The 117,330-nt window shown below is 46.4% G+C and overlaps 2 protein-coding genes and 1 long non-coding RNA gene across 10 annotated transcripts; 1 reads left to right on the top strand and 2 right to left on the bottom strand.

Moving 5' to 3' along the window:
- Positions 1-808: 808 nt before the first annotated feature.
- On the bottom strand, positions 809-31,897 carry LOC140632416 (uncharacterized). Of its 3 annotated transcripts, XR_012029965.1 has the most exons (4): positions 30,767-31,897; positions 28,381-28,534; positions 7,320-7,411; positions 1,087-3,374 (listed from the first exon to the last, which is right to left on the bottom strand). It is a non-coding gene; the product is annotated as an uncharacterized lncRNA (long non-coding RNA). The 3 variants fall into 3 exon arrangements; XR_012029963.1 differs by lacking the exons at positions 1,087-3,374; positions 7,320-7,411 and adding an exon at positions 809-1,055; XR_012029964.1 differs by lacking the exon at positions 7,320-7,411.
- LARP1 (La ribonucleoprotein 1, translational regulator) lies at positions 3,198-87,770 on the top strand. 6 transcript variants are annotated; one of them, XM_072824404.1, is made up of 19 exons: positions 3,198-3,219; positions 63,788-63,849; positions 64,089-64,154; positions 65,085-65,259; positions 66,197-66,325; positions 66,402-66,608; positions 66,708-66,870; positions 67,791-67,935; positions 71,001-71,175; positions 71,289-71,458; positions 73,481-73,873; positions 75,093-75,216; positions 75,358-75,563; positions 76,017-76,123; positions 76,723-76,874; positions 79,488-79,632; positions 82,155-82,264; positions 82,457-82,584; positions 84,009-87,770. In XM_072824404.1, exons 4-19 carry the CDS (start codon positions 65,136-65,138, stop codon positions 84,216-84,218), a joined length of 2,688 nt encoding a protein of 895 aa, XP_072680505.1. In that variant the 5' UTR covers positions 3,198-3,219; positions 63,788-63,849; positions 64,089-64,154; positions 65,085-65,135; the 3' UTR covers positions 84,219-87,770. The 6 variants fall into 6 exon arrangements, with proteins under 6 accessions (XP_072680505.1, XP_072680501.1, XP_072680502.1 ...); XM_072824400.1 differs by lacking the exon at positions 3,198-3,219 and adding an exon at positions 32,422-33,113; XM_072824402.1 differs by lacking the exon at positions 3,198-3,219 and adding an exon at positions 33,577-33,648.
- Positions 87,771-88,803: 1,033 nt separating this feature from the next.
- On the bottom strand, positions 88,804-116,912 carry FAXDC2 (fatty acid hydroxylase domain containing 2). The gene is made up of 9 exons (XM_072824407.1): positions 116,767-116,912; positions 103,250-103,297; positions 101,156-101,247; positions 100,923-101,026; positions 96,954-97,075; positions 92,645-92,850; positions 92,045-92,150; positions 91,530-91,696; positions 88,804-90,717 (listed from the first exon to the last, which is right to left on the bottom strand). The coding sequence occupies exons 2-9, from the start codon at positions 103,295-103,297 to the stop codon at positions 90,561-90,563; spliced, it is 1,002 nt and encodes a 333-aa protein (XP_072680508.1). The 5' UTR covers positions 116,767-116,912; the 3' UTR covers positions 88,804-90,560.
- Between the last annotated feature and the right edge of the window lie 418 nt (positions 116,913-117,330).

Below are 117,330 nucleotides of genomic sequence, written 5' to 3'. Positions count from 1 at the left end.
CGCAGAGGTCAAACACTGTAGCCTATAAAAGCTTGCCCATTGGAGACAAAGTTTGCCAACACCTACTCCAAAGGCTTGATCAGACTCCTGCTTGATTCTTGGGGCATGATTTCTCCATAGGATGTGGTGATTCATTCTACCAAGGGGCCCATTATGTCTACTTGTTTCTCTCTCTCTCTTATTTTTAAGATTTTATTTATTTATTCATGAGTGACACAGAAAGAGAGGCAGAGACATAGGCAGAGGGAGAAGCAGGCTCCACACAAGTAGCCCAATGTGGGACTTGATCCCAGAACTCTGGGACCATGCCCCAAGCCTACGGCAGATGCTCAACTGCTGAGCCACTCAGGTATCCCCACTTTTTTTTTTTTTTTTAAGATTTTATTTATTTATTCATGAGAGACACACAGAGAGAGGCAGAGACATAGAAGAAGAAGCAGACTCCCTGCAGGGAGCCCGATGTAGTACTTGATCCCATGACCCTGAGATCATGCCAAAGGCAGATGCCCAACCACTGAGCAACCCCAACACCCTTGTTTCTCTTTTTGTATTATCAGTTAGATCAACTAATCCATAAGGAGTTGCAAAATGGTGATATTCCAGTTAATCCTTCTTCATTCCTGTTTCATTTTATTTGTTGGAAAGCTTACATAAAAAGCACCTTCCTTTCATCTATTCTGGTTGCCTCAGGCACAGTTCGTACAGGAAAGACAGAATAAATGTTTGTCTCCCTTTATTTACCACTTTTCAAAATAATGAGTTGATTTCCTACTATCTTTCAAAGATGATCACTGAAGTTTTTTATTTTAAAAAAATCATTATGAATTCATGGATTTAAATATGTTTAATGTTACCTATTCATTGCAGTTATTTTCTTGACTGATGCTGAAATCATCTGGCCTTTGGCAAATAAGAGTCTCTTCAGGTTGTTTCCTGAGCCCCTTTGCCATGACTCTGGTTTCCTTCGTTTGTGGCATTAAAAGTCCATGTACATGTTGTACATTTTCCACTCCAGAGCTGGAATCAGCTATTTATTTTGTGAGGAGCCTGGGATCCTTTAAATGTAAAATCATATTTTGAGACTATAGTCTGGACCCTAAAGGTGCTCATTCAAGTGTTGATTGTTATTTCTAGACCTGACAACAATAGGCAGAGCCAGGGAATATGGTGTTTGTTTTCAGATCAGCTGCATCAAAAATTCACACTGGAACTTCTGACTTAAATCCAGGATTATAAAATTTTTACTTAACCCCTTTTGTCTTTCATTTGTATTTCCTTTCTCTCACATTAAAAGTCCTGGTTCCCAATACCACCACCATGAAATTCACTTGCTTTACCCTACACTACTTACCAACAGTTTCAGAATAACAATCCCAGTGTTACCATCAACAACATGATGACTGACAACAGAGAGCCCTTTTAAAAAATCAGAGTAAAAATTCTGAAAATGACAGTGGAAAGGAATTGAACAGGAAAGGTCTGTACTGACCTTATGTCACAATAGGGCAGTTTACATTGCTGCTGCTTTTTTTTAGCACTATATTCTGTTGGTCAGGATTTGGTTCTTCAATGTAGGAAACTCCTAAAATCATAGCCCCTGCCCTTTGGGAATTTACACATGTCTACAGAGTGGAAGAAACATGAGGTCAAAGCAGTGTAGGCTCGTACAATGATTGTTTTATTGGTAACTCAAGTGCTGATGAACTCCAGACTTCAGTTTCCCTCCATAATGAATGAGGATAAAGAAAGGAAAGAGAAATTTGCAAGAGGGGATCTTGGGCAAGCCATTGCTCTGAATCATTTCCTTATCTATTAAAAAGGAGTACAAGGATTGGACTATATTCTAGCCACAGGCAGCTTTCTTTCTATTCTCCAAATACCCCTACCTCAGGGCCTTTGCACTTATAGTTCTCCGTTCCTGGAAGATTCTTGCTCCAGCTCCTCTAATGACTGGTTTTTCTAATGGCTGGTTATTCAAGCCTCAGCTTCAATATCACCTCATCAGAGAGGGCCTTAGCGACCACATAATCTAAACTAGCCCCCCCCCCCCATGACTTTATCATATCAGCCTATTTCATTTCTTCAGGGTACTTTTACCTATCTAATCTGTTTACTTATGTCTGTCTTTCCTCTTTCTAGAATGCAAACTCAATAAGGTCCTTGACTTTCCTGTTCACCGATGTAGCCCTAGGATTTAAAATAGGTGTGGCACATAATAGTTGCTGAATAACAATGCCTGCAGAATGAAGCAATGGCTGCTAGATGCATGGATGAGCTAGATCATCTCCTAAGTCCTTTTTAGCTCTAAGTCTATGATACACTCAACAAACTGAGTGTAGACTCACCTACAAGCAAGACTGTACCATCTTACAGATATGGAAACTGAGGCAGTGAGTGGCTTGTCAAAGGCCTTATAGAGAGGGAGGTGATTTGGTCCAGGAGCAGTGGGTGGAAGTCAAAAGCAGGAGACTCAGGTTTGAATCCTCACACCGTCCTACTCTGTCAACCTTCCTTCCAAGAGCTGCGTGAGTTGGACATTTCATATCTCCAAGGACAGTTCTCCATGGACAGAGAAGACATACAAATAACTCTGGTCTAGGGTTATGTAGAGATAGTGAAGCTTTGTGAACTGAGAGGCATTAGGCAGTCTGCAGAATGTTTGCCCTTTCTCTCCCTCCAGCTGGTCCTGTGGTTGAGGTGGGGATAAGGAAGGAAGCCCAGGAAGGAAGGGCTGTCTGTGAAGGAAGGGAGAGCCAGCTGGTCGCCACGGTTTTGTTTTCTCACCTGAGTCCCCAGCCCTCCCCTAGCCTGGCTTTTCTCACCTGCTCAGGTAAAGAGGTAGGGGGAGCCTTGCTCAGCCAATGAACTGTAGTCATTCTCTTAAAGGCACCCAGCAGCTGGCAGGAAAACCAGCCATGCCACCTGGAGAGCTCCCCAGTGGGGGCCAGAGGCAGCTGTTCAAGCTAGATGAAATTAAGCCCTCCGTGGCCACTTCGTGACCCCAGGGCCTGGTCATTTTATGTCCTGGAGGTTGCTTTCTTCAGAGGCCTCTTTCACCTTGCCCAGAGCTGGCTTTCCAGGACAGCTCCCATGCCTAGCTGCCCTGGCAGACGCCCAGGGAGGAAAGACAGCGTGGCCTTGGCAACTGCCCGCCAGGAAGGAGCCCACAGGTGCAAGGGAGAAGCCATTTCCCTGTCCTGACCCTTTTCAGCAGCCCTGGTGAGTACTGACAATCTGGGTTTCTTGAAGCTCAGCAAAGCAGGGTCTGGTCGAAAGATGCTTCTCCTGAGGGGCAGAAACTTTGGGTGCTGGTTTCAGCTCCGCTGTGTGACCTTGACAAGTCACTGCAGCTTTCTGAGCCTCATGTTCTCCATCTGGGAAAATGAGTTTAAATTTCCATGTCAGCTTTCTCCTTCTCTTATTTTTCCATCACACCCCTTGTTTTGAAAGATTTTTGTCTGCCGAGCTGTACCTGTTACATGTCATTAACTGGTTTTCCCCTTCTTTGTGAATTGGGACCCCATAATAGCCAATCATTGTTTTCTGGTCAGCAGGAACGAACTGCCATGAAACATCAAGCTGATGTAAGTTAAACCAAAAGTAAAGAAATGTGCTGTTTTAAGCAGCCTGTGCGAGCTTATCTAGAGTCAATATTTGCTTTTCATTTGGTCTTTTGAAATATGAGAAATAGGGCAATTTTCAGAGGATGGGGATCCTAGGTGGGAGCCCCTAGATCTAGCTTGCATGGATCATGAGCATACCAGGCAGAAATACCGCCTTCACACCCTAGGCCTGGCTTGGGTCTCTACAATACATAGGTTGCATTCTCTCTCTCTCTCTCTCTTTTTTTTTTTTTTTGTAAGATTTTATTTACTTATTCATGAGAGACAGAGAGAGAGGCAGAGACATAGAGGGAGAAACAGACTCCTCACAGGGAGCCTAATGTGGGACTCCATCCCAGGACCCCGGGATCACACCCTGAGCTGAATGCAAATGCTCAACTGCTGAGCTTACCGAGGTGTCTCATGGGCTGCATTCTTGAAAGTGGGATCCTGTGACCTGAAAACTTCCTATTTGGGGCTAGACTGCTCCTTGAAGACCTCACACTGGGTTCATCCGCTGCTCTGCCTGAGGTTAGACAACCCTGGATGGGGGAAACTGAGAGGTCCCTCAGTCTTCCACCATGGGTTGACCAGTGGGGTGATGGAAACAGGTGCACGTGAGCACAGGGTTTGGAGTCCAGGAGCATATGGCAGACACAGCTTGTGCTGGGAATCAGGGCACAGGACTAATCTGCATTGACTAGCTCTGTAACCTCAGGCAAATTGCCTAACCTCTTTGAACCTCAGTTTTCCCAGCTGTAAAATGGGGATTATAATCTTGGCAATGCTTGCTTCCCCAGATTATTCTTAGGGCCAAATAAAATAGTGTACATCTTGGAAGCTCAGAGTCCACAGATTTTAAAATGCTTCCCAAATTCAAAGATGGAAACAAAAAACCCCACAGACATGCATCTTAGAATTGACAAAATAGAGTAATGGCTGTTTTATAAAATGTGACCTCCTTGATAAAGAATTATTCTAAAAAAAAAAAAGAATTATTCTAATTGTGATGGGATTATGGTTGCTCATTAAGTTCTCTTCCTTTTTTTTACAATACCATTTATTGGGACTTTTTTGAAATACAGACTCATATAAACAAAAAGCAGGGGAAACAGCTCACTGAGTCATGGTATTTTCTAATGGAACTGAAACCCAGGCTGGGAATGTGGCCCTCATGTATGAGACAGTATAATATGTGGCTGGCATCAGACAACCTTGAGTTCAAACACAGACTTTGAGACCTCCTGGTGACCTTGGGTGTAAGTCACTTTTCTCTGCTTCAATGTCTTCTAAATTCTAAAATGAGGTGGGAGTGGAGAAATAGCAAAAGTGTTGGCTGGCTAAGTGGTAGTGGTGGTGTTGTTAAGTTGGGGTTCAGCTTAGGGCAGGGACTCAGAACCCACATACTTGTTCTATTAGAGGAGCCCCAATCAGGAGGGCACCTGATCCTTAGAGTGGATTGGATAAACTGATTCAGAGCTAGACATTTCGGTCTGTCTCCCCATCCATAAAATGGAGTCCCTCATAGCCCTGCCATCATCTGGGGTGGCAAGAGACTTCTGGAGACAATGGATGAGCAGGTCTTTGGAACCTGTCCATTCCCCTGAATCCAGAGGGCTGTTTTTGCTTCTTGCTTCGGGGGTCTGGTCAAGATCCCAAGCCCCTTCTATTCAGTCATTTAAGCTTCTTTATCCTGTCCCTTCTCCCATTGCTCCCTGCTAAGCAAATCAGTCTCAAGGACTGCTGGTTCAAGGGTCTTGGTGGTACCTCCTTTCCCAGAATGAGTGGAGTGAGAGCTAGAATGGAAGTTTCCCGGGAATGGGAAAGGCAGCCCTTCTTGCCTAGGCTTTGGGCAGATGGTAGGCAAAAGCATGTGTGTGCATGTGTGTTTGAGCACATGAGCTAACAAAATTCAAGTTGAAAAATTCTAATGCTGTGAAGGCTCCCAATAGGTCACGTTAGCCAACCCCCTGCAGTGTGCAGGCCTCTCTTCTAAACAACATGAGAAGGTTGTGGCTGCACCCCAGGGAAGTCTCTTAAACATCCTTCCTAGGTAACCAAACTTGGCATCTCCAAATCCTCCCAAGGGGGGGTATGCAAGCTATGTGTGAGCATGTTTGAGGGCCTTGCGTGTCTACGTTAGAGTTCTACAGACACTGAGCACTGATACCTCGCAGGAAAATAAGCTTGAGGTGGATGGACTGGGGTGCCTTGGGGTGGGTGTTCATCAGACCGCTGTGAAGTTCAGAGGCACTTTGCGGGGAGGGGCTACATCTACGGAGCACCTACGATGAGCAAATGATTGTGCTGTTTTCATTACTTTGCTTAATCTGGACAGTAGTCCATTTTAGTGTTCAATTCCCATTTTACAGATGAAAACTCCAAGGCTCAGAGAGGTTACAGATCTTGGGTGAGACTGCTTAACTAACAAATGGCAGAAGCATGATTCAGATCTTTGTACAGCTGAATTCACAGCAGGGGCTTTTACTTGTTCTACTAGAGGTTGCAAATCAGACCAAATACTAAAGTCCCCAGATCCAATTTGTTTGGTCTACACAGTGTTTTGTTTTGTTTTAACCTATTAAAATTTAGATGTCAGCATTTGAAAATGGGGCTGCTTAATATAAAAATCTCAATTCTGACTTCTCTTTAAAAATCAGGAGAACGTGGCAGGATAAGTTCACACCCTCCCATGCCAACCATCAACTTAAACTGATAATCAGCTGCTGCCTTTAAACAGAACATGTGACCTCTAGTTGGCCACAGTTCCCATCACTCCCTACTATCTACCCAACACACTCTAATTTGTGATACCAGCCTGGTCACACAGGTCTATAGAGACCCAGACCTTGGTCCTAGCACTTGTACTGACTGTGACCTTAAGTAAGTTACAACACTTGTCTGGGCTTTAGCTGTCCCCTGGGATAGTTAATGCTCTGAAATAACTTTCTAAGTAGTTTTTTTGTGCTGTTTGGGAGAGAAACCATTAGTCTCTAGCATATCCACGTCTTGACCACCTGGCTGTGCATGATATACATCCATGTAAATTACACTAGGAGTGGTTGGTGTTATTCACTCTTTGTTACCATCATTCTGTTGCACCGCATGTCTGATGTCTTTTGTGACATGAGCCATTTGGGAACAGGTAGGGCCTGGCGGCACTGATTCTGGAATGATGCCCATTCCAAACATTGCTTGGAGTTCGACTTCCATCTGCCTCTGCTCATCTGTTCTGGGAAGCCTGATTGAGATTTCAACATCTCAATGTCCTATTCTGACCTCATTTTTGCTATAGAGTGTACAAGAGAAAATCTACAGCCCAGCTAAGAATGTTCTCTCTTTCTTTCCTATACACATGCACACACCTATGAGTGAGAAATAGCCATGCTTTAGAAGTCTGCACTTCTATCTAGGGTCTTTTTTGAGTTCCTGGGGTCAGATCTTTAGAGGCATGGATGGACTAGTACAGATGCAAATGTGTAGATCATCTAATCCAACAATAGCAGAAACATTTCACTTCATTTGCTAATTCCTATCAACTGGTAGTGTTGAAAAGGCTTCTGAAGCTACCTATGAGCATGGAATGATCATACGCTAAGAGCTATCAGCAATGTCTACTGTGCGCATGGCAAGGGCTTGTAGCAGGGCTTACACCAGCAATTATACGGACATGGAAACTGCCTGGGGAAGGGAAGTGACTTGCCCAAAGTAACTCACCAAGGCAAGGAAGAGTCAGATCCAGAAGCAGGGTCTCTTTCCAACGTGAGGCCATTGTTTCCACTATATTAGCTCAGAGAAGAAAATTGAGACTGGGCAGAGAAATGAGAAACAAGACTAGGACCTCCAAGTCCTGGCTCCCCCAGAAGCCTGGCTGGGGTTGTGGCTGAGGAATTCAGTTCTGTCCCACTAGACTGAGCCCTGCCAGCCGGCCTGTTGGCTTCTGCTCCACTTCTCAGAGTCCCTTTGCTCCTGCCCCACTTTCCTGTCTCATTTTCCTCAGGCTCAGAGTGTGCACATCGGAGCATGAGGCCTCCGGGGATCCTAGGTCCTACATGCCCTCTTTTGGCAGGACCTTCAACAAGCTCCCAGCCCCCTCTGTTCTGGAAGAGAAGTCCTAGGACGGGGGCTTGTAACCTACTGATGCCATGGACTCTGCTGGCAATCTGTAAAGCCAGAGGACCCCTCTTCAGAATGTTTTTAATTTATTATTTTTTAATTTATTTTTTATCAGTGTTCAATTTGCTAACATATAGAATAACACCCAGTGTTCATCCTATCAAGTGCCCCCCTCAGTGCCTGTCACCCAGTCACCCCGACTCCCCGCCCACCTCCCTTTCTACCACCCCTTGTTCATTTCCCAGAGTTAGGTGTCTCTCATGTTTTGTCACCCTCACTGATATTTTCACTCATTTTCTCTCCTTTCCCCTTTATTCCCTTTCACTATTTTTTACATTCCCCAAATGAATGGGACCATATAATATTTGTCCTTCTCCGATTGACCTATTTCACTCAGCATAATACCCTCCAGTTCCATCCATGTTGAAGCAAATGGTGGGTATTTGTCATTTCTAATGGCTGAGTAATATTCAGAATGTTTTTAAATGTATAAAACAAAATACATAAGAAAATGAATCATAACAAAATATAGTTATCATGATATTTTTTACATGGTGTGGCATCCTAATATATAATTCTTTATTAATAATTAAAAAATGAGATCTGGCAGCAGATATAATAACTATTGTCATTTTAAAGTGATAAACATAAATGACATTATGACCACTAGAATGTGACACGAAAATATCTCATTTCTCTTAGTGACACAGTCACAGGAACTGTCAATATTACTGTGGTCACTGCTGACATTGGTAATGGAACAAAGTATTTAACTTGAGTTAGAGGTGAAAATAGAGATAGAATTTTTCCTTCCAAATTCAGAGAATTCTACTTGTGGACCCGGTGGAGAATCCCTCACTCGAGGATCCTTAAGGAGGAGTCCTCCAGTCCAGCAGCTTACAAACTGTGGGCCATGGAACCCTGCAGATTCTGAAAGGCTGCCGGATGCAGAGGGGGGTGGGGTGAGGGGGAGGCAGTCAAGACAACCAGCCAACCAGATAACCACGTCTGCCTTGGCCTGAGCAGGTTCTTTTTTATTTGAGTTCACGTTAGTGATTCATAAGATTCCTTTGTAAAAAAGAGGATCACCTGTTTGTGTCTGAATGTCAAGAACCTTCACTTGGCCCCACCCATGTCTTCCTAGGACAAGGAGCAAAGCTGGAGCAGGGGCATGAATGTAGCTAGAGGCCTACTGCCCTTTGGTGGCAGGCTGGGGGCTGTGGAATCCCGAGGAGGCGATGGGGAGCAGCTGGGTGGGAGCAAACTTCCCACCACCTCTGCCTGCCAGTCAGTTTAGGGAAGCCATTTCTATGGCCAGGTGTGGGGCCAAGAGTCAGGAGGCCTGAATTTGAGGTTCTAATTGTGTCACTACCTTAAGCTTCTTGTTGCAAAACAGACCCGTGTTCAGAGGACCAAATGAGAAAACATCTTAAGCAGCATAAAAAGCTACTGGAGGTATTTTAGTGTATCTATCTCTAAGCCTGAGACTCATTACTCTACTCTTCCTTGAGGTCTTGTCCCCCATACTAACAAAGCAGATAGTCCCTCTGACCCATGGCGGTGTAACCCCAGCTGGCACGTGACACAGTCAGATTTGTGGTTGAACCGCCAATCGGTCAATCACCCAGCCTGCCAAATGACCTCCTCAGTTCCTCCTATTTTTGTCCCTACTGCCATGTCATGGTCTCTGGCCTGACTTTTCTAACAGTTCCCTGTCTCTCTCTCTTTCTGCTCCAGTCTACCTTCCATAGAGCTCAAGCACTTTGTGATCCTAAGTTTTGTTCATGTCCTTCTGCTTCAAGGCCCATGGTGTCTCTGCCCTACACACCAGGCCAACTCCAGCCTCTGGAGCGTCACGGCCCAGGTTCCTCAGGATCTGCCTTCAGCCTCTCCACACTCTCCCTCCCTCTTGCAGGGAGGCTGCTGCACTCCTGCTGCTGGAGTCTTCCCTGCCTTTACCATGAGCCCAGATCATACTATAAGCCCGAGAGCTGTGGGAAGAAGAGATGAAATTAGGAATGCCTCTCTCCCAGAGGCTGGTCTGGGGGGCAGGAGTAAGCTGAATGTGTAGAGGACTCAGAGGAGTTCTGTTGATGGGGGCATGGGGCAAGTTTGGCTCTGCCCTCTGTCAAGACTTCGCAGGGGTTAATTTCAAAGACTAGCCAGCCAGTAAACTGTGAGGAGAGCTGGGAGCATCTGCACAGTTGGAGAGTCTACTATTTGCTACACTTATCTGAATCAGAGGCAGGAACCAGGTCACCAGGAAAAGAATACTGCTGTGTGATGGGGGAATTCATAGAATCCTGGATTCTTAGAATGTCAGTGCCAAAAGGGACCGTGTAGATCTTTCCTCTAGTCTAATTCTTTTCTGCTTCAGATGGAAAAGTAAAGTACAGAAAAGAGTAATGGCTTGTCCAAAGTCACATGAGTTTGAGGCAGAGGCTGGACAGGAGCCGACATCTGATTTCTTCCCAATCTCCATGTTCTTGGCTCTGGCCTCTGGACTCCAAACGGAAGACTGAATAACTGGTCCAGGACTGATTTACCAACAATGGGTTAATGTGTCACTTCTGGGCAGTGCAACACTGGCCCTTATGTGGGGTTGTCAACATCTTAACCCAAAGAGCCCCAGCCAGGGGACAGTGACAGGTTATAAGTATGCTGAAACATAGAGCCCTCAGGTGGAGGGGCCAGGTGGAACCTAGGGCAGCCTGAGCCCCCAAATCTGATGAGACTGGCACATGCAGGCTTCAAACAGCTTCATTGGGATAGCCCAGGTAGTATTCAAATATTATCATGTATTTAAAAAAAAAACAAATATTATCATGTATTGTGATAGGAAAAGTTGGGAAATAATGCTTTAACCCCTGAGCAGGAGAAATTTTAGGGGTGGTGTGGGCAAATGGTGGAGAAAGGGAGAGTCTGAAGACAAAGGTTCTAGTTCTAACTTCTACTATTTCCTTCTGACTTATATATTCTGGGGGAAAAATAACAGGAGAAATAAAATGAGAGCTATTATTTATTGGGCTCATTCAAACAGTTCTATAGGTAGGTACTACTATCAACTCCATTATACAGATGAGGAAACTGAGTAAGAAAAGTTAAGGGATTTAACTAAGATCCCACAATTAGGAAATGATGAAGCTAAGATTTGAACGCCATCTGTGTTTTCTGTTTTTTGTTTTGTTTTTGTTTTTGTTTTTTGTTTTTTGTTTTTTCTGGATTCTGTGCTCTTAACCACTCTGCCATAAGGACGTGTTTGGGGGCCAGTGGAAGAGAAAGGTTTGGAGTCTTTCAGCCCTGCCACCCTAGTATCTGGGCTGCTGATTCTCCATCTACCCAGACCACCAGGCTTCAGAGGGGCCTGCATCAGGAGGGAAGCAGGCAGTAAGGTCCTGATGACCCCCAAGAAGCAAAGACTATTCCTTCTACTCCAGCCTTCATTGGTTTGAGACTGTCATCCGGTTCTGGGGTGGGTATTTTGCATGAGGAGAACCATGAGCCTCCAGGGAGTAGAGCCCCCAGCCTCAGGGGAGGGGAAGTGGCAAGATATAATTGGTTGCTGCACGACCTGTGAAACTCATAGGAATGAGGCACTTGTTACCATTCTGATCCTCTCTTAAAGAATAATTCCTATTTACAGATAGGGTGACTCTGCCAAGTACTTTATACACGTTGGCCCACTTTAGTCTTCACAACAACACTATCTTGAGTAGCTCCTATTAATATTTCCACTTTACCAGAAGAGGAATCTAAAGCTCCAAGAGTTCATGTAACCTGTCCAAGGCCACACAGTTAGTAAGTGACAGAACCGAGATTTAAACTCAGATCTGGGGAACCCTGGGTGGCGCAGCGGTTTGGCGCCTGCCTTTGGCCCAGGGCGCGATCCTGGAGACCCGGGATCGAATCCCACGTCAGGCTCCCGGTGCATGGAGCCTGCTTCTCCCTCTGCCTGTGTCTCTGCCTCTCTCTCTCGCTCTCTCTCTCTGTGTGACTATCATAAATAAATAATAAAAAAAAATTTAAAAAAATTAAAAAAAATAAACTCAGATCTGCTTGACACCCAAGCCCATGATGTTCTTGACCATTACATCACAGTACAATCTGGCAGAGTAAGGGAAAGCACCGTTTTGGTTCTGTATACCAGACCCAGGTAGGCCACTCACTTCTTAATAGACCTTAGTCATGGAACCTTTGGGCAGGTCTTCTCTGGGCCCAATATCTAGGACTATAGAAAAGCCATTTCTTTTGTCTGCAGTTTAAAATTATTAAAGTAAAGGCAATTTATAAACTGTTATTCATTTTTTTCAAATGGTATCCATTAAGAATTTAAAGAAAGGGAGTCTCTGGCACTACAGAGAGGAGTAAGGCTGGTTTCTGCCCACTTAAAAAATATAGCATAAATGTTAGATGAGCAAAGGTTTTATATTCCCAATAATTATGGAATAGCTTGTTGAACACCAACCCTCCCACTGAGACTTGTCCAATGAGCTGAAAATAACTGTGTGTGTGTGTGTGTGTGTGTGTGTGTGTTGTGTGTGAAAGCATTAGAGAGCTACCAAAGCAACAAGAACCTGAGGGTTCAAGATTCCAGAGATAAGAGAAATGCAGAGAGGTAAGGTCCATATTCAGCTGCCAGTTTGCCCTTCAAGGAATATGCTGTTTCTCAAAAGATGACTAAGAAGCTGAGCAGAAGCTGAGTATCTGAAGGTGTTATGAAGCTGAGATATAAAAGATGGATTTCAGGGTCCACCAAGTAGGAGTATCCCTAATAAACACCCCAAGCTTTCAAATGGAACCCCTAGAGGGTTCTACCCTAGGAGTAGAGGTGACTCAGAAATAGACCAGCTCCACAAAACTGAAGATTAGCATATAATCAATTCAATCCCTTATAAGACTCTTGCTTGAAAAAAAAAAAAAAAAAAAAAGACTCTTGCTTGCCTAAAGTAGAAGTAAAAATTTCTCTGAAGGAAGATAATACCATTTAGGGTATCAACTTTTCATATAATTCTTTTCATATACAATATCTAGCATTCAATAAAAATTTCAAAAAATCTCAGTAGGCAGACCAAATGGCTGAAAACCAAGAGAAAAAATAGACAATAGAAATAGGTCCCCAGAAGATCCATATATTAGTACTGTAAGATATGGACTCTCTTTTTTTTTAAGATATGAACTTTAAAACATGATTTTTATAGTCAAGAAATTAATTGACAAGGGGTACCTGTGGCTCAGTCAGTTAAGCGTGGGCTTAGGTCATGATCCTGGAGTCCTGGGATTGAGCCCTGCATTGGGCTCCCTGCTCAGCAGGGAGTCTGCTTCTCCCTCTGACCATCCTTCCTCTTGTTCTCTCTGTCTCTCTCTCTTTCTCTAAAAAATAAAATATTTTTTTAAAAAAGAAAGAAATTGATTGACAAGATGGTGAATTTCAGAAGAGAACTAGAATCTACCAAGGAAAATCAAATGAAAATTCTGAGCCCAGGGGATCCCTGGGTGGCTCAGCGGTTTGGCGTCTGCCTTTGGCCCAGGGCACGATCCTGGAGTCCCAGGATCAAGTCCTGCATTGGGCTCCCAGCATGGAGCCTGCTTCTCCTTCCTTCTGTGTCTCTGCCTCTCTCTTTCTCTCTCGATATCTATCATGAATAAATAAATAAATAAATCTTAAAAAAAAAAAGAAAAAAGAAAATTCTGAGCCTGAAATACAAAACTGAAATTAAAAAGTCAATAGATAGAAAAAAAAAAGAAGTCAATAGATGCATATAACAGTACAGCATATTAGCACAGCTGAAGATAAAATTAGTGAAGGACAGGCAATAGAAAGTACCCAGACTACAGCACATATAATAAAGAAGAGAGTCATATGGAACATGGTGAAAATGTCTAAATATGTATAATTGAAGTCCCAAGAGAGACTTGCAGCAAAGGGGTGGGTTAGAGAAAAAGGAAGAGGAAGGAAGGAAGAGGAGATGGGGAGGAAGAGAGGAGAAGAGACTCAGAGAAATGAAATGATCCTGGAAGCAATATTGTAATGATAGTCAATAATTTCCAAAGCCCAATGAAAGACCCCAAGCCACAGATTTAAGAATCACTTTAAACTCCATGCAGAATAAATAAAGAAAAAACTGAACTAGGACCTATATGGTATAACTGCTGAAAACCAGAGATAAGGGGTAAATCTTGAAGGCAGCAACAATGAAACTAACAGATTCTCCACAGAAATAATGAAGGCCCAGAAGGCATTGGAACAATATTTTCAAAGCGATGAATGAAAACAGATATTGTGTGAGCATAGATGAATAGTTCTCAAGTTTTATTATGGGTATGAATCACCTAGGCTGGGATAGGAAGAGGAAGAATGTTAAAATTTTAGACTCCCAAATCCCACCCCAGATATTTGGATTTAGCAGCTCTGGAGTAGGGTCAAGGAATAGACTTTCAAGAAGTATTCTGCTGTTTCTGATGCTCTGGGACTGTGGGAGGTTGTTCGCAATGATGGCTGCAACATTCCCACCAGTCCTGTGCCCATGCCCATCTGCAATGTGACTTTGCCACTTTTCCAATCAAGAGATAGAGTTTATTTTTTCTCCTTTTGAATCTGTGCTTACTCAATGGCTTATTTTGACTGATAGATATCAGTTAACATGATGTTATGGTGCATCTGAGCCTTGGCCTCAAGAAGCCTTACATTTTCAGCATTCATGTTTTGGGACACAGCTGCCATGTTAAAAAAAACCTCAAGGTTATCTTGCTGGAGACATTTGGAGAGAAAGGCACAGTCAATATCCAGCACCAACAACCAGACAGATGCGTGAGACATAGGTCTAACCAGGGGAGAGAAACCATATAGTACTTTGAACAGGAAAAGTTTAATATAAAGAATTATCAATTATAATGGGGGGTTGAAGTAACAAGGGACTGACTAATAAGAAGTAAAGAGAACTCTGAAGAATACAAGAATAGCAAATAGAAGGAGCAACCATTAGGGTGGACATAGAGCACCTGAAGTAGAGCCCCCACCCCCCACACCCACTGCCCAGCCCCTGCCCAGGGCTGAGATCCAGATCTCATCCCAGAGGACATGGCAGAGGGGTCACTGCGGTACCATGCCAGTTGCTGGAATTGTGTCCTCCTGTGTTCTAGGAAAGCCATTCTTAGGGAAATGTCTCACCAGAGACACTTTGCTACAAAATCCCTCAAGAGAGATTTCTGGGGAAGCTTTTGGCTGCTGGGTGCTGCTGGCCACTATGCACTGTCAGAGCCCGACGCTAGAGAAGCCATGCACTGCAGAACTGGGCATAGGGGACCCACACACGCTGCAGGATTCTGGTGAAGTGGATTCTGAACTTTCTTACTTAATGTATCCCCAGCTTCCAATACTGACAAAACTGAGGATCCTGCTAGCTGGCAGAGGAAACATATTTAAAGGGCCCATATTCATTTTCCTAGAGCAGGCAAAAAGGATAAACAGCACAGGCCATCTTAGGCTAGCTAGCCCCAGTCAATGCTTCTGACTACATACACTCGTATGAGTGACCTTAGCTGAGACAGGACTACCTCACTAAGCCCAGCCCAAACCGCCACTTTTCAGAATTATGAGCAAATAAGTGTCATTGTTTTTAATCCTTGTTTTGGGATCATTTGTTTATGGCAAAATATTGTAATACCCATGTTGTGAGCAAGCTGGATTGTTTTCTCCTTCCCACTCTTGCAACTTTCCTTGTGTTATTTCCTCTGCCCAAAGTGACATCCTTGGCTTGCTCTACCTGATGGATGTATTTGCTTGCAGCTACTTAATTAATTCATGTTTTGTTGACTTGTAGAACATATGTAGGAAAGCACACAGTCATAAATGTACAGATTGATACATTTCACCAAATGCTTATACAGTGTTACCTACAGTCAGATGCCTCCCTGCATGGTCCATCCAGTCACTAGCCATGCCCCCCAGGGTAAACAGTGTTCTGACATCTTATATCCTGGTTAATTTTGCCTGGCGTTGCACTTTCTATCACCGGGTCATACAGTATGTTTTCTTTTGTGCCTGGCTGCTTTTGCTCAACATTATATTTGTGAGATGCATTCAAGTTGCTATGTGTAGCTGTAGTTTATTTCCATCACTGTATACTTTTCAATTTGGGAAATATAGCACAATTTATATATCTATTCTATTGATGGATATTCAGGTTGTTTCCAGTTTGGTGCTGTTTTGAAAAGTGCTGCATGCACATGCCTTTGGATGAACATAGGTACGTACACCAATCTGTTGGCTGTTCTTACAAATGGGTTATGGAGGCACTCTGGTAGTATATTAAAACTTAAAAATCAAGGGGTTCAGGGTGTCTCAGTCAGTTAAGTATTTGACTCTTGATCTCAGCTCAGGTCTTAATCTTAGGGTCATGGGTTCAAGTCCCGCATTGACCTCCATGCTCCATTAAAATAACCACAACAATTTTTAAAAATAAAAATATAAAATGGCACACATAGATGAACAACTATGAGAAAAGGGAAAAAAAAACAAATATCTCTGCATAGAGAAAAAAAGATACTAAATGAGAAAAATGAAATGTTGACAGAGTTTATGGGTAAAGGAAATAGGAATGATTTTACCACTTGATATTCTATCTTTCCAAATAACTATGTAACAATCATATATGTCAAAGAAACATTTAGTCCATTTAATCTCTAAAGTCTTGCTCAAATACCCCCTCCTTCCAAGCAGCCTTACCATGACCAGATCACTGTAGCCACCCAATGTCTTACTTCATTTTTACACTCTGGAGCAAAACCAGCCTGCAGCAGGGGCACAGTACCTTACCTAGAGAAGGTGCTTTCGAAATATCTGATCCTTTCCCTGCAGTCATAGAAATTTCAGCAACAGCCCACATTTCTCAATACAGCACCCCAGCTTACCAGTAAGAGAAGCAGGAATATGAATCCAGATGACTATCTCCATTTTCAACTTGAAAACACCTGACACACAAAGATTTTAAGCAATAGGCCTCCTGCTGCTCAGCAGATCACTGGTAGGAGCATTCTAAAGGAAAGAGGAATCTGGTGCAAAACATGATCTATCCAGTGTATTCTGAACACAGCAAAAGGGCAAGTGTGGAGATTAAGAAAAAAGCAAAAATTTGGAAACTTGAGCTTTGCATCACCAGCTGTGTCTCTTTGAGCAAGCTAATCTACCTCTCTGAACTCCAGTCCCCTGTCGATCACATGGCAGGGATGGGAATAGACTAATATCCTAGATGACGAATAGGGTTTGACTCTGATTAGGCAGTAGTCGCTGCTTAGAGTGCTACGTTGAGAAAGATTCTGAGGTTTAGTCCAGGTTTAGTGAGAAAGAGTGCTATGATTGATCATTTCAACCACGAGCAGGGGATTTGAAGTTGGTATTATTTGTCTTTTTGAACAAACTGCTCGTCAAGATCCTTTCCAGCCCTGTGTTCAGAGTTTCTGGATTTATTTTATTTTATTTTATTTTATTATTTTATTTTTGAGTTTCTGGATTTAGATCTATGTGTGTGTGTGTGTGTGTGTGTGTGTGTGTGTGTGCAAATATGATTTGTGCATCATATTTATCCCATAGGCAATTCTCTTAATTCCAAAGGCAAAGGAATTTTAATTATCTTCTAAAACTATAGAATTTTGGGTGCCTGGGTAGCTCAGTCAGTTAAGCATCCTACTCTTGATTTGGCTCAAATCATGATCTCAGGGTCTTGGGGTCGAGCCCCATGTTGAACTCCAAGCTGGGTGTGGAGTCTACTTGAGATTCTCTCTCTCCCTCTCCCTTTGCTCCTTCCTGACCTCCCCCCACCCCACTCTCTCTTCTAAAAGGAATAAAATGAATAAAAAATAAAACTATAGACTTTGTCTCCAACAATTCATGTGATATATATTTAAACAATCTCTAAGACTCTCAGAGATCCTTAGAGATGAAAATGTTTGAACACCAAGTGTTAACTATATAATCCTAACTATTCTTTTGTAATAAATCATATTATACAATTACCATCTTTGACAGCCTTTCCTTTCTGCCCTCCCTTCAAGTTGGAGTTGGTCCTGAGAGGTGGGTGTGTTTCCTGCTTGGTTGTAGTGGGCAGTTGAGTTAGTATCTACATGAATGAGGTGAATGTCCTGGATAGAGTCCCACAGTCCCAAACCACTCAGAATCCCCAGGATTGGCTCATTCATTTGCTCTGTGTGGACCCATCTGGAATGTAATGTGGCTTGGAATTTATGGAGGGAAGTTGACCTTCACCTCATCTGTGAAACAAATATGGTAGGACCATCGGGAGAGTGGTAGGGGTGCTGACTGGACCATGTAAGTAACACATAAATTGTATGTTCATGGTTGCTGAAGGGACCCATGCACAGCATGACAGATGAGTACATCATGTGTGTCTAGCAGAATAGCCAGGCTATCTGAATAGCTTTTGAATCAGACTGCTGAGGGTTTCAACACAGCCCTGAAATTTATAAAGGCATTTTTACCAGCTATTTAACCTCTGTTTCCTCATCTGCAGAATGGGTTTAATAGTGGTACATACTTTGAAGGGTTATTATATGAGATAATTCATGAAAAGCACAAATGTTGAGCACAGGTTAAGTTTGCCCTACATAGAAAATATTACTATGCTATTTTTATCTTAAAATTATTAGCAGTGATTCTAATTATATATACGGTAAAGACTCAGGGATGTGAGTTTCGCTTTTGTAAAGTTTGTGGACATAAAGACAGGGGCTGGAATGGGATGAAATTTTTTATTGATTTTTAAAAAGATTTTATTTATGTATTCATGAGAGACACACAGGGAGAGGCAGAGACATAGGCAGAGGGAGAAGCAGGCTCCTGAGAGGAGCCTGAGGCGAGACTTGATCCCAGGACCCCGGGACCGTGACCTGAGCTGAAGGCAGATGCTCAACATTAAGCCACATAAGGGCCCCTTTGTTGTTGTTGTTTTAATAAGTAATGAAATGCTTCCTTAAAAAAAGTTAGAAAATATAGATGGTAAAAAGAACAAAATAGGTACCAGAAATAGCCATTGTTAATCTTTTGGTGTATATTCTAATGACAATAATGTATATATATTAGAATAGTAAAGGACATTTTACAAAAACAGGATCATACTGAACAGGCTGTTTTTATAACCAGCTGTTTTTCGGTGAGTAAAGGAAAATCTACAGGCAAATGCATTGGTTTCTTATTTGTTTATTTGTTGTAATAAAAACACATCTAACATAAAATTTACCATTTTAAAGTGTAAAGTTCAGTAGTGATATGAATATTCACATTGTTGTAAAACAGATCTCAGTGCTTTTCCATCTTGCAAATCTGAAACACTATCCCCATGAAACAACTTTCTCTCCCTGTTTCCCCAGCCCCTGGTAACCACTATTCCATTTTCTGTTTCTATGAATTTGACTACTTTATTGTTATTTTTTTTAGTGTAAGCTCTGTGCCCAACATGGAGTCAAACTCACGACCCCGGGATCAAGAGTCTCATGCTCCACCAACTGAACCAGCTAGGCAGCCCTAAACCTGACTACTTTAAATACCTCATATAAGTGGAATCATATAGCATCTGTTATTTTGTGACTGGCTTACTTCACTTAACATAGTGTCCTCAAGGTTCATCCATGTGGCAGAACTTCCTCCTTTTTTAAGGCTGAATAATATTAATTTGTATGTAAACACCACATCTGTCCATTCATCCATTGCTGGGGACATGAGTTGTTTCCATCTCATGGCTATTTTGAATATGGCTGCTATGGACATCAGTGTACAAATATCTCTTTGAGGCCTTGCTTTCAATTCCTTTGGATAAATACCCAGAAGTGAGAATCGTTGGATCATTTAGTAGTTCCATTTTTAATTGTTCGAGAAGGCTACATACTGTTTTCCATAGCAGTTGCACCATTTTACATTCCCACCAGCAGTGCACAAGGGTTCCAGTTTCTCCACATCCTCACCAACACTTGTTATCCACCCATTCTTCCTTCCTCCCTCCCTCTTTCCCTCATGCCTTCCATCCACCCATTCTTCCTTCCTCTCTCCCTCCTTCCCTCATGCCTTCCATCCATCCTTCCTTCCTTCTCTGATAGTAGCCATCCAAAGGAGTGTGAGGTGAACAAATGTATTGTTTTAATACAGTTCTAGGGAAACTGTTTGAATTCCTCAAAAGAATAAACACTTTTGACCCTGAGAAGCACAGAATCTTCCTTTTTTTTAATAGATAAGCAACTAATAAACTTTATGTATCAGAAGCATATCAGATCTAATCTCGTTAAACATATTCTGCTTTGTGGATTAACCTCCTCCTCCTCCATCACTCCAAATTTTAGAGTGTTCACTTATGAAAGGATAGTGACTAGTTTTGTGACCACTGCAGCAGGTCCACCCTGGGTACTTGCTTTCTCCTCAAAAGCCAGGCTACCTCCAAATGTCTCTCTCTCTGATGTCCCCCAGCTGTTTGTATCCTTTTCCTTCCTTGGTTCCCCTCTGCTGCTGTCACTTCTGGAATGAGGGGTTCTCCATAGTTGCAGCTCTCCAACTCTGCTCCAACTTCTTTCCCTCCCCGTACCCCCTCAGGAACCAACCCTCAGATCCTTGTCCCCAGCTTCAGGCCCTCTGTTGACTTGCTCCAGCACCTGCTCAGGGAGGGGTGTGTGTGCGTGTGTGAGTGTGAGGTGCGGTACCCAAAACTACATTCCCTTAGCAGTGTGGTTCCCACGTGTGCCTCCCACCACACCACATATCCTTCTTTTATAGAGATACATTCTTTCTCTCGCAACCTGCCCCCTACAAGGCAGCCAGCATCTAATCTGGACCTTCTGAAGAAGCAGCAGGCTGTTACAATGCTTTTGCAGAAACACCAGCTGAGAGACCCTGCTGGCTCCAGCCCGCTGCCTTCCTAAGGGCTTTTCTTGAGCTCTTTAGATGATACGTTATTTTGCCTTAATGCTGGCCTCAGACACTGGCTCTCTCATGAAATAGAACTCTGCCACACCATTTTATCATTTTTTTTTAAGATCGAGTTAAATTTAACACAAAATATTGTTGAGGTTTTAAGTGTATGGTTCAGTGAGGGTTTGGGTTTTTTTTTAGGATTTTATTTCTAGGGAATCCCTACCCCCGGGATCAAAAATCACATGCTTCACCTACCATGCCAGGTAGGGACCCCCAGGTCAATGGAGTTTTGACAAATGTGAACCCCCACAAATTACAATATTTTGATACATAATCAGCTAATTTAGAGAAATTGCAGGATTCCATAGAACTATTGGAAAGAATATGGGGTTTGGAGTCAAGAGACCTGGTTGGTCAAGCCTCCCCATTAACTAGCTGTGTGACTTGGGGCAAGTGCCATCCCCTCTCTGAATCTTTGTTTTTGATCTTTATGGTAAGACCAGTTCTAGGGGCCTCCTCTCACTACAGGCCCACATGACATGACAGGGGTTGAACAGAGGTCATACCAGACTTCCTGAAATTATGCAGAGTTGCTATGTCCTGCCTACATTTGCAAAGTGAAGGTACCTCACCTGGATCCTTTCAATCAGATTCCTGAAGAGAAACTAAAGAAATAATAATTACAACAATAAACAAAGATGTCAGAAATCAGCCAAACTGAGCTCTATCTACATCCTGTAGGAATGTACCAAATGCTTATAAATAAATCCTTCTCAAATTTGTTTGCTCTGGTACATTAATGAAAGAAGATTCTGAAGGGATTAGCTTCAAATTCACAGCAAGTATCAAAAACACACTGTTTGCCAAATAGGTTGAGTTTAGCTATTTTGCTGTTTGGAAGCTAATGTGCCTTGCTTAGAGGAAAGGGCTCTCCAACAAAATAAGACGAATCCCTCACATCCGTAGAGCATTTTTGCACTTTTCGAAGCCTTCTTGTTTATTTCTCCTGTGATCTATGCATCTGTTCTACAACAGGAAGCAGGACAGGGATTATTCTGTCTCCTTTTTTCAGGTGTGGTCCTGAGGCCTGGAACAATGAAGTGAATATTCTCAGTCACCAGTGAGCCCACCCGCTCTGGATTCCTAGCCCTGTGCTTTTGGGGCCTAGCCCCACTGTCTCTTTTGCAAACAAACCAACCAACCCTGAGAACAGAGTCCAGGAAGATCTGAAAATGATAATAACAAGAAGAACATTCAAAGGTAGCAGTTAACAGAAACAGGCATTTGTTGCCTTCCCACTAGGTATTAATGCTTACAATTTTCCCAACAGCCCAATGAGGGTTCTCCCTATTTTGCAGAAGATGAATGGAAGCACAGAGAAGGTTCATGGCTCGCTCAAGCTCATATAGCAAGTAGGTTCCAGAGCTGGGATTCTTCCCAGGCCACTCAGAGCCCAGACTTTGTGCCCCTATGCTGTACTGCCTAGTGTTGCACCATGCTGCAGAAAGAACTTCCTAAAGCTGTTCATGGGTGAGATGAGCAGCCCTGAGATTCAGAGAGGCCCCTGTTCCCAGCACTTCAAGTGGAATCCAAGTGATCATGATCACTATTGAGCAAGGTTTAGAGGGCAGTTACATTTAAGGCAGAGGGCCAGGCCAAGCATCCCGAAGGTCCCTTCTAACCAGAGATTATAGGATTTGTTTGAAAACTCCCAAGGAGGCCAACCTTTCCTATCAGGGCAAGGAGTGACAAGTCTTCTTGGCCCTTGAGCTTCTAGACTGAACATCCTCTCCCAGGTGGCTGTGCATGGATCATCCTGGAAATCTGACAGCATGGTTCCCAGTCCTGGGACTGGGGAGGAGGGATAGTAGAACACAAAATTACAGGGTGCCGGCCGCCTGATTAAATCGGCATGCTGTGTGCAGTGCTGTGGCAATGCAACATACCAGGCTCACTCCCAGGCCCAGGGCCCAGATATTAGTCACAGAACCACAGTCAGAGCTACAGAGGCTCTCAACAGCACCTCATTCAAACACTGCTTTTCACACGTGGAGAAATGAAAGCCCAGAGAGGGGAAGCGACTTGCCAAAGGCCACACAGCATTCATTCAACCAAATATTAAGCGCCTACTGTGTGAAGCACTGTACTTGGGACTGGGTATTAAGGATGAACAAAATAGCCACAAGCTCCAGTCTCATGGAGTTTATATATTATTGGAGAAAATTGGCAAAAGAAGATAAACACATAAAATCAGAGATTGCGATCTGTGCTATGAAGAACATGGAGTATTTCAGCCAAGTTGATCAAGGGAGGTGTCTCTGAGAAAGGGGACTGTTTTAAGCTGAGGCTTGGAGGATGAGAAGTATATGGTGTTTGTGTTTGTGTGTTGGGGACCATGTGTTCTAGGCAATGGGAATTATGCCCTAGAGGCCCCAGGCTGCCGAGAGCTCCATTTTGAGAAGCTGGCACAGTGCAAGGACAGGGTAGAGGAGCAGGGGCTGGGGGGTCAGAGGTGGATGGAGTCTGGAGCACATGGGGTCTTATGGGCTGAGGTGACAGGTCTGGAATTTATTCCTGTTGGAATATGGAGTCACTGAAGGGTCTTTTGCAGGAGAATGGCAGGCATGCCATAATAGTTCCTGCTTTTCTTGGTTGAGGTGCCCTCTGGGAGCCTCATCACTCTGGGAGGCTGGCACAAAACACACCAGGTGGTACAAGTCACACAAAATGAGCTTGGCTATTCTCCGTCTTTATCTAGTGATCTCTATGCACTTTATCCACATTAAGTAATTAGGTCACTTACGTTATTTGAGGTTCCCTCTTCCTACCATGTGTCACAGATCTAGAAACTCAAGTGCTGTGGGATCCTCTGGGAATTGGTGAACCTCTCTGATCCAGTGACTGTTGCTGGGACACGCAGTCAGGCAGCTTCATCAGCTTGCCACAGACTTTTCCCACCTCATTCCTGTGACCAGCACTCATCCTCTTTGTCATAGAGGTATGAAATGTTAGAAACTGCTATCAAGACTGCGAGGATGGGAAGAAACTTCCAGAACATTCAGACTTTTTTTTTTTTTTAATGGGAAAACTAAATTCCAGAGAAGAAAAGAGACTTTTTCTAGGTTCTATAGAACGTAGCAGGAGAGCCAGCCAGGGAGGCAGGCCTCTTTCTACATGCCTTTGTCCAATACCACCCCAGCAGAAAAGGAATCAATGTTTCTCAAAGGGATTCCTCAAATACCTGGCTCAGATTTGCTCTATATTACATGAGTTTGGGAAATGCTCTCTTTCTGAGAGATTCACCATGAATGGTAAAAGCCCACAGTAAATTTAATTTATTTTATTTATATATTTATATATTTATTTTATTTATATAAATATAAATTTAATTTATCCCACAGTAAAACATTTATTTAACATTGGTTAAACCCAGTGGTTCAACAGATTCCATCCTGGTGGTCTATCTATTCACATTCTGGAGACTTTACCTTGGGAAGTGCCACCCTAAACAAACAAACAAAAAAAACCCTGTCTACAGACCCTGCCATTATCACTATTATGCTTGCTATTATCACTGAAGGCAGGAGCCCTAGTTAATACTTGGGCTCATGTGATCATACCTCTCTCCAGGAGCCTTGCATGATGCTGAGTACTCAGGGATGATGGCACAGATCAATTAATCAACAAACACTGCTGATATCTGTTGACTATGGACCTCCTTAGTCACACAGCCTCATCTGAGATAAGGGGCAGCTTACTTCTTTTCTCGGCCAAGAGAAAGGCCTGGGGAAGGAAGCATTGGCCGGAAAACCAAATATCCCTGAAGATCACCAAATGCTAAAGCAACCTGCCCTGCCCCATACCTTCCCTTTCATGGTGGACAAAGCCCACTCCCTAATTTTAAGTTGTTGTTTGTTTTTTTCTTTTTAATTTTATCTATTTGAGAGAGAGAGAAAAAAAAAACAGGAGCAGGGAGAGGGAGAAGTAGGCTCCCTACTGAGCAGGGAGCCCAATGAGGGACTTCATTCCAGGACTCTGGGATCATGACCTGAAGGCAGATGCTTAACTGACTGAGTTACTCAGATGCCCCTAATTTTAAGTTTTAACATACATATGGCCACCTGCAGGAAGGCTTCCCTGACTACCTCTTCCCTGTCCCTCTGGCCTGTGCTCCTCCTTGCCTCATCTTTAATCTCCAGAATTTGTCTATACCATGTGTTTAGTGACTGGGATTGTATCAACCTGTGCAAGGATCTCAATGAGGGTAGTTGGCTGCTTGGCTGGGAGTAACAAACACCAGAGGAAGGGTATGATCTGACACTCACTAGTGTGTGCTGGGCCCATCTAATCACAGCTAAACTCAATTAAAAAGAAAATACTGTGTGGGCCAAACAAAACATGCCTGTGGGCTGAAACTGGCCAGAAGGCTGACCCCTTGCAACAGCTAGAATGTGATCTGGAGAGGGAAGACATTGCATTTGGAATCTATAGAAGTCCTGGGGCTGCCATCAACTAGCATCAGGACTCCAGAGGAACACTTCATCTTTCTGAGAGTTGGTTTCCTCATCTAAAGATTAGGGTAACGCTTGCTCTACATTTTTTTGTGTGGGATTCGAAGAGTGTTTGTCTTGATGCTATGCCAATGATAATAATAGCAAATACTTATTCAGTATGTACTATTTGTCAGGTACTGTTCTAAGCACTTTGCATGTATTTACTCACTTAATCCTCACAATAACCCTAAAGGTAAGTGCTGTTATCATCTCCGTTTTACAGATGAGGAAACTGACGCAGAGAGAGATGAAGGAACTTGCCCAAGGTTACAGAGCTGGCAGGTGGCAAAGCTATAAGACCCTACCCTTTCATAAATGTTGGTTCATTTACTGTTCTCAAAGGCATAATGAATTTTCTCAGACAAGTATTTTCCTTTCCCCATTTTATAGACGGAGACAATAAAGCTCAGAGAAGTGAAGTAACTTACCCAACAACACACAGCTAGGAAGTAGGCAAACCTGAATCTGAACTTAACTCTTTTGACCTCAAACCCTTTACTTTTTTCCCCTGTGCTATAAGTAAAGGACAGGCAAGTGGTCTGTGACAAGAATACTGTGCTAGTGTAGGGAGTTTTTTTTTTTTTTTCCCCCCTGGGACAGAGAACATGTCTTGCCCTTTATTGTTTCCAAGAGCAGGGCCCTTCTGTTCTGAGAGCTCAGTACTTGTGACTGATTATGGTCATGTTGCCAGGAAAATTGCCTTCTGACTTTGTTTTAGCTACTAATTTCCACCTGTCTCCATAAGAACTTGGATGTTTCCAGACCCTGGAATAATTGAATGTGGTTGTCTGAGTTTGTCTCACAGGTGGGGCAGGGGGTTTGTATTTTCCATTTGTGCCATGTCTCCTCTGAGGTGCTGGAGGGGTCTGGAATGGAAGGGGCATGACCTGGGTTCTCATTTTGATTCTGCTGCCCTGGCATCCTGGAGCAACTGACTGAACTTCTGTGAGTCTCGGCTCTTTAGCTGCCAACTGGGGACAGTCATCTCTGTCCTTCCCCACGAAAGCCCTTTGGGAAATGCAGTGTGGCAAACCATAGGGGCTCAATAGATGATACAACTAACTATGTGAAGGGAATTTACAGTGATGTGGAGAAAGTGCTCATAATACACTGCCAAGGTGGGAAAGCAAAAAATAAACCTGCTGAATTTGCAATACAATCTCAATTAGGTAAAACGTACATAGAAAAAAGACTAGAAGAAAATACACCAACATGTTGCTGATGATTACCTCTGGGGTGTAGCCTTATATGTTTCTTAAAGTTTCTTAAAGTTAGCACATTTAATTTTCATATTATATCTTATTTAAAAGTACATATATAATTTATATAGTTATATATAATTAATATATTTATTAAAGATATTATATGTTAAGTATATATAAAATTTAGCACTTGGCCCTTGACAGCATCACTCTGGTTACCAAAACATTGACGTGATCAGGACTGATCCTGTAGTCATTCATTCATTCATTTTTTTGTCAAGAAAATACACTAAGGGCCTTCTTTGCGGGAGACACCAGTGATGGATCCAATAAGGGACAGTAAGAAGAATGGAATGCTATCCCTACTCCAAGAAATGTCATAAGCTAGATGGAAGAAAAGGTCTACTCATAAGTAACCATAACTGAAGGAAGAAATAACATAAAAAATACCACATGCTTTAAGAATACTGCCATTAGGAGTTAAGAGTGGGGAGAAATCTCTTCCAGCTGTGGAAATTAAAAAAGATTTCGTGAGGAACTTGGCATTTTGTGCTGAACCTTGAAGGACAAGTAGAATTCTGGACCAGTGGAAATGATATTACTGGCAAATAATAAAAGTAACAAAAGGTGATACTTACTTACCACATACTATGTGCAGGCATTGTGCTATTCAATTACACACATTATCTCCTTTAAAGATCACTGAAGCTCTAGGGGATAAGTAGTTCATTATCATCTCCAATTTACAGATGGGGAAACTGAGGCTTAGAAGTTAAATATTTGCTCACAAAGTCACCAGATGGTCAAGCTGGGATTTCGCACCCAGGACCTCGCTCTGAACAGGAATGTCAGAGTGAGAGGAATTACATGAATTGAGGCAGGAAAGAATGGGGCCCACAGGGTTAAGCCTTCAGGGAGCTTCCTGAAGATAGGAAACGTGTATCTTGCTCATTTGTCTAAGTCCAGGGCCTGGGCAGTACCTGGCACATCGTGGGTGCTTAATAAATATTTGCCGAAGGAAAGAAATAGTGAGTGGTCCACTGCTGCTGGAAAATACAGGGTGTGGTAGAGGTGGCAGGAGAGGAGAGGGGTGTGAGTAGGGAGATTTTAAGCAGAGGCAGGGCTCATCAAAGTCCAGGAAAGAGTCAGAGAACTGGCTTAGGCAGTGTGGTAGGCTGCATTGCAGCGGGGAGAACAATTAGTGGGCAAGCTCATCATGAGACCATTTGAGAAGTGCAGGCATGCCAGGATGGGGAGTGGGGCTGGGGGAAAGATGGTAGCACGGAAGAGGAAGAGGCTGGGATGAGGAGGCTTGGCTCTAACCCAAGGTGGCAGATGTATTAGAAGTTAAATTCTCCATCGGACCACCTTCATTACAAACCCATTCTTTCCGTTTCCTAAGCCCCTGGGGGATGCTTGGCTGCCTCTGAGCCTACTTCCTCATCTGTAAAATGGGGATAATCGTACTTACACAAAAGTGTTGCTCTGGGGGTTAACCAGGTTTTATGGGAACAATCAGTACTCCTCCACCCCCCACCCCACTTAACTATTGATGTCTGCACTGACTTCACAAGAAGAGGTCTAGGCTGAGCCTCCTCCCAGGAACTGAATAAATTTCTTGGCATGTGCTAAAAGACCCAAGAGTTTTCAGAGTTTGGAATAACACTCCCCGGGGTTGGCACAGTAGGTATTGGCCAAAGCCCCACCCCTGCTAACCCCACCCACTCCTCCGTGTCTGCCTCCTGCCCAGGAGCCCAGGATATCAGCAGATAAGGTACACAGCTCAAGTTCTTCCAGAAACACAAGTTCCTTTGGAAAATCAAACTGAAAGAGGAGTAACACTGTACACCTATACGTGTTAAACTTTTTCTTCCTAGCACAGATAACTCGAGGAACCTCCACACCACCTTTTACATATGCTCCCCACAAAAGAATGAAATTTGGTAAAAACTGTACCTTGTACATCCATAAGCCAGATAGGCAGGTATTATGCTTACCGTTTTGTGGATGGAGAAATGGAAGCCCAGGAAGGTAGAGAGGCTGTCCAAAGTCATTCGGCAAAGCCAAAGATGGGCTGGTCTCTGGGCTCTCTGGTCCCTTGGTCCCTTGGTCTCTCAGTCCCCGGTCCCTGGGGCAGCTTCCTCTGTCTCTCTTCAGGAAGTTGTGAGCACCAAGAGCAAGCAAACACATAATTAAATACAAATAGGTATTTGGACCCACTTTATAATTTTTATTTTTTAAGTTTGATTTTCTCACTCTGTGTCTCTGGGTTTTTTGTTTTTTTTTTGGGTTTTTTAAAAGATTTTATTTATTTATTCATGAGAGACACAGAGAGAAAGAGAGGCAGAGACACAGGCAGAGGGAGAAGCAGGCTCCATTCGGGGGAACCTGATGTGGGACTCCATCCTGGGACCCCGGGATCATGTCCTGAGCTGAAGGCAGACACTCAACTGCTGAGCCATCCAGCCATCCCTGTGTCTCTAAACATGTGTGTGTCAAAGCCCTGGGCAATAGGCAAGTTAGTTTGATCCTTGTCACTTTCTGCCCAAAGCAAATCTTGTTTTACCTCTTTTTTAGCCTGAGGGCACATATTGCTTAATTACTTGCCCCTCTTCCCCACCCCCCCACCCCAGAAGTTTACATTTTGGGGAGACAAGATTCAACAATTTTAGCATTTTTCCCAGACCCATGTATTTGATTGTCTCTCTGTAAGAACTTGAGGATTTGGCAATGGAAAGAAGAGAGGCAGGCCTTATAGTGTGCTGTGGTAAGAGCAAGGCCTGGGAAGTTAAACTGCCCTGAAACAAGTCACTTTGATATTTAGCTGCTGCCTGTGACCCCAGGCACCCACCTTACCTTCTTTTTTAAAGATTTATTGATTTATTTGAGAGAGAGAGAGAGAGAGAGAGAGAGAGAGAGCACGAGAGGGAGAAGAAGAGACAATCTCAAGCAGACTGCGCTGAGCGGAGAGCCTGACTCAGGGCTCACATCTCATGACCCTGAGATCACGACCTGAGCGGAAATCAGGAGTGGGACGCTTAACTTACTGTGCCACCCAGGCACCCAAACCACCTTACTTTCTTTTCTGAACTTCAGTGACCTTCTTTTATGAGTAAAGAGAACAATCACAAGGCCTCACCATGCCAGGCACAGTCAGGACTCAAAAGATATTTGTGGCAAGAATTAATATCTATCTCATTGGGCTATTGTGAGAATTCAATGAGATAATGAACATCAAGTATTTCTCATAAAACCTAGCACACAGTAGCTACTCAATAAAAGTAGCTACTCTTAATTGTTTTTGGTCATTATTAATATTTAGAACTGAGTATATAATGCCACAGTGGGTCAGGAATTTTAAAGACCTGAACTCAAATCCCAATTGCATCATTTAATGTAGAAAAAGCTACTGGATTTAGGATCAAGAAATTCAGGTGTGAGACCTGGTTCTGCCCTGAACTAGCTGTGTGACCTTGGTTAAGTAACTTCACTTCTCTGAACCTCACTGTTCTCATCTGCAAAACAAGGAAATTGAGTAATTGTTAAGATTCCTTTTTCCAGTGATGAGAGCCTCAGTTTAAGTTGTAGTCTTTTACTTTACTGTCTCTGGCCCGTTTGCCCATCTGTAAAATGGCACACTGGTGTTTAGGAGCCTCTTTCTGGGACAGAGCAGGAACAGGGTATGCAGATCCCACGGCCCCTCCAACCTCCAAACAGCAGGCTTAAAGGTGCTTGACTGCTGGGCAGTGTGTATAGGTAACTCGTCCACATGGAGTTCCTGGTCCCCTCACAAGTTGCAGGGGGGTACCTCTAGCTTCTACCTCCAATTACAGGAATATGGAAAAGAATGACCAACAATGACCATGACGTCTCCTATTAGGAGAGTTCAGAGAGGATCTAGTGTGAATAACTTATAGGAAATACTTATCAGTAAGTAGGATAAAAAATAGTGCATTTGAGTGGCAAGGTGCAATAATGTACCTTCTGATTAAGAGCACATACAATGCGGTTATGAAGAATCTTGCTAAAATTCATGGAGATTCCCGTAATCATTACCTTTCTCGGGACCTCTTTTGAAGCACTGGCCTCAGTCTCTACAATTTACACAGCATTTTGACAAACAATGTATCACTTGACTCCTCACAAAAGTTGAGAGGGTAGAAGCAAGTCAGGCATAATTTACCCCCATTTCACCACCAGGAAATGGTATCCAGGGGAAGAGAGGGATGCTCACCAAGGTGTAGAGGCTGAGTTGCAAGTTATCGAAGAGCTGGGACTAGACATCAGATTGCCTGGCTGTCCCCAACAGTGCCTGTTCTCAGTAGTCATGGTTACAACCACCCTACAACCATCTTCGTTTCCCGGCGGTTTCAAGAGGCTTACCATAAGCCTCCTCCGGTATCCAGCAGGTCCTGTGTTCTGATCCTTGCCTTTGGAGATGGCCGACATCCCAGGCTGTTATGTCTTGAGCAAGCAGGATCACAGCCAAAGAGGCCAGGAATTCTCCCAGTGAATTGTAGGGCCATCTGATGGGTAAGCACCCAAGGGGGGGCGGGGCCGGGGGTTCTTAGACACTTTCTAGGTCCTGTACCAGGCATACTTAATTCTAAAACATTTGGAATCTGTATTCAAAGTTTTCCTTCATCATCCATACTAAAGGAGCTGCTAGAGTCTAACCTACCACTGTAGTAGTTACTGTCTTCATAGATACTACACAAGCACTTATCACCTCGTTTATGGTCTTTCTCCACCTTAGAGTGTAAATTCCGTGAGGACAGAGAACTTGCTAGCCTGATTGATTGCCAAACCCCGTTTCCTAGAACCCTGCAGGCCCCCACCCTATGAGGTTAGTAAATATTTATTGAATGTGCACTGAAGTTTGAAATCACTGTCCTACACCACTGGTTCATTTTACGATAGAGAAACTGAGGCCCACGGAGGAGAGAGATACCTGGTGCATAGTTTGTAAGGGGCAGGGCCAGGATAAAAATCTCAGATCTCTGAGTCCCAATCCAGCCCTGGTTTAACTCCGCCCAAAGCAATTCTTTAGGAAAAGCGAAATTCACTTGAAAGAAAAGACGTTTCCTGCCTTATAAATACTGGGTTTCAGGGGCTTGGCCGGGTGGGGGGTGGGGGGCTGTTGGTAATTCCGTCCCCACTTTGTAGGCACCCTTGTCCCCAAGGGTTAAGGGCTTGCCTTCGGGCCGGGCGTCGAACCCGACTGCGGGCAGTGTCCAGGCCAGGGCCCGCGGGGAGGAGCCCGGCGCGGCCCGCGGAGGTGAGGGCGGCTCGCCCAAGGTCACCCAGGCGGGGCCCCGGAGGGGCCAGGCCCGCGGAGCGCCAGGGAGCCGGCAGCGTCGGCGCGTCCTCGAGGTGGATAGGGACCCCTCTCCTTCGCCCTGTAAGTCAGGGGTGACGTTAATGGCTCCGACTCCCGAGTCGGGCGCAGCCAGCCTGGAGAGCGCGAGCAGGCCCGCTCGGCCGCGTGGCCCGTTCCCATGTGCTCCACCTGCGGGCGCTCCGACGCGCGGGCCCTTTAAGACACCTCCCCCCTTCCCCCACCCCGCTCTGCGCCCGCCCCCCCGTCGCCCTCCCTCCCGAATTGCATCAGGCACGTGCTCGCCCCCGTCCGGCCGGAGCACCCCTCACCCCCCAGCCCGGGAGGCGCTCCGAGGCCTCGGAGGCGAGGGGCGGGGCGGGGCGGGGGGCGGGGGCGGGGCCGCGGGGCCGTGCGCGCGCGCTCCCGCCGCCTCCGCCCGCCCGCCGCCCGCCCGCCGCCCGCCGCCCGCCGCCCAGGGCCGGCCTCGGCGGGCGCGCCCCCGCCGCGCCGTCCCCTCCCCTCGCCCGCCGCGTCGCGAGGCGCGCGCCCGCCCGCCGCCTGCCGCGGATCGCGTGGTCGCCTCGGCTCGCCGCGCCTCTCCCCCGTCCGTCCATATTGCTGCAGCCCCCGAGCCGGGAAGCCCGGGCCGCCCCGGCGGCGGGGGGGAGGGAGGGACGGGACGAGAAGCCTGCCGGGCTCGGGGTGGGGGCGCCTAGCGAGGAACGGGCGGGGGGGGCCGCGCGCCGAGGAGGCCTGGACCGCAGAGTGGGGGGCCTTCCTCCCCCCCCCGCCCGCCAGCGGGCCTCGGACCTACGGCGGCTGCCTCCGACCGCGAGGGGAGCCGCGCCTAGCGGGAGCCCCGGCCCTTCTCCGCAGGGACTGGGGCCCGGCGGCCCGGAGGAAGGCGTCGCGGGTGCCCTGAGAGCCAAGTTCGCGGCGGGGGAGGCGGCTTCTCCGGGGGGGCGGGCGCGCAGATGGCCACTCAGGTGGAGCCGCTGCTGCCGGGGGGCGCCCCGCTCTTGCAGGCCGAAGAGCACGGGGGTCTGGTGAGGAAGAAGCCGCCGCCGCCGCCGCCTGCCGAGGGCAAGGGCGAGCCCGGGGCGAACGACGTCGGAGGGGGGGAGCCGGACGGCGGCGCCCGGAGACCGCGGCCGCTCTGCGCCAAGCCGCACAAGGAGGGCACCGGGCCGCCGGAGCGCGAGAGCCCGCGGCCGCCGCCGCCGCCGCCGCCCGGCGCCGAGGGCCTGGCGGTCAGCGACGGGGAGGAGGGCGGCGGCGAGCCGGGCGCCGGCGGAGCGGCGGCCGCCGGGCGCCGGGACTTCGTGGAGGCGCCTCCGCCCAAGGTGAACCCGTGGACTAAGAACGCGCTGCCGCCGGCGCTGGCCGCGGTGAACGGACAGTCCCCTCCAGGTGGGTCCGCCTGCTCGCCGCCCGGGCCGGGACCTCTTCCGGGGAGGAGGGCGTCCCCTCCCCCAGCGGCCTTGAGGGCCCGGGGGTCCGCCGCCGGCCGTCGTGACTCGGGCCTTTTTCTCTCCTTCCTTTTTCATTGCCTCCCGTTTAAACTGGGCCGCCGCGCCCCGTCCCCCGGCTCGCTCGGGAAGCCGCCCCGCCGGGGCCCGGCCTCCGGGAGCCCGCGGCCAGCGCCCGGGCCTCGGCGGCCGGCGGGCAACGGCGCGGCGCGGGCCTACCCGGCCGGGGGACGGCGGGCGCGGGCGGCAGTGCGGGCCCCCCGGCCCGGCGAGTGGGTGTCGGGGACGGTGCCCGGCCGGACCCTCCCCGGGAAGCCCCCCTTCCCGCCCGCCCGCCCCGCCCCGCCCCGCGCCGCGCTCGCGTCCCGGGAGCGCCGCGATCGGCCCCATGTTGTGAATGTTTGAGGAGCATATGTCAGGGGCGGCGGAGCTCCGGCGAGGCGTTCGCACCGGCCGCACGGATTCGGGCTCGGAAAGTTAGCAAGTTTTGTTGTGTGGTGGCTGGTGGTAGGCGGTAGGATCGCCTTGGGCGGCGGGTCGAGGGGTCGGGGACGGGGACGAGGAGAGGAAACCCAACGTGTCACTGGGTTCGGTGGTTTCCCTTCCCGGCCCCGGGGACCTTCCGCCTCGAGCGGGGGCCGGGCGGCGGGCGTGCGGGGGACCCGCTCGGGGGGAGGCGGAAAATGGGCGGCGAGGCCGGGGGCGGGCGGCGAGGCCGGGGGCACGCGGCGCGCCGAGGGGCGTGCGGCGGCGGCGGAGGGAGTGGCCGCGCCGGGCGGGCGGGTGACAGTTGGGCGCCATGCGCCGCGCCGCCGGCCCGCGGGCTGCTCGCGGCCGCTGGGCCTGTGCGTTCGGGGTGGAAGGCGGGTGCGGGCGGCGGCGGCGGCGGCGGCGCGGGGGTGCGTGTGCGCGGGGCCGCGGGGGTGCGTGTGGGGGTGCGTGTGCGCGGCCCCCCTTCCCGGCATTCCTCCGCAGCCGGGACAGCGTGGTGCCTCCCCGCGCGGGCAGCGGCATGTGACCGCCGCCGCGCTGCCCGCGCCCTGCCTCTGCGGCTCGCGGCTTCGGCCCTGCGGCCCCGGGCCCTCGGAGATCGCCGCGGAGCCGTGTCAGCGCGGGGGCGGGCGGGGGAAGGCGGTGCGGAACCCGGAGGCCGGCCGGGCCTCGGTGGCCGGCTTGGGCGGGGGGCGCGCTCGGCTTCCCTTTGGAAGTGGATCCGGAGCGAAACCGGCCTGTGGCTACAGCGGGGGGCCTGCGGGGCTGAACTCCTCCCCTTCTGCAGCCGCTGGCCGAGGGGGACTGGTGGAGGTTGAAGAGGGAGCTGATTAAGGCCTTCGCATTCGAGGTGGGGATTAGAATCTTCTCGTAGTCCTAGGGAAACCAGAACAGCCAATTCTGAAAATAGCATGTTGCAATTTTTATTTCTTTGAAGGTTGCTTCATTTGGAGGAGGGGACATTGACGTTTACTAATGATACCTCAGACCGTGTTCTCTCTTCCTTCTGCCCTCTCCCCTTCCCCCCTTTGCCTTCCAGAACCCTCTTATGCAAAGGGCAGTGCCGAAACCTCCATTTTCTTGCGTATCCCTCCTGATCCACCCACAGAGGGAGGGAAATCAACTTTAAAACACTCTTTGGTCCTTCCCCCGTCTTTAAACTCAAAGGGGTATAATCATCCCCAGGAGAGAGCACTCCTCAGAAGTTTAAATGGGGCTACTCACCCTGGCTGCTGCTGCTGCTTAGCTAATGGTGAACCTGCCTTGTGGGTTTTAAATCAGCCGTGACATCAGGTGGTATTGGGTGCCTGAGCTGGCATTTTGTGCAAGTGCAGTGCACCCTTGATAGGGTGCGTCACTGGGGTTATTGATCGTGGGAAGAAGACAGCTTGGCTGGCATCTCGCCTTTCCCTGGAGTGGAGAAGCCAACTTGCTTTAAGTGCCCAAAGCAAAATTCTGAGCCTAGTAGTTTTGCTCTGTTTTTGTTTTTCAGGAGTCTTAAGGCAAGAAAGCGTCTAGTCTGCTCGTTGGTTTTTGAACCTTTGGACTAGTCTTTGACAGACTTAACTCTCAATTAATCCGGTAGCTGCTTTGCTTAAGCCTGTTATTAGGGCCTGGATGCTTTTTGAGGGAGAATTTTGTGATTGAACTCTCTGTCTGGTAAGGTTAGTTGGTGGCCCTTTCTTTGGAGAGTCTACATCGACTGCTAAGGCAGTTTTTCAAGTCCTGATTTTATTTGCAACTTAGACAAGTTTAAATGTGACACCAATGGAGTGGCAGTGTGGTCTTGGGAATTTTTGTGTTCTGTGATGCATATGTTTTTGGGAGTCCACAGAAATGAGTGCCTCATAAGCAAGCTAAAAGCTTTCCAGAGCTTGCTGCAAATGCCTATTTTTAGCCCTCCTTTTGGCTCGGATGCTAGTGTTTTAGTGCTTTAAGGGACACATGCAGTAACTAGTAATAAAAGATGTTTTCCAGTATCTCCCCCCCCCCCCCCATTCTTAAGTCAGGACTTACGTTCTCCTAGAATATTTTGAAGACCTTTAATTTTTTTTCCCTTATTCTAGCCACAACTACTGAGTATGAGAGAAGCAGGGTGAGAAACGATACACTGCAAAGGTTCTGGGGTTAAAACAGCATTCGCTCAAATGCCAGCTCTCCCACTTGCTGGCTGTGCCTCCTTGGGCAAGTAACTTAACCATTTGTCTAATAGAGAGTAAATTAAGATTTATCTGCTTCATAGGGTTGTTGTCAGCATTCACTGTGGTGATATCCCAATGCTTGACATGTAGTAGCTGTTATACCATGTCTGGGAGACTGTAGGGCTTTCCAGGACTTTTCCTGGGTTGCCATCTTCTCCACCTGTAAGATGGGGTTGGTGGTGGAGGATATGCAGTACTTTTCCTTTTCTGGGATTGTCAGTATTCCATGAAATATATGGGATCCATCTCCTCAAAATGGAGTTCTCCTTACCCCAGACAGGAAGGACATATTGTGGATAATCTTAAAGGTTGCTGACCCAAGGAATTGGCTATTTTTGCTTCGGAATGTGGTGTGATGACTGTTTTAAAAATATTTTTTAATTTGTTTATTTGCGTTTCATAAAAACTACTTTTGGTAGAGTGCACGTGTACTCTCAAGGGCTGTGGGGAACGGCCGTGGCTGAGCTAAAAGTTTGTGTGGCCAGTGCACGTGCAGTGGGTTGAGACCTGAGAATGTCATCACCACAAGCTGCCCACCCCAGCAGGGGAGTCAGTGGGTTGGCTGCATGGGACCTCTAACTTCACGTAATAAGAAAAGTAAGCTTGGTATATATAGTCTTCTTGACTTTAAGGAGAAGTCCGGCAGGGTCTCAGACTTGAGTATTTATGTTTTGTGTGTGTTCCTTTGAAGTGCAGCTGACTGATGGCACAAAATAGAGTTATAATCCCAGCTAACCCAGGGCAACCCCAGGGATCCTCCACTCCACCCAGCTGGCCCCAAACAACAAACCTCTACTCTCTTTCTCTACTTTTCTAACTAGGGTTAGGCCCTTTCCCAGGTTCCTCCTAGTTGCACGAGGGTGGGTCATCTGTGTGGATCTGGGGTATCAGTTTTCAGTATAGCATCAGAGCTACTTCAGACCCTGGCCTCTTCTTCCCCACCATGAGAAGTGGGAAGCAGGAGCTCTGCTATAGAATCCTACAGTCTGCAATTTTGAGTCCCAGCTTTGTTTCTTTTGCTGCTACTGCTGCCTTTTTTTTTTTTTTTTTTGAGGTATAATTGATTATTAGTTTCAGATTGGCAACTAATGATTTAATATTTGTATATATTGAGCTTTGCTTCTAACTTGCTGTGCGATCTTGGGTGAATTACTCAGCCTCTCTGAGCCACCATTTTCTCATCCCTAAAGGAGAATAATGAGTTACTGTTGCAAGGGTTGTGAGAATTAAAGAAGGTAATGTTTATGAAGCCCTTAGCAGAGTGCCAGGCACAGACCACTCTAATAAGTGCTACCTATCCAATGATTGCTATTTAAAAATTTTTACAATAAATGACCACCATTATTAAGCATGTTCATTCCACTTTTGATTCTGTTGGTGACCAGCGTTGTGGTCCCCATGCTTCCTCTGCCTCTGTTTCTTCATCTGAAAATGAGGGAATCAGATTAACTCTAAATGTGTTCAGAGTATTTTTGGTATCGAAAAAAAAAGTTTTTCAATAGCCCCGCCCCACTCCCCCACACAAAAGAAAGAAACCAAAACAGAGTTTTTTATATGTTTTTTTCTTTTTCCTATTGGCCACAGCCGTTAAGAACTCAGTTTTGAATCCAAGTTTTGTGATAGCCTAGAGAGACTTCTGGCTTTAGGAACCTAGGCAGATCACTTGAGGTGCTATCAGACACTATGGAGCAAGTAGACATTATGCACCTTGAGGCGCCTAGATAGAAAGTACACAGCGTTGCCTGTGAAAACTGCCCCCCCACTCCAGCCCCCCAAAGAATTGACCCAAACCTAATAGAGCCCTAGATCTGTTGGTATAGAGGAACAAGTTGATAGACCATGAGGTAGCAGTCCTTTAGTTTCTGAATGTGAGAGATTCTGTGGGACAAATTATCAGTAAATGAGTTTTTAAGAGAGTTGAGACATCAGTCAAAGTGCATTGTGTGGATCTTGTGTGAATCCTGATTTGAACCAGTTTCAAGAAGACATTTTGGTGACAACTGAGGAAATTGATCCCTTTAAATTATTGTAAGGAATTACTTGTCAGGAGCGATGAGCTCCATTACTGTTTATATTGTGTACCCTTGGCTAAGAACTGCTAGGTTAGCCTCCATAAATGAGAATTTAAAGCTGTTTTCTTGCAGTTCAAATTAGTTTCTCCTCTTCTAAGGAAAGCACACAATTAGGACCCCCTAAGGGGGAGATGGGGGAGGCTGGCAACCCCCTCAACTTTGGGTGGGGAGTTTTTTATACTTCCCTGGGAAGTAAGTGCCTGCTTGGGAGAGAGAAGTATGCCTATTAGGGCTGATGTACAGGCTGGGGGACTAGGGAGGTATAGGATGGTCTCTGCAGTCTGAAACCCTGAACCTCCTGAGAGGTGGAGTCTCTTGGCCGACCCACCCCCCTGTCTGCAGTGGGACCTAGGCTAGAGTAAGCATTTTAGAGCTGTTACTCAGCACTCATTCCCTCCCAAAGGGAGGCGGGCGGAGAGAGGAGGAGGAGCAGGCCTGAAACCACAGAAACCTCTTTAAAATGGAGAGCTTGGCAGATGGGAGTGCCCCTGTTTGCAAAATCCAAGACAAGCTTACAAAGGGGGTAATTAGGGTGTTGGGGCTTCCAGAGGGCTCACAGGTGCCTCACTCTGGGTTCACAAACACCCCTGGCTGGTCCAGAGTTACCTGGTGGGGAGTGGTCAGGAGAGAGGATGGCCTTACCTTGCTGGGGGTTCATGAAAGGAAGTAAGTTTTAAAACCTGCCTAATAAAAGCATAGGAAAGAGCAGGGTGAGGGAGCAGAGCGATAGGTGGTGATAGGATTTGAATCAGAACATTGGCAGAGTACCTCTTCTGCTCTCACATGGTGACTTTGCTTGCTAACCTCTTTTTTCTTAGTTATGAATGGGAGTAATCCCTATGTTGAGGTTGTTTTGAGGATCAAATTAATGTGAGTATGAGGTAGCACCGTTCATTAGTTAAAATGTCCCACACAGGTATAAGTGGTTTATGTTCCAGAAGATGCATTCCAAAGCCAGATATATGTAGTTTCAATGACCCCTTCTGGCAGGTTATTCATGACTTTCTAAAATGAGGGTGGATAATCAGGAGTTAGCTTAATTTTCAAGTAGCGCTATTTGCAGAAGTTACCAGAACCATTTGGCCAACTTCTTGTGGCAGATAGCCTAGGATGTCTCCCTGAGGGATTTTCTGAGAATCATGGGGACAGTCTTGACGTGGCACCTTTCTTGGCTGCACCTTTGGACTGGCAAAGCTGTAGGTGTGGAATGTGAGGAGTATGGGCCTTTATTGATGAATTTTGTAAAGCCAGCCATATAAATCTGTCCTGTGTAGTGAGGGGCTTCTCCATCTCAGTATGAGATACTATTAGTAAACTCAGATGACCCCATCCATTGGAGAAGGTGTTTATAGGGCACTTTGTAATAATTGTCCATACTTGTGATAACCACCTGACCCTCCAGACATGCTTTCCAGTAACTCAAAGTAGCCTTTTCTCTGCTTTAAAATGAAGTTGCAAGCTGCTTGGGGGAAGCTGAAGTCCCACTGTGGCCAGGAGCCATCTGGATAAATGATCCACCTGGGCTCTGTATGGTTTTTCCTCTCATTTTCACATGCACCAGTTTATTTAAGTTCCTGGTGATCCCAAGATAAGTTAATAGTGATACCATAGTTACCACTTACTGGGTGCCTGCTGTGTTCTAGCCCATATAATCTGCTAAGTGAGTAGTCTTTTTATCCCTGCTTCAAAGATGAGGAAAATGAGACTCAGAAATTAGTAAGCAACTACCCTTCTAATTGCTTGGACTAAGAGTCTTGGGGTCATCCTTGTTACCTCATGTATAATTTACCAGTACATCATTTTGGTTCCTAAAAACTGGATACAAAGTTAGACAGTTTTTACCACCTCCTCTTTTACCAGCCTAATCCACAGACGGTTACTTCTCATCCAGATTGCTGAAGCAGCCTCCTACCTGATCTCCTGTCACTCTTGCCTCAAGATCTCTCATCATGGAATAAAATCCCAAATCCTTAGAGTATTCTGTAATCTACACTTGGTATGGCTCCCTATACCACCCATTCCCCCCAAGCTCTAACCTCTTTCGCTGCTTTTCTCATCCAGCAACATTGGTCTTGGCCTCTCCTAGAGTATGTTGTATACTCTGTTTCAGAGTTTGGGTTCTGGAATGCTCTTTCCCCAGATAGCCACATGGCTCACACTGTCACATTCTTCAAGTTCCTGTTAAAGAACACTGTGATGGAGAGGCCTCCCTAGACCACCCTCTATAAAATTGCAAGACTCCATCCCGTACTCTGTATCCCCATCCCACCTGCCTCCTTCATTTTTCTTCTTAGTTCTTATCACCATTGAGTCAGGGACTAAAATATTTGGCTACTGCTGTATCCCCAGCATCTACAATATGCCTGGCACATAGTAGGTGGTTCAGTGAACATTTAATTAATTAATGAATGGGTGAATCTCATACTTTGACAGCATCACGCAGCACATTGTGAGTTTGGCATAGAAAATACCACAGTAGAGATGCCTGGGTGGCTCAGTGGTTGAGCGTCTGCCTTCAGCTAAGGACGTGATCCTGGAGTCCAGGGGTTGAATCCCACATAGGGCTTACCATGGGGATCCTGCTTCTCCCTCTGCTTACGTCTCTGCCTCTCTCTCTCTGTGTCTTTTATGAAATACATGAATAAAATCTTTTCTTTAAGAAAAAGAAAGAAAATGCCACGGTAGATAACAAAAGTCTGTGTTGGGAAGGAATACATGCACTCAGTCCATTATGGAAGGTACCATATAAGAAAGGGATGGGGTTCTCTAGGAGTGTATCAAAGGCATCCAACTCAATCCTAGGTCAGAGAATTCTTTGTGGAGGAAGCAATGGGTAACAAATCACTTGAAATGGGAAGGATGGGTAAGAGTCTTTTGAGAAAAAGTCTGAAAAGAAAGCTCATTCTTGGTGGAGCAAAGGCCCTAGGGGTTCAGGGAATTGAGTAAATTCCCTGTGGCTATAGTGTAGATGACTTAGAAAGATCATGATTTTAACTGGACAGCAGTGAGAAGCCATAAAAGATTTTAAATGAGAGAGTGGCATGGTCAGATTTTTTCTTTTGAAAAATTACTTTGGCCACATGAGAACATCTTAAAAGTAGATGGTTTGGGGTTTCCTGTCTGATCCTTTGGGGCAAGGTTCCCAGATTACAAAAGGGAGCAGACTTCCAAGTCATTCCTGAAGTGTTGGGCCATTATCAGCTGTCATCCTTTAGGCATAGGGAGCAGCTCCAGTTTATGAGATTTCTCTGACCTTTCAGAAGGCCACATTAGCTGGAATGCATCTCAGTTGCTGGAAGAAGTAGGGTTCCTGACGGACTGGCCGAGGCTGACTGAGCTCATGCTTGAGCTTAGAGCCACCAGCCTCCTTCACCCAGATGTAGCAGCATAGGCATGAAGAGGAGGAAGTCCTGGAAGTAGTAGCAGGGGACAGGCTTACAGGTGGACTGGCATGGCAACTCTCACTTCTAATAGGGGAGGCACCCATGTGGCAGGACTTTGAGACTCACAGGCTGCCTGCTATAAGCCACTTTGCAGCTTGGCCCTTTGGGCTTTTCCACAGATAGCCAGCCATGTGCCCAAGGTTTCCTTCCATCAGAGCCACCTCCCCTCAGCTTAATTCAGTTGGTTTTATACTTGTGCTTAATTCAGTGGATTTTATACTTGGGTTTTATACTTGTGCTGAGAGTAATGGTTCTGCTTTTGCCCACGGGTAAACTGCTATAGTGAGTCCCTGAGAATGTGGGGCTATAATCCGGCTCCCCCGGCCCAGTTCCCAACTACTGTGCTCTCAGGCTGGGGTTTCCTTTTCCTTCTTCTTTTGATTGATTGATTGATTGATTTGGAGAGGAGGTAGGGGAGGAGCAGAGAGTTTGAGTCTTAAGTGTGGAGCTGCCTTGGGTTTGATCCCACAAGCCTGAGATCATGACCTGAGCTGAAACCAAAAGTGGGCACTCGGCCTACTGTGCCACCCAGGTGCCTCTCCCTTCTTTTTGAGAGGAAGGAGTATTTTGAGCTGGAAGGGACCATAGGGGTCATTGACTCTAAGCCCCTTGATCATAGGTTACGTACTTCAGACCTAGAAAGGAAATAGTTGCTCAGGATCACAGTTCAAAGAGAGGCTGAGACTTGAACCCAGTCCTCTTGCCTTCTACTTCAGTTCTGTTTGCACTCCACCTCTGGAGGAAGAAGTAGAATGGGGTAATTGAACAGGGACTTTGGAGTCAGTCGGGCATAGTTTGAGTTAGCCCCAGCCACTTAGCAACTGAGTGCCCTTGGACAGGTTGGTAACTTACAGGCTTCAGTAAATGGAATTATATCTAGAGTAGTCAGGCGTTGGAGTCCTTGTTGAAAATGAGGTAGATGAACATGAGAACTCAGCCGGAGCCTGGCAAACAGTAAGAAGTGATAGTTCTGAGAGTATTGAGGACTTGGTTTTGACCCATGTCTTCATTTGTTAACAGAGGTCAGGTGCCAAAGCCAGCCTTTCTCTGTCTTCCTGGATCCTCTGCCCCTTGATCCCTTCTGTTTAGTCATGTGCTGTCAGGGAACTGTACAGTAGAGGGGTGCATAAGGAGTCGCTGGGGGCTATAATTCTGCAGCAAGAGGCCTAGAGTGTGGTGCTTAGGAATGCACTAGGCTCAGGTGCCTTGAAGTGAAATGCTCTTATTCCGTCTTTGATGTCTTTCTCCAGCTTTGGGTTTGTTTGGGGGAGTGGAGGTCTCTGCTTTTCCGGTTTTAAATGTATGCATTAACAGCAGCTTGAGGAAGAGGTATTGATTATGTGCATGGAATAGCCTGGCTTAGGTTTTCCCCAAAGTGGTGCTGAATGTAGGGGTAGAGTTTGGACGTGGTGAGAGCAAGGTTCTTGGGTGTGGGGAGCCAGACGCTGCTGCTAGAGAATGTGGGAGGGAGACAGGAAATTAGGAACACACAGAGGAGGTAGCTTGCTGAGATGCATGCACCTTTCTGTGAGGAGGGAATGGTTGAAGGAACTAGAATTATTTTGCCCAAAGAATCAAAGCTTGGGGTGGGTGGAAATGCTGGCTGTTCTGAAATACAGTTTGAATAGACCTCCTTCCTGTGTCCCTGTGGGTAAAGCTCTGAGAGCAAATGGGGGATAGAGGGTCAAGAAAAAACTTTCAACAGTGCCCCCAAATAGATTCAGCTGCTCGTGAGGTGTACTGAGTTTCTTGATGTGGTAATAATATTTTAAACAGGTTGGATGGTGATTTGCTATACGGGTGTGCAGCTGCAGATTTGCAAAAGTATTTGCCCAGATTTGTTCAGAAATTCTTCTTTTTTTTTTTTTTAAGATTTTATTTATTCATGAGAGACCTACAGAGAGAGGCAGAGACATAGGCAGAGGGAGAAGCAGACTCCCTACAAGGAGCCGATGGCGGACTTGATCCTGGGGACCCGAGCCAAAGGCAGATGCTCAACCACTGAGCCACCCAGGTGCCCCTTATTCAGAAATTCTTGAGTACTTGTAGGTGTCAGGCCCTGAAATGCAGGGGTAGGTAATTTAGGGGCTGTCATGATGGGGCTTACATCCTGAAAGGCAGAAGTCAAAATTGGCATCCCTCACCTTACATCCTCAGGTCCGTTCCAGCCAACTGACAGGTTTTTTTGTTTTCAAGATTTTATTCATCTATTTTAGAGGGAGTGCGTGTATGAAAGTGGGGGGAAGAACAGAGGGACTGGGACCAGTCGGTTCCATGCTGAACACAAAGCCTGACATGAGGCCCGATCCCACAACCCTGAGATCATGGCCTGAGCCTGAGCTGAAATCAAGAGTCAGATGCCCAACCAATTGACCTACCCAAGCGCCCACTCCCCCCTTCCACGAAAATTTATCTGGAAACCTTGAAATTTGCAGCTTCTCTCTAAGAGAACAGACTCAGTATGAATATGCAAAAACAAACAAAACTTTAAATTTTATATTTTGGATGAATAGCATGATATGTGAATGATATCAGTAAAACTGTTACAGAAAAAAATGAGAGGAGCTGGCCTTGCTGAATCTCTTCCTTTATGAGTGCTGTCCAGTGACAGTACCTACCTCACGTTAGACTTGGACACCAGCATGTGTCCCGTGGGCCCAGACTTTGTATGTTTGATCATACAAAGAGAGAATAGCAGTCTGTCCAGCCTGCAAGCTGAGGAGCATCCTTATGGGAAGAGTTAGGGGAGGGGGGGGGGACTTTAAGGTCTGTGGCAGGAATTGGAGCCCCTAGAAGGGATTCCTTCCCTATGGGGAGACTAGACTGGACACCACTAGGCATTGTGGCCTTAGGCCCCAGAGCTGTGTGAGAGCTAAGAGATGGGGAAACTGGCTTATGTTAGGTCCCATTGAGACTTCACTCCCCTCCCACATCTGTAAAATGGGTATGGCATCTTTGATCTCAATCTCTAAGGCCCCTTCCAGCTCAAACACCATAGATGGGAGAGTGAGTAGGACAGGTATTACTAGTTCTCAGACGAAAAGGGAAAAAATCCTGAGTAGGTCCGTGTCTTTGGAGCATTGAATTCTCTCTAGGGGTAGAGACACTGGAGAGAAACTTCCTCAAGGCAGGCTTGTTCCTCCTACCATTGTTGGTGTGAGCCCTGTACTAGGGCTAGGACAGAGAACTCTGGGCAGGAAACTAGAGACCAGCCTTCTAGTCTTAGCTGTTTGGTTCACTTGCTAAGACACTTAGGGCGACTTACTGAGCTTGCTTAGACTTCCTTTTCCTCTTCTCTAAATGAAAGTGGGTAAACCAGAAAGGCTTTCAAGGTTCTTTCCTGCTAGGGTTAAGTTTGGTGTATCAAATTGGAGATGAAGACTGCAGTGTGTTGAGAAAGATTTCATTTAGGGGGAATTGTTTTCCCCCACCTGGTTGGACTAGCTTTAGTGTTATATCTGAGAGGTTGGCCAAGGCTTTGGGATTCTTCTACCAAGGCATGAGACATTCTTTCTGCCTTAGGCCTTTGGAAAATGCTGGGCTAAGATGAGCTGCCCCAAAAGGTTATGGGTACCCGTCTCAGTGTGTAAACTAGTGGCTCATCTATTGATGAAAATGTCATTGAGAAGATTCTGCCATCCTGTACATGGTTACACTGGGTTGCGTTGAGACCACCCCTCCGCTTCTGGCTCTCAGATTTAGAACCTATGTCTTGTGGAGTCCAGGGTCAAAGTATTGACCAGCTCAGTGGAAGGGAAGCTGACCCATCTCAAGAAACTATTCAGACTCAGGCTAATCAAGAGCACAAGGGCTTGAGCCTAACCCTTGTTTGTATGAAAGGAACTAACTTGGCTACCACCAAAGTGAAAATCATTCAACACATTTGAGAAACCTAAGTATGAGACTGTGGGAATACTGCTGGGAACAAGACAAGGGAGCTGCCCTTGTAGTTGGCATTCTAGTGGGGAGACACAGTAAACCAACAAGGTAGTTCTTGCTATCTATTGCTGCCTAACCAATCACCCCAAACTTAGAGTAAGATTAAAAAAAAAAAAAAAAACAACACCATTTTGTTCACTGATTCGTGTGTGGGTCAGGATTAGGACAGGTCTCAGCCAGGTGATTTCTTTTCTATATGGCAATGATAGAGGTAGCACAGGCCTGGTCTGGAGGGCCCACCAAGTTTCACTCGTATTTTTGGTACCTTGGCAGGGATGGCTGGAAGGCTGAGTTCAGCTGAACTAGAGTGCCCTCAGGTACCCTCTCCAATCTGGTAGTTTCAGAGTAGTAGGACTTACTGTGAGTGGCTTAGTGCTCCCAGAGTTTTTTCCAAGAGACAGGAAGTAGATGCTGTCAATATACTAAGGTCCTGGGCCTGAGCACTAGCACAACATCACTTATAGCATGGTGTGATGATAGAGGGCACAGAGTCTGCTGAGAATGAAGGGAAGGGATCATGGGCCCTGCCTTTCAATGAGAGGAGTGCAGTTTGCAGCCATCTTTAATACTACATGGCAGCTGCTTATAGTGGTAAGTGCTGTGAGAGAAACAAAGTCAGTGTGCTAGAGTAGTGGGGATATGTGGCTGGGGACAACTTCAGATACTGTCAGGGAAGGTATCTCAGGATGAGCCGAGATGAGATTGATGAGAAAGAAGCATGGTGGTGAGCATTCTTGCCTGGAGGAACAGCAAGTACTACGTGTTATGTTAATGAGTTCAGAATTCTGCAAGGAACGTACCAAGAGGCCTGTGTGGATGGATAAGAGGTGAGGGGCCCAGGGACAACTGGGTGGCTCGGTGGTTGAGTGTCTGCCTTTGGCTCAGGTCGTGATCCTGGGGTCCTGGGATCGAGTCCCACATTGGGCTCCCCTTAGGAAGCTCGCTGCTTCTTCTTCCTCTGCCTATGTCTCTGCCTTTCTCTGTCTCTCATGAATAGATAAATTCCAAAAAAAAAAAAAAAAAAAAGGTGAGGGGCCCAAAAACTCAGAATCGAGCGGCCTCGGGAGGCCCACTTAGGGAGTTTGGATCCTGTTCGAAAGCATTGAGAGAGAGAGAGAGAGAGCATTTCTGCTTGAGAGTTACTTGGTGCTATGCAGAATGGACTGGCGTGGAGGGCAGGGAGATAGATCCCTTGGAGACTTCTACAGTAGTCTGGGAAAGAGATGGAAAGGAGTGAATAATGGCATGGTTACTGGGCCCAATTTTTTTTTACCTTACTGTTTTCCTTTGAGACTAGGCCACTTAAAGAGGAAGTTTTCTGATTGCTGTTTCTTACTTCCTCCTGTCTGTCCAGAAGCTGAATTTATTGTTGTATTGTGCCCATTAATAAGAGGATGGCCTGAGGCAGGCAGATGTTTTCTCTGGTTTTGGGTCTCTTGGCCCCAGGGCCAGGAGAATATTGGAGTTTCCCTGTTAGGTGGTTTCCCCTAGCCTATCTCAAGCTCCATGCCCCAGGGTAGAGGTGGAGTGACAGTGTGGGTAAATAGCATGCGGCCACCAGCAGGAGCTGGGGCAAGGATGGTGGGGCCTACGGATGGGGAATGGCCTGACATGGGCTCTCAGTGTCACACTTCTTGTCAGAAACTACAGTGGCTTTTTAATTTCAGGTAAGATCTTCAGGGTGGGGTCAGAGCAAGCTGATACCTGTGGATCCAAGTTCTGTTTTCAGCTCTGCTCCCTCACTTCTCCTGGCTGGACCTTCCTTTCTCGTAACTTGTAAGAAGGCTTATAGAATTCATTGTTTATCTGTCATTAATCTAATGTGCCTTTATTATGTCCCTGGGCTTAGCCAGGTGTCCTAGAATCTGCCTCATGGGTAGCTTCCCTTGAGGACAGATGCCCTAGGGAGCCAGGCCAGACTGCCCCAGACCCTCCACTTCCAAGATGATTATCAAACTTCTGAGCTACCACACTATCTCATTTATTTTCACAAATACCCTATGGGAACTAGCTACAGTTCTGATCCTCATTTTATGGATGAGAAAACAGAAGAGTTCAGAGAAGTTCAGTAATTTGCTTAAGGCTATGCAGTATTAGTATTAAGTAAGAAGATGGATTTCGGCTCCTGGCACGCTGACTACAGAGTTCCTCACAATACTTAACATCTAGCTTTGCATTCTTCACCACGGAAGTATACATACTCTACCTGGAAAACTGTTTCTGGGAGAGAGAGGACCTGTACAAATCTCCAGGCAGCAGGAATCTATATAGGACCCTGGTGCTCCAGCCTGGACTTCCCAGTTCTGTCCCCTGGCCACCTTTAGTGGGTGCGAGCCAGGCCCTGGAACTAATCATCTCACAGAGGAGCCCTGACCTTTTATTCCCCAGAGATGTTCCTCTTCAGCTCTGTTAAGCCACCTGCAGCTTCTGGAAAGAGCCATGCTGACCTTGTGGTTTCTCAGGCATGGCCTCTGAGCCCGTTGTGGCCAGGGAGGTGGCTCTTTACAGGCATTGGGAGGCTCTCTGGCTCTTCCCAAAGGGGATGCGAAATACTGTTATGTGTTGGGCTTTTTAACCTCTTTTGTAGGGGAAATCTTTTCAACTTATTTAAACACCAATTCATTGTAGAAAAATGTCCACTAACTACCATAAACAGTACTAAGCAACCACATCCTTTTAGACTAGTGTTGCCTAATAGAAATACAACACAGGCTATATGTAGTTTTAAATTTTTTAGTAGCCATAGTTTTAAAAAAGTAAAGACAGGTGAAATCAATTTAAATGATACAGCCCAAGATATTCAGAGAGATTGTTATTTCAACATATAATTAACATAAAAATTACTAGTGAAATAGTTTGTATTCTTTGTACTAAGTCTGAAATCTGGTATGTCTTTTACATTTAAAGCATTTCCTGGGTGGCTCAGTGGTTTAGCACCACCTTCAGCCCAGGGCGTGATCCTGGAGACCCAGGATCAAGTCCCACGTCGGCCTCCCTGCGTGGAGCCTGCTTCTCCCTCTGCCTGTGTCTCTGCCTCCCTCTCTCTCTCTCTCTCTCTCTCTCTCTCTCTGTTTCTCATGAATAAATAAATAAAATCTTTAAAAATAAATAAATAAATAAAGTATTTCTCCGTTTGGACTACCAACCACCTTATAAGATAAGAACTCAATATCCACATGTATCTAGTGACTCTTGTATTGGACAGCACATTTCTTTTTTTTTTTTTTAAGATTTTATTTTTATTTATTCATTCATGAGAGACAGGCAGAGAGAGAGAGAAAGAGAGGGGGGGGTGCACAGACACAGGCAGAAGCAGGCTCCATGTAGGGAGCCCAACACAGGACCCGATCCCGGGTCTCCAGGATCACACCCAGGGCTGAAGGTGGCGCTAAACCGCTCAGCCAGCCAGGCTGCCCTGGACAGCACAGTTCTATACTTTTTTTGATTGTGAGTGTATATACATATGCATACTTTTTTAAAAAATGGGATCATAGTATCTTATCTGTATCTGCACGCGCGCACGCACACACACACACACACACACACACTTAGAAACATATGCTTTCAAGGACACTTACCTGCTGGTAATCCTCAAAGCAGCCCTTGGTAATGAAGGTAGCATTTTCCTGATGAGAAAGGTTAAGGAGCTGGCCAGTGTTGCATCACTGCTGGCACACAACCCCCCCCCCCCCCCAACCTGTGCTGCCTCTGAATCCTCCACTCCTTCACTGCCCCCTGCAGGCACCTGGAGTTGCCTTGAGCCCATTGAACCCACTCCAGAATTTATGCACATCATGTGTCCATGCCCACACACACCTCGTACGTACTTTGCCGAGGAAACCAGGCCCACGTAGGGAATGCTATTGACTGGGGCTGCCATATGGGACAGCAGGTTTAAAACACAAGTACGCTGATCCCCAGGATAGTGCTCTTTCTGCCATACTTCTCTGCCCCCCAAGAGCTTACTGTTTGGGTTTGCAGCTAGCCAGAAGACAAAAAAACTGTGGGATGGACAGAGGCTTTCACTTGGGTTTGTTCTGGGGTTCTCCCAAGCCCATAGTACATCCCCGGTAGAGAAGAGACAACTAGGTCAGAGTTGGCATGGAAAGGGATATAATTTGACCTAGATGAGGTTCAGACTTAGAAATTTCTAAAATAACTTTTTGCTAAACAGCCCCCCCCCCCCCCCCCCCCCGCCGCCATGCGATTGCACAGATGTATATGCTTCACATCAGGCCACTTCTGTGGCAAGAACCTCATTCCTTAGCAATTCTGAGATTTGTAGGAGCTTGGTTTCAATTTTTTCTTCCCTCTCTCCCACAAGAAATTGTGCTTTGGTTTTTCAGACTGTAAAATGGGACTCCTTTCTAAGTGTATCATTTACATATTTCTGGCCACTCCCTACCCCTTCGTAGGGCAGTTGGGGATGAGCAGCAGACCTTGGATTAGCCCTCAGGTTAAGGGGACTGGATTTTTGATGATTGAGGTTTTGAAGACTGAGAACCCAGGGCAGCTGGCCTTCTCCCCCATTACTGTGGCACTCAGGAGTGCTGAGCCAAGTCTCCACAGGCTGGGAGTGGCCTATCTAGGGAATGAGGGGGTGACTTGGTTTGCACTCTTTTGGGAGTTCTATTGCCCTGAGGTAGGATACTGTCCAGGGTGGCACCTGCCAAAACTGAAGATTCTAAGCCACCATCCATTGGTTTATCCTAGGGTCTAGTCTTACTCATCAAGTCCTTGGATTGTAAGAGTTGGTACTACCTTTGGGATGGATTTTAGAAGACTTTACAAAACATTTCTTAATTTCATATCTCACATGTGCCCTTGAGGTGGGTGGTAGTTGGCCCCTTCTTACAGAGAAATTCCTTCTCCATAGGCTTATGGTGATTAAGGGACATACTCAGGATCAGAGTTAAAAACTGGTAAAGCCAATTTGTTTGTTTTTTTCCTTTAAATCACAACTAATAAGGAAAAGATAAGCATCCAGTCTTCCTATTAAGATATTGCAAGGGAGGCACTTAGCACAGTGACAGTTCATAGTAAGGGCTCAGTGGTAGCTCCAGAAACTTTTTTTTTTTAAGATACTTAACTCAGTCAGTCTTTCCAGGAGCCATGAGCACAGCAGTTTGTCCCCTAAGCTGGAGGTCCTCTTGCCAGGCATGGGGAAAGCGGTTGAGGGCAGTGGTAGCCTGGAAATACTGGACTGCTGGCTGGGAGTGCAGAGGCTGCTCAAGTTCCCTTTGAGCAGCTGGCTCTGAGTTGTTCTGGAATGTTCTCTGCCATTCTAGGCGTTCTCTGTCCCACCCCCTGATTTGCATCATCACTGCCATTGCCCCTCTAAGGTGGTAGCTCTTTGGAGATCCTAGAGGAAGACCAGAATCTGAAGGGGCCTTGGAAACCATCTGGTTACTTCTCATTTTATAGAAAACTCAGACCATCTCTTGGCCAGAGTCTCCCACATGGCACTAAGGGAATCATGATTCCTGTGCTGGTCTCTTTTTATTCTGCTTTATTCTTTCAAGGGAAGAGAAACGGCAGCCCCTTTGCATGGTTGGTTCTACAGGAATGTAGATTAGAAGAGGACTAGGTCTAGTAGTACCAGCCCCCAAGGCTGATCTCGTGTACACGCTGCCGTTCTGGTCCTCCAGACAACAAGCCTTCAGCTCTCTTTACTCCCCCACATGGGCCAGCCGTTGACACACCCTGAGCCCTCAGAAGGCCAGGAAAGCCTGCCCAAATGGAGGAGGTGTTGCCCAGAAATGCTCTAAATTTCCAGAAAACAGGCCCTCCCATCTGCTCTGCTTTGCTGATGAGCTCTTTAAGATAGAGCATAAAGCATGGTTCTGGGAAGGGTGGGGGCACTGAGCAGGACTAAGTACCTAATAGGAGGCTTACCTCAGAAACAGCTTGGGGTGGGGTGGACAATTTGTTAGTGGCCTTTTTTAAAAAAAAATCTTTTCTGCAGTCAATTTTATTGAATTCATCGGGGCATTCCTTTATGAAAAATAAAACAACTAAAGTTGTACAGGCATGCTTTGTAATGAGACAAACCAGTAATGAAGCCTGCTCGGATACAAGCCTGCTCGGATACCTCTAAAGTTCCAAGATAATTGCTAACAAATAGGAGTGCTTACCGCGTGCTAGGTGTTTTTCCAGGCACTTTACAAATAGCAACTCAGGTCGGTCCTCACAGTCCTGTTAGTATAGGAACTATTCTCATTTACAGAAACCCAGAGTCACCAAGATAGAAGAGCTGTTGGAGTCCAGGCTCTTAACCCTCGCACCACCCTGATGCTGGGTGTGAGGTCAGCAGTTTTCCTGACTCCTGGCCCAGTGCTCTTTCCACAGAAGTACCTGTCCCATAATTTCTCACTTGTGGAGCTTGCCTTAATCCCTCCAGAAGAGCCCAGGCCTAACCTAAGGGTTGCAACTTAAGGGTTGCAGATCTTTTCTGAGATAGGGACAGAGCAGCCTTTGGAGGGAAAGAGCATTGACCCCATCACACCCACGTCTGCTCTCAGCATCTGCTACTAGTTTCATGGGCTCTAAATCCTTGGCAGTCTTAACTGATTTCTGTTTCCACAGTACATAGTACATTGTTGTTAAGAACATTTTTCAATCCTTGCCAAATGGGATGCCCACCGCAGACATTGGTAATTGGTCTTAGGCTTTTCTTGAGCCCATTTACTGCCCGAGATCCTCAGTTCAGCATCTGGGGCAGTCAGGACCAAGCAGTCTCATGTGGAGTTTAAGATTCAAGCCCTTGTATAAGCTGAGCCCTCAAAGGGTACGAACTGTCTTATTAATCACTGCTTCCCCAGTGCCTGGCACACAGACCCCTCAATAGCCCAGTTACCACTAGTCAGGTGTTGGAGTAGGGTGGTAGGAACTCTGGGCTGGGGTCTCAAAAAAAAAATTTGATATTTTTGGAACAAGTCAGTTCTATGTTCTGTGATACGGAGAAAATCACATCTGCCCTTCCTACGTCAGACTATTTGGGACTTAGACACAGCAATCGGTAAGGAAGTGTCATACAAGCTCATCAGCCCTGATTTGCAAGGGTAAGGAAAGATTGTTTGCCTGGATGGGTGGTGTATGCTCCTTTCAGCTCTCCTCTGTATCCTACAGCAGGGCCTATACAAAGTCCCTTCTTTTTCCACCTCCTTTTCCCCTCTCCTGCCTGTCCTTTGTCCTATAAAGTGTTCACAGTTTCCTCCATCCTTTCAGATATGCTGGAGGAGGCAAAATCCTCCTGGGCTTGGTGCTGGCTAGAGCTCAGGCTTTGGGGGTGCAGGTGGCCCTAGAGCATTGCCTTTCAATAAACAGTGCTTTGATTCCTGACTGTGCTTTGCCCTTCTTCCCTTATGCTGAGTACCCAGCAGGCAGGTAAACTAATGAGGGAGAAGTGGATTTAGGTGCTGGTGGCCTCAGTCCCCTGTTGGGCCTGCAGGCTTAAGCTGGAGCCCTTTGGGGACCTAAAGAACCTAATGTTTGTCTCTTACAGTGCTGAAAGAGGTCTAGGGTAGCCTGGGACTTCCCATCCTTAGGGTCAGATACCTTCTCACTTTGTGACCTTTGGCTAGCCACTTGTCTCTGAAACTGGGATAGTATTTCCACCATTGTGAGGATGCACAGAAAGCCTGCAGCAGGAAGCTTGAGGTGAATGCTTAGTAAGTGGTAGCTACTGTTGTATAGGGGATCCAGCCTCAGGGCCATTGGTGAGCAGAGAATAGGCTTAGTCTGAGAGACTGGAGACCATTTGGCTCTACAGGAGGAGGCAGGCAAACAGTTACCCTTCAAGAGCCTTCGTTCTCCTTCTGGCAGAGCCATAATTTGGAGCTCATTGTGAAACTGACCCCGAGCCCAGCCCAGACTGATCTTTTATGACTTCACATCTGTCAAGACAGCTCGTGGCTTCTTGGCCTGACGAGTCTTGGTTCCTGATGCTGGAGATTGGGATGGTGGGTAAATGGAGGGGTGGTGCTCCTCATGCACCCCTCCTGTGGCTGCTGTGTGTGCATGTCATGAAATTGTGCTACCTCCTGCTCTTGTGAGCCAGTTAATTCCTGTCTGCAGACATGAGACCCTGGACTATGGGTCAAAGACCAGGGTTCCTTCCCGGGCACACTCATCCCTGGCAGCTCAGTTCTCAAACATTAACTGGCATCAGCCTTGCATAGGAAACTTGCTAAAACTGCAGGTGCCCAAGCTCTGTCTTCCTCACCAAACTGATTCCTGGAGCTCGAGGGAATCCAGGAACCTGCATTTAAACCAAGACTCCCCCTCTCCTCTGAGTGGTATTGCAAGCCTGCTTGCTCCCTGATCCTAGTTTCCACAGCTGTGAGGTGAGGGTTTTTCATACAGGCATCTACTCAGGAACTCCAGCTGAGTAGAAGGTAAAGGGGGAAGAGACTCATTTAAGCTGTTAAATCTGTGAGCCGGCAGCTGTCACGAACCTCCAAATGAGAGATTTAGTCTGACTCTGCGATCTCCCATGTAAATTGCCTTTTTGCCTTGATCACAAACCTACTTGTATGGCCCTCATTCCTGTGTGACTGGGTTAATTCTTATCAAGCTACAAGCTGAACTAAAGGTTGGTCCTGTTTAACCACATCACCTGGCCTTGTGGGTTACTTATTTGATGTAGACTGTGGTTAGAACATCTTCAGATGGACTTGAGGCCATGCTGTTAACTGCGCTCTGTCCTGCCTCTTAGCCCAGCAGCCTAGTAAATCGGTGATGAAGTGGGTTTTGGGTAGATCTTAGATTCCCCTCTCCATTTGCTGAAGGGAAAGGGACTGTGGAGTAGGGTGATAGGATACCTGCCTTGAGGACGTCTTTGGGGGGTGGGAGTCTGCAAGTGATGACACACCCTGAGCCCATGATTTGCAAGCCCTATCTCTTCCTCTGTGGTGTACCAGGGCTCTACTCTTTCCCAGTTGGGGTGTAGCACGTGGCACTAAAGGGGCCTCATGGCCAGAACTCCTCAAGAGACACAGATCAGCTGCTTCTGGCAAGCAAATCTTGGCAGACCTGGATTGGGGTAAATAGTCCCTATTCAAGGACTCCAGCTTGCCATCTGTTTCTGGGATACCCGGCAAGACTCTTCCATTTCTGTGGGATTTCCCTTTGTGAAGTATACCCAGCCTGCAGGGCTGGAGCTATTAGGGCTCAGTGATTTCACAAAGCAGAAAGCTGGGGGCCAGTGAGGATGTCTGACCTGCCACCCTGCATGGATAAGTGGTCAGGCCTACCTGTACCCCATCTCCCAGAGGGAGCCAAGAGGTTCAGCCATCCCTGGGGAAGTGTGAAGAAAAAAAAAATGAAGGTAAAAGTGACACCTGCCTCCTAGATTAGATCCACTTCAACAAGAGCAGCCCTCCTTTTCTGTCATGTATTCCAGTTCCATGTGAGAAGTTTTTCTTAAAAACCGAGGGGCAAAAAACAAAAACAAAAACAAAAAAACCTGAGGGGCATTTCCTGTAATGCTTGGGTTTCTAAACCTGCCCTCTACCCACATATGCCATGCCCCCGTCCCATGAGTGGGTGTCAAGGTGCACAGAGCATATTTTGTTTAGGCAGGAAATTGGCTTCCCTACCAGTTGGGAAAGCTCTGGATTTGGAGTCAGGAACTGGATGGTCAGTGCCAGCTTCACAGCAATTCACTGGTCTCTTCTTTGAGCATAGCCTGGTCCCTCCTGGGCTCAGTTTTCCTATTTATACAAGGAGATGAGTTCTCAAGTCCCTTCTGGCCTTCACTGGGTCTGAGAACTCTCCACTCCAATAAAAGTGATAATCCAAAGTAATTTGGGTGGGGGACTCAGAAGCCTCTTGAAGCAGAGAAGCAGGTTAAGACAATAAAAATGAATTTGTATTACCTGACACGGTGGGTGACCACTAGGGACAGGGGAAAATCAACTTTGAGATCAGCAGCCTCCCACATCAGGACAGTGGAGTCAGGCAGCATTGCTATTTCTCAACCTTCCTGAAAGAGGTGGCTCCTGAAGTCCAGGGCCCAGCCACTCAAAGCTTGGCCTATCTCTCAGGGACACTCAGGAGCCCATATGGCTCAGAGAAGGTTGGGTTTTTTGTTTTTGTTTTTTTTTTACGTGAATGATTAGCAGTACTTAGCAGGAAATTTCTTTTTTAACATTACTTTGTCTACTTTTCTTGAAAACTCAGAAGCTCTGGCAACACCCTACTCTATTCGACGGTAGAGCCTTGGCTGCTTTTGAGTGGGTGATACCGCCACCCCCTCAGCTGATACTTGTGCTTCCCAGCTTGCCAGTATTGCTGGCCAGCTTTGTGATTTCTGCTACAGCTTGGGGCCTAGAGGCTGAAGTCAGGACCTCGGGGAAGTCCATGTGCTGTTTCGTCTGCCATGTACCCTCTCTGTCATCTGTTTTCCACAACTGGCCAGTGGTGTTTGGATGAAAGTACACCGATTCCAAGTCTGAGAAGAGAACATAGTCTAGACTCTGAAGGGGTTGCAGTGCTGGACGGTCCAGCTGTGCTGTCCAGTTGTAATGCAAAGGGCTAATTCACCTTTCTTCCCAGAAGAGAATGCTTCATTCAGTAAATGTACATTGTGGGCCTGCCAGGTATGGGTTGTAGTCTTGGCTCTCAGAGGTGAATGGGAAAGGTAGAAAAGGTCCCCACTCTATGGGGTTCACAGTCCCTGTCCACAAAGGGTGTGTGACAGGCTGGCAGAGTCCAGAGCTGGGGTCAGGCTGAACCAGAGTTTCAGTCCCAGCTCTGGAACCTGGTAGCTGCTGAACTTGGACAAATCATTTAGCCTCTCAGCCTTCACGTCCTCATTTGTAATTTGGGAATCGTCATCATCATACCTACCTCCTGAGTGGTTGTGAAAACACAAAGGAGCTACTGTTCGTTAAAAGCTTTGGTACCTTGCAAGTGTATAATACACTCTCAGGAAGTGATTGGTGGGCTTGGGAAACAGATGCAGCCATTTCTGGGCCTGGCTCTGAAGACCCCAAGTTAGAGACTGGATTAGCATTTGCTCCTGTGTTGCTAGTTGGGTAGCTCTTTACATTGGGCACTCACAGGGAAGACTTCAGACTTCCTTGGAAGAAATCTGAAATTAATGCTGAGATCTGTGAGTGATGTCCTACAGAATATATACTAGGCTAGTACCTTGCCTCCCTTTCATTTTGTGAGGAACTGGAATAATAGTGTCTTTTTGAGGCAGTTTAGTAAAATCACACATACAAAGCAACTTAGACTAGCACCTAGTAAAAGGGTGGTTATTATTACTACAGTTCTAACTAGAACCAGATGTGCTCTTCAGAAAGGCTGGGTTAGGGTGCTGGCATTTGGGAGACTCGTGTGTTTCAGCTATGATGATTATTAGTTAGCTCGTGGGCAGGACTTTAGGGGCTAGAACCAGCCTTGGGGGCAAGGTCCATGTCTGGTCAGGGAGAGTGGAGGCACCAGGCTGCCTAGGTCACCACAGGCTAAAGATAGTCCCCTGGGCCTAGGCCTAGGCCAGTCCAAGCAGCACCATGTGATTGGGGCCCAGTGGCCCTGCCCCTCCTCCCAGGCCAAGGGGCACAGATTGTAGCCAGTAGCTTCCTTTGAGTGGAGCCTCAAGATGGTTTGATGTTCTGAAGGCCTCACCACCCCCGCTTCCACACAGGGGTGCCCTCCTGCCCATTCCTGTGTTTCCATCCATGGGTCTGGGGTGTCAAGGCAAGAGGGCTGGGCAGAAAGAGGTCTCTGACAAGTTGGTGGCAATGGCAGCAAGAACTGGTGAGCAGGGGGAGGAAGTTAGCCCAGCACTCTTTTTACTCCTTAGAAGAGGGTTTCTGCCTCAGGGGGTGTCAGGGTCAGTGGGGATGGCATGAGAGGCCTGTGGTCTTCAAACACCTCCACAACTCTGCCCCTAGGCTGGCATAGGAGAGATGAACGCAGGTGGGCAGTGTCACCCAGAAGACTCCTGCCCCACCTTCCGCTTAGATGGTTTTGCTGCCTTCCACATTTCAGGGTCTCAGGTTGCAGCTCATGCAGATGGTAGTGGTGGTTTTCCCCATATTGGGAAAGCTGAAGGTGGGGGCAGAATCAATGTTAGCTGGACCCTCCACTCCTACCTCCCGAAACCTCATTGCATTGGGGCAGAGGCAGGAATGGAAGAACTGGGAGGGGCACCTGAAAGCAGTGCCTATTTCCTCGCCAGGGTGCCAGAAATAGGGACTGCAGCTAGGTGCTTGGTGGCAGTTTCCCCTGCTTGTCTCTGTGTAGGGGAGACGGGGATTGTCAGGTTGCTGGCATCCAGTTATGGGAGTGTTACTTGCCCTGATCTGTGACCTTAGGTTTTCTTGTAGTGGGTCTTGTATTTCCCCAGTGTGTAGAAAGATAGCCCCCGTGTCCCTGCCACTAAGGATCTGCCCTGTTGGCCACAATGAGAAGGTGACTTGGACTCTCCTCCTAGTGGTTAAAGAGCACAGGTTTGAGTCAGACTGCTTGGCTTCAAATCCTTTTGTACTACTTACTGGTTTTGGCAGATAATCTTTCCACCTGTGCCTTGGTTTTTTCATTTGTAAAATGAGGCCAATTAGAAAAACTAGCTCAGTGTCACAACAACGCATGGTATCTAGTAAGGGCTTACCTACATATCATATGCGCTTGTTAATATTACAACCACAGCCTGTCCCTAGCATCTCTTCTGCTTGGATGAGAAATCTCAGTGGTTGAGGTCTTGCCTTCTCTCCCTCCATACCTCTAGACCTCATGTTACTACCTTTGGTTCTGTTGAGGAAGGTGAGGCTCAGGGAGTATGGGAGGTAGTGCGCCCCCTAAGGTTATACAATTGAAGAATGCTGGAATCTGGATTAGGACCCAGCCTGCATTTCAGGTTAATCGTGTGCCACAGAGTCAAGGCAGGGCTGGGCATAGGGTTCCTCTGGAAGCCAGCAGGGCCTCGATTACTTTGTTTCTCTGTCTGGGGAGAGCTCTGCCTGAGGGTGGGAGGGTTGAGACTGTAGCCTTGGGATTTAGCGCTTGGAAATTGCAAAGCCTCTTTGCTTGGTGTGAAATCATAGAGGAGATGGGCTTGTGAACTCTGTTAATTCAACCGATGCCAGCTGTGTTGTCAGGCCCTGAGCTGGACACTGGGATTACTGCTATCCAAACAGCCCGGTGCCTGCCCTCAAAGGAGTCACAGGATTAGGGGTGAGGGTTACAGCACTAAAAGATCATGCAGCAGGGGCACTTTACTTGGGGTCTGAGAGCGCTCCCCAAGGAGATTGGCCTAATGGCCAGGTAAAGGTCTGCAGGTGGGTAAGTGTGAACTCAAGTAATGCAGCCCCTTATTTAGCCTAATAAATTCCCTTGTTCCCCAGAGTAGAAGTTCTTTTCAGTCAGGGTAAATTCAGCCCTTTCAGATGCCAATGTCCAGGAAATGGTGCCAGCCCCAAAGTAAACATTAGGCCTTCCCCATTCAGCTGGCACTGAGGCTGAAGTCTGACCACCCAGTTAGTCCCTCCAGGCTTTCACCCATCTGGCCCAGCCTGGTTTCCCCTTTTACCCACCTTTGTCCCCAGTTTCATTTTCAGCTTCTCCCTCTTACCAGTTCTTTTTACCACAACCTGTCGAGTTTGATCACGCATGTGCCTACTCCCTCTAAAACCTAGTTCCCCACTAGTTGACCCAAGTCTTTGCTCTTTAGATCTCCTAGGTCTATCTTCTGAGTAGCTTTTATCGCAGAGTCCATAGCATTAGGATCTTTCTCTAGAACAAGACAGTATGTTTGTGTTTGTTTGTTTGATCTGGCTTTATACCAGGTGTTTATGGGTTTGGTCCTAGGCTCTCTTCCTTCCATGCTGAGTTAAAAATCAAGTGACTACGTTTCTTTAACTGAAAGGGAACTCCAAGCCTTCCCTATGTTCTTCCTTCCTCTGACATGGCAGGGGCTTATGCCAAAGCCTCCCCATGGACTTGTGGTGAACTCCCCCCTCTTTCTTTCCTCTTTTCTGGGGAAACCTGCCCTGGAGCCCAGCCTGTCTCTGGAGGGCAGTGTCCGGAAGAAGGGCCAGGCTGGAGTCCAGTAGTGGGGGGATCATTTGTAATCCAAGTCCGTGAATCCAGCCCATTGATCCCGTTTTTCTCCACACATTCTGATTCTTTTCATGTCGAGAGATCATTTGATGATTTCTTTTTCTTTCTGAGGATGAGGATTACTTGGAAATTGTAAACTTCTTGTGTGAATCTGAATTGAAATATTTAGCACTTATTGTGTGCTGGGTACTCTTACTATGCTCTGGTCGTGTAACTGTCACAGCAGTGCTATGAGATAATTAGGCCTTAAGTCTTACAGCTGAAGAAACTTAAGTTTAGAGAGGTTCTCCAGGGGCAGAGTTGGTAGGGACTCCAACCAAATGCAGTAGATAACAAAGTCTTATGTAGTTAGAATGGACTGTCTGCTTTCTTAGACAGTGTTTGAATGAAGGGGTGACAGTTGAAGCAGAGAGCAAATCTCGGAGGGTTAGATAGTGTTGTGCGGTGAGCCTCTCTCTGCCCTGCCCACCCTTGGTACCCACCTTCTGCTCCTTGTTGCCTGGTATCCTGCATTAGCCATAGTAGTTGAGCTCCCCTGATCCCCACCACTCTCAATAATCTGAAGTAAAAATGGTGAGTTTGCCATGGAGGTGCAGGTTCACAGAGTCTCCTGGAGCTGCATCCTTAACGACCACAACCACACATAGAGGTTCTGCTGTGCTTCATTTAATGCACAAATGCATGTATGTATTTAGGAAGCCTCATCGCCCCCTGGAACTAGTCACTATTGGTTCCTGGTTGAAGATGGTCCTATGGGACAGAAAGTGGCTTTTCTTCTTTACCTGTTAGCTCTGTTAGCCCATGTCTTGCCTTATTCAAGGAGGGAAGGTACTTCTGGGGCCTCTGTCTGCCATCCTGCTCCCTTAGAATGCTGGGCTTCGAGTAGGGCTTGCCTCACCACACTTCCCTCCCTTAGTACCTGAGAACCGGAGAACCTCTCCCTGCCTTCAATAACCCCACTTACCAGGAAACACTGGAGAAGTGCCCTAAGATTGCACAAAGAAGGAGTTTTGACTCCACCAGTGGACACATGGGATTTGTGGCAAGCGGGAAGAACGCTTGAACAAAGAGTTGAAACTTCTGGCTCTCATCCTGGTTTTTCCCCAGGCAAGCCCCTTGAGGGCCTTGGTTCCCCAACTGCAAACAGAGGGGATCAGAACCATGATCCTTTTTGCTGCTCTGACCTACAACTGTTTTTCAGGCAGGTGCGTGGTGGTGAGTTTACTGTTTCCTGAGGTGGGCTTGGGTCACTGGCACAAGTTCCAGAACGCAGAGGTGGGAGAAGGGGGCTTGTTCTCTATTTTCCCTGGGATGATGCTGGAACATAGGGACTGGCACCTGCACAAAGGATTGGTTTTCATTGGGAGCCATTTCAGATGCCAAGTCCTCTATATATTGTGGAGGTGGAGAGAGAGACGGTTGGTTGGTTGCCTGCTGAAGGAGGATGGTGGGGAGGGGACCCAGAAAGGGATGTGTAATTGAAGTCAGAAAGCCTAGTCTTTTTTCTAGTCTCCCATAGGGCCTGACAGTTACGCATCTGAGCCTTCCTGGCTTCTCCTAGGCCCCACAGGATTTTAACAGATCTAGGAATTTTACGTAAAGGCAGAAGTAGTTCTCTCTCCCTAGTGGACTTTTCTCTCTCTCTCTGGGAGACTTCCTTGAAGTAGGAGCAGCCTCAGGCTTTAGCTGCGAGCAGCGCGAGAACAGGGCACTCTGGGTCCTTGGGGGAAGAGAGAAGCTAGCTAGAGATGGGGCTTTTTCAACAAACTTCACACAGGATACTTGAAGAATATTCCTACGTGTGTCCCGACTAGCCTATTCCCTCGGTCATCTTGCCCTTGGTGAGGGAATAGGGAATTGGTGTGGTCTCTTAGTGGCAGGATGGCTCTCCCATTAATTGGAGCCCGAACTTTTAAGTGCTTTACCATATGCCTTTTTGATCTTGGTGAATGAAATGTCAGGCAGAGTGATCACAGGATATGACTCTTTCCAACTTTAAGAGTTTTTATTATTTTTATTTTTATTTTTTATTTTAGGAGAAACAGACAATGACCTGAAAAACTTGGTCTCACCTTTTCAAGGAAACTCTTTAGGAACACCTCACCCTCTGAGCCTGATTCCCCTTTCCAGCTTCTTTTTAATGAATTTGAAGTTGCAGGCCCTTGGCCTGCTCTTACTCTGATAGCATGCAGGGAGTTTTGTTGCGGAGGATGGGTCCCAGGAGCAGTGATCACTGCCAATTCCTTGGGTGTACTCAAGGATGAGGATCCTGTAGCAGGTGCTTCTGCCAGGTCCTGGTTCCAAGCAGCAGCCTAGCTGGGAACCGAATGGTGGTAGGCTTCTCTGGGCCACCCAGGACGGTCAAGAAAGTCAGTGCGTAGTAGCTCCCTGGTTCTATGGGCTTCATCCTCTTGGGTTTGAGAGATTGTTTGCATCTACACTATCTAGCACTGAGGCTGGAAGATGCTGTGGCCTTGGGTTTCCACAGCTCCAGCTCTCAGAAGGCATGTGGGGCGTCTTGAGGGGGCAGTGGCTCCAATAGGGTTTAAAAGCCAAGAATGCCGTGACCTCACAGTTAGGAGTCAGGCAGGGATTCTTGCTACTCATTAAGAGAACATGGGTCTGTTCGAGGAGTAGAGAATTCCTTTTGAGGCCAGGTAGGCAGATTTCTCTGCTCAGGGACTAGGGGCAGCTCTTGTCTTGGCATGGCTAGCCAACAGTGGAGGCAGAGTGATGGGAGAGAAGTGGGTGAGCAGAGCCCCAGGATGGACCTTTCCCCATGAGTCTCTGGGGGCAGCAGCATTCAGAAACCCTGTTCTTCACAAGTATGTTTGGAAAATAAGTGTAGGTATAGAAGGGACCAGACCTATTAGAGTAACTTCTTTAAAAAACATTTTTTTTTTCTTTTTAAAAAGCCCATGTCTTTGTTGAAATGACTGGAAAACTCCAAACAGAATTAAATCCCTGTTAATACACTACTTTACTCTTGATGATTTTTGGTTATATGGCCTTCCAGAATTCCTACTTGTGTATATACATGGGGCTTTTAAAAATATTTATTTATTTGAGGGGATCCCTGGGTGGCTCAGCCGTTTAGCGCCTGCCTTTGGCCCAGGGTGTGATCCTGGAGTCCCGGGATCTAGTTCCACATTGGGCTCCCTGCATGGAGCCTGCTTCTCCCTCTGCCTGTGTCTCTGCCTCTCTCTCTCTCTCTCTCTCTCTCTCTCGAATAAATAAATAAAATCTTTAAAATATATTTATTTATTTATTTGAGAGAGAGTGTGAGTGGGAAGAGGGGGAGAGGGAGAGAGAATCTCAAGCAGACCTTCCTGCTGAGCATGGAGCCTGAGGAGGGGCTTGATCTCATGACTCTTGAGATCATGACCTAAGCTAAAACCAAGAATCAGATGCTCAGCCTACTGAGCCACCCAGGCACCCTGGCATATGCATGTTTTTTATTGGTTTGACAAAAATAGAATTGCAACTTTTCTCATTTCCTGTGTTTATCTTTTCATATCTTTTATCTCTGGTAGAGAGCATTATCTTTTTAACTCTAAAAATTGTTAAACTTTTATTTCTTTAGCTAGTTTTCTGCTGTTGGATGTGTAGTTTGTCAATTTTTTGAAGTTATAAACAGCACTTCTGTTATGGACAACATCTTTGTACATAATTCTGAACGCTCTTTTCATTTGTATGATTAGAATAAATTCCTAAAGGTTGGGACCATTGAGTCAAGTAGGGTTCGCTTTTGCTTTGGGAAGTTGGGAGAGCAGGGAGACTTTTCTGCTAATCCTCTGTTAACTGCAGGTCATTGAGGACAGAGCTGGTCCCAGTAGGGAGTGAGGAGGCTTAGGAGAGCCCTGGACTTCTTGATTGCCAGCTCAGGATTTTTATCATGCCTTCCCCATGATCATTAGCCCAGATCTGCTCACACATAGACTTCCACAGTGTTAGAGCCAGAGAAGGCCTTTCAGATCCTTCCTTTATGGAATCTGCTGGGATCTGGGAGCCTTCCATTCTAGAGCCAGCTCTGGTTATGGCCCCAGTCTACCATAGACTTCCCCTGTCCAGGAGGGCCCGTGGCCCTCTTTACAAGAGGGTACAGAGCTGGGAGGGCCCTTCTGCCTCAGAGTCAAATTCCTGGGGTGTTGGCTGCTGGTTGTTTCCATGATTTCATTTTCCATGATTTTTTCCGAGAGGCTGGTGCAGTTGTTACTGGACCAGCAGTTGTTGCAGTTACTGTTAGAGCATATGCCCTTCCCTTCTTCACCATGTCTTCCTTGTTTGGAAACCTGCAGGTTGCTTCATGGAGCAGAGGTGGTAATGAGGGTGAGGAGCTAGTGGTGTTCCCTCCATGGGTTTTGCATAACCATCTCTCTCTTCTTGTTCTCACAGAACATTCTGCTCCAGCCAAGGTGGTGAGGGCAGCAGTTCCTAAACAGCGCAAAGGCAGCAAGGTAAGGAGTAGGAGAGGGCAACCTTAGGGGACTTCCTTAAAGAGGTGGTGGCCTCTTCTGAGCTGCGAGGTAGCTCTGGAACCTCTAGCAGAGGAGCCCCCTCTGGGTCTCCAGTGTAGATGGTCCTAGTGGATAGACTGATTGTGACTTCTGATCTCTTAGGGGAATGGTATTTTAGGTGAGGAGCTGAATGGCAGAGACAGGGCCACCCCAGGGCCCTCATAGAATGTGTCTTGCAGGTTGGTGACTTTGGAGATGCAATCAACTGGCCCACACCTGGAGAGATAGCCCACAAGAGTGTGCAGGTGGGTCTATGGGGAGGATGGGCAGGTTTAAATGCTATGGACATAGACATATTTGAGTTCTTAAGTTCTCAGAGCCTCGGATCTTACCTTTCTCAGTTTTTCAAGACTGGTTGGTACAGTATGGGCAGTGCTGAAATAGCTAAAAATCATCGTCATTTGAGCCCTTGCTGTATGTCAGGAACTGCCAAGTGCTGTTTACCATTTCACCTGTCCCTCACAGTGACTTAGAGATAGGTCCTTTAGTAATTCCCATTTTACAGATGAGGCCACTGAAGATAATAATTAGCCCTTGATGGTCGAGTGGGGATTGGAAGTCAACTGTGTTATATCATTCCAGAGCTGGTGTTCTCCATCAACTATACTTGGGTTCCCAGTGAGTGAAGCAGGAGAGTGGCCCTTAGGCCATGTACCCACCTCCAGACGATATGTCTTAGGGAAGCTCATGTAGCACTATTTAATCCCAGCAGATCAATCTTTTCCTTCTAGTGCTCTTGTTCTGTGCTGTTGGCCTAGATTCCTCACTAGCAGTGGCTACTGGCCTTCAGTTCACAGACATGGTTGCTATGGACAAACTGAGGGCTAGCATCTCTTCCATCCCCCAGACTACCAGGTTGGTGGGGTCTTGTAGGAGTAAACATACGGTCCCTGCAGGCCTAGCCCGTGAGTCCTGGGGGCTGTTTCAGTCCCTTAGTTACACTCGAGGAATATGGAGAGACAAGGTGACCTGTTACCTGTTTCACCACACTTCCCAGTGGAAGCATCTCAGCTGTGCAAACAGGACCTGAGAATATACATCTAGTCCAACTTGCTGTTGAATGCTCCAGCTCCTCTGCCCTGTTTTCTTAGTGGTGGTGGAGGGGGTGCTTCTGTCCCATTCCAGGAGGATCTCAGATTCACGTCACCTCCCTACTATTCTGCTTTCCGCTGCAGCCACAGTCCCACAAGTCCCAGCCTGCCCGTAAGCTGCCACCCAAAAAGGACATGAAGGAACAGGAGAAAGGAGAGGGGAGCGATAGTAAAGAGAGCCCGAAAACCAAATCGGATGAATCTGGGGAGGAGAAGAATGGGGATGAGGACTGCCAGCGAGGGGGCCAGAAGAAGAAAGGTGAGTGACTTGCAGCAGGGGTTAGGAGTCCATGGGAGGCAGAACTGGGAAGTGTCAGAACTTGGGGTTGCTAGTTTCAGGAGCTCTGAGAAGTCCTTGGGAGGCTGACTGGTGTAGGCCACTAGGCCAGCAGTCTTCCCTTCTTCTGCCTTCCATCTGTCAGTTCTTTCTCTTACTTAACAAACACCCAGTAGGCTCTGTTCTCAGTAGTCAAGCTGTAGCACAGGACAGATGAGGTCCCTGCCTGTGGATAATCAGTGTGTCTTGGTGTATCGCTGTACCATGTAAGATTTGTTTAAAGACAAGAGCTCCTGTTGCCTTGGCTAAGGGTGTTTAGGGTACAGATTGGCTGCTTTGACAGAGATTCAAAATAACAGTGTTTTAAACAAGATAGAAGGTATTTCTCTCATCTGACAGCTGGGTATAAATAGGCCAGCCCTAGAATGATAGCCATTTCTTTTCATTTTCCTTTCATCTTGCTGTGGTGTGTTGGCTCTTTTCATCCAAGGTAGCTCACTCTTCCTTCTCATTCCAGCTAGCAGGAATGGAAAAGGAGAGAGAGTAGCTCCCTTTTAAGGACTCAACCTGGAATTGACTACTTTCATGTGATGGCTCTCATAGAATTTTGGCACCTGTCGAAAGGGAGCCTGGAAGTACAGTCTTGATTCTGGGCAGCCACATGTCTGGCTCCAGAAAGGGGTTCTCTGACCAAGGAGAAATCAGTATTAGGAGTCAGCCAGGAGGGTCTGTCACATTGAGGTCCATGGCTTCCTTATTTTAGAGATAAAAATAAGGTCCGGTGTGGGAGAAGGAATTTGCCCAAGGTCATCAGATTTTGAGTCAGACCTATTGCTCCAGACTGAAGAATGGTTAGGGGTGAACATGGCTAGGAGGGACCTCTCTTAAACCTTCTTCATGTGCCCATGCTGTTGTCCAGGGAACAAACACAAGTGGGTTCCGTTGCAAATAGACATGAAACCTGAAGTGCCCAGAGAAAAACTGGTCTCACGCCCTGCTCGCCCTCCAGAGCCACGACACACACCTGCCAACCGAGGGGAGATCAAAGGTATGTACCACCCACTGTGGAGGGCCTGGGCATGGGGGTCACCCTCAAGCGTGACCCAGTGCCCCTCTCCCCATAGGGTCTGAGCCTGCCACCTACGTGCCCGTGCCCATGGCCCCCCCCACCCCAGCCTGGCAACCAGAGACCAAACCGGAGCCTGCCTGGCACGACCAGGATGAGACATCGAGTGTGAAGAGTGATGGGGCTGGTGGGGCGCGGGCTTCCTTCCGTGGCCGTGGACGGGGGCGCGGTCGCGGCCGGGGACGCGGCCGGGGTGGCACTCGAAGTACGTGAGGCCCCTTTGGGCTCCGGGATGTCCGAGGGAGTGTGGCGGGGGCGGTGGGCAGGGATCTTCTCTCCCTTATGGCACCCATTTCCCCCATAGCCCATTTTGACTACCAGTTTGGCTACCGAAAGTTTGATGGTGCAGAGGGGCCTCGTACCCCCAAGTACATGAACAACATCACCTACTACTTTGACAATGTCAGCAGCACTGAGCTTTACAGTGTGGACCAGGAACTGCTCAAAGACTACATCAAGCGACAGATGTGAGTGGACAGAAGCCTCCTTCCTGGAGCGATGCATAGGGTCGGGACCTGTCATGCTGGGTAGAGTAGGGATTGGCAGGTCCTTCTGGTGCTATGGTAGCAGCATATCCTGCACCAGCAATCTTTGGTTGCCTTTGGCTGGAGCTGAGAAAGATAACCAGCACTTACCCTTTAAAAGTTAAATTTTCATAAAGATAATATTGCAAAAGTAATATCGTATTTGCTTTAAGAAATTTAGAAATTACCAGTGATAAAAAGGAAGGAGGAATGTCCAGAGTCCACCCCCTTCTGCACTTGTCTGTGTTAATGGCAACATGGTCAGAATGCTAGCAAACACCTGTGGAGTACTCCCTGTTAGTGAGGCCCAGTGTTAAGCGCTTTACAGGCATTCTCTCTTGCTTGGTCCTACACTTATCTCATTCCTATGAGCTGGGTGTTAACTCCATTTCAGGGATGAGCACACAGACCCAGGAACTTACCCAGAGTCTCAGAGCTAGTAAACAACAAGGCACAGATTTGAATCCATTTCCGCCTGATGTGGAACCCTAGCTCCAAACCAGTCCTATAGATTGTCCCTCAGTCTAGTTGGGGAGCCGTACAAGGAAGTGGATCATTTCGGTAGAGTGTGATAGTGTTTTAGGAGAAGAGAAGGTGACCGGTGACAATGGAACTGGGTTTTAATGGTGGATGAGGGGTTTGCCAGGCCTACAGAGAGGCTGAAGGGCCGGGGGAGTGGGTCTAACCTGAGGCGAGGGAGCCATGACAGGGTAACATCTCTTTCCAGCCCTTGATACTGTCCGTACGATAGGGTCAGGGTCGGTAAGAGGCTATGTGAGGTGGCCGGGGGTGGGGGGGTGTAGGACGAAAAAGGCAGACTCCTAAGTGACGCAGCAATCTTCTGTCTTCTCCTCTCCACCCAGCGAATACTACTTCAGCGTGGACAATTTAGAGCGAGACTTCTTCCTGCGACGGAAAATGGATGCTGACGGTTTCCTTCCCATCACCCTTATTGCTTCCTTCCACCGAGTGCAGGCCCTTACCACTGACATTTCACTCATCTTTGCGGTAGGTCTCCCTCCCTGGGGCTGGGGTGCAGGGGAAGGAAAGGTCCTTACTTATGGAGTTGGAGTGTGGGCCCCGGCAGAAAACCCTGGAAGAGTCCTCATCTGATGACTTCTGCTAAAGCTTCAAGGCTTGGCCAGCCTCTCTGCCTCCCTTCTCTCCTCTTTCTCCCTCTTACTGTGGAAAATTGCAGACATTTACAGAAGTAGACAGAATGGTATGATGAACCCATCGCCCAGCCTCAGCAATTACCAACTCATGGCCCGTCTCACTCCATCTATCCCCCATCTGTTTCCTCTTCCAAATTACTTTGCAGAAAATCTCAGGTAACCTGACATTTCATCCATGTTTTAGTACTTATCTCTAAAAGATAAATACCTGATAAAAAATGTAATCACTATATCATAATCCCATGTAAAAATGTTAATAATTCTTTAATATGTCTAAACAGTTGCAAACTCTCCCCATTTGTCAAAAAACATTTTTGTATTTTATGAGAATCAGGATTCAAAGAAGACCCATGTGTTGCCTTACTAAGTCTCCTCTTCCCTTCTCTTTTACTCTGCAATTTATTAATTGGAATAAACTGGGTTATGTAGCTTGTCAAATTTCTCATGGGCCACAAGTGATGTCCTCTAACATGTTCTTCTGTATTCCTCCAGGAGCCTGATCAGATTCAGGTTTGGGGAGTTTCCCTCCCCTCTTTGTCAAGAATCCTTTATAGATAATGATATGTTCTCTCAGGTGGCACAGAGCATTTCATTTGTTCTCTCTCCTGATGCAAGCTGCTGTTGATGACCCCTGCCTGTTATTTCATTAGGGATTGTGAAATGGTGAAATTCTAATTCTATCGATCTGTCTTCATTTGTTAGCTGGAATGCCTCTTTAAGGAGGAACTTTGCCTCATCAGCTATTCAGTTACCAAGACGTATGGTTTGTACAGAAAGAGCAGATAAATACTTGATCTTTCCCTTTGTTAACCGATTGTCAGAATTATGAGTTGATTCCTGATAACTTTACGGGTTGTGGGTTCAGGTGTGGGGTTGTTTTGCTTTAGTGTCTTTTAGTATCATCACAAACCTGTGGATTCAGACATCCTGTAGTTTCAGCCCATTGCAGTTCATAAACTGAATCTAGTTGTCCCATCTGGAGTTAGAGGAATCCTGGTTGATCTGGTACATTTCCTGCCTCAGATCTGGAATAGGCTTTTTTTCAAGGAGCTTTAGATCCTCTTTTGGGGAAATGATATTTATATACCACACAGTTGGAGTTATAGGGATGTTCATTGCTGCTTTGATTGATCATTGTTTCTAGAGCTGCTTTTTTTTATTTTAAAGATTTTACTTACTCATCAGAGAGAGAGAGAGAGAGATAGGAAGAGGCAGAGACACAGGCAGAGGGAGAAGCAGGCTCCATGCAGGGAGCCCGACGTGGGGCTTAATCCCGGGTCTCCAGGATCACACCCCAGGCCAAAGGCAGCGCTAAACCGCTGAGCCACCCAGGCTGCCCTGCTTCTTTTTTTTTAAGTACGTCAGGAGATCATACTGAAATTTTCTATTAAAGTTCAGGACTACAAGGACTTTATAACACCAATGACCTTTTATTTGTAATACTTTTGTACCCCAAATCCTAATGCTGATGATGACCTCAACATAATTACTCATTTTGTTTTATTCAATAGTTTGTATACCTTATTCTTATAATAATACCTCTACTACTACTAAAAACAGGGTTTTTTTCTACTTAAACACTCAAATGACTGTTTTCAAGTACTGGAATGATCTTTGTATGGTTATGTTTTTAATTTGATGTGTATTAGTTTCGTTAGTTTCATTTTGCTCTCAAGTTTTAGGGATTGCTTTTTCCCCTCCAATTTCTAATTGTTTTGCACTTAGGTAAGACATTTGCATGACTGTAAAATCAACATGGTATATTCCTAGAAGACCGACTTAAAATTCTCTCTTAAAATTCTCCTTTTTCCTTTTATTCCCTTATAGGCAATTTGTTTCAAATCCTTTGTTTAAAAAAATAAGCAAATGCCTCTTCCTGTATTTGTATCCTTTTCCTCTCTTAGATGGCAACATATAGAGCATGTATTTCTTTACCTGTTCTTTTGTTTTCAGTTAATACATTTGGGTGCTGACTGCATAGTAGTACATAAGAGAAAGATGCTCTTCATTCCTACTTAGACTTGCATATATATCTTTTCATATTTTTGCCAGCGTATCATTGATGTAGATTTATAGAAGTGAGAAGGCTGCACTACAGGGCAAATTGCTGGGTTCCCTTTCTTCAGGGGGCTGTGCCTTTGCACTTCTGACGGCAGTAGAGCAGAATGCCTGTTGCACTGTTGAAATGTTTCCCATTTCCACTAAAAGGATTTTTAAAGACAAGTCTCCTCTCTTCTCCACTCTTCACCCTTTTTCCTAGAGATAAGTAAGCACCCATAGCAATTTACCTGTGAATCCTAGAAAAATGTGTATGTGTTTGTAAGTTTTTATTTAAAAATTCAAACACCAGTGGTATCTTAGGCACATTGACCTACACCTGTTTTGTTTTTTTGTTTTTTTTATGGCTCTTTCCACCTCAGCACATGTGAAGCTGTTTTTTAATGTGAGTAGTATACCACTGAATAGAGAGGCCGTTACTTATTTTAAATGATCTATATTGTGGCAAATTAGGTAGTTTCCAGTTTTTTCCATATTACAGACTGTTGCTATGAATGGCTTTTTTTTTTTTTTTTTTTTTTTTTATGAATGGCTTTTTATCCACATCTTACACATAATGTAATCTATCTGTGGCCCTGTTTCTCTGGGGGCGGATGAATGGATATAGAATGAATGGCAAAGTCAAAGGGCAGGTTATGTTTTTCACGGTGGTGCCCTCCTACAAGTTTGAACATCTCGTCTGTCTGCTAGTTGTGGAAGATGGTGCCAGTTTTCTTATACTCCTGCCAGCACTAGACTCCTTCCTGAGTTCATGGGGGCCAGCCATTCGTCTGCCAGCTTCTGAGACCTCATTCTTTCCAAGTCTTTTCTTTGCATAGACTCCTTCCTTCTCCCCTGCAGGCCCTAAAGGACAGCAAGGTGGTGGAGATCGTTGATGAGAAAGTCCGCAGGAGGGAGGAGCCGGAGAAATGGCCTCTTCCTGGTCCCCCCATAGTTGATTATTCCCAGACTGATTTCTCCCAGCTCCTCAACTGCCCCGAGTTTGTGCCCCGCCAGCATTACCAGAAGGAGACAGGTAGGTACTCTGGGCCTCGAGGTGCCTTCCTGTTGTCCTCCAGCCAACAGTCCTTAGGGTTGTCATCGAGAGGACAGCTGGAAGGTTGAGGACCTCACCTTTCCACCCTTCAGAGTCAGCACCTGGTTCTCCCCGTGCAGTCACCCCGGTGCCAACCAAAACAGAAGAGGTCAGCAACCTAAAGACGCTGCCCAAGGGCCTGTCTGCCAGCCTGCCTGACCTGGATTCTGAGAACTGGATTGAAGTAAAGAAGAGGCCGCGGCCGTCCCCAGCGCGGCCCAAGGTGGGTGGGCTGTGGGACTTGGAGGAGCTAAGCCGGAAGGCCGGCTGGCTCCGGCTTATGGCTCGAGTCGAGGTCAGCAGTGACCGTGGGAAAGCTGGTGGGTCCTTGTCCTTTTTCAGTGAGGATCATGTCTCAGGACAGGCCCCGGTTGTGGGAGTTCCTGAGTGGCATTCTTCGTGGGAGGAAATCCTCCGGCTTCTGGCAGTAGTGTCCCAGCTTTCTTGGTGTTTGGCTCTTTGTCTTGCCCCATTGAAATCAGTGGGGCTGTTGTAGTGCCTGAGTGTGTTTTCATTGTCCCCTAGATAAGCCATTCACGCCCTCTGAAGAGGAAAGGGAAAGGGAGCAGACACATGGCCTGGATGTAGAGTTAGTCTAGAGAGAAGAATACAGGTCTTCTGTCACTGATGGGTATTGACCTTGGGCAGCTTGGTTAATATCTCAAGTTTTCAGTGTTTCCATCTTCAGATGAAGGAGAGAAGGGCTTAGACTGCCCTAGAAATTGTAAAGCAATATGCCAGTAGTACACATTGAGAAGTGTTTCCATTTCAAACTAAAACTAGTGCCCCCTTTCCAGGAGCAGTTATGTGCTCCATCTACCCCATTCCTCACCTCCCCTTTGGAGATCTCTTTGGTCTGGGGCTTGTGAGGAGGTCTCCTAGACCTTGGACTTTGGGTCTCTGAAATTCTGTCTCCTTTTCCATTGTGCTGCTATGACTGCCTCCCTCTTGTTCATACCCTCATACTCTGACTTCCCTGTCTCTTCTGGGTGTGGTCCTGCACAGAGTGTCCAGGATCAGGCCAGAGTTATGAGGAAAACAGTGGAGAGAGGGACCTTATGAGGTTCAGGCCTATAGAGTGTGAGGCTTTGGAAAGGCAGGCAGGCTTAGTACCCATTCCAGAATTAGAGGCCTGCTTCCACCTGGCCTATCTTGAACCTTAAAAGAGAGTAGGTTTTGGGGCATCTGGGTGGCTTAGTTGGTTAAGTGTCTGCCTTCGGCTCAGGTCATGATCTCATCAGGGTCCTGGGATCGAGCCCTGCATTGGGTTCCCTGTTTGGTGGAAAGTCAACTCTCCCTCTGATTCCCCCCTGCCCACCTCATGTGCTCTTGCTCTCTCAAATAAGTAAACAAAATCTTTGAGTAGGGTGGCAGGGGGAGTAGGTTTGGAGGTTACGTGGGAAGCTTTTTGCACAGCAGAGAATTGACTTTTTGGATATAAATGTGAGGTGGACAAATGCTTTTGCCCCAGTCTCAGATAAATTCAGCTGAGCAACACTGAAATATTTGCTTTTTTGCCAGAAGTATCCCATTTTCTCTTGCCTCTGGAACATGCTGTTATTCCTGCCTCATACGCTCTTTATCCCTGCCTTCATCTGGCTTACTTTTATGCTCATCCTTCAGTAATTACGTCTCCCAGGAAGCCTCTTCCCTGACTGTCTCTACTCCCACTTCTAGTTGGTTAAGTGCCTCTTTCTGTGTACTCCACAAATTCAATTTATCATCTTTATTGATACCACATTACATTTGGCTGGCTGCTTGTTTTTCCCCACCAAACTGTGAGCTGCCTTAAGTTAAAGAACTGTGTCTTCTTTAAGGCCTGGTATCAGTCGGTGCTTGCTCACTCATCAGTCGAACATCTGCTGTTGCTAGGTCCCAGTCTGGCTACTAGGAATATGATGGAAAGCAAGGCAGCTGTGGCCCCTGCTTGATGAAACTTCAGTTCTCTTAGGAGATTTTGAATAGATAGAATAGATGGATCAACCTATTGAACTTGTGCTATGTGCCCACTCCTGGGCTAGGTAAATGAGAAGGACAGGTGACTCTGGGGGCTTGTCATCTCATTTTGAATGACTGTGATGTGAGCTGGGAGAGAGGATACGTAGAGTCATGGGGGACCAGGTCCAAGGTTGGCAGCTGTAGCATTCTGGCATGGCTGGGTCCTCTCTCTCAGCCAACAGCTACAGACACTGACCCAAGGACACCCTGGTGATCCCGCGACGCCCCTTGATCTTCTCCATTTTAGAAGTCAGAGGAGCCCAGGTTCCTCCACCCGACTTCTCTGCCTCAGCAGCTGCCCTCTCAGCAGCCGATGTCAAAGGAGCAGGATGAGCAAGAGGAACTAGATTTCCTGTTTGATGAGGAGATGGAGCAGATGGATGGGCGGAAGAACACCTTCACCGCCTGGTCTGACGAGGACTCTGACTATGAGATTGATGACCGGGATGTGAACAAGATCCTCATTGTCACCCAGACGCCACCTTACATGCGCCGGCACCCTGGGGGGGACCGCACAGGCAACCACACCTCACGTGCCAAGATGAGTGCAGAGCTGGCCAAGGTCATTAACGATGGGCTCTTCTACTACGAGCAGGACCTGTGGACAGAGAAGTTCGAACCTGAGTATTCCCAGATCAAGGTGAGGCTGGGACATAGCCTTGGGGGTGGAGCCTGGGGTGTTTGCAACACGTGGAAAAGAGGAAGGCTAATTTGGGCACAGAGCCTTAGTATCCTTGTGTTTGAAAAGGGAGTAGTAATGGACACCATGCTGGGGCATTAAGTGAGAAGAGATGTAGGGGGAGAGGTGAGCACTGTGCCCCCTGAATGCCCATGTTTAATGTCCTAACAATCAGCCAGACACACTTAAAAGCTTACCTTTAAAATAATAGCTTTTGGGCAGCTCAGGTGGCTCAGCGGTTTGGCACGACCTTCGGCCCGGGGCGTGATCCTGGGGACCCGGGATCGAGTCCCGCGTCGAGCTCCCTGCAAGGCGCCTGCTTCTCCCTTTGCCTGTGTCTCTGCCTCTCTCTCTCTCCTTTCTGTGTATTCTCATGAATAAATAAAAATATTTTTAAAATAAATAAATACAATAAAGCTTCTGGGGCACCTGGGTAGCTCAGAGGATGAGTGTCTGCCTTTGACTCGGGTCGTGATCTCAGGGTCCTGGGATTGAGTCCCACATTGGGCTCCCTTTGGGGAGCCTCCTTCTACCTCTGCCTGTGTCTCTGCCTTTCTCTATGTCTCTCATGAATAAATAAAATCTTTAAAAAAATAAAATAATAGCTTTTGGGTGCCTGTGTGGCATAATTGGTTAAGCGGCTGCCTTCAGCTCCGGTCATGATCCTGGGGGCCTAGAATTGAGTCCCATGTTGGGCTCCCTGCTCAATGAGGAGTCGGCTTCTCCCTCTACCTCTACCTCTTTGTCTTGCTTGAGCTCTTTCTCTCACTTTCTCTCTCAAATAAAGAAAATCTTTATGCATATATATATATATATATATATATATATATATTTATATATATATATATATAAACTAAAAAATCACTGCTGCCTGGAAACAGTCAAAACTTACAGTTTTTACAGAGTAGCTTTGTGAGGTGAGCCTGTGTAAGTAGTGAGCAGCAGGGTGTTCGGTGGAGGTGAAGACAGTGTCAGGAGGAGAATCGGGTCTGCAGGAAGCTGCCCAGGTAACTGGGGTTGGGGAATGGTGATGAGGTAGCTGAGAGCCTGGGGACCAGATTTCCATGTATGTGGATGTGGGAGCTGCCCCCTGCAACTTCCTGCACTTCTTGATTCCTAAACAGGCTGGGGCAGTCTTCTTACTAACATCATCTCTCCGCCCATCTTGTTTCCTCTGCAGCAAGAAGTCGAGAACTTCAAGAAGGTCAACATGATCAGCCGGGAGCAGTTTGACACACTAACCCCAGAGCCCCCCGTGGATCCCAACCAGGAGGTCCCTCCTGGGCCACCCCGCTTCCAGCAAGGTGAGAGACAGGTGGTATCTGGGACCCTGGGTGGGTGTGGGATCCTGGGTGGGTGGGAGAGTACAACCCTCAGACAGGGGCCTCCCAGGTATAGTCAGTCACAGGCCTACCACTGCTCACTGACCTGCTCTCCCTCTGCAGTCCCCACTGATGCCCTGGCCAACAAATTGTTTGGTGCTCCTGAGCCTTCTACCATTGCCCGTTCTCTACCAACCACTGTCCCAGAGTCACCAAACTACCGCAATGCCAGGACCCCCCGTACTCCCCGGACACCGCAGCTCAAAGATTCAAGTCAGACATCACGGTTTTATCCAGTAGTGAAAGAAGGACGGACGCTAGATGCCAAGGTGAGGTGCTCCTGCTGAGTGGCTGAGAGTCTTGGGCTCACTTAAATGCATTCCAGTGCTTTGCTGTCCTCCCTAGCCTAAGCCAAGGAACTGCCAAATCCCAGAACTGCTCTTTGTTCTTAGGCTGGTGGGCCCACCTGGGATGGAGTGGCCACATCTGAAAAAGGGACTGGGTATGGCAGTGGTGGCCCCGTGTCTCCATGATAAGGCCCAAGGAGGATCAACCAGGGGTGGGTCCTTAGGCTCCCAAGCCACGATGTCCTCACCTGTGAGATAGGCATACCAGTTTCTGGCTCACAGCCGTGGACTTCATATGTGAGAGACTAGATATGAAAATGCTTTTTAAATTGTGAAGTAACGCATACATGAGGGGATCTTAGTTCAACAAATGCTTGGTGCTCCTCTGAGTTCCATGAGTACAATTAATAACAAATTCTGGACTGACCTTTGCAGATGCCTCGGAAAAGGAAGACAAGACACAGCTCAAACCCACCCCTGGAGAGTCATGTGGGCTGGGTGATGGATTCCCGAGAGCACAGGCCCCGGACTGCTTCCATCAGGTGCCAGCACAGTGGAGAGATGATGGCAGGGTGGGCGGGAAAGCCAGGCAGTTGATGGGACCAAGAAGAAGGAATCTCTTTCGTCTGTAAATTAAAGAAAATTGAAGAAAGGGACTCTTAACCTAAATCGGAAAATTTGGAGCAGTCTAGAGAATGTAATTCAGGGCCTTGGAAGGTTTTCCCCAAGGAAAAGTGGCACAGACTGAGAATAGGCGTGGTTTTAAAGAAAAACATAGATGGGCTACCCCATAATAGCTAATCAGAGAAAGTTAAATGTGAACTCGGGATGATTAAATGCTTAAAAGCTCAGGTTTGGACACTGTGCTAATCTGGGATGTTAAAGGGTCCATGACCAGGATAAGTCTCCCAGGCTCTGTGAGCCTCAGTGACTGCTTTGTAAAAACCCACCAAAGATTGATGCAAAGAGTGATTTGGCCTGAAGGCTGTATGTTAAGGGCCTACCATGGTATTTAGGTCTCTTTGTTGCCCTAGGAGAGGCTAGATCTTGGCTGATAGGAAGGGACCTGAGGGACCCCTCCTCACCTGATGGGCAGCTGCTCCAGAGAACCTGATGACACTCTCTCTCTCCTGGCCTTTAGCTCCAGCCCCTCAGAAGGGACACCTGCAGTTGGCAGCTATGGCTGTACCCCTCAGTCTCTGCCCAAGTTTCAGCATCCTTCCCATGAGCTGCTTAAGGAAAATGGCTTCACACAACACGTCTACCACAAGTATCGTAGGCGCTGCCTTAACGGTAAGAAGCAGAGGGGCCTCACCTCTGAGGTCCAGACTGTAAGGGCTGGTGGAGCAAGTGGTTCTGCTTTCTCTGACCTTAGGGCAAAAAGAATAGGAGTTAGACTCAGGCAAGTAGTTTTTGAATACAGAAGGCTGAAAGAATCTAATAATCAGAATATTTTTGTTCTTTGATCTTCTATTGATAATAAAAAATAGAAAAGTTTACCTATTTCTAGCATGACTGCCAAGTCAGCTATTGTCCACTGTGGTCCACTGTTGATCATAAAAGAGTATGCATGGGGCAGCATAGATTTCTCTAGAAACAGGGGTGGCTTAACCATGGCCTCTGGACCAAATCCAGCCAGCTTCCTATTTTTGTACAGCCCTTGAGCAAGGAAGAGTTTTACATTTCTAAGGGGTTATGAAGGGAAAAAAGAAAAACTTATGACTGAGACCATATGTAGCTTATGAAACCTAAAATACTCTGGTCTTTTTTTTTTTTTTTTATAAACTTTATTATTTTTTTTTAAATTTTTATTTATTTATGATAGTCACAGAATGAGAGAGAGGCACAGATACACAGGCAGAGGGAGAAGCAGGCTCCATGCACCGGGAGCCCGATGTGGGATTCGATCCCAGGTCTCCAGGATCGCGCCCTGGGCCAAAGGCAGGCGCCAAACCGCTGCGCCACCCAGGGATCCCTACTCTGGTCTTTTATAGAAAAAAGTTTGCTGGCCCCTGCTCTTAGAAGATGGTGTAAGGAAAGAACTCTCTAGATAATCTCATATATCTCTTTTTTATCACAAAATGAGATGTCTTTTCACTGTAGGTTTCTGTCCGGTTGGCTGTAAAGATGCTCGGAAGCAGTCTCAGTGCTCCCTTGTAGTTGTTACTGTTCATCGCTCTCCAGTCCTTTTCAGTTAGCAGCACATGGCTGTTAAATGCCTCGCTCATCTGCCTTACTCCCCTGTTTGTGTGTGATGACTGGTTTACTAGGATAGAATTCACATACCTTACAGTTGACCCATTCAAAGTGTGTGGTACAGTAGCTTTCAGTACATTCAGGAGTTGTGCATCTATCCCCAGAATCGATACTAGAACATGTTCATTACCACAGGGAGAAACCCAGTGCCCCTTACTGGTCATTTCCCATCTCTGCACCTGTGGCTTCTCCCAGGCCTGCACAACCACCAGTTTGTATGGATTTACCTGTTCTGGACTTTTCCTGTAAATCAGTCACGCAGTCAGCGCCCTTTGCAACTGGCTTCTTCCCTTAGCATATACTGTTTGTTCTTACACTTCATCTCTGCTGTAGCATGGTGCCACAACTTCATTCCTTTTCATGGCCAGGTAGCATTCCAGCATAGGGATATGTCATGTCATGTCTGTCTCTTGAATACAGATGATGGACCTTTGGGCTTCCACTTTTTGTCTGTCATGAGTAATGCTGCCAGGAATGTTCCTGTGCAAGTTTTTGTGTGGACATAGGTTTTCATTTAGTTTGTATAGAAAAGTGGACTTGCAAAGGGTCATATGCTAACTCTGTTTAATCTTTGGAGGATGTGAGACTGTTTTCTAAAGCAGGGGCACCATTTGTTCTGACAGAGACTGAGGCTTCTGATTGCTCCAGGTCTTCCCAACATTTATTATTATCTGTCTTTCTGATGATAGTCATCCTAATAGTTGCGAAGTGATAAATGACAGCACCTGGTAGTTTTGGTTTGCATTTCCCCAATAACTATTCATGTTGAACGTTTTTTTCATGTGCCTATTGGCCACATGTCTTTGGAGAAATGTCCATTCAGATCCTTTGCCTAGTTTTTAACTAGATTGTCTTTATTAAATTATAAGAATTCTTTATATATTCTAGGTACAAGTCCCTTATCAGATTTATGACTTGCAAATACTTTTTCCAATTCTGTGGGTTGTTTTTTCACTTTGTTGATAGTGTCCTCTGAAGCACAGGTTTTGAGGGGTTTTTTTAATGATAATTAAATTTATCCTTTCATTGTTTGCTTTGGTGTTATGTATTTTTTTAAGGTTTTATGTATTAATGAGAGACACAGAGAGAGAAGCAGAAACATAGGCAGAGGGACAAGCCAGCTCCATAGAGTCAGCCTGATGTGGGACTCAATCCTGGAACCCCAAGATCATGCCCTGAGCCAAATACAGATGCTCAACTGCTGAGCTTCCCAGGCGTCCCAGTGTTACGTATTTTTAATGTTCCATTTTGTAATTGTTAATATTGTAGGATTCCTGAAATAATGATTGGTAGCGAATAATGAATATAAGTTGTTGGGATTGTCAAGTTATTTGTTCATACTTTTCCTTGTTCTAACTACACTTGCAAGTAGTACCATTTGAGATGAAGAGCTAGACTGGGATGACCTGGTTTAGAGACGGATGCCACCTGATTTTGGTGAGGTCAAGTCCAGTGCCCATCAGCAAGGCCTGACACAGGATAGTGCTTGAGAACTGTCTCTTCAAAGACCAAAAGGACAGGGAATGAGCAAGGGGATTTGGTGGGTGGGCATAGTTGAAAGACTCAAAGTCCTTGAGCCCAGGAGCATTTGTCCCCTGAATCACAGACAGTGTGACCCTGACACATCTTTCTTCCTTCCTAACCCATCAGAGCGGAAACGCTTGGGCATTGGCCAGTCTCAGGAGATGAACACTCTCTTCCGCTTCTGGTCCTTCTTCCTCCGAGATCATTTCAACAAAAAGATGTATGAGGAGTTTAAACAACTGGCTCTGGAGGATGCCAAAGAAGGCTACAGGTAAGCAGGATGTGGGGTTGCAGGATGGGGGGATTGGGGTCTGGCTGATGCTTACAAGGGATGAGGGCTCCCAGTGGTTCTGCCTTCAGAACTGTAGCCAAAAATCTCTTGTGTATATCCCAAATATACTTTATAAAAATATGATTTTTGGATGAATAATAATGTTCATGTGGTTCAAAATGCAAAGAAGCCAAAGGCTATATAGTGAGAAGTCCTTCTCATCTTCTCATCCTTCTCATCCTTGTCCCCCTACCTCCAATTCCTTTCCCCACAGACAGCTGGCGTGATCAGAAACCTGAAGGCTTTCCTAAAAACACTTTGCTTTGTGTAAGCAAGGATATGCCTTTAGTCTCCTACCCGTCCCCTGTTGTTTGCACAGAGGATACCCTCTATTATATATGTTTTGTACCTTTTTAATTAAAAAAAATTTTTTTAAAGATTTTATTTATTTATTCATGAGAGACACAGAGAGAGAGGCAGAGACCTAGGCAGAGGGAGAAGCAGGCTTCCTGCAGGGAGCCCGATGCAGAAGTTGACTTGATCCCGAATCCTGGGATCATGCCCTGAGCCGAAGGCAGACGCTCAGCCACTGAGACACCCAGGCATCCCTGTACCTTTTTTAATAGTGTATTTTAGAGATCATTCCATGTTCATATGTAAATAACTTTCTTGTTCAGTCTTATACCATATGGCATGTATCATAGTAAGTGTCCTGTTAATAGATATATTGGTTGTTTTCATTATTTTGCTATTAAAAAACAAACGCCTTTAGAAGATACCTTTCTTGGGCAGCCCGGGTGGCTCAGCAGTTTAGCGCCGCCTTTGGCCCAAGGCGTGATCCTAGAGACCCGGGATTGAGTCCCACGTCAGGCTCCCTGCATGGGGCCTGCTTCTCCATCTGCCTGTCTCTGCCTCTCTCTGTGTGTGTCTCTCATGAATAAATTTTTTAAAAAAGATTTAAAAAAAAGAAGAAGAAGATACCTTTCTCCCCGCTGCCGCCCCCCCCCGCCCCCCCCAGGAGAAAAGTTCTCTCTATAAACAATTTGAAAAGTACAGAAATGTTTAAAGAAGCTGGGGGGGAGGGGGGAAGCACCCTTCAATCCCGAGATAACCAGTGTTAATGTCCTGCCGTATTTAATGCATTTAGATCATCACATGAATGCCTTTTTGTGCCTTATCATTTATAAGCACGAATGTTTTTCTGTGTTAAAATATTTAACTTTTTGCCTGTAAGAAATCTTTATATCCTTTCCTGAAAGTTTGGAAAATACAGATTAGATAAGATCATTGGAAAATCCCAACTCCCAGAGTGAACCAGTATTAATATATTTTAAGTATATGTCCTTCCAGACTTTGCATGCATGTGTATATTTGAAAATTACACATTTGTTTATAAAATGGGCTCATTCTCACATAACACTTTGAAACGTGTCATTTCTACTTGGTAATCTATGGTAAGCATCTCTCAGTATTCCTCAGTGTATATTTACATTATAATTTTTTTGAAAGATTTATTTATTTATTTGAGAGGGAGAGAGTGCATGCATGCGTGGTGGGAAGGCGCAGAGGGAGAGAGAGACTCCCAAGCAGACTCTTTGCTGATCATGGAGCCCAATATGGAACTCGATCTCACAACCCTAAGATCACTACCTGAGCCAAAGCCAAAAGTCAGATGTTCAGCCGACTATGCCACCTGGATGCCCGTACATTCTAATTTTTAATAGCTTATATTCTGTTGTACATATTTATCATGATTATTCTTTAACTGCATCTCTTTAAGACATTTAAATTTTGTTTGACAACGTTATGAGCAGTTTTGTACATCTGTTAAATATAAAAGTGTATTTTTCATCATTTCCCTGGCATATGTTCCTAGAAGTAAAAGAAATTTTTTAAGATTCTGTTAGAGTGAGAGAGAGAGAGAGAGAGAGAGAGAGAATAAGCACAAGCGGGAGGTGGGTGCAGGCGAGGGAAAGGGAGAAGCAGACTCCCATCCCAGCCCAACACCAGATTCGGTCCCAGGACTCCGAAGATCACGACCTTAGCTAAAAGGCTGGCACTTAACTGACTGAGCCACCCAGGAGCCCCAGAAGTAAAGTTTCTGAAGCCAGATAAAGTCACATGACTTTGTAGCAAGTTCATCCCAAGGATTGGTAAACTTTTTCTGTAAAGGGACAGATGAGAAATAATTTTAGGCTCTGCAGGATGGAGGGGTGGTCTCTGTCACAACTACTCAGCTCTGCTCTTATAGCACAAAGCAGCCGGTGACATTTCATGAACAAGTGAGCATGAGCAGGGGACTTTTGTTCATTTGGTTGGAGTTTGCTGACCCCTGAAAAACCATAAACTGCTTGGACCCACTGAGAAGAGCATTAAATGTTAGCCTCCTTAAAGATTATTTACCATTTTCTCGATAATCCATGTGCTTAAACGGTTTCCTAGTCCATTTGTGATGCAGATTCATTTCCCTGTTTTGAGAAAAAAGAAACTGTATCCCAATTTCACTGGCCTGTGTTCTACAGATATGGTTTGGAGTGCCTTTTTCGATACTACAGTTATGGCCTGGAAAAGAAGTTCCGGCTGGACATCTTCAAGGATTTTCAGGAGGAAACAGTGAAGGACTATGAAGCTGGTGAGATGATGGAGTTGGAGCTCTTGCAAAGCTTGGTCATCCAGGCCTTCTTTCCCTTCTCCCTCCCCAGTTGATTGGGTCTGCCTGTGTATCAGTCACATCACTTGTCCTGATCCCCTAAGCCTCTTTATTCTCCTCTCCTCACCTGCCCAGCTTCTCTGACTCTCTCCCTCTGTCTCCTCCTTTCTGCAGGCCAACTTTATGGGCTGGAGAAGTTCTGGGCCTTCTTGAAATATTCCAAAGCCAAAAATTTGGACATTGACCCCAAACTTCAAGAATACCTCGGCAAATTCCGACGTCTCGAAGACTTCCGAGTGGATGTGAGTGAAAGTCTCTCATCTTTCTCATCCTTGTCCTGGAAAGAAAACTGGACCAGAGATCAGGATAGCCGGGTTCTGGTCCCAGCTGTGCCACTAGCTTAGGGGCTGTTTTTCCCCATTGGATCCTTAGTTTCTTCAGCTGTAAAGTAGAGGGTGAGAAGTGGACACGGACAGCTAATTGGAGGAGGTCTTATGGTTGCACCTCCCTCCTTCCCATGGTCTTCTAGCTGAACATCATAATGCTCTCTCCCTTTTAGCTCATACCTTTCCTTGTTACTGTACCCTAGTCAGCCATTACTGGTTGACTAGGATGAGTACCCAAGTAAATGTCCTTGCTTTTTCTGGAAGAAGCAGTTCCAACCCTAGAGGTTTATAAATTATGTTTAACACACTGCTACCACCACTTCTCCTGGTCTTCTTGGAGCGGTAACTCAATGGTGACACCCAGTGGCGGGTCAGGGTTCTTGCTGCTGGGCATATCCAGGGAAGTAGGAGAGTGATGGATGTCTCTGTTGTGCGTGCTTCGTGCTTCAGAGACGTTATAGATGAGTGAGATTTTCTTTCGGAGAGTTTATAATGTAGTAGAGCTGTGCCAATCATCTTATTCATGTGAAACCTTTTAGCAAAAAAAGACAAATATAAGTAAATAAAAGTAATAGTCCTTATGCACGTTGGAAAATTACCATTGATTGAGGGATTACTGTGTGCCAGGCACGGTGCTAGACACTTTATATTGACCTCCTTTAACCTTTGTAATGTGGTAAAGGAGGCAGGGTTTTTGTTGCTGTCCCTGGACCAGTGGGTAATTGGAAGCCTGTGGCTACCCAGTGAGGTCATGGCAGTGCCACTTAGCCCTCCTATTATAAAGATGAATCTGTTGTCTTCCGTCCTTAAGCACCTCCTTGTTTGGGGGTTGGAGAGGGGCACATGTGCAGAGAAGCTTTGTAGTAATAAGACCTGTGTGCTCCCCAGTAGCATCTGCGTCTTTTGAGCTGAGACATCTCAGCATATTGCATGCTACATTTCATACATCATCACCTAAACAGCCATCCCTTCTCAGAAGGGGAGCAGAAACTTAGGTGGGTGATGGCCTGGGGTTCTGAGGTAGATGGGTCTAGTCTACTTTTTGCCACCAGTTATAAGCTATGGGACTCGGGGCAATTTATTTTTCTGTGCTCTACTTTTGGGATGATCATGTCTTCATCAAAGGGTGGTGTAGACCCCATGAGTGAATGTGCAAAAAAATAGCATGGGGCTTGGCATGTTGGCATGGGGATGTGCTTCATAAAACTGGTAATTAGTTTTTAAGGTTATACCTATTATCTACATTTGGCAGTAAGAAGCTAAGTCTCTAGAGAGCCCTGGCAAGGGAGGGGATTTGGTTAGAGGTCCCTTATCACCTGTGACTCCCTCCTCTGTTACAGCCCCCCATGGGTGAGGAGGGCAACCACAAGCGACACCCAGTGGCGGCAGGAGGTGGCGGCGGTGAGGGCAGGAAGCGGTGCCCCTCTCAGTCTTCCAGCAGACCCACCACCATGATCAGCCAACCCCCCACACCACCCACTGGCCAGCCTGTCCGGGAAGATGCCAAATGGACAAGCCAGCACTCGGACACACAGACTTTGGGAAAGTGAAAAGCCCCTTAGCCCTGGGGTTTTGGAGGGGGGGTTGGGGGGGGTGGGCGAGAGTCCATAGGGGTGCCCAGTCCCAGGAGAGGGGACAGAGAAGGGATAGGCCTGGAGTCATTAAGATGGGCCTTTGTGCTGAGTAGCAACGTGTACACCATTTGGGCTATCAGAGGTACTCCTGGGCAGGAGCCTCCACACACCTCCTTCCCCCTCCTCTCTCCATGACTCTTCTTCACATCCTAGCTTCTTCTAAGGGGGGGGGTAAGGGGGGAGATTTTTTTTATATATATATATATATATATATATCAAGTTTTAAATTATTGATAGTTCGTCTGGATTACCAAAATCACTCTGCAGCCCTGCCCGCGGCTGGTAGGCCGCAACCCTGGTTCCCACCCACAGCCTCCTCCTGCTCTCCCTCAAGCCAACTATGCAGCCCACAAGAAGGCCCTGTGGGCCCCATTGCCCAGCACTGTCCCATGGAAGGCTCTGGCAGCGTCCTTGGCCCCACGAGCACCAGCCCTTTGATCATCTGGGGCTTGCCATCACCATGTTCTCCCCCTGCTGTCCCCACCATGCCCTTCTGCCACCTTCTGGGAGAAGGAAACCAAAGGATCTAGAAGTGGGGGTGGGGGAAGGTTTCATCCTCTTCCCACCCCCCTCTCCCCATGCCCTTTACTCCCCAGCCCAGAGAGACGCTGCTCATACCAGAAAAGACTATTGAAAGATGATTTATTTTATTTTTCTCTGACCTTTCCATCCTTGGAAAAATGGAAAAAAAAAAAAAAAAAAAAAAGACAAAATCGACCATAAAAGACCAAAAAAATAAATCAGAAAACCCCCACCTAATCCATAGAAAGTGATGTCTTTCCCCTATCCTTGGATTTCGTTTTTTTGTTTTGTTTTGTTCTTGGAAATAATATTTTTTTAAAAGTTGCCTTATTGTGGAGCGGGAATCTGAAATACCCAAATGCCTGTTTTCCTCGGTGGAGTCAACTCGAAGAGCTCACACCTTCTCTGGATGTGCCTGGGCTGGATTGGCTAGAATCTTTCTCTGGACTGAGTTGCATGTACAGTGCCTCCTGCCTGTAGGCAAGAGAGTTGAGGGCGGCTCAGGTCAGAGCCGTGCCCGAAATATCCCTGCTGTTGCATCGTTTGAAGCTGACGTCCTGTGTCTGTACACTGCTGCCACTGTCGTGTCCTCGCTCTGCTTGCTGTTGCTTCATGACAGGCCCTGTCCTGCCGTGACACCCTTCATCCTACCCTTGGAACCCCAAGGCCAAGTTTGCTTCAAACTGTTGAAGAAGAGCATTGGCCTGGATCTGGGACACACTTGGCCTCAGCCTGACCATCTCCCCCACCTCAAAGGGGAAAGGTGAACACCTGGCAGCTGAGGCTTGGAAATGTGTTGCCCTGAAAGATCTGAGACCTCAAGGAGGCTTTGTCTCATAAAAGGTGGAGAAGGATGCCATTCTCCTCCCTTGGGTCTGGTGGGGTCTCCCCATCTTGCATTCCCCCCTCTGCAAGCCACCTCTGCCTGCCCTCCAATTGACCCTGCCTGGGAACAAGGGATGAGGAGGATTTGGGGGCTGGGGGAATCCTGCCAGTTGGAGAAGCCCTGAGGCAGAAAGGTATATGTGGACATAGAGTATACCTGTCTTCTCTTCTCCAGCAACTGACTGCTTGGGTTGGGCTCTGAATGATAATGGAGTGGCTGGAGTCTCCTGGCATCCGGAGCTAGGAAGGGGTGACAAAGGACTGCCCCCCACAGATTGAGCTGTGTGGTGGGTATGGGCGTGGGGACATGTTCACCCCCAGTGGGGACCGGGACAGCACACAGAAGTTGATGGTAGTGTTGCTCCATTGCCGACACTCCCCCGGCCCTCTCTGTTGGGCCCAAGGATTGGGAGTAGGAGATGGTATCCCAGGCTGGCAAGGGCTTGCCTTCTGTCATGGGCACCTCATTGCTTTCGGCCTCTGCCCTTCCCCATCTCTGCCCTCCCTGTGGTTAGTACCCGGGAAGCCCACCTCAGTTCCTGTTACCTGGTTGTCCCAAAAGCCAAGGATGAGTGTCTGGTCTGTGCTCTAAAATGGGATCTAAGGCCTTTCCCTGCTGTCTGGTGCCTGCCCATGTTGTACCAGACGCTGGACTCCTGCACCCCCTCTTCCTTCCCTTTACCCCTTTCTATCCTTTGGGTCGCTTAGCCCTGTACTGTATCCAGCACCATAGAACCTCAGTGTTTGTCCTCTGCTGGGTTTGGGGGCACAAGGAAGCCTTGGGAGTGTGCAGAAAGGCTTTTCTTACCTAGAGTTTACTCCCAGGCCAGGGGGCTGCCATCCCCTCCCTGATCCTCCCACAGACACCCCAGAGAGAGGAAGCCCCTTTGGGGTGGGGAGGTGAGGATTTCATCTCAACACAGGCTGAGAATGAGGGGAGGGGGCTTTTTTTTCTTTCTTTCTTTCCTTTTTTTTTTTTTTTTTTTTTTTTTTGTAACATGTTAGGAGTTAATGTTGCAAAGAGTAGTTTACATCTTCACTTTCTGAAGACACTTGAATTTAGGACCGACTTATCTGTGACAGGCATGCCAGGAGCGGCCAGAGCCATCAAGGCTTGCCGCTTCCTACCCCCCACACTCCCGTGGGGGTCCAAGATCTGAGACACAAAGCAGCAGCCTGCCCAAACCTTTCTGCTCATCCTGTACCCTTCCATGATTGGTCCATGCCAGTACGACCTTTGGGCATCGAACATCACAAGGTCTGTGTACCTCGGCCCTGCCAAGGGGCAGGTTTCTTTTGCCCTCTTCTGAACCTGGGAGCAAATGCACTACCAGTAGAGAGTGGCTGCCTGGCCCTGCCCCAGCCTGGACCCCCCAGGGCTCAGATCCAGGTGCGGAGCCCTCATGTCAAAGTTGTTACATTTTTGTTTTGTTCCACTGTAGCTCTTTACCCACCCCACCCCCCTTCCCTGATTGATTTTACAAAAGTAAGCTGCTCAGATGGCCCAGGAAGTGGGGAGGAGGAGCAAGGAAGATGACTAGCTGGGGCAGGTGGGGGTGGGTTCGGTCTTGGGGGTTTTTTTTTGTTTTTTTGTTTTGCCAAAAAAGCCTGGGTACAGTGGTCTGGATCATCTGGTGCCCTCCTGAGTGGGACCCTGAAGTATGTATGTCCTGTGTGGAAGGGTCCCTGGATTTGCCCCAGCCCCCACCCTCTCCTTCAGCCATGTTGATGGCAGAGGCAGAGAAGATCAGAACTTATAGCCCATTTCTCACTGGAGAGGAAAACTTGTCATCTGGCTTTGCGGAGAAGGTTCCACCTTATGCTCATAGTACATTATCTTTACCATGTGCTAGGATATCACATTTAAAAGGACAAAAAAAATGTAAAATACTTGAATGAGCTTGTATTATAACATTAATATTATTGAGAGTATCTGCTTTCCAGGCTGAAGTGATTCATTCATTATTCTAGTCCTGCTTTAGTCCTTTGTAATTTGTGGTAATTATGCTTTTCTTTTTAATACAAAAAAATGTATAAAAATAAAAACTTGAAAAGGCAAAATACTGGCTGGTCTCCCATCTGGGGTACAGCTCTTGAGGGATGGAGCCTGGTTAGGGTTCCCTCAGATTCAGGGGAACCCTGCACTCAAAATATGTACATGGAAGCTTTGGAGGGCTCTCTCTGCCTTTGGGCTTTTGAGGAATCTGCCTAGGGAATGGACTCAAGGCTACTAATGAATGCATCCAGGTGAACTCAGTGGTTTTAAGAGTTTCTTCCAGGCTTGAATTCACATCCACCTTGTGTCTTAAATGAGACATGGCAGCTCTAGTCAGTGCTACAGAATGGAGAGCTGCTGGTCCAACAATTCCAGGGTTTTTGCCTACTTGCCTGGCTCCCAGGATTTCTATCCTCTGGCTGTGACCTGGCATCTTGTAAGGAGTTAGCCAGGAAGGTTGCTCTGATTCCAACAGGAAGGCCAGCACAGCCCCTCAGCAGACAGATTTCTTGCTGCTAGGGTACAAAGGAGTAACAGTTCACCACTCTGTGGCCTTAGAGGAATCCAGGTCAGCTAGCAAGCCCTGAAGATTGAAGCTAGGAAAGGATGGAAAGATGAATACACCCCACCCCACCCATGACTGGCCCGCCCATGGGCTGTTGGTGGCTTTCCCTGACCCGGGTGAGGCCAGGTGCTGGCAGTAGTAACATTCTGAATGCCAGTCTGGCCTGGATGTAGAATTAGAAAACTAGAAGTGAGGCATGGCTTGCTTGCTCATTAATCTGACCACTGTCTCTCATGCCTGGCACTTGAGCATCCCATCAGAAATGTTTTTCCAAGAGAATCCCACCATACCTCAGGTGGGCAGGACTATTGACAGGACCACCAATAGTCTCTAGGCTGAAAGAGTTTAGGAGGTTGTAGCCAGGGCTTGTGCTGAAAGATTTGGGGCCGGGAAGATAGACCCCACCTCTGCAACCTGGTAGGAATGCTCGTTAGGCCACTGATGGCTTAATTGCACTACTGTGGCTCCCAGATGCCACATGATCAGGAACATTGGAACTGGTCACGTCGTGGAGAGAAAACACAAGAACCTACTGGAATTAAAGAGATCCGTTTATTTGCAATATATCCTATCCCTTGGTCTTCTGGGAATTTGGAGACCTCAGCCTTTTCTTAAGCCTGACTTGTTCACCCACCTCAGGTCCACTCTGTTTGATGAAGAGATTAGGGCTGAGACCCCCCGTCAGACTGCCAAAGGGATGAGAGACTGACAGCCGCTTGGTCCTCTACAGTACTTCCAAGTCTAAAGACCTCACAGGGGAAGGAAGGCATCTGCTCTTCCTCTTTGTGCACACTACTCATTCCCTATCCTTACAAGTAAACTGAAGATGGGCTGTTTTCGAAGTGTTTATTCCTAAGAGCAGGTTGTGAGTACGGGCCAGCAGCTGTGAAAACCTAAAGCGTTGGTGCACCAAAAGCTGTACTTCAAGCTCATGGTATGGGTGTCCTGGGGATAGGGCCAGGTAGGTCCATGAAGGCCAGAGGATGGTAGGTGGGGTTTGGAAAGCCAAGGAGGACACTGGTAAGTACCCAGCTGGTCTATCAGCAGGTCTGGGGTCGAAGGGCCAATAGGAAGGAAGGAGTCTTAGATCTGCTTGGAGACTTGGCCCTATCCAATGTTAAGGTATTTTATAAAACTGGATGGTTTTCTTGATGTAAGTGAAAGTAGCTGGTATTTGGTGGCTTTTCAAACCAAAGAGTGGTCCTCAAATTTTTTCCAGGAGCTGCAGGGTTCCTGACAATGTCTAGCTGCTGAGGGAAGGCCAGGCTGGGAACTGCCGCAACCCAAGAAGCTCTTTGGGTTTTTAGAGAATAAGGTTCCTGACAAAGTTTCATTTGAAATAAATGGTGTTGAGACAACTGGCTAATCATTTGGGGAAAAGTGAGGGTTTTGCCTTTTGGTCAGCCATGTTTTTCTTGCCTTCTCATTGGAGGAAGAAGGTTCTAGCCTCCTCAGTTGGGTGTCCCCAAAGGTCAGGAAATCGGAACCTTCCCTCTGGATAAAAGGGCCTCCAGCTTAGCAGGTCAACAGGGCTTGACCTGTGGTTTCTGGGTTTCCATGTGTGACTGAAGGTAGGTGTTGAGGTTTGGTCTGCACCTCTTTGATATCTCAGTTTTAATCCATGGAGGAACTCGCTGTGATTAGCATTTTTCTTTTCATAGAGGGATGGGGTTTGCAGTGGGCAGAGTTGAAATGAGGTCTTTGTTAGCTGACTCGCAAGTGTGTGTGTGTGTGTGTGTGTGTGTGTGTGTGTGTGTGTGTGTGTTGGCAAAGAGAATGTCTTGGCTCTGGCCAGAGTAGGGTATGAGAAAAGTTTTGTGGGACAGGAAGGGGCAAAGCAATACCTTCTGGCTCCCTCACCCCTTAGCACCAGGAAGAGCTCTCCCTGGAATTGGCAGTAGCTTCCAGTCTCACTGCCACCTTCACATTCTCTGTGTCTTGCTAGGCCATAAAAAGTTCATCTGGAGTCCTCTCTCCCCTTCCACAGCAAAGGACCAGGGGGACTCTCCAGGAGCGCTTTTAAAGGTGGTTTCTTCCTTCTCACTAGCTTCCATCTGGGGAGCTGCTTTTTCCCTTTCTTTAAGCCCACCCTTGGTCCTTCTGAGGAACAGCAGGGGAGCCCTGGCCCCATCCTTGGCCCTGCTTTTCTAGGAAGCTGAGCTAACCCCCTGCCTCAGTGATGCTGTCATTAGAAAGTGCATGGCTAAAGAGCAAATTCGGGGCATTAAGGATATCTTGGGCCACCTTAGTCCACTGAGGGGGACAGCCAGGGTGGCCATTGGGCCTTCTCTCACTCCATTTTCTTTGGGGGATCCGGGATGCTCTCAGACAGTGGGGTGAGGCCCAGCAGGAGGATGTGTCTCTCGTAGGCCTTAGTCTGCTTAAACAATGTGTCAGTCCCATGGAGGTGGTCTAGCACTCCCAGCACCCCATAGCACTGGTTGAACCTAGAGGAGAGAGAAAAGTACGGGAGGTTGGTGTGCTGATCTCCTTTTCATTTGCACCAGCCTCATTTCTAAGCCCTCCTACCCCAGACCCATCCCCAACCATGCTGACTACCTACACCAGAAGGTCCCAGGGAGTTGAACACAACTCCTAGGGGCACTCCGTACTGAAAACCTAGGACCTTCCTTTGGAAAGCTATGTGAATCTTATGCACACAAGTCAACCTGTGGCAGAGCTTGGCTTTCTCAGGTAGGTTTAGGGATTACTTCCATCAGAATCCCCCAGAACATGTATTAAAATGCAGATTTTCAAGTCCTGCTGCCCCCCATACTTTGATTCAGCATATGTGGAGTGGGACCCAAGAATCTGCATTTTATCAAGGAATCTCAGGTGCTTATGGTGCTGGAGGTTCTTAGACCACACTTAGAAAAGCCTGGAGGTTTTCAGAGAATGCACAACTCCCCTTGAATTGCGTGCGGTATTTTTATGTGGATATGCATTTTCTGACAGTGTCCACAGCTTACATTTGACACTTAGAGGGCCCATGACCTAAGTAAAGGTTAAAAACCCACAGCTGGAGGAAGACCTGGTGTTAAAGAAAAGAGCAAGGAAAAAGAAAAAAAAAAAAAAAGAAAGAAAGAAAAGAGCAAGGTGATCTGGGTCTAACATCATTTTCCCAACATCCAGGCCTCTCCCTCCACTAGCACCAGCACATTGAAACTGAGACCCCCAGGGTCATGTCTATTCCTGGAAGTTCCAGGAGTGAAGGTGAAGTCTACTGCCCCAGGACTCACAGTGGGGAAGGAGGCCTTACTTGAGATGGTGGTAGTCATGGAATTCAGGTGAAGGCAGGAAAGGTAGGTGGTAGCCACAGTGGGAAATGGTGGTGATGATGAGGGCCAAGGAGAACCACATGGTGATAGAGGACAAGTGGGAGCCCATTAGTATGGGACCCACCATCACTGGCAGCGTGTTGGAGACCTGCAAAAGGAGGGCTGTTTGAAGGTGGGCCCCAAGAGACCGGCTGGGTGTCCACTTTGCCCCAGGGTAGTATCAGGAAGACACCCTTGACTCAGCTCTGGAGAAGCTGAAAGAGTTGCAGACCCTTGATTTGCTGGAGGCATTCAGCTTTATAACTTTGGGACAAGTTACTGTTTGCAACAACTTATATTGGGCATCTTGCACAGACTAGGTCAACAATAAATGGTAGTTGCTGAGTGGTAAGAAGAGAGAAGGGGCCACTGTCGGCTACTTCTCTGTGGGAGGCCTTAGGGAAGGTGGTTGGGGCCCTTTGCCCATTGGCTCTGGAGAAAGCAGAGCTCTACTGACCACATGCTCGATAGGGTGGGCGTAGAAAGAGATCACGCCAATGGGAGCTGTCCACTCGTGGTGTTTCTTGTGGATTTTCTTGTAGAATGTTGGGTGGTGAAGGAGCCTGGGGAAATAGTTAATAGGTAATAATCTGCCAATCTCCCTTTTCCCTTTCCCACCAGGCCATGAGAAACCCAAAGTAGGAGCTATGAGTTCCACCCATGGAGCAAAGTTGCAAACACACTCGACTGGAGATCAGACCTGCCTTCGAGTTCTAACCCCACCTCTTATGCTGCACAAATTGGGGGTGGGTTACTTTGCTTCTTTCTACCTCAGTTGTACTAGCTGTGGGGATGGTGTCCACAAAGGATTCAATAAGGAAACCAATGGGAAACTGCCCCTCTGCACACAAGAATGCAGAAGGCTCTGGAAATTTTTCAGTTGCTTCAAGTTTTTGGTTGTGGAACAAATAGTTGTGTCAATGTTAACTAAGAGGATGCTTTTGAGGCCAAGTGATATTGGTCTTACACCTACAAGTCTGAGGTCTCAGTTTCCTCCCTTAAAAGTGAGCCCTAGGAGAGCAAGGAGCCAGCTATGCTTGGGCAGGGACCCACTCACCGGTGTGAGTAGTAGAACAGGACTTCCTCGATCAGAGTGAAGACGGTCAGCTCCAGGAGGAACCAGTGGAAGGTGGGTAGCTCTCGGCGGCAGGGGTTTCCCCACAGCTTGAGGACGGGATAGAGGAGAACCACCATGGGCAGAGAGATCATGTACTGGTTGAAGAGAACTGTGCGGATAGACCGGCGTAGTTTCTCAGCGTCCACCTGCCAAGGCAAGAAAGGAGGGAGATGAACAAGAGAGTGAGAAGGTCTTTCCCTTCTAGACATGGCTTCACTGTGACCCACTCACAGGAGGCCCTCAGTCTGGAGTGGATGCTAGGTCTGACGTTTGGCCATAGCCAGCAGCTCCTGACTACTGCCCAAGCCCTGAGGTGTGACCATGTGGCAATACTGCTTTTGGAAACTCCCTTCTCAGCAGCGTTCCACCAGCCTGAGCCTGCCTTCTCCTTCCTGCTGCTGTTACCACTGTTCTCCCCATGTCTCTGGCCAGGCCCAGACGTATTCCTGACAGGTATCTCAGGGTGCCTCCAGGGTGCTTAGAGAAGGCTGTCAACTCTTAGGTTGATACCCTTTTTTCAGTCTTTGAGCCCCTCCTCATCCGCAGAGGCTTGCCCATGATCAGGTGCAGAGATCAAGGTCTGCCTCCTCATGTGGCCCAGCCTCACTGGACTAGGCCGAGTGAAGAGAGGTGAGCCAGAGAGCTTCCTGTGCAGCCTCTTGACTAAACTTCCTGTGACCTGGTCTTCCTAGTTCTCATGGTGGGGCTGTCAGGATGGGGACCTGCCCGAGCATTCTCTCCAGGTTTTCTTTGGATAGCTGGCCCCAAATCGCATACCCCACTGAGCCTCAATATTATAGCCAGCATTTGCCCAAGAATTAATATCTGACCCTTCCCTCCCTCAGAGCACTGGGGCTCCCCAGGATAGCCCCTTGACCATGGGTCACTTCCTGGGCCCTGATGAACTGGTTTGGGATTGGTCAGAAGTGATTTCTCCCTGAGTTGCCTCCGGGAACTGGAGGGGTTCTAGCTGCAAGGTAAGGCTGAGTTCAGAGTGGTCCTCAGACTCCAGGCCTTGCTCTTCCTTCAGCTTTTGCAGGCGCTGCATGAACTAACGGACTTGAATCCAATCTCCAAGCTTTCAGTTCCAGCCCCATGGTGAAGCCAGGTCTGGCCAGCCTGGTTTGAGAGCACCTGTAGATGAAGCCATACCACTCTTCTAGAAACCCTGACCAAGGGGGGGGTGTCACATATGTTTACATTTACATTTACTCACCTGATTTTTTTTTTTTTATTTTATTCATGGCAGACAGAGAGAGAGAGACAGAGAGAGAGACAGAGGGAGAAGCAGGCTCTGTGCAGGGAGCCTGACGCGGCACTCGATCCCGGGTCTCCAGGATCACATCCCAGGCTGAAGGTGGCACTAAACCGCTGGGTCACCAGGGCTGCCCTACTCACCTGATATTTTGAGCACCCTCTACGTTGCAGGTGGTGTCCTATGTGCTGGGAATTGAGCAATGAGCCAAAGAAAGATTCTTTCCCTCACTGAGTTTATGTTCCTGGCACCAATAATTTTAAATAGGATAATCAGGGTAAGCTTTGTGGAGATGGTGAGATTTGAACAAAGAGATGAGGAAGGTGAGGGCAAAGATCCTTGGGCAGAGAGTCTTCAGCCCAAGGGCTGGTCATCTAGAAGAGTGGCCCTGCCGTGAACTCAGACTGGGGAGGTTGTGGGTGGCAGTCTTTGAAGGGATGATCAGAAATTCTCTTGGGGACATGTTGGATTGGAGATGTCAAAGAGGCACCTGGCAATCTGAGCCTGGAATTCAGAAGAGAGTGCTGGGCTAGAGACAGAAATTTGTGAGCTGTGGGCATATTGTATTTAACGTCATGGACTGTATTTAACGTTATGACCCTGGAGGAGATAAGTGAGGGAGTGAAGACAGAACTGAGGAGCAAGGCCTGAACCCCAGGACACTTAGGATGAAGAGGCAGGGAAGAGGAGGAGAGACCAGAAGGAAGACCATGAAAGAGTGGCCACTGAGATGAGAGGAAAAGCGGAGAGGCCAGGTAGAACAGGTAGCAAGAATGTGTAAACAAGCAGCTGTGGAGGCACACAGGCCAGGAGTAAGGGAGATGAGCCTGAGGCCACATCCCGGGACCCTTGCCCAGGGCAGCAGAGGAGGAGCAGTGGGGGTGAAGGCCTGGCCAGAGGAGGCGCACAGGAGAGGTGAGATGATGGCTTTGTGGTAATTTAGGAGCTATTGGCTGAGAGACTTAGGGTGAGGTTTGTAATGTCTGGAACTTACTTTCAAATGGTTAAGCTAAAAATGAGAGATGCATACATATTTCTATTTTTACATATAGATAATGCAAATCCTGTAAAATGTTTAAAACCGGTGAATCTAGGTGGTGTGTGAGCGATCACTATACTACGTTTCTCAACTTCTGTATCTACGCTTACAAAATTTTTCGTAATTACAAAATGTTGAGAGAACAGAGTGGACAGAGAGGAACTGGAAACTACAGACAACTTTCTCAAAGAGCCTAGTCGCAGGTACTGCTGGTAGGCTGATGTGGAGGAAGTCTGGGATTTCTCTCCTGCCTGCCCCTGCGGGGGGTGTGAGAAGGGAGGAGAGGGTACAGACCTGCTAACCAGGAGAGTGTGACAGCAAACAGAGCAGGCACCGGACCTAGAATTCAGAGGACAGAATTTGGAGGATGGGGCCCTGGCTCTGCTTCCCAGCAACACTCTGACCTTGAGCTAGTCTAGTCATTGCGCCTTTCTGAGCTCAGCTTCTGCAAAATGCAACCAGACCTTCCCTGTGTGGCTCTCCAACCACTGTAGACCATTACAAGGAGTGTTGTCATGGTAGGTGATACTCTTGAGAGCTGATGTCTCAACCACCAGGATGGTGGTTGAGAGGATGAGCCCTGGGGTCAAAGAGCTTGAGTGTGAATCATCTACCCATGTCACACCTGAGCCCGATTCCTCACCTGAACCATGAGGGTTATTACAGTACTTGACCTTGAAGACCAAGGCATTAGAGCCTGGTAAGGAGAATGCCGTGGTCTGACAGATAAAGGGCTCTTAACAACCAAGGCTGGCTTAGACACTTAGGCTCCAGTCCATGCCTGCCAAGCTGGACCTGGAGGAAGCCCCCCAGCTGGCTGGCAGTTAATCTCTCAAGTGTGCGGGGCCGTGAGCCTGGCTGGCAGCTCTGGTTCAAGAAGAGGATATCCTGGGATGCCTGGGTGGCTCAGTGGTTGAATGTCTGCCCTCAGCTTGGGGCATGATCCCAGAGTCCTGGGATCGAGTCCCACATCAGGCTTCCCATAGGGAGCCTGCTTTTCCCTCTATGTGTCTGCCTCTCTGTGTGTCTGTCATGAATGAGTGTGAATGAAACCTTTAAAAAAGAAGAAGTAGAAGAAGAAAGAAAGAAGAAAGGAAGAAAGAAGAAGGCTATTCCAAGAGCCTTGGTCAAGGGCATTCTGCTTTCTGGAGGGCTGGGCTGGGGCAGAGTGCTCTGAATGCTGAGATGAGCCACCTAGGCACCTTGGCAGATAATTAAAAGATGATTGTCTTCTCTGGGAAAGGAGCCAAGATGTGGTTTGGGTGGAGCTGGGGAAAGATTCTGAGTTTAAGAATGAACTTCTTGTTGTGTAAGGAAAGGCTCTTGGAGGTTGTCAGAGCACTGAGCTGGTGGCTGGGCTCAGGGCACAGTGGGGCTCACTTCCAGCGCTGTGTTAAGTTGAAAATGTGTGTACTGGCCTTCTCTCCCTTACTGGGCCTTGTAAGCAGAGTCCAGGCCTTGTTTCTTGTGGATAAGCTATGCACCAGCAGTTGAACTGAATGTTGGGAAGGAGGACCTGTTTAAAAACCAGCCACAGCCTACACATTCAGACCCCATTATGTCAGCAGCCATGTCCCTCACGACCCCGTCATCCACGCTTTTGGCATCCAGCCATTGCTATCCCTACCCCAGTGGCTGAGTGGGGAGCTGCCTGACATCTCCAAACTCAGCCCAGTAGCAGGCTGAGCCCATCAGCTTGGTTCCCAAAATGCTGACTGCAGTGCTGTGGGGTGGTGCAGGGAGGCACAGAGCCAGGGTGGGGAATCAGCAACATTCATCTGAGATCTGGGGCAGATTATTTCTTCTCTCTAATCTTCCCAGTTGGGGGAGCCTTGTACACAATAACTTGGCTCACAGTGGCCATGCTTTCTCCTAGGCCTGCAGTGAGCATTTTGAGTGTGGCTTCGGCTCTTGCTTTCTCTGCTTTGCTCAGGAGAAACCACAGCAACACTTACTGGTTCATTCTTGCCAACCTGAATTCGGTAGCGAGAGATGAAGTTAGGTTTTCCAGTTGTATCAACCACCAGTAGAAACCCATTGAAGCTCCAGAAGAGCAGACCAGGTACTTGGATGGCACCTAAGATGGGGAAGCAGAAGGAAACAATCAGGGGACTTCAGGTTCTTGCAGCACATGTATTAACTGAACACAAGCTTGAATGTGACTAAGGCTGCTAAGGCTGTCACATAGAATTGTAGATAGTCCCTTGCCAGGGAGTCTTGGTGCTCTGGGCCAGAGGGCCTATCTTTTGTCCTGGGGTGACCCAGCTAACTGGGGGAACTTAGGCAGGTCACTTAAGGAGGGTCTCTTTTCTTTTCTTTTTTAAAGATTGTATTTATTTATCTGAGAGAAAGAGATAGCAAAAGAGAAAGCATGAGCAACGGGGAGAGGGAGAAGCAGGCTCCCCACTGAGCAGGGAGCCCATCCCCAGGCTGGATCTCAGGACCCTGGAATCATGACCTGAGCAGAAGGCAGATGCTTAACCAACTGAGCCACCAGGTGCCCCTCTATCTTCTTAGTTGTAAAATGGAGGCCACAACCTTCTACGTGGTTGAGGACCCCCCGCCCCAGAAAAAAGTTAAACATAAATAAAATTTATATTTATAATAAATATATAATCTACATAATACAATAGTGGATAAATAAACTACAAATAAATTTAGGTTGATATCTGGGAGTCTGTGCCCATTAAACATTTTATGAATTCCCAAGGAAGGGACAAGCAGAGGAAGTGCTTGGTAGGATACAGTCCCCAATGAGCACTGGACTAGGAGTCAGGAACCTAATCCCTATGGCCCTACTAACTGAGCAGCGGGACTTCAGGCATCTAGTGAGCAGCTCCCAAAGTGGAAAACTCCTCTTTCAAGGCGCTTCTTGGTTAAACAATGTTCAGACACTGCTCTATTGGAGAGCCATGATCCAGACTAGTGTGCTAACAGCTCTAATAATTCCTGCAGCAGAGAAACCTATTTAGCTTTGTTAAATTCACCCTTTGGGCAGCCCCGGTGGCTCAGCGGTTTAGCGCCGCCTTGAGCCCAGGGTGTGATCCTGGAGTCCCGGGATCGAGCCCCACTTTTTGGGCTCCCTGCATGGAGCCTGCTTCTCCCTCTGCCTGTGTCTCTGCTTTTCTCTCTCTGTGCGTCTCTCATGAATAAATAAATAAAATCTTTAAAAAATAAGATAAATGGCCTTTCCTGGTCTTTTTTTTTTTTTTTTTTAACCCAGAAACTCTGTTTTCTCAGAAAACCGATCTGATGGCCACGCATCCTTGTTTGCCCTGGACAGTTTCAGTTTACATCAGGCAGTCTGGCATAATTATTAACAACAGCTCATTTACTCTCACAAAAGTCTCTTTGGATAATGAATTGTATGGTCACCCCACCCATTCACATCCCACAGCACTGATGTTCTGCAGGATACTTTAGAAAATGCTGATTGAGACTTAAAATTTAGATAAGGCTTTCTTTGCTCCGCATCCCACTTTCCTGTAAAGTCCTCCCAAGTATCTCTGATCTCTGACTGTGGACAAACAAGCACTTTGTCCACCCTGATTGGCAGTTATTCAAATGATAATACAATGTTACCTAACTCTTGCACTATTAACTTTGTCCATGTTTTGCCTCCTCCTTCTAAATATCTCAAAGGGCAAAGGCATTTGACTTAATTCTGTGTATCCTTCTGGCTCCCACCAGAAACCCCAGAGCTTGTGCCAGTTGGGACCTGAAAAATACTTGGCCAGCACTGTGGGGAAATATGACAAACACATATCTTAGCAATTTGGCAGTATCCAAGGGAAAAAAAAGAGGGTGCTAGGAAAAAAAAAAAAAAAAGGAAAAAGGACACACATGTCTATACACATATACATTTATTACCTATTTTTTTAAAAATCACAATAGAACACTGATGGAGCCTGAATGTCCATTAATAGGAAATGGAGTAAATAGATTAGAGTATCTCTATTCAATGGACTAGACAGGGCAGCTTAACATAGTCAGTTTATACTGACAATAGAAAGATGTCCACAATCTGTTCAATGAAAAAAGAATAGTTAAAAAAATAGTTGGTGTCTTAGAAGTTCAACCGTATATCCAATATAGAAGAGATTTATACTAATATATTCACTATGGTTATTTCTTAGATATATGAGAGTGGGTGGTTTTCACTTTTTTTTTTTTTTAAGATTCTGTTTATTCATGAGAGACACAGAGAGAGAGAGAGAGAGAGGCAGAGACACAGGCAGAGGGAGAAGCAGACCCCATGCAGGGAGCCCGATATGGGACTCTGAGCCACCCGGGTTACCCAATTTTCACTTTCTTTATGCTTACTTGAATTGTCTGATTTTTATTTTTTAACAATGAACATGCATTTACTTTTATTCTCAGAAATTGCACGCTTTCTTATTTGGAAAAATAAAAATGTTAGGTTGGTGATTGCCTAGTGGCCCATCCACCAAGGTGGCTGCCTACTTGTAGATCCAAAGGCTCCTTGAGGAATACAGAAAAAAGCCCCAACAAGAGAAGATCTGGAACTTTTTTCCCCGCTGTAACACTTAAAATTGCAAATATTGGGATCCCTGGGTGGCTCAGCGGTTTAGCGCCGCCTTCAGCCCAGGGCGTGATCCTGGAGTCCCAGGATCGAGTCCCATGTCGGGCTCCCTGCAGGGAGCCTGCTTCTCCCTCTGCCTGTGTCTCTGCCTCTTTCCCTCTCTCTGTCTCTCATGAATAAATAAATAAAATCTTTAAAAAAATAAAATCTAAAATCGCAAATATTTTGCTTCTTCATATTTGCTTATCATTGGGGGAAAGTCGTTTTCCCATAATTGTAACAGAAACATATCAAATGTTTCCCCACCACTTCCCGCATATATGTTGGCAATCTGCATTGTTCTTTTCAATGATTTCAATGACAACTTGCACTGAACCTGCCATATTTAACGTTTAGCCTGCTTTCAGAGTTCTTCCAGCTGAAAACATTTGTCAGGAACATTTTATTTGTACTTTTGCTTTGTGACAACTGGCACTGGCAATTTTTTTTTAATCTCCCCTTCTAGACTGTGACATAGTTTTTATTTTTATTTTTTAAGATTTATTTATTTATTTTGAGAGAGAGTGCACGTATGGGTTGGGGAAAGGTGAGGAGGAGGCGTGGTAGGGGGAGGAGCAGAGGGAGGAAAGGCAGAGCATCCCAACCAGACTCCCCACTGGCCACCTGAGTCTAAAGCAGTGCTCCATCCCAGGACCCTGAGATCATGACCTGAGCCAAAATCAAGAGTTGGACGCTTAAACGACTAAGCCACCCAGGTACCCCTGTGACATAGTTTTTTAAATGAGGTAAATATTTCATCTTAAATATCTCTATATCCTCCATAAAAATTCGGCACAGAGTAACATTAATAACGAACCTGTGATTGAGGATGTTCACTAACTGTAGATAATGCTGTTATAAATATCTGTGTTGAAATGCTTGTTTTCTTCCACATTTTCTTTGGCTTTTTGTGAGTCATTCACACTATCTGTAAATATTTATTAAGTGACCACTTGCTGTCAAGCGCAGAGAGCTAGATTACACCAGGTATGAAGACACAGTCTCACAGGAGATAGAGCAGCTCTCTGTGCTCGTGGGCCTGGCATCCAGAAGCAGGATTCTGACTCTAAACATGCATTCATTTTCACACATGCTATTTCTTTTTTTCTTTTTCTATTTTTGGGGAGAGGGGAGTCTCCAGTTCTCTTTTTAGACATCTTTAAGCATCCATTTCAGATTGCCTATGATGAGCACTCTTTGGGATTACCACTGTCTTAAGCTTGAAGTCTTCATTCTTTGGGATGAGGAGCTGAGAATTCTCAAAAGTAGAGAAGAAAACAATAGAAAAAGAGCCTATAATCATGTCCCCAAACCCTAAATGCTAGTGGTCTGGGAACCTCACCTATAAAGTAGAGCATCCACTCCATCCCTTCGAATGTAGACAGCAGCTTCTCCCACTGGGCTTGCCAAAAGTAGCCAGAAGCACCCCAAAATCTCTGAAGATGCCTTGGAAGAAAAATCATTCAGGTTTCTGGGCGCAGACTGGTGGGTGGACAGCTCCTTACCTCATGCTCTGCCTCCAGACCAGCACACTTGGCCCCACGTCCTGAATCAAAGCTGGTGGTGCAGACTCACCAGGTGACTGAGTTCCAGAAGGCCACCAGCAAGAGAAGGCCAGAGCCCAGGATGAAAGCTGTCCTCCTCATGGAGCCCCAGATGTGTCCCTCCTGGAGGAGGACAAGAAGGTATCAGGCCCCAAGGAAGCCTTCTGATGTCACAGGCAGCTCGTACTGAGTCCTGGCACAGATAGTGTGGGATCAGGATCTCAACCACATCAGCATCACACCTCTGCTGACCTTTTCCCAGCCTCTATGGGAGGTTCTTTCTTATCAAGAGTTCCCGGGCTGTATATGGGTGTGTTTATGAAAATAAGAATTCAGGTTGGGGGAGGGAAGAGAACAAACCTGATTCCAAAAAAACTAGCAGTCAGTTCTGTCACCCCCAGAAGGACAGGTGAGCCTTCCACAGCAGTGGGGCTTCAGCACCAGCCCTCCCGTGGGAACAGAGACGTCCATTATCTATGCACTGGAATCACCTGGGAGCTTTTAAAACATCCCAATGCCCAAGGTCCTCCCCGACCTGATTACATAAGAGTCTCTAGGGTGAGACCTGAGCCTCTGTGTTTTTTAAAGCTCTCCTACTAATTCCAGTGGGCAGGCAAGGCTGAGTCAGCCATCGCAGAAAGATCTGCAGAATCTGTTCATGGGCCAGAACTCTTTCCCCATCCCCATCACCCACTTGCTGGCAAAGAAAACAATGAATGAATACGTGTTCTGACTTTTAATAATTCCTCTGCTTCTAGTGAGATGAGCCTGGGCTGCCAGCTGGACAGGATAATGAAAGGCAAAGAACAGACCTCTGGCAATCACCGAGAGGTCCCTTACCTAGTCTCTTCCAAAAGTCTAAAGTAGAGATCATAGCAGGCTCACTGATCAAACAAGGTACAATTAGGAGAAGGAGAATACTGGCTACCAGTTGTCACCAACTTGCATTGTACAATGGACAGAAATGACAGATGTCCCTTGCATCTTATATTTCTTTTTTTTTTAAATAGAAATATACATCTTCTATTTCTTTTTTATTTTTAAATATTTTATTTATTAATTCATGAGAGACACAGAGAGAGAGAGAGGCAGAGACACAGGCCGAGGGAGAAGCAGGCTCCATGCAGGAAGCCCGATGTGGGACTCGATCCAGGGACTCCAGGATCACACCCTGCGCCAAAGGCAGGGGCTAAACCACTGAGCCACCCAGGGATCCCCCTACATCTTCTATTTCTAAGCCCAGATGGAGTTTGCTCACATTCTTCCACAGGAGAGAACTGGATGTGCTGGTCCCTCTAGGTGTGTGCCTGCTGTTCATCGGCTGTGAATTGGACCGTGTACATGGGGGTTTGGGTGAAGGGAAGCTGATCTAATAGGATGTTGTATTATAATCCAGACTTTGGAGCTCTCAAGGGGCAGACTGTTTTACTGACCCATTCAGAGCAACCTGAATCTGCCCTGAATTGTTTATTTTTAGCTTACTCCATCCCACTTCTGATCGAAAAGACCAAAAAGAACTAAGTCATTTTCCACGGTCAGTGACAAGTTTTTGAAGTGCGAGTGCTCCTCAGGGTCCTGAGCTCTGGAAATGAACTTTCAGCTCTCTCCTTGAGGGCTGAATGGGCAGGACCAATCAGAGGAACTTGTTCTTTTAAACAGGCCATTGAAAGGTCACCCTCAAGCTTGCCAGACATTTCCCTTGGGTTTTGCAATTATTCCTTTTTTAGTATTCAGAAGACTCTTTTCATGAGCTTTTCAGGACTTGCTAGGAATTTTTCATTTGTGTATAAGCAGATCAAGCTAAATCAAAAACCTCAATTTCGCGTATAGAATCAGCTATTTTTTTCGCGGATTGTGGTGTTTTCTCTCTCTCTGGCAGCCGGAGTGAGAGGATTATAAACAGGCCACAGGTCTCTATGAAGTGCAAGAGAACAGTGCAGAAGTTAGCTGGGCTCAAGAGCTGGTGCCCAATCCCATTTCCAGCCCCTGGTAGGCTGCTTCTGTCTCCAGAGCAGTTGAAAGGGTTGGTTTCACAGGCCAGAGGGATAGAGCATTTGGGGCCAAGGGACAATGGGAAGACAGCCAGCATTCTCACTAGCTTGGTAGGTGCGGTGCTGGCACTTACCTGCTTCGGCTTCTCATTATGTTGCATACTTCCAGCTTCTCCCTTCATCTGGAATAAGAAAGCACCAGTGAGTCATGATGTCATGTTCACAGGCAGCCAAGGAAGTAGAACATGAAGAAAGTCAAGGTGAATGGCTCACTGTGATTTTTAATGCTGGCTACTCTTTAAAATCATCTGGGGAGTTAGATAACCTCTGTCTGGGCTCCAGCTCAGGAGATCGAATTCATGGGGGCATAGGTAAACACGAATCAGAGAGTTGGCAATGGGGGACTCCATCTGCATGAACTGGCTTTCTACTAGATGAACTGTGACAAATGCTTCTTTTGAATAGCTTCACTCCCTGCCTCACCACAACCCTGTCTCATTCAGAAGAAATCTTTCCTCTGTACCCTAACTGCCGATGGCCTACAGTCCCAAGGAACCAGGACTGAAATCAGAGTTCGGCCCTTGACTTGCATGGCCAGCTTGTGTAACCTCTGTGAAGTTAGGTTACCACACATAGGAGCTGCATTTGTAATGTTAACTGAAATGGCAACATTTTGTAAACTGTTCAACACGATTCAAATGATGGGTGTGTTTATATGCAGGAATCATTGAGACAGCGAGTCTTGAAATGTGACAACTTTCTCAAGGTTATATCATAATTGTGTCTATCATTTACTAGTTTTAGGATCTTGGTCAAAATCTCCTTTCTGAGCCTCAGTTTCCTCAGCCATAAAATGAGAATAACAACAGGGTTTCCCACTTGTGTGATCTCTGCTGGGATCATGTAAGTGCCATGAGGACAGGCTCTCTGGTGTGTCTTTCCTTGGGCCTTCACACAGTGGGGGCTTAGCATATGTGTAGTGAGTGGATGCAACAAGCAGAGGGGCTGGTTTGTTGGGCTAATGTTTCCCCAGAGAATCCCTACATCAGAGTCACTTGGGGGTTGGCCAAAACCCAGGTTTCCAGGCTATACTCCAGAGTCTCTTCGGGTAGAGCCTAGGAAACTGCATTTTAGACTTTCCTGAGGTGGTCCAAAGGGACTTCATTGTCAACCCAAGCTAGGTAAGCTATGGGCTGTGGGTTGGTAAAGGTAATGGTAGCAGAGTGAGATGAAACCGGCAGTCATCTGAGCTGTATAAGGGCACAGATTGGCTCTGGGAAATGTCTTCTCATCCATTCCCGACTCCCATCCCCTCTTGGCAGAAAATAGAAGCTAGAAATCTGGATTGCTGCAGGACAGCACTTCCCTAAGTCTACCCACTGGGGGAGATATCACCAGCATGATGAAATTCAACCCACCTTAATTCATCAACCAAGCACAATCCATTGGGACCTACTCTGTGCCAGGCCCTGTGGCCTTGGGTGGATACGGCAGGGCACACAGGGAAATCCATGGCCACTGCCTTCAAGTTGCTCATAGTCCAGTTGGAACCAAGCCTAGTAGTATAGGATGAAGTCCAGAAAGTGCAGAAAGAATGGCAGGAAAGGCTCAGGGTGGGGGCGAAGAGGAGCCAAGCTTAGAGCTGGTGCTAGGATTTTTTTTTTTTTTTTAAGATTTTATTTTTTCATGTGAGACACACACAGAGAGAGGCAGAGATATAGGCAGAGGGAGAAGCAGGCTCCCTTAGAGGAGCCTGATGTGGGACTTAATCCTAGGACTCTGGTGCTTCTCCCTCGGCCTATGTCTCTGCCTCTCTCTCTCTCTCTCTGTCTCTCATAAATAAAATCTGAAAGAAAGAAAGAAAAGAAAGAAAGAAAGAAAGAAAGAAAGAAAGAAAGAAAGAAAGAAAGAAAGAAAGAAGAAAGGAAAGAAAGAAAAGAAAGAAAAAGAAAGAAAGAAAAGAAAGAAGCAAGAAAGAGAGAGAGAAAGAAAGAAAGAAAGAAAGAAAGAAAAGAAAGAAAAGAAAAGAAAAAGAAAAGAAAAGAAAAGAAAAGAAAAGAAAAGAAAAGAAAAGAAAAGAAAAGAAAAGAAAAGAAAAGAAAAGAAAAGAAAAAAAGAAAGAAATTAAAAGGGCAGCCCGAGTGGCTCAGCGGTTTAGCGCCGCCTGCAGCCCAGGGCCTGATCTCGGAGTCCTGGGATCGAGTCCCACATCGGGCTCCCTGCATGGAGCCTGCTTCTCCCTCTGCCTGTGTCTCTGCCTCTCTCTCTCTCTCTCTCTCTCTCTCTCTCTCTCTGTGTGTGTGTGTGTGTGTCTCATAAATAAAATCTTAAAAAAAAGAAAAAAAGAAAGAAATCCTAGGACCCCAGGATCATAACTTGAGCCCAAGGCAGATGCTCAACCACTGTGCCACCCAGGCATCCTTGGCGCTAGGATTTAAGAGAGCACAGGCCTATTAAAGTCTTAAGAGAACTATGTTCACCATCACCACTACTTTAACACCCAGGGGGGCATTCCTCAACACAATTTAACAAGGGAAAATAAGCAAAGGTAAAGAATTGGGAAGGGAAAGGCAAAATCCTCACTATTTCTTTTTTTTTCCCCTCACTATTTCTTGATGGAGTAGTCCCCTCCTAATTGTGGGGGTACATCCCAAGACCCCCAGGGGATGCCTGAAATGGTGGGTAGCACCGAACCCTTTCTATACTTTGTTTTTTCCTATATATATATATATATATACCTGTAGTAAAGTTTACTTTATAAGTTAGGCACAATAAGAGATTAATAACAACAATAATAAAATAGAACAATTATAACACAATACTGTTAATAGAAGTTATATGAATGTGAGTGATCTCTCTTAAAATATCTACAATATTTATCCTTCAAAGCAGAAATCATTTGTCCACATTCAACTCCTCAGTTTGTCACCCATAGACCTGACTACACCTGCCACAGACTCACCTTTGCTCTTTGTCACTGCAGTTTGGTCTCAGGTTGCCACAGCATCAACCTTAGCCCTTATTCATGAGAAATTAATTGCTTGGCCTTTCTTTCTTTCTTTCTTTCTTTCTTTCTTTCTTTCTTTCTTTCTTTCTTTCTTTCTTTCTTTTTCTTTCTTTCTTTCTTTCTTTCTTTCTTTCTTTCTTTCTTTCTCTCTCTCTCTCTCTCTCTCTTTCTTTCTTTCTTTCTTTCTTTTTTTTTCCTCTAAGTTGCTTGGTTTTTCTGATAGTTTGGGTCTTTGGTATGTGTTCTTGCAACTCCTGGGTGCCCTTCTGAATGCCCTTTTTAATATTGGCCTCTTCCAGTAGCTTCTTGGCATTCCTATTAAGCGTTTTTGTGACAAATTTAAAGTGTTTCTCCATATTTGAAACAATGCTGTGGCTTCTCTGGGAAAGTGGCAGCCTGGGACAGTGGCTGGATTTGGTAGTTGGGTGGTTGGGGATGGCATGCGCCCTGAGCTGGCAGCCAGCTTGACTTTGTTGAGTACCTCACTGCTTGTTTTATTGTAAAGCTTTAATAATTACAAGTGTGGTGGTAGCACATGAATAGGCAGACATCTCTAACAGATTAGAAAGTCCAGAAACAGATGTATATATATAATATACTTATCATATACATACTTCATTTATCCATTCATCTGTTGATGGACATTTGGGCTGTTGCCTCTCTGTGGCTATCATGATAATGCTGCAATAAACATTCGGCACATAGATACATATGGTCTTATATGTATCATACCTCATATGTATATGAATTTAGTATATGATAAAAAGAAATCAATATAAATGGACTTTGAGCTGAGCAGATAGATGCTGAACCTCCCCTATGATAAGAGAAATGTGCATGAAAACTACAATGAGAGATTATTTCTCACACATCAGCATGGCAACGATCCAAAAGTTTGATCACATGCTCTCCTGGTAAGGCTGAAGGGACTTTAAAATTGCATTTGTTCTTGTTCTTTTAAAAATGTCTTTATTGATACATAAATCACATACCATACAATTTACCCATTGAGAGTGTACATTCATTCAGCTTTTAGTATGTTCATACAGTAGTGCATCCATCACCTCAATTGATGTTAGGACATTTTCATTACCCCAAAGGGAAACCCTGCACTCTTTACTCATCAATTTCCAATCCCTGCCTCCATCTACCCCCACTCCAGACCTAGGCAACCAGTCATCCACTTCCTTTCTCTATGGATTTGCCTATTCTGGACATTTCAGATTCATGTGGCCCTTTGTGAGTGGCTTCTTTCACTGAGCATGTTTTCAAGGTTCATCCATGTTGTAGCCAAGTAACATTTGTTTTATTGCCAAGTAACATTCTGTTACATGGATATATATCATATTTTGTTTATCCATTCATCTGTTGATGGGTATTTGGGCTGTTGCCACTCTGTGGCTATCATGATAACACTGTAGTAAACACTCATCCACAAGCTTTGGCACGGACATATTTTTATTGCTCCTGGATGTGTGCTAGGAGTGGAAGTGCTGGGTCCTACCGTAACAACATTGGCCCTTTCTGGGAATGTGAAGTGGTTGCACCACTTTACACTTTCAATAGCAATGTATGAGAGTTCTAATCTTATACCCTCACCAACACTGACTATTGTCCCTATTGAAGAGTGTCAGAAGCTGGCTGAAGAGGAGCATTACAGATCATCTGATCCTGTCCTGTGACGAGGAGGAAGGGACTTAGATAAAGGAGGGCAAGCGACCTGACTTCCCAGGATTTGTAGATGGCATAGCCAGGATCAGGGCCTGGCTTTCAATATCTCTAAGGATATTTTATTCTTTTGTGTTTGATCGTACTTGGTTGTATTATTCTAATGCATGTTTACCAGCTATGACCTTAGGAAATACTGCTTCTCTTTGACCCACATTTCTTATAGATTCTTAGGCTGGAGAAAGGAAGAGGCAGCCGTGCCCTTGAAGTTGCCTTCCAGGGTTTGAGGAGTTAGGACAGCAGAAGGAGGTGATATGCAAGCTGCTTACCATCTCCACAGGGATGACATGATGCAGAAGGGATGCAGTCAGCTCAGAGGAAAAGCTGTCAGGGAGGAATGCTGAGACATTTGATACCCAGTCAGGGAGACAACATATGATTTCAGGAAAGGCATCAGAGGGTTTAGGGTGGTGGTAGTGCAACCCCCATCCCCAGGCAGGAGAACAGATTTCAGCCACTCTAGAGTACCACCACCCCCAACCTCCCCACTCCAGGCCAGCTTCCTTGCCATCCCTGCTCCTTCTTTCAGTTCCCTCTGTTCTAGCCAGCAGAAGGGGAACCTTTTAACAGGCCCATAACTGTGAGTTCTCATGAAAAGCAATGGAAGAGAAGCAATGGATTGGAGCAAAGCCATGCCAATGGCTTTCACTCTGGTTCTGACCTGGGATGGCAGCCAGGATTTCTTTGCTTGCTTGACTGCTAGTGGGTGCTCCGTAGTCATATTCCCCACCACCCAAGCCTTCCAGAAGGCAAGCTGAGCAGGTATTTCACAACAGCAAGTCTCAATCCCAACCTGTGGTAAACATCCCCGCACCACATCTAGGACAAAATGTGTTACTTAATAATCTGGGTTTAAAGGGATTTCCAGGAGCACCTGGGTGGCTCAGTCAGTTAAGTGTCTGTCTTTGGCTCAGGTCGTGATCCCAGGGTCCTGTGATCAAGCCCTGCATCAGGCTCCCTGCTCAGTGGGGAGTCTGCTTCTCCCTCTCCCTCTGCCCCTCCCCCTGGCTTGTGCTCTCTATCAAATGAATAAAAGATTTTTTTAAAAAAGGATTTCCAAAAACTCTCCCTTAAGTAACAATTTTCTCCACCTGCATTGTCTTAAGCAATTCCTGTTGACCCAATTCCAATTTTGCTCCACATCCTCAGTGTGGATAAGGGCCCATTCTGAGAAGCCACCTTTCACACAGTGATAGGATTCTTGGACAAGCCAGGGTCATCTTCAGTCTGGCAGTTTGTTGCCTGGATTCTGAAAAGCACAGATCTTTCATCATCAGGAAGGTAGTGGTGTTAGTACCTTTGGGGCTAAGCCTGTCAAGTGTCTTAATAATAAGGAACCAAGTGTCAAAGGAAGCACCTTCACCTGAGAAAAACTTGGGGATCTCAGTGTCTACGAACCATTGGCAGACAGGTGGAACCTTTCTATCACCTCAGACTTCCCTCCTCAATACTTGATGGAATGTGTGAAAGGCTCCGTTGACCCTGTTGAGATAACCATCCCTTTTGGAGAAGGAAACAGAAGGATTTGGGGTTTATTTGTTAAGCTTCCAGGATTGCCATACCATGGGAACTTTACTTAGAAGGCAGAGTTTCATCCTAGCTTTTTCCCCACTTAGCATCACCATTGTCTTTACCAAGAGCTCATGAAGTTAATGCCATATGATCTCTGATCTTTAGAAGCTTATCTGTTCCTTCTAGGAACATTTATGAAGAACTTACTTCATGCAAGGAACCCTGGAGATACAAGGATAAATAAGAAACTCTCAGTTTAAGATTTTATCTGTCTGATAGAGCACGCTCATGCAGTGGGGAGAGGTAGAGGGAGAGGGAGGAGCAGACTCCTCACTGAGCAAGGAGCCTGATGTGGGATTGGATCACAGGATCCTAATATCATGACCTGAGCTGAAGGCAAATTACTTAACCAACTGAGCCAGCAATGGCACCTAGAAACTCTCAGTTTAGATACATAAATCCATCATTCCATCCATAAATCCATCAAGGAATGATGGATTTTAGTTAGATCATACTTAAAAAAAAATCAAGATAGATGTCACATAATTAAGACATATAGATCAATGGAACAGAATAGAAGACTTGGAAATGAACCCACAATTATATGGTCAGTTAATCTTCAACAAAGCAAGAAAGAATAGACAATGGGAGAAAGACTGTCTCATCAACAAACAGTGTTGGGAAAACTGGACAGCTACGTGCAAAAGAATGAAACTGGACCACTGTCTTACACTATACACAAAAATAAACTCAAAATGGATTAAAGACCTAAGTTTGAGACCTGAAACCATAAAAGTCCTTGAAGAAAGCACAGGTAGTAATTTCTCAGAGATTGGCTGTAGCAACTTTTTTCTAGATGTCTCCTGAGACCAGGGAAACAAAAGCAAAAAAATACTATTGAGACTACATCAATATGAAAAGCTTCTGCACAGTGAAGGAAACAATCAACAAAACTAAAACTTACGGAATTGGAGATGATATTTGCAAATGACATATCTGATAAAGGGTTAGTATCCAAAGTGTATAAAGAACTTATGGGCAGCCAGGGTGGCTCAGCGGTTTAGCGCCGCCTTTGGCCTGCGGCATGGTCCTGGGGACCCAGGGTTGAGTCCCACGTCAGGCTCTCTGTATGATGCCTGCTTCTCCCTCTGCCTGTGTCTCTGCCTTTCTTCTCTCTCTCTGGGTCTCTCATAAATAAATTAAAAAAATATTTTTAAAAAGAACTTCTAAAACTTAATGCTCCCCAAATAAATAATCCAATTAAAAATAGGCAGAAAGGGCATGTGGATGGCTCAGTAGTTGAGCTCTACCTTTGGCTCAGGTTGTGATCCTAGGGTCCTGGGATCGAGTCCTGCATCAGGCTCCTGTGGGGAGCCTGCTTCTCCCTCTGCCTATGCGTCTGCCCCTCTCTGTGTGTCTCTCATGGATAAATAAAATCTTTAAAAAATAAAAATAAATAAAAATATGCAAAAGACCTGAAACCATAAAAGTCCTTGAAGAAAGCACAGGTAGTAATGCCTTCAGTTCAGGTCATGATATTAGGATCCTGGGATCCAATCCCACATCAGGCTCCTTGCTCAGTGAGGAGTCTGCTCCTCCCTCTCCCTCTACCTCTCCCCACTGCGTGAGCGTGCTCTATCAGACAGATAAAATCTTAAACTGAGAGTTTCTCATTTATCCTTGTATCTCCAGGGTTCCTTGCACGAAGGTATAGGCAGGAATGTGGTGAAAGGGGACCCTTCGTGCACTGTCAACGGGAACACAAACTGGTGCAGCCACTCTGGTAAACAGCATGGAGGAGGTTCCTTAAAAAGTTAAAAATAGAATTATCCTATGATCCAGCAAATGCACTACTAGGTATTTTCCCAAAGAATACAAAGCACTAATTCAAGGGGATATATGCACCCTGATGTTTATAGCAGCATTATACATAATAGCCAAATTATGGAAGCAGTCCAAGTATCTTTCGATTGATGAATGGATAAAGAAGATGGGTGGGTGTGTGTTCATGTGTGTATAAATTTATATATACATGGAATATATATACCACATTACCACATATATATAGATACATGACACACATATGTACTTATACACATACATGTATACACACATATATGTGTGTATATATACACATGTACACAATAGAATATTCAGCCAAAGAAAGGAATGAAATATTGCCATTTGCAATGACATGGATGGAGCTAGAGAGTATAATGCTAAGTGAAAAAAGTCAGAGAAAGACAACTACCATATGATTTCACTCATATGTGGAATTTAAGAAACAAAACAAACAAGTGAAGGGGAAAATAGAGAGGTGGCAAACCAAGAAATACACCCTTAGCTGTAAAGAACAAACTGATGGTTATCCAAGGGAAGGTGGGGGTGGGGAGATGGGTGAAACAGGTGATAGGGATGAAGGAGGGCACCTGTTGTGATGAGCACCGGTCTACAGAAGTGCTGAATCAGTACATAGTACATCTGACCCTAATATTATGGGTATGTTAACTAATTGGAATTTAAATAAAAACTTAAAAAAATCAATATAGATGTATGAATCTACTACATGACTATCAAAAGCTGCCACTGAAGATATTCCCTACTCCATTATTTAATTCTCCAAAAGAAGCAATGTATTTTGTATTAGGGTACAGGTGCGAAATTCTTATAAAGATTAGTGTACAGTTTTCCTCTTTGGAAGAAGTGGTATGCTTTTTTTGTAAAATGCAAAAAAATTTAGGCAATCCATTATGGTCTCTCCCCCCTGCCTTTTTTCTCAAAGCTAAGCTTAATGCTCAATAATTACACTTTGGAGGATTTTTTTCTATTATACAGCCCTATATAAAAAATGATATATATATAAAGATGTTCAGTGTGACACTTTTTAATCTCTAAGGATTAGAAACAAATTAAATATCCATCAATAGCGACTGGTTAAATAAATTACGGTACATCCAGTAGTGAAACATTTTTCAGCCAGTAAAGGAATAAGGCAACTTTGTGTGTACTCTCCAGAAGTATTGCGTGAACAAAACAATGTGTGGAACATATGTGTGTGTGTGTGCATGCTGTTTATGTATGCATAGGATAATATATAGAATATCAGACTATTGCAGGAAGAATATCTAAGAAACTGGTTACAGTGGCAGCTTCTGGTGAGGTGAACTGGGCCACTGCGGGACAAAGTAGAAGGAAAGCTATCTTTTTACTATAGTGCCTTTTTCTGCCTTTTGAATTTTGTACCATGAGTAAATTTTACCTATTCAGAAAATTACAGAACTGTTCAAAATTTTAAAAATAAATTCAATGCCCATTCACAGGAAATATTAAAGATTTGTAATTAGCTCTCTCTATAACTAGCTTTCTACTTCTCTAAATCAGATTAATTTCAACTCCTTTGAGAAGTCTTTGTTTCCCCTGAAACTGTAGGCCAATTTTTCCATGTTCATTCTTCAGGATAGAAAGATCCATAGCTTTCATTAGATTATTAAAGGTAACTCTGATTAAGAACTAGTGCCCTGTCTCTTCTTTTATTTTTTATTTATTTATTTATTTATTTATTTATTTATGTTAACAACTTTCCATGTTCCCAAAGAAAAGCAATGGTGGTAAAATATCTGGTTCTTTTCTCTTTGGATTACAACTTAAAACAGAATGGAAGGTATTTACTGAGTGCCGGATGGTTTCTGATCAGTTTTTACTTATTTGCAGTTGTATATCTCCTTGATTGGAAGCTGCTTCAAACTCTTTTGAGATGGAGACTGGCTATAGAGTATCAATAAACAGAACCAGATATTAAAATTTAAAGCAAGAAATAAGAGAGACTAAGATGCTGGCTTGAATGATTAGGGACTGATATCTAAGTTGGACCTGAGAACCCTCGGCTCCAGGTAAACCTGGCCAAAGGAAAGGTGACTGTTTACTTTCTGGTGGTACGAAGGCCCCTTTGGCTACAGGAGCCATGGCATTTGTCTGTTCAAACCTGATGTCACTGGAGGCAATGAAGCATTTCCTAATATTTGTTCTTTGGCTAAGGTAATACACCCACATACTCTCTAAGAATATTTACCTAGGTGGCTGACTCCTCTAAGCTGCGCAACCCTATAGACTGCTGAATATTTTATGCCACAGCAGCTTGTTTTTTGTGCCTCTCTACCCACTGGCAGACATGTTTTCAGTTTTAAGTGGACAGAGTCCATCAAAAGGTTCTAGGAGAGACCCCAAACATGGCAGGCAGATGTGTCTTCAACCACAGAGGTTGAAGGTGAACTACATTGATTGCTAATGGGAGTGCTTGCATTAGAAATTTTGGCAAACAAAAACAATAGCAATTAATATTTAATATGTTAAGGTGCTATAATCATTACATTTTTATTGTGTTTTCTCCTCTGACCTTTTCCTCTACCTTTGGCAGTGTCCTATCTAATGACTAGATATTATCTCAGAGCCCTTCAATTCAGATGCTACTGTTTTCCATCAGAAGACATGGAGGCATAGAAATGTTCAATGTTCAGGGGATCCCTGGGTGGCTCAGCAGTTTAGTGCCTGCCTTCGGCCCAGGGCATGATCCTGGAGTCCTGGGATCAAGTCCCACATCGGGCTCCCTGTGTGGAGCCTGCTTCTCCCTCTGCCTGTGTCTCTGCCTCTTTCTCTCTCTCTGTATTTCATGGATAAATAAAATATTTTTTTTTAAAGAAAGAAATGTTCAATATTCAGCTTCAAATTACCCAGCTATTTAGTGGCAGAACTTGATTTCAGTGCTTGGTATACTAACTGAGTCTGCAAAAAGTATAGAATGTGCTGGTGTTGATGAATGCAGGGTGGGCATTAGGATTGTGAAGGAACACACAAGAATGAGCTCAGCCTCTATTAGCCGTGAATAATGGATTAGATAGTGTGTGTGTGCGTGCACACAAGTGTGCAGGTGTTTTAATACTGAAGGGAAAACAGAACATGTTTTCTCTAAAATATGAGTCATTTTTTCAAGAAACACTTATTGTATGCCAGATACAGTGGTAGCTACAAGGGATACAAAGATGAATAGGACATGCTTCTTGCCCTATTTAATAAAGTAATCCTATATAGCTTTGATTTTCCAAATGAGAAAGTATGAAGGAGGAGAATATGAAATTGCATTTATGATGGGAATGCATCTAGGGAAGAGAAAGAAAGGCACTAGAGGTAAATAGTCTAATATTTTGTTACAATGAATTGATTCCCCTTTAAAGGGAATTTGATACCTATTGTGAGATTATCCAAATTAGATACTTTTTAAGTATGGTTCTTTTGAGAGCAGGTGATTCTGACTATGTAAGCTTGTTACTGAACAATCCCCAGTCTACGAAAATGATACATGATACGGTAAGGCTTACAGCTGATGTTCATGACCTTGAGAATCTGAATATGGAACAGAGGAATAGGGTGAAGGTGGGAGGAGTAGAGACAGTTTAATTTTAAGTTTTGTCTGCAGCCTGAGTCTTTCAGATTTTCTTTCTTTTTTTTTTTTTTTTAAAGATTTTATTTATTTATTCATGATAGTCACAGAGAGAGAGAGAGAGGCAGAGACACAGGCAGAGGGAGAAGCAGGCTCCATGCACCGGGAGCCCGATGTGGGATTCGATCCCGGGTCTCCAGGATCGCGCCCTGGGCCAAAGGCAGGCGCCAAACCGCTGCGCCACCCAGGGATCCCTCTTTCAGATTTTCTTTCAGATTCTAGGTCCCTGAATATTCTGCATGGTTGAGGAGTGTCCCTTTTATAGGTATAAGTGACATCATCTTTATATATGACTGTCTACTGTTTCTTTGTAAACATCTTATGAAATTAGTAGAATTATTTATTTACTTTTGGAGGAGAAAAAAAGGCAAAAAAAAAGACCTCACTGATCATCTAGCCTACCTCTTCTATTTCATAAGCAAAGAATATAGGCCTCAAATAACAGAAGTGACTTATTTCAAACTCTTCAGTTTCTGGAAAAATCCAGGCTTCCCGAGACTTCGCTGGGTGCTGCAGGTGTGTTTGAAAGAGCACAAATTCTCTTTCATTAGTGGGGAACAACGCTGGGAGAGGGCTACTGACAGGAGGACTGGAACTCCCATTACTTCAGCCTCTGCTCTCAGGCTGTTCGTCTTCTTGGAAAAAATTGAGCAGTCTGCCTTTGGAGCTGAGGACACTGACCTGAAATGTAGTTACACAGCTTAAAGCCTCTGGTGAGGAAGATTCTGAGGAGCTGCTGTGACCACGGTATGCATACAAGTAAGACTTTTATAGACGAAAAGGTACTCATTCAAGAGGATGAAATGCCTGAAGGAAAGGTGAAACTCCATGCCCCAAAGACCCTGGATTGTTCTAGCAATGTTCGCTTCACTGCTTTTGCTGCAGGTACGGGTACCCTTTGAGAAGTGACTGTCCTGCTTGGTTGTCTGCCTGTGAAACTGAGGCTGCCTGTTGGTTTACTGTGAGATCCACAGGACCAGGCACGAGCCTGCCATGTAGCAGATATTCAGGAAGTAGCTGCTGAATAAGTGAAGGAAGAGGAATTGAAGAAAAATCTTTGTTTTTTGCCCTTAGGAGGTGTCCAACACTTGCTTTGAATGTATCAGCACCTTTCCCTGGTACTAAGGCCTCTCTGTTCTAAGCATTTAGAGCATTTGTTTTACCAAATTGATTTCAGAATCTTGATTATCTCAATCTGAAAAACGTAGTTGGAATTGCACACGAAGCTGAAGCAAACCACAGTCTGTATCCTGTCTTGCTTGCCTAAAGCCCCAAAGGGCCTGTAGGTGCATCTGAAAACCACCACCTTTATCCCTCATCCCCATCTACCCAGTGCCTGCATCCCCTCACCCAGCAAGCTTTTTGAAGGTCCTTTCTAGGAACTACCAAACTGCTAGTAATCCTGAAAACAATGGTAAATCTTAGTATTTTGCAACGGGACAGCTTTGACACGGTTGTTCATCTCCGGCTCACACGTTGATCTCGGGACTCTACAGTTTTAAGACAGTTAAAACGGGCTGGGTGCCTCCCAAGGCGATTCTGGAAGTTGCTTCCCGACAGACAGACTTCCCACCGGATTTTCCTCTTTCAGAACTCTGACTTGAGAGCGTCTCGCGTATTCACAGCGTCGTGAAGCCAAACCCCGTCCATCGGACAGGACTTACTGTCAATTGCTAGAAAAACAAGACTACAGAGGAGGGGGTGGCCCCCAAGGCAGAGTCCGCAGCCTTCGCGGGCGGCGCGGACCAGAGGCCCCGAGGAGCCGGCGCAGGACGTGGTTCGGGGCGCCCCTGCCGGGTCGTGCGAGCGGGGGAGGAGGCGGGGAGCAGAGGGGAGAAGCACGGCCTGGCGGTCGCTGGGGGGGCTCGGGCGCCCGCGGCCCCCAGCTCCCGCCCGCAGCGCCCACTCACCTGCGCAGCGCCCCGCGTCCCCGCTGCTGCGAGGTCCCCGCCGCGGCCCAGGCTCCTCTCCTCCCGGCGGCCGCCCCGACCAGCGCGCGGGGAGGGGAGGCTGGGCCCGGCTCCTCCGGTTACGGAGCAGTCACTGGCCCCGGCAGGCACGTGACGGGAGGAAAGTTTGTGTTTGCGTGCACTGGAGAGGGGCGGCTCCTCGAGGCCCAGAGGAAGGCGTTTGGCCACATTCCGGGCTTTTTCCTCCCCTTTTTAAAAACTTCCTTCCTTCAGGGGCGCCTGGGTGGCTCCATCCACAAGGGGTCCGGTCAGGTCGTGATCTTAGGGTCCTGGAGGCTCAGGGCTCAGTGGGGAGGCGGCTTGTGCATTTCTGGATTCCCTCTTTCCCCAGCCCCCAGCCCCATTCTTGTGCTCTCTCTCTCCCCCCTCTCAAATAAATCAATAAATCTTGAAAATAAAAAATGAGGGGCAGCCCGGGTGGCACAGCGGTTTAGCACCGCCTGCAGCCCAAGGTGTGATCCTGGAGACCCGGGATCGAGTCCTACCTACATCAGGCTCCCGGCA

The sequence above is a fragment of the Canis lupus genome, chromosome 4 (assembly GCF_048164855.1).
Source record: "Canis lupus baileyi chromosome 4, mCanLup2.hap1, whole genome shotgun sequence".
Taxonomy (NCBI): Eukaryota; Metazoa; Chordata; class Mammalia; order Carnivora; family Canidae; genus Canis; species Canis lupus.
This window is presented reverse-complemented; position numbering and strand designations above follow the sequence as displayed.

Bases quoted from the DNA above. Each gene is read 5' to 3' on its own strand.
- FAXDC2 (XM_072824407.1), bottom strand. From the start codon at position 103,297: ATGAAGGGAGAAGCTGGAAGTATGCAACATAATGAGAAGCCGAAGCAG. The intron at 101,248-103,249 runs GTAAGTGCCAGC...GTCCTCCTCCAG, and splicing joins ATAATGAGAAGCCGAAGCAG to GAGGGACACATCTGGGGCTC. The intron at 97,076-100,922 runs GTGAGGTTCCCA...TCCCCATCTTAG, and splicing joins GTGGATGCTCTACTTTATAG to GTGCCATCCAAGTACCTGGT.
- LARP1 (XM_072824400.1), top strand. From the start codon at position 32,678: ATGGCCACTCAGGTGGAGCCGCTGCTGCCGGGGGGCGCCCCGCTCTTG. The intron at 79,633-82,154 runs GTAAGCAGGATG...TGTGTTCTACAG, and splicing joins GATGCCAAAGAAGGCTACAG to ATATGGTTTGGAGTGCCTTT. The intron at 82,585-84,008 runs GTGAGTGAAAGT...CCTCTGTTACAG, and splicing joins TCGAAGACTTCCGAGTGGAT to CCCCCCATGGGTGAGGAGGG.